The sequence below is a fragment of the Colossoma macropomum genome, unplaced genomic scaffold (assembly GCF_904425465.1).
Source record: "Colossoma macropomum unplaced genomic scaffold, Colossoma_macropomum, whole genome shotgun sequence".
NCBI classification, from domain to species: Eukaryota; Metazoa; Chordata; class Actinopteri; order Characiformes; family Serrasalmidae; genus Colossoma; species Colossoma macropomum.
Window position 1 is genome coordinate 25,120,034 of NW_023494801.1, and position 113,608 is coordinate 25,233,641.

General features: G+C 41.3%; 8 protein-coding genes across 9 annotated transcripts in view; 6 read left to right on the forward strand and 2 right to left on the reverse strand.

The window, feature by feature from the left end:
• The first annotated feature begins 3,439 nt into the window (after window positions 1-3,439).
• Window positions 3,440-11,113, forward strand: elob (elongin B). Its single transcript, XM_036589935.1, has 4 exons — window positions 3,440-3,499; window positions 5,140-5,274; window positions 7,394-7,502; window positions 9,685-11,113. The coding sequence occupies exons 1-4, from the start codon at window positions 3,497-3,499 to the stop codon at window positions 9,795-9,797; spliced, it is 360 nt and encodes a 119-aa protein (XP_036445828.1). The 5' UTR covers window positions 3,440-3,496; the 3' UTR covers window positions 9,798-11,113.
• A 1,543-nt stretch (window positions 11,114-12,656) lies between these two features.
• Window positions 12,657-23,006, forward strand: LOC118821715 (putative nuclease HARBI1). Its single transcript, XM_036590450.1, is given in 5 exon segments — window positions 12,657-12,760; window positions 14,237-14,566; window positions 17,680-17,920; window positions 21,865-21,984; window positions 21,987-23,006. Coding segments are annotated over 5 exon segments (1,308 nt in total). The 5' UTR covers window positions 12,657-12,742; the 3' UTR covers window positions 22,586-23,006.
• A 5,346-nt stretch (window positions 23,007-28,352) lies between these two features.
• si:dkey-66i24.7 lies at window positions 28,353-32,178 on the reverse strand. The gene is made up of 2 exons (XM_036589816.1): window positions 31,960-32,178; window positions 28,353-30,567 (listed from the first exon to the last, which is right to left on the reverse strand). Exons 1-2 carry the CDS (start codon window positions 32,051-32,053, stop codon window positions 29,918-29,920), a joined length of 744 nt encoding a protein of 247 aa, XP_036445709.1. The 5' UTR covers window positions 32,054-32,178; the 3' UTR covers window positions 28,353-29,917.
• Window positions 32,179-32,960: 782 nt separating this feature from the next.
• armc5 (armadillo repeat containing 5) lies at window positions 32,961-44,558 on the forward strand. Its single transcript, XM_036589817.1, is given in 9 exon segments — window positions 32,961-33,398; window positions 33,533-33,563; window positions 33,938-34,048; window positions 35,758-35,852; window positions 35,854-36,692; window positions 38,705-39,501; window positions 41,827-41,959; window positions 42,147-42,477; window positions 42,479-44,558. Coding segments are annotated over 9 exon segments (3,609 nt in total). The 5' UTR covers window positions 32,961-32,993; the 3' UTR covers window positions 43,346-44,558.
• Window positions 44,559-45,930: 1,372 nt separating this feature from the next.
• On the reverse strand, window positions 45,931-51,444 carry LOC118821462 (cytochrome c oxidase subunit 6A, mitochondrial). The gene is made up of 4 exons (XM_036590077.1): window positions 51,277-51,444; window positions 49,243-49,319; window positions 47,047-47,189; window positions 45,931-46,174 (listed from the first exon to the last, which is right to left on the reverse strand). The coding sequence occupies exons 2-4, from the start codon at window positions 49,313-49,315 to the stop codon at window positions 46,085-46,087; spliced, it is 306 nt and encodes a 101-aa protein (XP_036445970.1). The 5' UTR covers window positions 49,316-49,319; window positions 51,277-51,444; the 3' UTR covers window positions 45,931-46,084.
• Window positions 51,445-56,062: 4,618 nt separating this feature from the next.
• LOC118821029 (vicilin-like seed storage protein At2g18540) lies at window positions 56,063-62,736 on the forward strand (the record flags this gene model as incomplete). The annotated part of the gene is made up of 4 exons (XM_036589440.1): window positions 56,063-56,290; window positions 56,450-56,539; window positions 60,294-60,419; window positions 62,056-62,736. Coding segments are annotated over exons 1-4 (1,125 nt in total), but the record flags the coding sequence as incomplete, so codon positions are not given.
• On the forward strand, window positions 62,726-67,127 carry LOC118821276 (trichohyalin-like). Of its 2 annotated transcripts, none has more exons than XM_036589821.1 (3): window positions 62,726-64,762; window positions 66,505-66,834; window positions 66,939-67,127. In XM_036589821.1, the coding sequence occupies exons 1-2, from the start codon at window positions 62,749-62,751 to the stop codon at window positions 66,828-66,830; spliced, it is 2,340 nt and encodes a 779-aa protein (XP_036445714.1). In that variant the 5' UTR covers window positions 62,726-62,748; the 3' UTR covers window positions 66,831-66,834; window positions 66,939-67,127. The 2 variants fall into 2 exon arrangements, with proteins under 2 accessions (XP_036445714.1, XP_036445715.1); XM_036589822.1 differs by having other exon boundaries at window positions 66,970-67,127.
• A 23,575-nt stretch (window positions 67,128-90,702) lies between these two features.
• Window positions 90,703-113,608, forward strand: part of LOC118821531 (glycine-rich cell wall structural protein) — a 27,622-nt gene continuing 4,716 nt past the window's right edge. The window contains exons 1-22 of the mRNA XM_036590197.1: window positions 90,703-90,865; window positions 95,051-95,098; window positions 95,683-95,724; window positions 97,032-97,085; window positions 97,593-97,610; window positions 97,726-97,797; window positions 97,993-98,082; window positions 99,339-99,368; window positions 99,778-99,813; window positions 104,289-104,339; window positions 104,468-104,518; window positions 104,701-104,739; window positions 104,828-104,884; window positions 105,014-105,064; window positions 105,367-105,405; window positions 105,793-105,837; window positions 107,017-107,076; window positions 107,260-107,307; window positions 109,723-109,773; window positions 109,867-109,920; window positions 112,039-112,107; window positions 112,659-112,805. Coding sequence (XP_036446090.1) covers window positions 90,799-90,865; window positions 95,051-95,098; window positions 95,683-95,724; window positions 97,032-97,085; window positions 97,593-97,610; window positions 97,726-97,797; window positions 97,993-98,082; window positions 99,339-99,368; window positions 99,778-99,813; window positions 104,289-104,339; window positions 104,468-104,518; window positions 104,701-104,739; window positions 104,828-104,884; window positions 105,014-105,064; window positions 105,367-105,405; window positions 105,793-105,837; window positions 107,017-107,076; window positions 107,260-107,307; window positions 109,723-109,773; window positions 109,867-109,920; window positions 112,039-112,107; window positions 112,659-112,805 — 1,219 coding nt within the window. The 5' untranslated portion in view covers window positions 90,703-90,798. The remainder of the gene's footprint in view (window positions 90,866-95,050; window positions 95,099-95,682; window positions 95,725-97,031; window positions 97,086-97,592; window positions 97,611-97,725; window positions 97,798-97,992; window positions 98,083-99,338; window positions 99,369-99,777; window positions 99,814-104,288; window positions 104,340-104,467; window positions 104,519-104,700; window positions 104,740-104,827; window positions 104,885-105,013; window positions 105,065-105,366; window positions 105,406-105,792; window positions 105,838-107,016; window positions 107,077-107,259; window positions 107,308-109,722; window positions 109,774-109,866; window positions 109,921-112,038; window positions 112,108-112,658; window positions 112,806-113,608) is intronic.

A 113,608-nucleotide genomic window follows, 5' to 3' on the forward strand; every position in this document is an offset into this window, starting at 1 on the left:
TGAAAGTCAGAGCTGGTTATTCCCCCGTTATATCAAAACAGGACAGATAAACAGCAGAGGGCGCCCGCGAGTTAATGGGAGTAAATGGAGCTCAACGGCTAAAAACGAAAAGTTAAAGTACTAATGATCCCTTCTATAACTATGTTTTATCACCTGTCTGTAAAGCACTTTGAGCTGCCACCGGCATGAAAAGTGCTATATAAATAAAATTATTATATTATTATTATATATTATTATTATTATTATCATTATTAAAATAGTTTCTAATCACTCGTCCAGAACGTTTCTTTAATTTTAGAAAGTAGAAGGATTTGTTTCACTAAAAAACAAAGAAATCGTACCTACATTTCCTTTTTTCTACAGCAAACGGGTTTTGGGCAGCAGGACGCTAACATTACTGACACTGAGTGCTGATTGGTTGGCGAGCGGAGCAGCTCATTGGCTGTTCGCGATCACTGACATCATGAATGTACATGAGGTGCCTTTTAAACTCCTAGTTTAAACTCGAGTTTAAAAGCTCTTAAAAACATAACAGCAGTGTTAAAACGTTTTATGCTTTTCAGTGTTCAGGAAATTAATATACCCTTTTACATTAAAAACGTTTAAGCATTTATAAACTATGATTTTGCTCAAATGCTCCATCTTGACCCATTCATTTTGGACTTGCTCGGGCGCGCCCTCTAGTGTTTGTTTAAGACACCCGGAAGACACTACAGAGTGGTATTTTAATTCTCCACTCTACAAGTTCTCTGGTAACGTCTACAGTAAGTGGTTCTCTATGCATGCGTGTAATGTTGGATTTGAAACAGAGATTTTCCATCAGATTGTTGAGTAGAGTGAGAATAAACACCCCAGTCTAAATCTATAATCGGAATTCAATTCAATCGGATTGGCGAAAACCGGTGCATGTAAACACAGTCAGTGTCAGCAGTGCACTGGGGGCTCTGTTTTGATCTGTTTGCCGGGGGTTAAAAATTTAGCTCATGTGATAGCTTACACACAGCCACGCCCCTTGGCTACGTCAGAACATTTTATTTAGTCTTCAGAATCACAACTTCACTGTACGGGGGTACCAAAAAGCACTCAATGGTTTTAGATAACATTAAGCAGGGAATCACAAAGTCTATGATGAACCGTCTGAAGTTAAGTTTAGTGGAGGTAATTCTGGTTTTGTGCCGATGAAGTTGCCCAAAGCAGGGTTGTAGTCAGGAGAGCTTGACGACTGACCTAGGACTTAAGCAGACAGGAACTAAACCCCTTTTCACCCCATTCACTGGGGCATGCACCACCTTGGTTTACCTTATATATAATCTTTGGCTTGAGTTACTTAATAAATAAATAAAGAAAGAAAGAAAGAAATATTAACACTAAATGCATTTGCGATTGGATCATTTTGTTAGATTTAATTTTATGCATAACAAAATCACCACAGTAAATTATTCTGAAAGTTTCTGGAACTTAAAGTAAGAGAAGAAAGTATGCAAAGCGAAAAGGAAAGTAAAAGTATCAAGAAAGGAGGCCTGATGACAGTCGAAATATTTTTTTCTCTCAATGTACTTCGTAACTGCAGGAGACAGAAGTGCTGATACCTGAGACTGAATGGCTAAATGATCATATATATAAACAAAAAAATTACAGACAAATTCTTTAATCCATTCATTTCATATGTAGCAGACCTGGCAGCTTTCAGGCCCTTTTCCTCTTTAAACCATAACACCCAACACACCGTCACATAATACCAAACACACTGTCCATAACACCCAACATACTGTCCCATAATACCAACACACTTTCCCATAATACCAAACACTGTCCTATAATACCAAACACACTGTCCCATAATACCTAACACACTGTCCCATAATACCAACACACTGTCCCATAACACCCAACACTGTCCCATAATACCTAACACACTGTCCATAACACCCAACACACCGTCACATAATACCAAACACACTGTCCATAACACCCAACACACTGTCCCATAATACCAACACACTGTCCCATAATACCAAACACTGTCCTATAATACCTAACACTGTCCCATAATACCAAACACACTGTCACATAATATCAAACACTGACCCATAATACCAACACACTGTCCCATAACACCCAACACTGTCCCATAATACCAACACACTGTCCCATAATACCAACACACTGTCCCATAATACCAACACTGTCCCATAATACCAAACACTGTCCCATAATACCAAACACTGTCCCATAATACAAAACACTGTCCCATAATACAAAACACTGTCCCATAATACAAAACACTGTCCCATAATACCTAACACACTGTCCCATAATACCAACACTGTCCCATAATACAAAACACTGTCCCATAATACAAAACACTGTCCCATAATACCTAACACACTGTTCCATAATACCAACACTGTCCCATAATACCAAACACTGTCCCATAATACCTAACACTGTCCCATAATACCAAACACACTGTCCCATAATATCAAACACTGTCCCATAATACCAAACACACTGTCCCATAATACCAACACACTGTCCCATAATATTAAACACTGTCCCATAATACCAAACACACTGTCCCATAATACCAACACACTGTCCCATAATATCAAACACTGTCCCATAATACCAAACACCGTCCCATAATACCAAACACCGTCCCATAATACCAATACTGTCCCATACCAAACACTGTCCCATAATACCAACACTGTCCCATAATACCAACACACCGTCACATAATACCAGTACTGTCCCATAATACCAAACACACTGTCCCATAATACCAGTACTGTCCCATAATACCACACACTGTCCCATAATACCAATACTGTCCCATAATACCAAACACACTGTCCCATAATACCTAACACTGTCCCATAATACCAAACACACTGTCCCATAATACCTAACACCGTCCCATAATACAAACACTGTCCCATAATACCAACACTGTCCCATAATACCAAACACCGTCCCATAATACCAACACTGTCCCATAATACCAAACACTGTCCCATAATACCAACACTGTCCCATAATACCAAACACTGTCCCATAATATCAAACACCGTCCCATAATACCAAACACCGTCCCATAATACCAACACACTGTCCCATAATACCAAACACCATCCCATAATACCAACACTGTCCCATAATACCAACACTGTCCCATAATACCAAACACCGTCCCATAATACCAACACTGTCCCATAATACCAACACTGTCCCATAATACCAACACTGTCCCATAATACCAACACTGTCCCATAATACCAACACTAATTTAACATCACTATTTTTTATAACATTTTTCTTAAATCATTCTCACGTTGTAATAAATGAAATAAGCCAATAAACTAATTAAATGATTGGTGTTTAATGTCTTCTTAAGAAGAGCCCATTTGGTGTTTTGGAGCAGCTGCACAAAGGCAGGCGGTGCGATGTGCGCAGTGCAGTGTGGGATAGTGGAGGACTGCGACCGGTAACAGAGATGGTGAGTGAGGATTAGAAACAGCGGGCTGTGTTTGATTTAAGCGCTTAAACGCGAGTTTTTCATACTCGTTTACTGACTGTTCAGCGTTTCTGTACGTTCGTGCGGCGATTGTATCTGTCGAGTCCGGGAAGCGGTGAGAAACGCTGACAGGGCGCATCTTTGTTTCGCAATATTTTTAGCATGCTAACGTGAGTTAGCTTCCAGTAAATGATGCAGTGTTTCCTTTCAGCTGCAGGAGACGAACTGATTTCTGGGTTTAGCTGCTCGAGTGAGACCTTAACGCTCAAAACACTGATTATTTAGACGGCCACACTTTAATTTCGCCTGCTATCTGACTGTTTTATCCCACAGGACGAGGCTGAAGTTGGCTCTAATCATCCGCCAGCTTCTTGTTCGAATTTTCCCGTTCCACCTTAAATAGAACATGTAGCTGCTGCCTCATTTAAGGTGGAACGGGGAAAGTAGAGCAAGAAGCTGGCGAACAGCATGCCAACTTCTGGCTTGTCAAGAAGTGTCTGTCAGTCAAAGTCAGTCAGAGCCTAGAAGAGCCGGGCTGGGCTTTAGGAAGCTGGACTTGCTTCTTATTCGTTTATAAAAACACAACGTAAATGCTGCACTATTTAAGGTGGAACGGAAAATTGTAATAAGAATCTGGAGAAACCGACTTAAACCTCGTGTTGGCTTTTGGATCTGAGTTTAGCTGAACTAATTTAGCTGACAACTATCCAATATTGATTAAATATCAGGCTTCTTTTTGGCCTTTTCAGATCTGGAACTGTCATTTTAAGTGACTGAATTAAGTGTAGAGCTAATAGGCCACAAACACAAAGCCTCTCAGAGAAGAAGTGCTGATCTAATGTGATCCTGTCAATGAAGTCATAGAAAATAAGACAGGAATCTGGTCTTAGATCAGCGCTTTTGCTCTTAGAGGCTTTGTGAATAAGGGCCAAAGCTAGTAAACTAGCTGGAGATTGTTGCAAAGCCCATTTGTTGTAGTTTGTGTAGGCCAGCGGTTCCAGTCCAGCTGTTGGAGATCTAATCAACTCATTTACGATCCCATCATATGGGTGACATGGGGGTGTTTGAGAAGGAGAAAGCTAAAATGTGCAGTAAATACTGGAAACGCTGGTCTAGGATTAATGGTTGTTGCATACCTACCAGCTTGACGTTTGCCGTCTTATTTGGTAGTCAAAATGTAATCCAGGTGATACGGTGCCACAGCCTTTTAATAAGTAACCTGTTGTTGGTAGAACTGTCATGTTTCAACTGTTATGTAAATGACCGTCCTATGTTTACCCTCCTTTTGGAAGACTATAGTAAGCTGGTCAGTGAATCTGTTGTGCTAAGAGAGCTAATTGATTATACTAGTGCTTTTATTTTATTTATTTATTTATCTATTTTATCGTTGCTTTTAAGAAAGTAAGTTTGGAAGTAAAGTTTATTAGGCTTTGTCACTGTTTGGCAAAAGTAAATTAACTGTTCAAGACTTAAAATTTGTTAAACTTTTCCAAAAACCTCCCAGAAAATCAGTTCAAATATAGACGTCATCACATGATGCAGGTACTCCACAGGAGTAACGAGAAGATTAGCTTGTGAGATATGAAGCGTCTGATTGGTTAATCTTTTCTTGTGTCTCTCAGGACGTGTTTTTGATGATCAGACGTCACAAGACGACCATCTTCACAGATGCTAAGGAGTCGACCACAGTCTACGAGCTCAAGCGTATCGTGGAAGGCATCCTTAAGCGGCCACCGGAGGAACAGAGACTTTACAAGGTCGGCATAGAACAAATTTAAAGTGCCGTTTTCTCAGATATGGGTTAAGCCTAAGACCAAATTTCAGTGGAGAATTAGCATTGGATTTTATTTTTAGTGTTGACAGGTTTAATCTGGGTCAGGGAAACCTCCCTAAAAAGGCCAAAGTTTGTGGTTTGTGGTACAGTCATTTGAAGAATCTGTAACTATTCCAGTTTAACAATAAGGTGTTGCAGTTTCTGGTTTGTCTAAAGCCTGAATGACTTTTTTTCATTGATGTTTTGAATTTTTTGTGTCCAAAAGTATCCAAACACACCTTCAGCTACTTCAGGAAGTGAATTCAGCTAAAAGGAATACTTTTAAGGTTTAATTCAGCTTAAAGGAATATTTGGATGAAAAATCACAATTACACAATTTTTCAGTTACTCCATTAGTTAGTCATCCAGGACATGTTTGGTGTCCAGATTTTAGCTTTTTTTAGTGTAATTATATGTGCAAACCTGTCACCTTTCTGCAAAATTTGCTGTTTTGAATGTTGAACATGCTATTCTTGTGAACTATGTCAGTTCGAAGGGTTTTTGATTTTAGGAGAGCAGGGTCTCCTTCCAGGAGATTATTTCGAAAGCACGTCCCCCCTCTCTATCCCCTAAACACAGCACAGCAGCAGATCAGAATCATTGTTCAGTCAATCCACAGGTATACTGTTTAATTTTGATGGGCCAATCAGAGCTAAGATAAAGTTAACAGAACGTGAATCACGCTGTGTTTGTGAGCAGTGAAGTTGCGTAAATGTTCTTTCTTCATTCACATTGACCTTTTGATTTTGAAAGAGTCAGCAACATGAATGCAATGAAAATATCTAAACTCCAGTTTTTTGGGTGACTGTTGGGATTTGTTTGTAACGTTAGCCTCATGGCTCCAGCACTAACAGACGTGAAGACTTATGTAGTGATTTCAACATGTATTTTTCATGTATTTATGCGATTCTTGTCCATTCTGAAACTAAAATACAGGGATAATGTTGTTGAGTTGAGAGTTAAGAATCCACAAGAATTGTGTAAAAACATGAAAAATTCATATTAAAATCACCCCATGAGTTTTCATGTCTGTTAGCGCTGGAGCTATTAGACTAACGTTACAAACAGACCCTAGAAGTCAATAGTCACCCAAAATATTTTCTGTAAATACGTCCCCAAAACTGCTCAAACCGCATCTAGGTCTTCATTAAGGTCACTCAGACCTGTCGGTGTGGTTTAGGACACAGTTTACACAGTAAGAGGCAAATTCTGACTCCTTTTAAAGTGTACGCACGTCACACAGGCATATGGATGCTACAGATTATGTTTCCTATTCCTATTGTCTATAAATAAATAAACTAAAGATCAGACACAGCAGTGCTGCTGGAGTTTTTAAACACTGTGTCCACTCACTGTCCCACTCTATTAGACACTCCTACCTTGTCGGTCCACCTTGTAGATGTAAAGTCAGAGACGATAGCTTATCTGCTGCTGCACAGTTTGTGTTGGTCATCCTCTAGTCCTTCATCAGTGGTCACAGGACACTGCCCACAGGATGCTGTTGGCTGGATATTTTTGGTTGGTGACTGTACCCAATGCCTAGCGTCAGCTAGAGAAGCATAACCCTCCCACCAGCAATGGACTGTAGAGCAGTGACTCTGCTTTCTGTAATAATAGAAAGTATTGATAAATTTAGTGTCAGGTTTCTAGTATAAAGCCTTCCCAGAAGAATGGAGGCCATTACTGCTGCAAAAGGGGATCAAACACCCTATTAATACTCTTGGTTTCAGAAGAAATGCTGGATTTTAATGGGAGTTTACAGTAGATTTGTAGATTTGTATTCTATGTACTGTAGCTCTCATTGGCTTCTCCCAAGTATGGGTGAGGCAGACAGCAGTACAGAAATGGACTACACCTCTTTTTGGTGACTTCATGTATTTGGCTTTATTTAATTTGTAATGTGACTATGCTTAAGCCAGCTCGGTTTATCCTTGTGTATAATTATATAAACTGTTGTTTTTCTGTTTTGCTTTCAGTGTTGTTTGTCAAAGTTAATGAGGTGTGTTGTTAGTAATGAATTGGTTTGTAACACATCCTGCATTTTCTGATATGATCCTCTATAGGATGACATGTTGCTAGAAGACAGCAAGACACTTGGAGACTGTGGATTCACAAACCAGACAGCGAGACCCCAGGCTCCAGCCACAGTAGGGCTGGCCTTCCGCATCAGCGGTGAGTATATGTTCTTCTTTCTATCTGCCATGGGCTTTCAAATACTTGGGGGGCATGATATATTAGCAGCTCGTATGTTACTCTCTGACAGATGGGGATTTCTTTATCATCAATATTGGTCCAATATTGGAATTATAGCTGTTAATTAGGCACCACATTGGCCATGCACACTTTGATGCACATGTAGTCACTAGATATGGTAATTTGTTTTATATATTTTATATTTATATGAATATATGAACATATCAGTGGTTGGATAGCATAGTGGATAACATCACCTTTTATATAGCGATCGAAAACACTGTAACACACAGAAAGCTCCAAAGAATGAGAGAATAGTCATTAGTAGCCTGATATATGAAATTACAGATAATGGTTACAACTGATTATTTAGTGCCCTGTTTTTATCTCATACATAGTTTATACCGTATAAACTAGAATCCAAATGTAGTTAAAATTAATATTGACATCAGTTATAACAGTGTTTGGCAGCCCAAATGTTGAGTCATTTTGTCCTTTCAGTAAAAATTAATCTTTGGAGCCACAACATTTTATGTCCATTTATTTAAGTAACATTTTAGCATCTTGGCTGTAAATAAGTCTCAGTATGTGCTGATGTTCTAGTGTAGGGTAAAGAATATAATATAAACGAAAAACACAGACTTAGCTAAAGCTTAGAGCAGAGCACAGATATAGCTGCTATTCTCGCGTCTCTGGCAGGAAACTTGTCCACAAAACTAGAACAGTTTTTGTAAAATGTCTCTTGACGTTTTTTTTACGAGGCTAAAGCCGCTTCTCATTCGCCAGCCTTGTGTTTGAATTTTCCCGTTCCACCTTAAATGATGCACGAGGCACCAGAATGTAACTGCTGCACCATTTAAGGTGGAACGGGACAATTCAAACTAGAAACTGACTTCAGCTTCGCTACTTTTAGTGTTTGTCAGTTTCTCATTGCAGATTAAACGTATCAGGAGACCAGCTGGACTGCTTAAAAATACAAATAAGTCCATCAGTCTCCAAATTATCAACGTTCGTCTTAAATCTCTCCCTTTGCCTTTTCGTTAGCTACTAGCTAGATGAGTTGTCTGTGTTGTCTGTGTTGCTATGGTGACCAGCAGTCTATACGTGAACCTCAGGGTTAAAGGGTGAATTAGCAGTTCCACATTAACTCCAACATTTAAGGGCGTTTATTGTTAAACTGTGTTGAACGATCAGCAGAGCTTTATTTTACTGTAAAGGAGGATTATTTTATTTTTACCTACAAATCTAATTCAGCTGTGGAGCCACAACAGTGCAGTAAAAGAGCCGCATTTGGCTCCTGAGCGGCATGTTGCTGACCCCTGGGTTACAACAAGGTGTTAATTATCAGTTACTGTTATTGGCCCAGGCTATGATTGTTGCATGAGTGGGGGAGAACGGAGCACAACCTAACGTGAGGTAAAATGTAACAAGAATATTTATGTAGTTGCAGTGAGTACTAGCCAGACTACAGTACAGCCCCCACATGATAGGGGTAGTTTAACACTGTGTTAAAAAAGGACCTCACAGAGTACACAGTGAGAGAAGTCCATATCCAACCAAATCAAGTTTTAAGGCACAGATTTATCAAAAGTGTACTGAAAAAAATTAATATTTCAGTTTTATTGTGCTGACACTAGCTGTTTTATGTAGGTTTGTCACAGGCGTTTTTTCTCTAATCATATTTACATTTACTTTTACGACATTTAGCAGACGCTTTTATCCAGAGCGACTTACAATTGGATCATTTTACACAGGAAAGTGAAGGTAGTGTTAGGAGTCTTGCCCAAGGACTCTCATTGGTATAGTGTAGGGTCTTTGCCTGAGCGGGGGATTGAACCACCGTCTACAGCGTAGAAGGTAGAGGTGTTACCCACTACATTATATCAACCAAATGTAAAAATGTAAATGTAATCATATTTATTTCGATGAATATGTCTGTATATTAATACTGGTAAACTTCTGTTTGAAATTGATTTGCTAAACCTTTTTATAAGTTGCCACTTTGGGCTGACTTGTTCATAAGAAGTAGGTGCTGGAAACAAAGCTTATGTCTTCATTTGTAGCACAGATGTGCAGTAAACTTGTATAATTATATAAAAAATAATTGATGTTGTTAATAACTGTGTTCAGGCTGAACTAATGACGCTCGTTCTTTTCTCAGATGATGCCTTTGAGCCTCTGCGAGTGGAGCCTTTCTCCACTCCTCCTGAACTGCCCGATGTGATGAAGCCCCAAGACTCCGGCAGCACTGCCAACGAGCAGGCAGTGCAGTGAAGCGGCGGAGGACAGACAACAGAGGGCAGCAGGGGGGAGATAAAGGGAGGGATAAATTTGGGGAAACATCAGGCATGTAGACAAATTGTTTGAACATGATGGTGCAAAAGGGGGAAAAAGGGGGGGGATGCATGAGATAAGACTGATCCTGTGTGATGCTGTGACTTTTGCTGAAAATTTGAAATCATTCTCCTTTGCAGCCCTTCTCTAGCCACTGGCTTTCTGACTGACTGTGTTACTCTCCAACCCTTCATGCACCCAGTCAAGTCTCTGTTCAGTGCGAAGGTCTCGACCCGCCACCCCGTGTACACTCGGGCACGTTTTTGATTTGCTCATGTGTCTCCATGCATTTCTGGATAAACTGCTCATTGGTCAGAGTCGGTCATCTAGAGGGGGGTGGCGATAGACTATTTAAAAAATCATACCTTTTTATTTAATTCACATGTTTAAGTTTGGGAAAATTGAGCTTTATGTGCTTTGTGTGTTTTGGCCTTGTGTTGAGGGGAGGGGGGGGGTTGTTTTTGGGCCTGGAGTGGCTGTAGGCTTTTACAGTGCCCTCTCGAATTGTATTAACAGTATGTTCTGTGTTTAATGGATATTGATATTATTCTAACTCGTTGTTAAAGGCCCTCTGTTTTACAAAGAGCCTTTGGGGACGTGAAAGCTGGAAGTCGAGGTTTTTGTTACCTTCTAATTTAGAGTAATTGCGCGTGAGACTGCTCTGAAATCATAATGAACATCGAGTTCATGTCCCCTGAGGTTATACAGGAAAGGTCTGTACTCCACAACAGAGTGGTAGATTCCTTGTAAAAACATTTTGTATTTTCATTTTTTTTTGCTTCTTGATGTTTTTTTCCCTTCTTCACGCTCTCATACTGGAAGTTTGTCTCCTGTCGTTTTCCAGTATCGGTTTGATTTAAAAGACAAAGCAGTGTCATTTTGTTTAATTCCCTAATTTTGTATTTAAGCCAAAGGGGGAAGTGTAAATGCACGTTGATTTTCTTCTTCTTTTTGTTTTTGTGTGTGTGTTGTGTTCGTGTGAAGGAATGGCTTAAGTTGCATTTTGCAGACCTGTAAGAACAAGGCATAATTGCATAGAGCAGTGATTGTTTCGTTTTAACAAAATGCTGACGTGGTGTTCATCCCGAAAACAGAACTCCTGCTGTCTTGTTTTTGAGAACTTGCTCCTTCTCCGTGGTGGACATGGTTCCTCACCGCGCTCTTTCAGGGGGGGAAAGGAAGATATCCTGATGAACAAAGCAATGCAGCAGTATCTGTAATCAAGTTTAAATTAAAACCAACCCTTTTCACACTTGTACACTGTTTTTTTTTTTTCTCTCAGCGAGTGCCCTTACATGCACCTTATAATACAGTCATCATCTGCAGTTATCGGATTATTCAGGTGGTCATCTAAACAGCACACTCTGATTTCTTAGATCGGATTAAGGCCTAGAAATCTGATGAAGAAATCTGAGTTGGATTTTAGCGCAGTAATCGGATTTCTCAGTTCATGTGAACTCTTACTCTGATTTCTTTCGTTTTTCTCAGTCTGGGCATGTGCGAAAACAACGCTGTCCCAGAAACAGCAAGCAGTGTTTAACACAGCACCCGCGAGACGCAACAAAACACTTTTTGAGCAAAGCTGAAACCAACTGCGTGCTCGACAAAATGAAGGATAGAAATATTTGGTTTTTCCACTCAAGGGACTCAATGTTTAAAAAAATTTGCTGGCCATAAAGTTTGAGTTTGACGTTATGTCTACATCTCGCCTTCTGTGAGTTTATTTGCTGGTTGTAAAGCAGAAATCTGATTACTGTCTGACTCATATAGACCCAGAGCTTTCCCATTATCTGATTATCCAAGTGAATGTGAACACGTTGAATGGATTGCTCACAAAATCTGATTTTTTGCTGTTATCGGATTATTAGGGGCATGTAAATGCACTCAGTGTTTAATATGTAGGATATATTTGAGTCTTAAGAAGATCGTTTATGACAGATGAAATCCATATTTAATGGTAACACATTTTGGAAAGGAAAAAGCGACTAGTAAAAAGCTACGGGGCCAAATAAGAAAAAGTTTGAAGTAGTGTGTAAACATCGTTATAGTTTCAAAACACACGATTCAATGCCCCACTTTATACAAGGCTCACCCCCTCAGCCCAGTAAAACTCCTGGATGCTCCATCAGTGGCTTAATTGTTTTGCTAAATTTGGTGGGCGGGTAGCTGTGCTTGTCGGTCCAACCTGATCTTCTCAGTTATCATCTAGCAGTGTTTCTAATGCCTGAACATGTCAGTAGTAGTGTACATTTCCAAAACAGTTTGTCTTACACTGAGGGTAACCTGAACTAATTAAACCCATTCTTTGTGCACAAAGGGTTTGGCTGGATAATAAGCAGCAGTTAAAACCCTAACATATAAAAATGTTTGTCCAGGAATGGAATTTATTTTTTTCTTAGACAATCTTGGGTGGCAACTCCAAACCATACCGTCTATAAATGGAAACCAAGCAGCAAACAGTTCATTTTTGATTCATTGTTTTTGTGCTGTCTCGAAAACCAGACAAAACGCACTTGTTTAAGCAGTTTAGCCCCGCCCATTCCAGCCCGGACTGCTTTTTTGAGGGAGGTACAATAAAGGACAACCAATCAGAACAGAGCTCATATACATTCATACATACATACATACATACATCAAAACTGATCAAAGCTAAAAGTAAAATTATGGTCGTGTTTGGTACACAAAACCCGTGAAACCCCCACAGGTATCGTAAGTGGACCTCAGGGACGGAAAAAGTAAGGATATTTTAGAATATGGGCCCTTTAATCCATGTGCGGGAAGCCGGCCCTAGTGCGCATGCGCAGCCACAGTGTTGTGGGGATGATCACTCGGGCTGCATGTTGTAGCGAGTCGGACTGAAGTTTTTAGTTTCGTTTCAGAGCGAAATGGGCTCTCCGGGTTCGGTAAGTACACAGAACCGAAATTAAAAGCGGTGTGCGCAGCTACACAGAGATATAGGACCCGGTATCACATTAGCGAACATTAGCATGTAGCCTAGGTGGCTAACTAGGCTGAGTAGCTTAGCTAGGTTAACTTAGTGGTTAAAGAGATGATTGATCTACATTTTCAGCGTAAATTTATCCGTACGGTGCTCATTTCACTGCTACGGCCACTTCGATGTCCTACAACAGCTTCACAGGAGTTAATCTGCAATGCTTTCCAATGCAGACGCTCATCATCCGCGAGAAATACCCCACTCTACCTCCACTCACTGGCCACTTTATTAGAAACACCTACCCTCTACTTCCACTCACTGGCCACTTTATTAGAAACACCTACCTTGTGATTCTACTCACTGGCCACTTTATTAGAAACACCTAACTTGTGCTTTCAGTCACTGGCCACTTTATTAGAAACACCTACATTGTGCTTCCACTCACTGGCCACTTTATTAGAAACACCTACCTTGTGATTCCACTCACTGGCCACTTTATTAGAAACACCTACCTTGTGCTTCCACTCACTGGCCACTTTATTAGAAACACCTACATTGTGCTTCTGTTCACTGGCCACTTTATTAGAAACACCTACCTTGTGCTTCCACTCACTGGCCACTTTATTAGAAACACCTACATTGTGCTTCTGTTCACTGGCCACTTTATTAGAAACACGTACATTGTGATTCCACTCACTGGCCACTTTATTAGAAACACGTACATTGTGCTTCCACTCACTGGCCACTTTATTAGAAACACCTAAATTGTGCTTCCACTCACTGGCCACTTTATTAGAAACACCTACCTTGTGCTTCCACTCACTGGCCACTTTATTAGAAACACCTACCTTGTGATTCCACTCACTGGCCACTTTATTAGAAACACCTACCTTGTGATTCCACTCACTGGCCACTTTATTAGAAACACCTACCTTGTGATTCCACTCACTGGCCACTTTATTAGAAACACCTACCTTGTGCTTCCACTCACTGGCCACTTTTCTATTTTACAAAATCATTTTCAATGCAGCACCAAAAAGAGTTCTGCTGTTGCTACTCTAACCTTGTTTGGTAGTATAGAGAACCCTTATTGCTTACAGTTTCAGGCTGTAGTCCATCTGCTGCTGCACAGTGTATCAGTCCCCCTCTACTCCATTCATCATTGGTCAGTTACTGTTGTCCAGATATTATTTGGGTGGTGGTCCATTCTCAGCACAGCAGTGACCCTGATGTGGTAGTGTGTGTGGTGAGGGTATGAATGTATCGGACACAGCGGTTTTGCTGGGGTTTTTACACGCCAGGTTGAGAGTTGACCTCCAGATAAGAGCGGCTCTGTGGTCAGAAACCAAAGAATGACCAACACAAACTGTGCATCAAAAGGTGGAATACAGTCTCAGATGTTTCTGATAAAGTGGCCAGTGTTCGTTTGTATACCTTTCTGCAGATGGAGTTTCGTAAATCCTGTCTTGGAGCAGCTGGCAGACTGATGATGGACATCATGCAGTTTGACTGGGAGCCTCTGGGTCACTGGGAGCTCGATCAGCGCCTGGACCAGGCAGTGGAGGAGATGATCGAGGCCGACCTGATGTCCGGCGTCCAGGCTCAGTGTAGCCCTGTTTTAATGCAGGTGTCTCCACAAGAAGACTTCATGAGTTTCACACAAGAGCAAACACAAACTGTGACCATTCAGTTGTCAGAGGAGCCCCCGTCCACTGTTTTCCAGGAGGAGCAGGAGGAGCACATCAGTGAAATAGAGGGAAACCCCACTGTTCAGGTAGACATTGTGGGATAATGCAGTACTTATAACATTCAGAACAAGTGAACACTTATGAGACGTGATAACACATCGCCCAAATCATCTTAAGCAACAGTCAGGCAGCCTTTATTGTTATAATTTGTGATACGTCATAATATAAACTTAGTGTATCTTTAAATATGAGTTATGTAACGTACTGACAGTGTTGGTTGATGTGTCATCTGTACTGAAATACTCATATTGATGTCACATAATCTCGATTTTTGTTTTTAGCTGTATTCATAAATAACAATAGCTAATGCATAAAGATGTTGCAATATAATATATATTCTACTATATATGTTAGAAGTATGAATAATATCCAAAAATATCCAATGATATCCATAACTGCTTTAAAAAAAAGAGATTGGACAGATGTTTAGATTTGACAAAATTTCAAAACAATACTTTATGACATTTATTTTTAAGCTTTAATGTTAATTTTAAATTTAGACAAACAGTTGTTGTCTGCGGAATTATTGCCATATACTATTTTGTCATCATCCAAGTTCGTTATGAACTTCCACACTTTAGTATTGTGAGTCGTACTCTATAGCTCACATTTTTAATGATGATAATAGAATTACCATTTAATTACCACCTGGGCTAGCTTTAATATTATTAAATAATTTATGTTGATAACTTTAATCTGCGCAAATGGCATGAAACAGTGTTTGAGGGCAATACCATTGATTTTTCAAAATTTTCACGTAACTCTGATTTTGGCAGACTCTGATTTCTTTACAGTGAACCAGGGGTCACCATGACTACAACACAAATATAGCCATTTCATTTACTATCCAGAACCAACAGTGACCCTACACATGTCTTCTGAGTTTTATATGTAGTAGTAAATAATGTAAATAATATGTCGGTGGTAAATAATAACGATAATAATAGCAATAATAGCAAATCTAAACCATGAAGTTTCTTTTGAGTACTATTTTGAATTTCACTGTAAAAATGTATGTAAACTTAAAGTAAGTAATTGGGTTTGCTTGAAATGTTGAGCTCATTAAACTCAAAACTAAAAGGTTAACAAATGTAAACCACAAATTATTCGTTTGTTGATATTTTATGTTCTAAGAGCGGAAAATTTCAGGTTAACCTGGTTACTGTTTTAAGTTTAAAACCTGCATTTTTTACAGTGTTGTTTTACTTTTTAATACTATTAGATTCTGTATTTTTGAGCTTATGCAGATGCTTTAATATATTTCATTTAGATATGTTATTTAGACCTGGGACATTTGGTCTCAGGAAGTTTGCTCTATTGTAATTCTAATAGCCTCATCAGCCATTTGGAAATCTGCCATTTGGTCTCACATCACAGCTCCTTGAATCCACATTCGCTGTTGGATCATCTAGACGGTCTCGGGCTTGACTTCACACCGAGCCACGATGTCTCTGTTAGATCTGGATCTGTATAAAGTCTGTACTTCTCACTACATCAGAGGACTCGTTCTACTCTGCTGCAGCAGAGTCAGACAGTCGCCTCTGGTGGACATCCATATTTGCAGATATACCACATTTATATTAATCCATGGGCTGTCTGCATTTACTGCAGGGTTCCTGAGAAACTGCGATCTAATCGTACGTTTACAGTCTCAAAGTACATTTAAGGCCAAAACCTTCTCTCAGAACTATGGCTTTAGACATCAGGCAATGTGTTCATAACCACTTTGTCTAATAACTTTCTGTGAGGGGGCTTTTAGAGGCATTAAGCTCTTCAAACGGCTGGTTCACATCACCACTGTGGACAGTTCTGACTCTGTACGTTTCTCTGGAACAGAGCGTTTCACATCAAACCACTCTGAATGACTCTGTTTACATCTTAATGATTGAATTCTGCAGAAATTTTGAGAAATCCGTGGAAGTCCCCTTTGGTTCTCTGTGGTTGTTTGGTACAAAATATTGCCCAACATGTGCATTTGTTCTTCTTCTGGACAAGCTTGAACATCTCACTGTCTGCTGGAGAGCTGATCTCATGGGCTGGAGTTTCTTAGTTTCATTCACATGTTTCCCAGCATTCTTTGCCAGACTGAAATCTCAGTACATTTAGTTCTGCTTTAACAGCCTATAATGAAGTGCAGTCCTTTCTACTGTATACATTTTTGAACTAACCATAGATCAGAATGATTTTAATTGGGTTTGATTAAATAACGATGAACCAGTACAAAAATTCATATGAAAGAAAACAGTAATTTGCTTAATTTAGGCACTTATTTTAATTAAAGCACATTCGGTATTATACATTTTCAGCCCAAGGCTATTTATTTAGGTAATTTATTCATTTCACTGCAACTGTAACCCTTAATGTTGGTTATATTTCTCCATAATGTTAATCCAGATTTTATATGTTATTTATTATTTATATATTATTATTATCATTTATTTATATTATATGTTATTTATAGGCATGGGCAAATACATATATGAAAAAAATGTATATCTGCCTGCAATTTCTATATTGGTGCATCCATAAAATTAACAGTAAGTTTCTCTACACTCTCAGAAAAAGGGTACTAAACTGTCACTGGAGCGGTACCCCTCTTCTCACTGGGGTGGGACCCTCAAGGGTCCATCTCAGTACCTTTAGTCAGGGAGCATAACTGAACCATAATCCACTGAAATGATATGTTCTAAGCTGTACTGACTCCACACACCCCGTCTCGTCTCCAGGCTTTTATTTTACTGTTCTGTTTTAAAACATTCGGTTATGAAAAGGTACAAATACGAACTTTTCACCTGGAAAAACTTATTTAAGGGTCACAATCAGACCTTAAAACCCACTGTTGTACCTTTGAGGGCAGATTTACAGATTTACATCCACAGAACCTTTATTTCTAACAGTGTTCTGTTTGGTTCATGTTTACTGTACTGTGTAATTTTAAGGTAAGTAGAACCGTTGCTGCACTCAGGAGGATCAAGATAAATAACTTGATTAATTCTAACTTATATATCGTCTGTTACTGTTATGCTATGTTTGGAAAATGTTGTGTTATTAAAGTTTATTAATGCTGGCTTGACAGGTTTGTTCCACCATTGAGTTTGTCTGCACGTTGGTAATTCCCTTTTATCTCTCCTTCTCTCAGTATGTCACAGCTCTTCTACAGAACTCCAACTCGAGCCACAGCCAGAGCCGACTGACCGGGAGAGCTCGTTTGTCCCTGTCTCACACCGTCTTCCTGTCGCTCACCCTGCTGTCCAAACGCCTCAGCTACCGCACCGTCTCCTCCACCTTCCGCCTGGAGAAAGGCAACATCCACAGGATCTTCTTCTCCTTCTGTGACCGTGTCAACGCACTGCAGGACCAGCTGATCCGATGGCCCACTGGTGTGTAGACATCAGCACAGTTGTTTGGAGGTGGATATTGCCCACTTGGTTAGACTTCACTGAAGGGCAGCATTGATAATACGACATAACACCTGCATAAGCCTTTTATAACTGATGTTTATAAAGGTTTATTTCATCATAAAGGCTGCTTAAGTCAATTCTGATGTCATTTCACCTTAGAAAGGGTTATGACCACTGATGCTTGGAATAACCTTTGTAAATGTTCATATAGGTTTATCTCAGCTGTTATGAAAGGCTTATGTAGTGGTCATGTAGCTTTATGAATGCTGCCCTTCAGTAAAATGTTACTGTTTACTTTTTATACCCTTGAATATTTCCTGCCTTAAAATGATGTGTTCTTTGTTTGGCTGTTTATGTTGCTGTAGGGATGTTGAGTTTTGCTTCGTTTCTTGGATAAATTTGCAGCTAATATTATCTTTAATTATAGAACGCATGTCCATTTCCTTTACATCAAAAGACGAGTCAGAGAGAGACACTCTGTGTCCTTCTAAAGAGCAATTGTAGCCACTTTAAGGTCACCCATTGCTGAAACCAGCGTTCAGCTGTGCACACAGCTTGTATAATCTCAGGAGAAAAGCATTTCCAATAGAATGGGATGCACATGCTCTTAAGGTCGCCAGGCACAAAGCCTAGTGTTAACTAAAGGGGTATAAAGCCTTTTGGTCTCAGCCTCAGACGCTCTGCCCACATGTGAACAGTGTGTCTGATACCTATTGCCACAACTATCGCCAGTTCCAGTCTGGTTGGCTGTCCTCACGTCTTTGTGTATGCGCTTCTGTGCAGCAGGTTTTACCTGGTGGCAAATACACTTTTGTAAGTAGTTGCCTGCTCAGTGCCGACCGTTATTAGATATGAATATTCATAAACAGACAAACCTCAAATAACGGTCACAGTTCATCCATGAAAACATAAAACACAGAATTGTGGTTTATAGAAACAAAACTTTAGGCTTTATTGAACGAAAAAACACAGCTTGGCAGATACAACAGTAACGTAGTGTAGTTTGCTTACTTAATTTTCCCATATATTACTAACCCAAGTTAATAAACACATTGAAACCTCATATCTCCAAAATGCTAACTTTACAGTAGAAGGAGAAAACTCACTTTACTTTTAATGTAAGTCAATGGAACCAGACGGTTTTCTAAGTAATTTTAGGCCGTTTCTTTTGGTCCATTCATCATGAAATTCACACACAAAGTAAAGGACAGCAGGCATTTTCAGATTGTGTAAAAAACTGAAAAATGTCAAAAATGGAGATACGAGGTTTTGTTCCGACAGCAGCGATATGTATCCTGACTGGGGCTTGCTTGAAAACAACAATCAACATAACATTGGAAGCTTTTGTCATGGGACTAACTACAGACAGGCTGACTGTTAGCTGACAAACACAGCTGGGTTTCCCGAAAATATCTAAGAAAAATATCCATCATATCTAATTTTATATATGAAAATATCTAAGATTCTTAAATGGTAGAGCATCAGTGAACTTCTCTCTCAGTTAAGATGATCGTAAGACTAAGATGCTCTGTGATAGTTTGCGATAGGATGTTTTAATCTCTGCTATATGCCTTTATCAACTGTCTGTTAAATTTCTATCTGTTTAAAGTAAGTGGAGTCGGGGAGTCTGCTCCATTGACTCCTGAGGCAGGAGTCGAGAGTTGGTGTAGATTTCAGAAAAACACTTAGGCTGTTGTTTTTAGGCAACCGGAACAAAATGAACTCTTGTGTGTACGATTGAAAAACAGTCCTGAAGTTGAATAAAAAACCCACCTATTCAGATATCAAATGTTTATGTGAACTTAATATTTAACTGAAAGCGTCGGTCAAACTTTTATGTTCTCGTTGGTTAGTGGTTATTCATTAATATCCCTGTTTTACAGCATGTTGTCTTTTAAGTGTTTTTCTTTGAAGCATTCAACAGCTTTCAAGCAAGATTGCCTCACGTTTACAGACTCATATGAATGTGCGTGACATGGTTATGTCAGTGGTGTGCAGCAGGGTTCAAGTAAACTGTTAGCCAGTGGTTTGTGGTTGGCCAGTTTTGTGTTAGTTCAACGGCCATTTCCTGTCAAAGGAAAGACTTTTAAAGTCTTAACAGATTATAAAAGACTGGGCGTCTCACAGTGTCCGACTGGTTTTGGCAGATTTGTTTGGGCGGCTGAAATATTGGGGATCCACACTTAAACGTTTAGGGATCACTCTCGCAAACTCTCGCAAACTCTCGCATTCTCCGGTTACTAGGACACCCAAATAAACAAACATGGAGCTGCTGCTGCTGTTTTCTATGCCATTTGCACTGAAACAGTAAAGAAGTAGCAGGTAAACGTGTTTAAGCGAGGATCATGGATTTAAAAATGTGATCAGTTTGGTATTTTTTAGAGTTTTAAATGAACATAAACTCGACTGTGCCTTAAACTCAGCTCATTAAAAAGCTTTCTTCTTTGAGCTCTCAGTTTTCATTGGCTGTTGCAGGAATCCATTCAGATTGAGTCGTTGACCAGTTTACACCAGATTACAATCAGAGTCGGGTCGAAAAAATCAAACATGTCTGAAACTCCGTCTGGCCCCTCGTACACTACTCGATTCTCCAGACAAGAGCCGACCAGCACAGACTCAGCCAGACTGAGAACCGGGGATATAATCGGGGTAAAGTCATGTAGTGTAACCCCAGCTTTAAGGGATGTAACGTAAGAGCACGGTATTCCGTACACTTGCAAATATTTCTGTCTGTGTAATAAAAACCACTTTCTTGACATTTGTCAAAGATGCATCTGAGACATTATAATATATCCCTTTTTCCATCAAATCTGTTGGCAAGACCATCTAAGCTGGGTTTGGACATCAAATCTATGCAAATAGTGACCGACCCCCCCAGCGCCACACGAAAATGGCGGGTGGGGAAACTCAGGGATGCGAATGTGAATGGGGTGGGGAAACATTCACGGCCAGTTAAAATGCATTTTAGCACATTTAATCATCATATTTAACACTAAAACGAATATTAAACAATGGATCATCACCATGAAACACAGTATGTTTAGTACTGAGCTGTTAATCTAAGTTTACACCGTCAGCTAATTTACCTCAGCAGACTCCTTTCAGCTGCGCAGCTTCACAGCACTGCCTCACTTTACTGGGCTTTTTTCCATGGTAGCCTCATTCACTGCACATATTGTTTATATCAATACACTTTTATAATCAGTATAATCACTTAATGTCTATTTTTATGCAATTAGATTTCATAAAACTTCTAATAAAATGCAGGGAAAACACTCTACGGAAAACCGCTCCCTCTGTGGAAGCTGGTGTACGGAGTACCGACGGCAGAAACCGATGACACAGATGACGTTTTTTTCTTATTTCTTTAAAAGTATTGGTCCAAATGTGACCAATCAAAGTGCATATTGGTTGCTAGGCAGATTTTGCAGAGTCCAACCAATCATTAAATCGTGTATGACTTATGGTATTTCCGCAATAACTACTAAAACGCGAAAAATGCCGAAATACTGTACGGAATACATACTCTTACGTTAATGCACCAAACTCTCTAGTAATGGGTAGATGGTTGGGTTGCACTGGGCTGTGGAGCAGTGGAGCTATGTTCTCTGTAGTGATGGAGCTCCATCCAGTACCTTTAGGATGAGTTGGAGTGATCCAGAACTGAGCATCCAACATCAGTTCCTGACCTCACTAATGCTCAATCAAATCCTCACAGCAATGTTCAACATCTAGTGTAAAGCCTTCCCAGAAGAGTAGAGGCTGTTACTGCAGCAAAGGAGGACAGACTCCCTGTTAATACCCTTCATTTCAGAGGAAACGCTGGTTGCCTTTGGACTTGTGTGTCTTGTACGTAATGTTAGCTGTAAATTTTCCCTTTACGCTAAACTAACGACAACTTTATTACATCTTCACCTCTGTAGGTGAAGAGGCTGCAGAGCACCTGCTTCCCTTCTCTAGCTGGCTGGGGTGGGATGAAAGGCTGGAGGAGAGGGGTTTGCCTCAGGTGTTGGGGGTGCTGGGCCACACCCGCATCCCCATCCGCTACCAATCAGCAAACAGGACGGGGAGAGCGCTGTGCCGGATGTGAAGAGGCTGAAAAAGGAGCCCCATCCAGACTCCTGGCTGAACCTGGAGCTGGTGTGCAACAGTCAAGGCCGGTTTGTCCATTGTCACATCAGCAGAGGCTCTGACAGGGACAGGGGCAGCGCCCTGAGCGAGAAACTCCAGCAAAACCCTGAACTCATGCCTCCGGGGACCTGCCTGCTGGCCAGAGTGGGATATCCTCTCACTGGACACATACTGACCCCGTTCTCCCCAGGCCGAAGCCCCCAGGAAAACCTCTACAACAGGTCAGTAGAGGCCCACCTGGGCGGGTTTGACCAGGCCGTGGCCGACCTGAAAGAACGCTTTCAGAAACTGAGGTACCTGGACATGGGCAACTTTGAGAGGGCGAAGGCCGTTGTGTTAACCTGCTGTATTCTGCACAATGTGTTTCTGGAGATGGGTCATGTGACCAAGGGGCAGGTGGACAGGGAGGTGAGGGAGGAAGAAGAAGAAGGAAGAAAAGAAGAGGCTGGCATAACTCTGAGAGACACTGTCGTAAATCTGCTGTACAGCGCCCTGGAGGGAGGAACGGATTAACGGATGGGTGGAGCTTAAAGTGAGATGTCAAATTTTCTGCAGAATCCAATTATTGACATGTAAACAGAGACATTCAGAGAGGTTTGATGTGAAATGATTAACTCTGCAGCTTCAAAATGTTTTACACAGTGGAGATGTGGGGACAATATTATTTAGTCATGACTTTGACTTAGTAAGATGTGGGGACAATATAATTTAGTCATGACCTTGACTTAGTAAGATGTGGGGACAATATTATTTAGTCATGACTTTGACTTAGTAAGGTGTGGGGACAAGATAATTTAGTCATGACCTCGACTTAGTAAGATGTTTGGACAAGATAATTTAGTCATGACCTCGACTTAGTAAGATGTGGGACAAGATAATTTAGTCATGACTTTGACTTAGTAAGGTGTGGGGACAAGATAATTTAGTCATGACTTTGACTTAGTAAGGCGTGGGGACAAGATAATTTAGTCATGACCTTGACTTAGTAAGATGTGGGGACAAGATAATTTAGTCATGACCTTGACTTAGTAAGGTGTGGGGACAAGATAATTTAGTCATGACCTTGACTTAGTAAGATGTGGGGACAAGATCATTTAGTCATGACTTTGACTAAGTAAGGTGTGGGGACAAGATAATTTAGTCATGACATTGACTTAGTAAGATGTGGGGACAATATAATTTAGTCATGACTTTGACTTAGTAAGGTGTGGGGACAAGATAATTTAGTCATGACCTTGACTTAGTAAGATGTGGGGACAAGATAATTTAGTCATGACATTGACTTAGTAAGATGTGGGGACAATATAATTAAGTCATGACTTTGACTTAGTAAGGTGTGGGGACAAGATAATTTAGTCATGACCTTGACTTAGTAAGATGTGGGGACAAGATAATTTAGTCATGACCTTGACTTAGTAAGATGTGGAGATGAGATAATGGTGTGGGGACAAGATAATTTAGTCATGACCTTGACTTAGTAAGATGTGGGGACAAGATAATTTAGTCATGACCTTGACTTAGTAAGATGTGGAGATGAGATAATTAAGCTTTGACCACAGCTTAATAAGGCATGATCTTATTCCCATGCCTTACTAAGTCATGGCCACGCACTAGGATCTCATTCCCCCGTGTTAATACAACTTAGCCACGCATTATTTTATTTATCTAGGACGTCTTCAGCGGAGCTCCGCACATTTCCAGTAAACCGCAGTTTTTGAATGGGTGGGTTTATCATTTGAGTTAAACCTTTTAGATTTGTACATGAAGGAACAACAGGCAGTTGGTTCCACTAGTTCAGGGGCCGCAACCCAAATGCTAAGAAGAGCCATTTTGTCCTTTCAACAAAGAAGCAAATCACTTTGGGAGCCACAACATTTTATGTCCATTTTACCATCTTGGCTGTAAATATGTCTCAGTATGCGCTGATGAACTAGTATAGACTAAAACATATAATATAAATGAAAACACAGACTTACTTTGCTCTGCTTTAAGCTTCAGTTCAGCTATAGCCACTTTTCTCGCATCTCCGGCAGGAAACTTTTCCACAAAATTAGAATAGTTTCTTGTAAAATGTCTCTCAACGTTTGATTTTTTTACGAGGCGTCAGCTTCTCATTCGCCAGTTTCTTGTTCAAATTTTCCTGTTCCACCTTAAATGGTGCCTGACATTCCAGAATGTAACTGCTGCACTCTTAAGGTGGAACAGGACAATTTGAAAGAGAAGCTGGTGAATGGGCAACAGATTTGCAACGTTTTAGTGTTTGTCAGTTTCTCGTTGCAGATTAAACGTATCAGGAAACCAGCTGGAGTGATTATAAATGCAAATAAGTCCATTCATCTCCAAATTATTGATGTTCATCTTAAATCTTTCTCTTTGCCTTTTCGTTAGCTACTAGCTAGGCGAGATTGTTGTCTGTGTTGCTATGGTGACCAGTCTGCGCGCCAACCTTCAGGGTTAAAGGGTGAATTAGCAGTTCTACATTAACTCCAGAGTTTAAGACCATTTATTGTTAAAACTGTGTTGAACGATCAGCAGAGCTTTATTTTACTGTAAAGGAGGATTATTTTATTTTTACCTACAAATCTAATTCAGCTGTGGAGCCACAACAGGACAGGACGTTATGCGGCTCCAGAGCCTCATGTTGCCGACTCCTGCGTTAGGCCTACTAAAAAAATGAAGCGTGCTGCTAAAGACCTGTTTACACTTGTTCGTTTCGTGCAGCTTGAATATCGGGATTATGTCTAGATGGAGAGAATCCACATAAAAATGCACAATTCAGAAACAATTCAAATCTGATCACTCAAAACATATCAGGGAGTCTGAGACACGTTTTAGCCAGATGTTTATACGTGTAAATTCATCTGACAACCAAAACCTCACCCACTGCTGTTCTGCATATGAGGAAAAAATGCTAACTTGAGTGCCAGTAGACTCAGAGGGGATTCTCCTGAGTTTAATCAGTGCTCTTTAAGTTAAAATAACATGCCAGTTTGGTTAGTCTTTACCTCGCCTCGTTGTTGTTTACCGCCTCACTACGTTATATTTTAATGGATGAAGTCTGCGATGACCAATACAGGAGGCTAATTATTCAACACAGTTTTCTCCTTAAATAACTTTGTAAAGCGGTGTAAGGAAATAAAAAGTGGTAGGTGCCAACAATTTTTCAATAAAGCTGGAAAAACCAAGAAAAATTCCAGTGATTGGTTGTTGCAAATGAGCTCATAGTAAGTGGAGCTGATAAAATGGACAATGAGCGGAGAAACAAGGAGGTGGTCATAATGTTATGCCTGATCGGTGTATGTAACACAGATGATGGTAAAATCGTCATAAATCTGAAAAACAAAACTTTCTTTGGGGACTGTTTTGCCTTACAGCGCCCTGTGTGTACCCCTCCACCATTAGTGGAGTAAAGTAAATGGATTAAAATACCACTTAAGCCAAAAATTATCACAAAACTATTTCTCATTTGCATACTGCACACCATATAGCAATCGCATTTCCATCTGACCAACCGCAGACACGTTTTATTACCAAGCGTAAACGCATGTGGTTAAACTTTTATCAGGTTTCAATCCAGATACAAGTCACATTGAACGACCAGGTGTAATCAGGGTTAAAGATGGTGTTCAGGAACGTTTTTTGAGAGGACGTCTGTCCCTCAGGCATTTAACAACTGAAGCTGTGAAAACCTAATATCACCCCTACATGCTCACAAATCCAGGAGTGGAATTACAGCAGGTTCGGCTGAGAATGTGTGATTTGTTGTGCATGTATTAATACCGGTTGTGAAATTTCAGCAGGGCTTCTCTCAGGGCAGTCATTTCATCATTTATGTGAAGTGCTAATTGTGATTCCTGTGGAATTTGGAACAGAATAAAAGCACTTTGGTTAAAAGTGACCTATAAGCTGAATTCCTCTGAAAACTGGGGTTGGTGCTTATAATCACGCATTTTGTGCAGCCTGGAGCGCCTCATGGACCTGGGGCTGTATTTTTGTCTTAATTTAATATCTGACCGGTCAAGATAAGATTCTTCACGAATTTGTATTACAGAAGCAAATCTTAATAGAAGAATCCTATCTTACAGCATCTTATCTCAAGTTAGCAAATCTTAACTTACTCAGTGGATGTCGACAATCAACTGTCATGCCTGTTACTTAGCAAACGTTCATACGCGCACAGCTGAAACGTAAACACGTAGCGAATCAAAATCATAGATATACAAACCAGAGCCGGTTTATGAGGAGTCTGGCCTCTTCCTATTCCCCTTATTATATCAAAAACAGGACTGCTGAACAGCAGAGGGCGCCCGCGAGGGAGTCCTCAATGAATGGGAGTAAATGGAGCTCAACGGCTAAAAACGAGAAGTTAAAATAGTTTCTGATCACTTTCCCAGAGCGTTTCTTTGATTTTAGAAAGTAGAAGGATGTATTTCACTAAAAAAAACAAAGAAATCTCACCTGTATGTTTCCTTTTTTCTACAACAAACAGGTTTTGGGCAGCAGGAGGCGGGCATTACTGCTAGAGTGTGATAATTGATTGGCGAGTGCAGCAGCTCATTGGCTGTTCGCGCTCACTGACGTCATGAACATACATGAGGCGCCGTTTTAAACTCCTACAACTCGAGTTTAAAAGCTCTTAAAAATATAACAGCAGTGTTAAAATGTTTTATGATATTCTGTGTTCAGGAAATGATTGTATTCTTTTACATTAAAAATGTTTCAGCATTTATAAACTATGATTTTGCTCAAATGCTCCATATCAACCCATTCATTTTGGACTCACTCGGGAGTCCTAAAATGAACCCAACGCGGCATCCAGGTATGTATATCTATGGTCCAGCCAGGGGCGTCAACGGCGCCGCCATTTTAGGGAGGTCAACATCGCTGCTGGACTGCATTCAGTACCATTACAGAGCGGCAGTTTAAGAAAGATACTGTCCAAAATTACACTGTTGAAAGAATATTACACTCAGAAAGCGGGACAGGATTATATAACGGAGGGAACGCAGCGATCCACGCTCATGTTTTTGCGAGGCGTTTTGCTTGTGTGATTCACACATTGATGGATTTACTGATGTGTGTTTGTGTTTTCTCGCGCTAAACTCGGTTTTTAGCGTCAGGTGCAGACTGAATACTTTCCTGCTGGTCCGGACGGATAATTAGCGCGATCAGTTATTAAAGAAAGCCTAGACTAATCTGTGTCTGAGGATTGTAACAAAACAGATTAGGTGAAAATCAGTTGAGTAATAAACAAGTTGTAGCCGATTTAATCCTGAGACATCGTCTCTCAATACAAGTGAATTGGCTCACAGGCGGATGTTGACCTCTCCAACATGGCGGACGCGCAGACGTATCGCCTCAGATAGAGGGCAACAGACAACGCGGCATCTCGGCATGTATGTCTATGATCAAAATAAGCTAGTTAGCCAGACAGCTAACTTTAGCTATCGTTACTGAGGTAAAAAAAACAAGGTCAAACAAAACTAAAGTGCGATGAAGTTGAAGTTAATAATGTGTCAGCGATTCGTGCTGTTTATCAGAGCGTCGCCGTTTCAGTCTCCATTTCCCAAACGCTTTAGCCGAGCGTGCTAACGTTATTCCTCCTAATAAACAGACACACGTTCAGCTCTGTCTCCTCATTATTCACCACCATCACTGTAATATTTCATCATCATTAACACACGAAGGTAATCAGAGGGACGATGGCGATCGAGTCTGCAGCGTCTGAGATTTTTAAAATGCAGAGTTAGAAAAGAAAACCCTCACAAGTCAAAGCAACGTTTTCAATGTAGATAAACGTAACTTCATTATACCAGTTATAGTGAACTGTGCTGCCTCTCACTGCATAAAACAATAGAAACAGACAGTTAAACAGAAGTTAAGACCCTCTGGGGTTTATCCTAAAGTTAGGACAGTATTTAGGAGGTTTAGTCCAGTTAGGATGTTTCTGTAACACTGTTTTCTTATCTGGAGTTAATGATAAGATTATGACCTCAAGAACTGATGTTCTGTAACAGCTTCTGCCCTGAATTCAGTCCTAACTGAAGTTGTAATGTTGACTAAACAGATAAGATTTCAGAGTTAAGAAGTTTCTGTAATTCGGCCTTGGCTTCTATCTCACTCATGTTAAGCTTCCTGAGATTCTCCGCAAGGAGGTGCTGCCAGCGTTCAGATTGTCTGTGATGCTTTATAAGAGCTGTTCTTTGAATCAGTGACGCTGTCTCTGCTATTTACTTTTAAGTTTGTAAATAATGCAAAGAGCTGTTGTATTTTATGCATTTTTAATAAAAAAAATCATTTACAGGTCACACATTTACAACCTCTTATCAACAGTCGAGTCAAACTCGTGCCACACACTCCTGACATCCAGATATACTGATGATAAACTGAATCATGAGGATGAATTATGTTCTAACATTATCAGATGACTAATACAGGTGCTTTTTTGAGACAAATGGGTTGAAGAAATATGAAACAGTATTACACTTTGGGGAGGATTATGTAAAACAGTGGAAACACAGAGAAAAATGTTGCCATTAAATTTCGTAGAACTACCAGAATATAAGAATAAGGCTAATACCAGAATAAGTACAGCAGGAAAATTGGTTTTCCTGCTTTAACACATTTAACTCAGCCAATTAAGCATTAATAATTAGCTTGATGATTTATACGAGATGAGAATCTGCTGTTTCTGCAGGGCAGCGGAAATCCCAGCTCTAAACGTACTGCATCTGGACGACCCTGGCTGATGCAGCAGGATGCATTCCAGGGGTGTTAATATGCACTGATGCATCATAATTTGTTGATCTGTAGGCCACGGTAATGATTTTGCGATGTTATAATTAGGGATGTAAATGATTAACCAACAAATAAACAACTGTCTAACCAAAAATGTTAAGTTAAATGTATTCAATTTCCAATAAAACAACAGTTTGTTTGCATGAGGGTGCAACTGATTCCACTGGGCCTATTAAAAAATGAAGCGTGCATCTAAAAATAATGGTTTGAGAGGATGATAGGACAATAATTTCATCCACGTCCTCTGAGAGAACACGTGATGCATGGCGCTGTGAAATCGGAGAAGGATATGATGGATGGAGATGACTCTGAAGAGCTACTGAGGTACAGTGAGACTAAACTAAACCTAATCATGGCATAAATATTACTTTAGAACTTTATAATGCAGAACTTTCAGCAGCCCATCATTGTGTATTGCAGTCAACACCTGTTTAGTGTTTGATCATATAATCATTAACATACAGTTGTCAGTGCCTCAGTTTAATCAGAACTGGGTTCTTAGGTTGAGTATATTTAATACGGTAATAATAATATTGGCATCCCTAGTTCAAATCAATTGTAATCATTATTATAATCATATTCATTAAATGATATACTATTGTTTGAATAAAGCTGTCAGGCTATTTTCAAATGGAGAAAGGCTTATATATGTATATGTTTTGTTTTTTTTTCTAGCTTCTCGATTTTATAACTTTAAAATGAATAAAAATAGGACTTTGATGTAGCACGTAAACACTGTTAAAAGTTTAATGTTGAGTTCACTGTTTTTGTGATGTCACCAAAAAAATCAACTAGTTTATATTGATCTGCTTATTCAGCCTACAGCAGTTTAGCCCTGCCCATTCACGCTTAAGTTACAAGGAGTATTTCAGTTCTGCAGCACAATGCAGGGGAACCAATCAGAGAAGAGGTCATTTACGAAAGGGATAAAGAGAAGGTGGGAAAATGAATTATGACTGTTTTTAGTACACAAAACCACACGAATGTCAAAAGTGGAGCTCAGGGAGGAAAAAATAAAATACAAGAAAAAGGTAGACTATGGGTCCTTTAATGTTGAGAGGAAAGTGAAGACAGAGGGTCGGAGACTGTGGGCTCTTTGGACATCTGTCCTGCACCAGTACTGTCCTGCGCCAGGCTGCTGATGGCTCTGGCCAGATTATTAATGGCCTCGATCTTCCTCTCCTCCAGAGCCTTCTGCTGGGCCCACATGTTCAGCTTCCTCTCCTGCAGCTCCAGATACAACTGCAGGACATCCTGAGGGGGTCTGCTAGGAGGGACTGCTGTGGCTGTGAGAGTAGGTGTGGGTAATATCGGTGTGTAGCGTTTACTGGCCATGGCTTTCCCCACCTTGGTGCCGCTCAGCTTGGCTCTGCGCTGAGCCTCGATCTCCTCGTAGCTCCGGCCCAGAACCTCATGCATGGTCTTGAAGAACTCCCAGTGCACGCTGTGGGCTCCGAGCCGCTTGGCCCGTTCGGCGTTTTTCCTGTAGGTTGCCAGCATGTTTCTCCACTTGAGGTCACATTCGAAAGCCTTCACTGCAACGTCCTGGTAGCCCTCTGCTCTTAACCTGGCGGTCACTCTCTCAGCCACCGTCTCCCACAGCTTCTTCTTTTTGCATACGGGCTGGTCAAACTCGTGGTCCATGTCCAGACGAACATGAACCAGGTGCCATGTGGCTTGCAAGGTCCAGACAAACTCTTTGGGGAAACAAGAAGGAAATATTACATAGTTAATTATATTTATGTTCATATTTTAAAAACTTTCAACTTCTTATAAAACTGTCATAACTTTGCACAGCAAATAAAGCTCAAATGCTTCCTTGTGCATCATGGTTTTAATATTTTTAAAGGTCCAGGAATTAAGTTTATATTTGAGTACATATATATATATATATATACACACACACACACAAATAACAGTAAGCACATTTTGGACAACGCCTTGTTGTTACTCTCTAGCAGCACTGCTGTGTCTGATCCACTTGCACTTGTACCCACTTGTACCAATAATACCTACTCTGTGGTGGTCCTGTGGGGGTCCTGACCACTGAAGAACAGGGTAAAAGGGGGCTAACAAAGTATGCAGAGAAACAGATGGACTACAGTCTGTAATTGCTGAACTACAAAGTGCTTCTATATGGTAACTGGAGCTGATTAAATGGACAATGAGTGTAGAAGCAAAGAGGTGGACTTGGCTGGTCAGGGTGTGTGTGTGTATTTTTAAATACATAATATGTACATTAAAATATGAAATATACATTTTTAATGAGTTACTGAATCTTTAAGCCTCATTTGTTGCTCTACACACTAGGAACCAGACGTCCACTTCTAAAAGCTGCCTCACAGTTGTAACATGAAATGGTTATGAATAAACCGCCTGATGTCTGAGACATTGTTTTATGACAGTTTTGTGATAACATTTGAGCTTAAAATGTATTTGAATCAATTTATTTTAAGCCATTGACGGTGGAGGGGTACACGCAGGGGGATGTGAGGCAAAACAGTGCCCAAAGAAAACTTACCTATTTCAGATTCATGCCTATTTTAACATCACCAACCTTGCATATAAAAACTCAGGAGACCCCTGTAGGTTCACTGGTGGTTTTGGACAGTAAATAAAATGGCTATGTGTGTGTTGTAGACACGGCGCCCCCTGGTTCCTATCACCACCACTGTAAAGAAATCTGAGTCTGCAGGTTTCTCTACAGTGAACCATTTAACGTCAAACCACTCACAATGACTGTGTTCATATCTCAAGGACTGGATTATTCAGAGGTTTTGAAGAAATGGTGGAATTTCCCTTTAAAAGAGGACGATAACGCGCATGTGCAGTACATCTGAAACTTGTGATGCAGAAGAGACGCTGTATAACGTGTGATAACTCATCTCCACTCTGCTGCTGTTACATTACTGTGTCTGTATGAATGAGTTCTGCTTTTAGACTCAGTACGTTAAAGAACTGTTTAAATCATCTCGAAAAGTTATTCAAATTTCAAGGCCAAATCATGTGGACAGAAAAAAAAGCACGCAGCGATGCCATCGGTACCTCACGTTGTTCACCGCCTCCATGAACACATTCATCACTTTTACCTGTTTTCGACTTTTCCGAGTCCAGCGTCGAAACCGTGGCTGTTGACTCTTCCACCTCAATCCCGTCCGTAACTATCGACTCAATCACTTCCATCCCTCCTGCTGATTTTAGTATATATTACCAGCCGTTGCTGCTGTAATCGTGGATTTTAACAACGCTAGACTGGTAGCGATGACTCTTCCACAACATCGATGACTATAACAACAATCTGACTTGATTTGTTTTCTTAAACTGGGACGGCTTGGGTAGAGGATGATGGGAAATGCAGTCCTGAAATAATTCCGAACGAGCCGTTTCTTCGTTCGCAACGACATTCGTGGCTTTGTTGATCTCTTAAACCAGCAAAATGGACGATATATGCGTAAGTCGTACATTAAACGGGTTTACTTTGAGAAAATCGCGATTAAATCCGACATAACGGTTGACTAGAACTACAATACCCGCAAACCATTAACGCTGGGCTGCCCGTTTCCTCCCCCTGCCACTCTCTTTTCGTCGTTCTGCGAAAGATGGCGTCAGTGCAAAACCGAGACGATAGCGTTTGTTTGAACGTATGAAATAGGCCGCTAGGAAGGTAGATTAATGTCAAATCATTATCACTTTGCGACAGAATGCGGATACATATGCACAGTAAATCCTTAACCGTCGTTGTTTAGGTTTAGTGTATGCGTGGCCTACTTTCAGGCCTTGTGTTATTTACCGAGCGGACGAGGGAGGTAACGGAAAACTACAATTCCCAGCAGCCTTTGCTGAATGTGCGCGGTAGATGTGCGCGGTCGTTTTGCTAACTATTTTTAAAGGTAATTTGGCACTTTTTTGGACTCAAGTTTTTCAGTTCAGTTCTTGCCTTTTTTTTTTTGCTTGGACTGTAATTTTTTATTCTGTGTTTAAAACCATGAATAATTCTTGCCTTTCACACTTATTCATAGAAGTTTAAAGGAAGCCGTAGGAGAAACTGCAACTGCCTTAGTGGACAGTAAGGGGAGGTCGGTGGGTGGGCGGCGGAGGGGGTTTCAGGAGCTGCAGGCTGACCATGGCAGCACAGGCAGGGGGCGAAAGAAAACACCCAAAAGGTACAGCTGGCACTAAAGAGGCCTCCTCTGTTCCTCTGGAGTCCTCACTGTCATGGTGCTTGGCCCAACTAACCAAGTCAAACTCCAGTAGTGGACTAACTGGGGCAGACAATAAGCCCATCAGTGGTAGAGAGACCAGCAGAGAGGCCGATAAGAGGCTGAAAGCCGGGCAGTGGCGGGCACTGGTGGCCATCCGGACCCAGCACGTTAAAGGCGGAAGGAGCAGGATAGTGCACTACCAGGCTAAGGGGGGGCTGCCTCCCCTGTTGGATATCTTGCGCAGGCCTGAAAGCTCCAGGAAGGTCCTGGATCTTGCCCTCAGCATCCTGGCCAACTGCTGCACAGAGAAGGAAACTCGAGCAGAGGTAGGGGCAAGGCAGAGAGGGAATAAATATCAGGCTGCTTGCCTTCTATATTCACTCGCTTTGACCTTGTTGACAGAGCAGATCTGTCTTTTCCCACGTTTCATTACATCTGGTTTCTTTTTTGTCCCTTTCAGGTGAGGAAACTGGATGGCATTTCTGTTGTGGGTAAGTAATTTGGTTTTCACAGATTAACCCCTTAACCGCTGCCCACCGACAGGCTCAGAGTTTTATTACATACTTCTATAACCTAAGAATAGCTCCATTAGTTTGCATTGGAGTCCCTGTAGTTACTGAATAGTATACCTTTGTATTAAATAAACCTGGATTGTGTAACAGTTAAAATCCTTGGCTTATTACATTCTAATTTTTATTATTCAGTAACTACATGGAAAACAGTGTAGACTGGCTGATTTGTCCTTAAGATACAGAAGTGTGTAAATAAAAGCCTGGACCTGCTGGTGGGTCCTGGGCGTTTAAAGTGCATTAATAACTCAGTGTATCGTGTTTGTCCACACTGTTGTACTGTTTAACGTTTGCAGTGGAGGTCCTGAAGAGACATGCCTCAGAGGAGACGGTGGAGAATCGGGCAGCTCGCGCTTTAGGAAATCTCGCCATGGATCCTGAGGGCTCTGCGCAGGTTCACGCAGCAGGTCCGTTGTGTTCACTGCCTTATTTTAGCTTTGTTGAACGGTTTAGTGAAAAATCGAATTCACACGATTACCACTTACCCAGATGTAGCCAATCAGCAGAGACATATATATTGCCTCTTTATTGCTGGAGCTACAAGGGTGATATACACACACTAATGCCTCAGTACATCCCCAAACCCTCCCTCTGACACCATCGAGGTCGTCATTAAGGCTGCGCAGGCTTGTCAGTGTGGTTTAGGATACAGTGTGACTTACTGTGAACTGTAAAATTAAGTATCTGAAGGCAGCAGGCAGCACTTTAAACAGGTGTTGTACCAAAATTTGACCGCCTGTTGTGTGCACACGTCACGCAGGTGTGTAACCGTAACAGTTTCTGGTTCTTTCTGTTTATGAATAATTGTTGGTCTTGAATTTTTAAGTGAATGTTTATGTTCCGAATTAGAAATAACAGAGCCGTGTTGTGCTACGCAGTGAAGGTTTGTTCATTTTTGTAATTCATAGTTAGTCATACTGTGTCCTTAACCTCATTGACAAGTCTGTGTGTCCTTAATGAAGACCTGTATGCAATTTGAGGGGGTTAAAAAACGTTTTGGGGCTGTGTTTACAGAAAATATTTTGGTGATTATTGACTTCTAGTGTTTGTTAGCAACGTTCGCCTCATACTCTGTGTTTACATGCAAAGATTTTTGCCAATCCGATTGAATTCATTCAATTATAGATTAAGACTGAGGTGTTTATTCGCACTCTACTCAAGAGTCTGATGAAAAATCTCCCTTAGAATTGTAGAATAAAAGTATGTGCATGCGTGGAAGACCACTTAGTGCACACTTTACAGGACAACCAGCATCACGTGAGTCCAGTCAGAGTGAGATGAGCAGCAGTGAGCAGCGCTTGTGTTTTAATTAGATTAAAATGACGTCAGACTCAGGAAAACGTCCTTCACATGTCCTTATTAAAGAAGGCCGAGAGGAAGACGTCGTGTTCTGAGACACATAAGCTGGACGTCCGTCCCACCGCCGTCTTTTAAAGATCAGAGCATAAACTTCGTCTCCTCTGCAGACCAGTTTCTGCTCCGCCATGTTGAACGGTATAAACTTTCACTATGACGTGACGAACATGATCAGAACAGACTTAGACTTTCTGATAGGGAATGTAATCAGATACAGACGTTTACACAGATATTATTCTTCTGTTTAATGGATTATTTACAGGATTACCCACCTCATTTAATTGGATAGAGATTGTATTCTGAATGGCCTCAATTGGACTAGTCTATTCCGTATACATGGACGTGTTCTATTCCGATTGAGCTGTTAGTCGGATTAACTAATTAGGCTGCATGTAAGTGTGACTGTAGTTCCACCACTAAACTAAATACGCAAAATTTGGACACCAAACATGTCTTCGCTGATCAACTACATCTGGGAACTCATCATTCCTTTAGATCAGGGGTCTGCTGGGTTTTAGTACAGCGCAGTTTGGCGATTTTCATGTTCTAGTCACCCGATTCAGTTAGCGGTTAATTGTTTGAGTACTAGGCTGTGTTTGAGCAGGGAAATCACTAAAATCTGCTGGATCTGTGGTGAGGAAATCATATCTGTTTCTATTTTGAAACAGCTGTCCAAAGTTCATAAATGCTGAACCCATTTATTATTACATTTTCACTCCATTCCATCAGCTTTAACCACCTCTGCCTCTCTCTCATGCAGGTGGTGTTCCTCCTCTCCTGCTCTGCCTGGCCCTGTCCAACCCTCCTTCTTGTACCTCACCTTCCTCACCTTCCTCCTCCTCCCCTTCCTCTCCCTCTGCCCTCCCCCCGGCTGCTCTGCCTTCCTTTACCCAAACTGGAGCGCGCTCAGTCTGCCGCCCGCGCTCTGCTCTACCTGTCCGACACGCCGGCCAACCGCCTCTCGCTGTTGTCCCAGGGAGCCGTTCCGGCTCTGGCGCTCTTCATCGCCCCGGAGTATCCGCCGGGCCTGAGGCGGGCATCGCTCCGTGCCCTCCACGAGCTCACCCGGGGCTGCGGCACCGAATGTGCCCGAGAGGTGTCCATGTCTGGGGCGCTGGCTCAGCTCGGGCTGCTGGCTTCAGGAGAAGAAGAAAAGCCTCTGGAGGAGCTGGCTTTAAAGACTTTGGCTAATCTGTGCTCTCAAGGCTGCTTGCGCCCCCTGGTGGGCTCACTGGGTGTCATTCAGAAGTTTGCGGAAGAAGTTAAAAAAGACCCCTTGAGGTCTGGTGTGTTTTTCAAGGCTTTATGTCTCTGCTGTAAAGAGGCGGTGAACAGGGCTAAAGTGAAAGAGAGCGGTGGGCTGGAGGTGCTGATTGGCTTCCTGGCCGCCCATCCAAACCATCCGCTCACGCGATTGGCCGTTTTGGCGTGCGTGGACTTCGTCTACGACGAGTCAGCTCTGGAGCAGCTCCAGGACCTGGGCCTGGTGCCACTGCTGGTCGCCCGGCTGGTGGAACTTTCCAAAGGAGAAGAACTCAGTTTGGGCAAACTGGACGCCAGCTTGTCCTCCGGTTCCAACTCTGAGCTGATGACGTCCTGTTTCGATTCATTTGACTTTCCAGCCCCTGAAGGGAGCAGAAGGGAGGAGATGGGGAAGGAGCAAGGCCCCGGCTCCTCCAGCTTCCTCAGCCTCAGGTGAACATACGTATTTTATACTTGGCGTGGCCTCATTGTAAACTGAACTGTATGTTTATTTAGATAGAACTCACAATCTCATTTCCAAAAAAGTTGGGACGCTGTGCAGAATGTAAATAAAAATAGGATGCACTGGTGTGCAAATCATATAAACCATATTTTTAAAGGAAAACATTACGAAGACAACATATCAAATGTTGAAACTGAGAATTTTTTACTTTATTTTTTTTTTCATATTTGTCCATTTTGAATTTGATGCCAACAACACATTCCAAAAAAGTTGGGACGGGGGGCCGGTTTACCACTGTGCTTCATCACCTCTTCTTTAACAATACTCTGTAAGTGTTTGGGAACTGAGGAGACACTGCTGTAGTTTTAAAAGTGAAATGTTTTCGTTGTTGTTTGATACAGGATTTCAGCTGCTCGACAGTTCAGGGTCTCATTTGTCGTATTTTTCATTTCATAATGTGCCAAATGTTTTCAGTGGTGACAGGTCTGGACTGCAGAAAGGTCAGTTTAGCACCCGGACACTTTTAATACAGAGCCATGCTGCTGTAATACATGAATGTGGTTTGGCATCGTCTTGCTGAAATAATCAAGGCCTTCCCTGAAAAAGTCGTCGTCTGGATGGCAGCATATGTTGCCAAAACGTGTATATATCTTTCAGCATTAATGGTGACTTCACAGATGTGCACGTCACCCATGCCATGTGCACTAAAGCACCCCTGTATCATCACAGATACTTACTTTTGAACTGTGCACTGATAACAAGCTGAGTGGTCTTTAGTCCGGAGGACACAGTGTCCATGATTTCCCAAAAAAAATTCAAATTTTGATTTGTTGGACCACAGGACACTTTTCCACTTAACCTCAGTCCATTTTAAATGAGCTCAGGCCCAGAGAAGGTGGCTGTGTTTCTGGATCCTGTTTATGTACAGTTTCCTCTTTGCATTTTAGAGTTTTAACATGCATTTATGGATGCAGTGGTGAACTGTTTGTTTTGAGTGTTTCTTTTTTTCAAGAACATCAATACATCTACTTTTCTGACCTAAGGTTTATCAGACAATATATCATTCTCTTGGAATTATAAGGTTCAATCTGACTATCTGACTCTATTTTTTGTCAAAATTGAGTTATTCACATATTATTTTATGACAACTTCTTAACATTACGTGAGCTGTTTTTTTTTGATTTGTATGCATTTTTAGACTCTTTATTTAGCAAACAAAAAGCTTATATCGTTAAAGTCAAACTCTAACTTAGTTCTATAAGGTTCTATCACTTCAGATACACACAAGAGGACCAATCAGGTTCTGCTTCTTTATCATGTCGCCGCTCTGCTCAGCGACTGCAGGAAAAGCTTACAAAACCTTACGAAACATGAAAACATGTCGCTGAAACCGTCTGTCTTTTTACAGATCTTTAAAAACTCTTATTGTCTTAATTTTTTCGAAATATTAAGGCTTAAAGGTAATTAAATAATAAACATTTGAACCAAAGCGGTCTTTTTGGTACAAGTAGACTCTGTTACAACACTAGTTTTATGTTTTAAAACAAGTTATGAGTATAATTGAACATCTCTGCTTCTTTTCATGTTTTGCCAAACAGAACTTTATAAATCCAAGCAAAACATGAGTTATTAGGATTAGAAAGTTGTATCTGCATAAGACCTGTTCCAAAAAAAAACTTACAAATTAGATATTTTACATTTAGAATAAATTTAGAGAGTCGGTCATTTACATGTATGAAAGAGACGTGTTCTACATATCAGTTCTGCTGTTTAGAATCCAAAATCTTTAAAGCTTAATATCTCAGAACTGCTCAGAGTGTAGATAGAACCTGATAATTCCTAGAGGACGTTATGTTGTACAACGCTAGTACTAATAAACACATCTCCACAGCTACAGCTCTGAGGAGAGGAGGAAACTTTTTGAGTATTGAGTTTATATTTGTGTTCAGATTTAATCTGTTTGATTTTAATGTAAGTCTTTTGCTGCTGTTCCTGCTTTTAGGTCCTGGCTGGTATCTGAGGGTTTGATCTCTTCCGAAGGGGAGCTGATGGAATCCCCCTGTGGGACGGATGGAGATTCAGTCACCTCTCATCCGTCCTGCTCTCCCTCCTCAACATCATCTCTTACCCCTCTTTCCGATGCACCCTCCCCAGCACCCTCTCTGCCGAAGCCCATATCTTCCCCCAGACCCAAACCCTGCCGCCTCTCTGCCTCAGCCTCTCCACAGAGTGCGCTGAATAAAACCTCCCCCAATTCTCCTCCCACTTTACTCCCCACCTGCACCTCCACCCCCCAGCCCAAGCCTCCGGCCGCCCCCATCTCTCCACCGAAAGTCTCTTCTCCTCCCAGGAAGCGGCCCCGTACATCCTCATCCTCCTCTTCTTCCTCGTCCACCACCTCTTGCTCCAGCCTGCTCTCTTTGGAAGCCCCCCCAGTAATGCCAAAGACCCCAGTCTATCAGCACCCATACCACCCTGAGCCTTGGGCCCCCGAATCCCCCATCCTGCTGCTGCTGTCCCGCTTCTCTCATGCCACAGACCCCAGCGGAGTGCTCATTAACGCCCCTGTTATCTCCGGGCTGCTCTACTACCTCACCCACCACCACGACCCCAGCGGCCGCTGCCTCCGCATGCTGGGCAGACTCAGCTGCAACCCGAACTGCCTGCAGGCTCTGATCAGGACCGGGGCTGTGGCTCTAATCAGACACAGGCTGTGCCTCCGAGAGGTGAAGAGAGAGAGGGACGGAAAGAGGAATGATAGACAGTCTGACCGAGTGAAGGCCAAAATCAGACAGCTGGGTGCGTACGGTCTGTTTCTGATGCATCACACACCGATCAGGCATAACGTGATGACCACCCCCTTGTTTCTACGCTCATTGTCCATTTTATCAGCTCCACTTACTATATAGGTGCACTCTGTAGTTCTACAGTTACAGACTGTAGTCCATCTGTTTCTCTGCATACTTTGTTAGCCCCCTTTCACCCTGTTCTTCAGTGGTCAGGACCCCCACGGACCCTCACAGAGCAGGTACTATTTGGGTGGTGGATCATTCTCAGCACTGCAGTAACACTGACGTGGTGGTGGTGTGTTAGTGTGTGTTGTGCTGGTCTGAGTGGATCAGACACAGCAGTGCTGCTGGAGTTTTAAACACTGTGTCCACTCACTGTCCACTCTATTAGACACTCCTACCTTGTCAGTCCACCTTGTAGATGTAAAGTCAGAGACGACAGCTCATCTGCTGCTGCACAGTTTGTGTTGGTCATCCTCTAGTCCTTCATCAGTGGTCACAGAACGCTGCCCACAGGACTCTGTTGGCTGGATATTTTTGGTTGGTGGACTATTCTCAGTCCAGCAGCGACACTGAGGTGTTTAAAAACTCCAGCAGCACTGCTGGGTCTGATCCACTCAGACCAGCGCAACACACACTGACACACCACCACCACGTCAGTGTTACTGCAGTGCTGAGAATGACTCACCACCCAAATAGTGCCTGCTCTGTGAGGGTCCATGGGGGTCCTGACCACTGAAGAACAGGTTTAAAGGGGGCTGACAAAGTATGCAGAGAAACAGATGGACTACAGTCTGTAACTGTAGAACTACAAAGTGCACCTATATAGTAAATGGAGCTGATAAAATGGACAATGAGTGTAGAAACAAGGAGGTGGTCATAATGACATGTCTGGTCAGTGTATTAGCAAAAACAGCCCTAAATTAAACAACTAAATTTCAGCCTTCAGGTAACGGTCAGTCTTCAGTACACAGTAATTGTTCTAAATGTCTACATTAGGGCTGAAAAATGAATCGTTTTTATATCAAAATCACAGTTTGAAAATGTGCAATTTTCAAATTGCAAGAGCTGCAATTTTTATCATAGACTGTAAAACTATTATCAACAACGTAAACGTTTTATGTAGGGAAATGTCACCTAATAACATGGAGCTTGTGAACTGTTGTGATATCACAACCACAAATAAGTGGCAGACTGGTGCACTAACAGTGTTATCAGTTCAAGTCTCAAGACAGGAAGAAATATATGCTGGTCTTCTTACCCAAAAAAGGCCCGAACCTCAGTTTATACCTCAGTTATAAACAATTGCAGTTTAAATCCTGATCACAATATTGGTCAGAAAAATCGCAATTAGATATTTTGGCAAAATCGTTCAGTCCTAGTCTACATGATTAAGTAGTGAACATGCAAACAGTGGTTTTCAAGTAATTCAAGAGTGGTTTAATGTGAAATGCTTCATTTTAGAGAAACACAGTCAGAATAGTTTTGGTAAAACTTATTTTTAAAAATCTGATCAGGTACTATTCATATTTTTCAACCAGTGACCTGTCTCTCCCTCCTGTTATAAAGCCTGTGTCCAAAACCACATACTACTGTTCTAGTGCACCAAGTTTATTGCGCATTCATCAATATAATTGTGGTGTAGTGCGTGATTCTAGACACAGCCTTTGTTTTTGACAACAAAATAGCCATAAAGTACAAGTTATTCATATTTTAGCATCAAAAAAAAGCAGAAAATGAATATTAAACAGAAAATTACAAATTCTTTTCAGGAGACTCACTTTCAGTGTCTCAGATCTGCAGACACGCCTCCAAAGTTCAGTCTTAGAAGCTGGTTGATCATTTTCTGAAGTAATCAAACACATTCAGTGGTGTTGAGGTCTGGACTCTGGGGTGGTCAGTCCATCGTTCAGCTTCTTTGTTTGATGTGTCCGTCTCCTTTTCTCAGTGAGGTTCTTCTTGACAGCTACACATCCTTTCAGACCCACAGCGCTGAGTCGTCTTCTCACAGTGGAAGGATGGACAGAAACACCTGTGGGTGTTTTCAGATCTGAAGCAGCTTGATTTTCTCCTCTCTCTCAGAGATGAAAGCTTTAAGTGCTGTTTATCTGATGGGGACAGTGTTTGGTGTCGACCAGGTCTTGTGTGGCTGTTAGGAGCCCCAGTTGCTTTATATATTTTTTACATTTTTTTGAAAACTAGTCATTTTTACCTGTTTTCCTTTGATTTTCTCCTTCCTTATGCACGTAGTTTATCTTGTATCTGACCTTGTAAGGGAGCATTATACAGAATTTGAGAGTTTGTAGGTAATATCTGTGTTGTACTTGCCTTGTAGGTCAGGGGCTGCTGAGCAACGTTCGTGTTCAGAGTGAGACTGGATTCGGCTCTGGAGTTCTCAGCCATATCGTCCTCTCAGGCTCAGAATCCGACAAGCTGTACTGTGTCCTCTCTCTGCCTTTGCTAACCAGGTAGGTCTGATGCTCGCTTTTGTTGCTGTCGTTAGTGCTGCAGAGTCTATAGCCGCAGTCTTGCAGAATACTTGCTGCAACACAGCTGATAACGAGAGCAACGATCAGTGGAAGGATTTAGTGAGAGTGTAAGGATGTAGTTTTCCTAATGAAAACAATTAACGGATCTATAATTTCCCTTTTACAGTAACCGAGTTCTTTTGAAGAAGCTGCTCTTGGATAGTGGAGGCTTGACATTCGCTCTTGAGCCTCTCTGCTGCATGGACGGCGGCGACGATGAAAGCGACCACTCCGATAAATGTAGAACATTCCTCTCGGCGTGGATGTGTCCACCCGAACAGGTGTCCGTCTCTAAACTACATTCCCTGTACGTCTCCCTTCTGATTGGCTGCCTCTCTAGTATACTGGCGTATTCCAAGGTGGAATTGGAAAGAAGAAAGACGGCAGTGGAGGCACCACAGAGTCCGATCAAAAATCCTCTAATTGTGGAGAAAGAGTCCAATCGTTGTCCCCAGAATTTGGAGACCTGTCCCTTACGAAGCATCAGCCCACAACCTCAGCTTTCTCCTGGATGATGGGACTCTGCTTACAGCCAATCGAGAAGCGGTAGCTGGAGATGAGAGCATGGAAGAAGTTGGATCTGAATACTTCCGTGCTTTGCTGAGGGGCGGCTTTGGTGAAGCCAGTAAGTCTGATTCTATTCCCATCAAAGACGTGAGCAGAGGGATGCTGCTGCCTGTGCTTCATTATCTTCATGGCTGCCGAATGACCAGCGTGGGCCACGGCATGGATGAGGAGGCTGGACGTTGTCTTGTTTTGACCTCTTTGGTCTTTGGAGGTCTGAAAGGGCACAAGGCCTTTCAGAAAAGCCCCCTGGCTGAGGTGATGGTAGGAGCCAGTAGGTTTTTGGTGCCTGGATTACAGAAGGCAGCTGAGGACTCGTGTGTGTCCCTGCTTTCTTCTGCGGCTTCGTCTGTTCCAGGCCTTCCATGTAAAACAAGTGACCTGGCTAAAAAGACCAAGCTTGGCCTGGGGTCTGTATGCAGAGAGTCCAAGACCGCAGCAGACGGCCAGCCATCAGAGCAAAGAGCGAAGTGTTCCAGACAACACTGTAAACTGCTGGAGGAGTCCAGTGTGGATGAGGGCACTGAGTTCGGCTCTTTGCAGTCACTTCTTCCCCAGGCGTACTCTTTCTCTCAGCGCTTTTCCTACTCCAGGCTGAGCCGGGCCTGTCTGTTGACACTGCTGCAGCCTCAGGAGGCCCAAAACACCCCGCTGCCTCCATCCCTGTCCGCCGATTGCCTCCTCCGGCTCGCCAGGGAGGCGGACAGCACCGAGAGCCTGCGCCAGGACCTTCTCAAACTGGCCACAGCAGCGCTGAGTTAATGCTGCTAATGGAGTTAGAGGTAGTGAGCTTTTTTTGTTCAGCTCTCCAGTTCTTGATCATGTTTTTGACCAATTCTTGATTATCAGCCTGGAATAAGAAGTGGAAAGAGCAAATAAAGACCAAGGCTGGCGTTATGATTGACTTTCCATATATTTGTTCAACAAACATGCCAACCGGAAAGCTTGCTTATAAGATTTCCAGACAGGAATTTCCATTTGAGCATCCCATCATCCCGAAATTATAAATGCATTATGATTGACTTTCCATGTGTTTGTACAACCAACACGCCAGTAAACATGATGAGAAATCCGTTTAGCATTGATCGGCATGACGTGTCATATTGGCTGTAAAAGACTTTTTAACGGTTTACTGCCAGCAAAAAGTGGAGGAACCGATTCGGGATTTAAAGACTGTCCTTAAAAATCAAGTGTCAATTTCAGAGTGTGCAGAACAATGAGCGAGAGGTTTGGGGGCCATTGATGAATGGAAAAGTCAACAGCTTTGAGAGGCCAAATTCAGTTTAAACTGAGCTGAATGCGTTGAAGACCCAAACAGTGGACTAAGAGTGACCTGTCATTTTGGGACCGACGGGAACAGAAATATGTCAGTTTTACTTTTTATTTGCATTTTGGACCACTTTTTCATGAAGTGCAGTGCAGATATGAAGTGGACTTATTAGATGTTATGATTATTATTATTTTTTGGACCTTGGCTACTGTCAGTGCTCATGTATTGATGTTTATTTTTTGTAAAATCGCCCGTCTGCACACTAACGTTCATAGATGAATTTTGTCGTATGGGCCTAAGGAATGTGATGTTGATGCTGCATTCAAAAAGCTACTTTATTTACTCAGTGATGCGTTGTATCATAAGAATATATATATATATATATATATATATATATATATATATATATATATATATATATATATACTGAAGTAGTTTGTGACTTTGTACAGTGTATAATGTGCATTAAGGAGATAACAGGGATAGAGTAATGTTTGTTATATTTTTCATTTCTTAATTTTTCTATAAAAAAGAAACAAAACAAAAAATAGAATGTATTAAGTGTCAGAAATAGATTGGAATCCGTTGGTTTATTGTTAGGGTGCCATCCTGTGACAGAGAGCTGTATATGCAAAAGTCTGTAAGGCCAAAATTAAGGGACGCCCCCCCCCATGAAACATCTGAATAAAAAGCCTCTGCACTGCAGCTGTGTATGCTTTTGTTAATGACCCTGACTCTGTGTGAAGATGCTTTCATTTGGCATAGTGGTTCATATTTTGTCCATATAATCTCTTCATTTGTATTCAGAAGTTTGGGCACCCCGGTCAGGGTGATTTCCTATGTCAACACATCCTCTACAGAGAACACTTCTACACATTTGAGCACACAGTTACTGTTGATTTGCTGAATTTAACATATTGGAAAAAATGTGGCCTGTGCAAAATTTATGCAACATTTTATTTAAGTTTCATTTTTTCCAATAAGTTAATCTATTAAATCATGCACTAAAGCAGGAGTCGACAACAGGAAGCGTCTCTTTTATTCCACAGCTGAATTAGATTTGTAGGTAAAACTAAAATAATAATCCTTTACAGTAAAATAAAGCTCTGCTGATCGTTCAACACAGTTTAACAATAAATGGTCTTAAACTCTGGAGTTAATGTGGAACTGCTGATTCACCCTTTAACCCTGAATGTTCACGTGGAGACTGCTGGTCACCATAGCAACGAAAACAGTCTCACCTAGCCAGTAGCTAACGAAAAGACAGAGAAAGATTTAAGATGAACATCGATAATTTGGAGACTGATGGACTTGTTTGCATTTATAATCACTCCAGCTGGTTTCCTGATCCGTTTAATCTGCATTGAGAAACTGACAAACACTAAAGTCATGAAGCTGTAGTCAGCTTCTCATTCGCCAGCTTCTCGTTCAGATTTTCCCGTTCCACCTTAAATGGCGCCATTTAAGGTGGAATGGGAAAATTTGAATGAGAAACGACTTCAGCCTCATAAAAAATCAAACATTGAGACATTTTACAAGAAACTGTTCTACTTTGGTGGAAAAGTTTCCTGCTGGAGATGTGAGAAAAACAGCTATAGCTGAGCTGAAGCTTAAAGCAGAGCAAAGTAAGTCTGTGTTTTCGTTTGGATTATATTTTATATCCTATATTAGTACATCAGCACATACGGAGACATATTTACAGCCAAGATGGTAAAATGAACATAAAATGTTGTGGCTCCCAAGGTGGTTTGATTTTTGTTGAAATGACAAAATGGCTCTTCTTACCATTTGGGTTGCGACCCCTGAACTAAAGTGAGAAGCAAAATGACCCGTTTGTGTTTTAGACTATAAGAACTTATTTTCACTTAGAAAATCAACAAAACCAGAGCTGATTAGACTCGGGCTGTTCAAACTGCTAATGTGTGTCACTATAAATATTACTTTACCTTCTCCACTATTTCCTGTGTTCTGTCATGTCTTGCAGTGTGTGCTCATAAACTATGAGAACTAATTAGAGGTTCAGGTAGGAAACTATAATTATTATTTATTTATTATTGATTTGGTCAAACACAGAACGTCATGTTTACAAAAAAGGTGCTTTATTTGTGTCAAAGCTGACAGCTCCTCTCTCCATCCAGATGCTGAGCTGCTGTGCAGTGGACTGGTGGAGAGAGACGATGGGACAGGTTTTAGGGTGCACAGTTAAACTTGGACACCAGGTGGCGCTGCGCTCAGTGGTGAGAGCCCTCGTAACCGGTGGGCAGGGGGTTGGTGTGAGCGTTGTGGAAAAGAGAGTGGTTTCCGTCACCCCAGGGCCAAGGCTGTAAGAGATGTAGAGAGAGACGTGACTCGGTAAAGTCTGACCGTCTGACCGTTTGGACTACTGTCTTTTTAGCAGATACATGCAATTCAGTATTGTTGACCCTGAATGACCCAGGACTCAATTCCTTTCTTCTGCATGTGAATAGAAGGCATTTCAGAGGGCTTTTGGTTTTTTAACTGTTAAGTTTTTGAGGTACTTATTTAAAGGGGGATTCCACCGAATTTTCAAAATTCCTGCAGGATTAAATGGTTAAGACGCAAACTAGGTCATTAAGACTGGCTTGATGTGAAATGGTCCGTTCTAGAGAAACGTGCCGAGTCAGAATTGTTCTCAGAGGTGGAACCGGACATCTGAATGCCTAGGAAAGCTCCCTCACAGAACGCTATTACATGACATGGTTATAAATAGACTGCCTGATGCTTTAGACATTGTACGTTGTATTTAACCATGATCAACATTACATTTAGAGACTCAGAAGACACGTGTAGGTTCACAGGCTATTCTGAATAATAAATAAAATAGCCATATTTGTGCTGTAGACATTGTGTCCCCCTGGTAAGTTTATCTACAGTTGACTATTTGACATCAAACCATTGAATTACTGTTGACATTGTATGCAGAAATTCTGACAAATTGGTGGAGTTGCCCTTTAAGACACTTAAGAATTAAAATAGAAAATTGTGTGTAAAAGTTATATATTTACAATGATTTTGTATTTTAATTTTATATTAGAATCATTTCATTCACGTCTGCAACCAAACAGGTTTTATATTACAGACAGTTTTTAATTGTTAGTTTATGTGCTGTGATTTGAGCACTATTGCATTATGTGTTCATTCTTCAGGTCCACTATGCGAAGCTTGGGCTCACCTTGGTGCGAATGCGCAGGTGTGGATATGGAATGAACTCCGGTGGCTCGTGAGCGTGAGCGGTCATCTTCAGGTAAGCGTTGACCATGCACACACCCACGCCGGGCAAGGCCACCAAGTACGTCAGCATCTTCCAGGTCTTTACTGTGAGTTCAGTCAGAAAACATCACGTTCATGTTAGCACTGTAATGCAGCATACAGTAGAATATGTTTTATTTAGCTTCCAGAACTGACTGGTAAACTGGATACGTTGATATCTGGTCAGGCATCACAATTTAATGGAGATCAATGTGGAATTTACATGTAAAGCTGATGCACATTTGATCGACTCCACTGCAGATTATTAAAACTGGCTCAAGATGGTTTTGAACTCCAGATCCAGGGTATATCCCACCAAACTGAGGGCTACAAGCTTAAACCTGCACTGGCTTACCAGGATATTTTAAAACATCTCACTGTCACCATCTATATACCAGTGTAGACTGTGACTGACTGACCACAGCAGTTTGAAATATCATTCACAACTTTGAAGTGCCTGCATACACACTGTGTGTCCAGCGTTTCTCCTGAAATGAAGGGTGTTAGTAGTGAGTCTGACCTCTTTGCTGCAGTAACAGCCTCTACTCTATTCTGGGAAGGCTTTACACTGGGTGTTGAACATTGCTGTGAGGATATGATTGAGCATTAGTGAGGTCAGGTACTGATGTTGGATGGGCAGTTCTGGATCACTTAGCTCATCCCAAAGGTATTGGATGGAGCTCCATCACTCCAGAGAACACAGTTCCACTGCTCCACAGGGGCTTTATACCCCTCTAGCCCACGCTTGGCATTGGGCATGGTGGCCTCAGGCTCATGTGTTGCTGCTCCAGAGTGTCCCATTCTATTGGTCGGTTTTTTTCATTGGAGATTATATAAGCTGTGTACACTTGTGCCAGCAATGGGTGAACTTAATGCAGCTGAATTCACTCATTAGAAGGCCTGTCTACTTTGGAAATACTGTTAGGATTTAATTTGTGACTTTATTAGATATTAACCCTTAAAAGTCTGGAGTTATTCCCGTTATTTTGCTAAACTTGTTAAACGTAATTGCATAATTATTTACATAGTTATAGTGGAGTCCAAAAGTCTAGGACCAAATTTTTTTTTTTTTGGAAATATCTGGAAATAGCTATAAGTAGGTTTTAGGCCTTAAAAAATGTTTAAACAAATAAAAGTTGTGACAAATATTAATAATAAAAAATGTTTGAAATTCTGCACTATTTTTAGGTCTCTATTGAAGCCGATCTGTGAAATTGGCCATGTTAAGACCTTTAAACAAACAGCTCAGATTTATTCTTATTTCTTCCAGTGAAACACATTTTTGCATTTGATCTACTGACCAGCAGCTTTTGCACCAACTTGTGGATGTCTACTTCTCACTCAAATTGTTGCTGATAATATTATTTGTAATGAACAATCATGTATTACATTGTAAAGAACTGCCAAATAGAAGCATTTTGCCAGTGGTCTCAGACTTCTGGACCCCACTGTGTGTAAGGAATTACATTTACATTAGGTTTATATTCTGTATGGATTGTATTTCTGATGCCACAAAAATGTCAGAAGTGCTGCTGTTTATTTCAGCAAAACGAGACTGTTAGCACAGCAACAACTTTCCATCAAAGTAAGTGAAAAAAAATGATCTCATCATGAACTTACAGACTCCCCCTTGTTATGTTCTGCTGTAAATAGTTCTGTTTTAGAGGAGCATATTTCTAAAATACTGGAAAAGCTGTCATAGGCTGGGATTTGTGCACTCAGCATTCCGCTGTATATTCACTTCTCTATACGTTTAAGTAGCATTGATGCATTTTGTCAATGTATTTTTGTGAAACTAAACAGCTATTTCCAAATAAATAAATAAATAAATAGAACTTGGGAACGCTAATGTGTCAGAATCTGCACTCTCCACACAGTTTCTCCACTTCTTTCTAAGAACTACGAGTGAGGAATAACTCATACACAATTACCCCATGTGTTTATAATTGCTGCTGATAGCTGTGGCCATCAAGAGTTTACTGAAGTCACGAAGGGTCACCTACATTGTTTTGAAACTGGCTTCACGTGAGGAATCATAGACTTAATGAGTTACATGAGCAGTGAGGTAAGGACACAGGCACACACTGTAGATATATAAATAAAGATATAATCTTCAGACCTCCTCCCTCTTGGCCATGTGACGCAGCAGCGAGGACCCGCCGTGCCACCATGGACGAGGCAGACGCAGCCATCCCTCTGCAGGCCAGACAATAAAAACACTTAAGCATATTACACCTTTATATTTACTGAGACGATTGGCGCATCTGAACTGAGACAAACAGCAACGTGGAGTAGATTATGGATTAAGAGCTGTTAATCTCAGAAAACTAGAATTAAAGGTGGGGTTAAAGCATGTCGCTGTTGTCGGAAGAAAACCTTGTATCTCCAAAATGGTAACTTTACAGGAGAAGGAAAAAACCTACTTTACTTTTAATGTAAGTCAATGGAACCAGAATTCCATATCATTTTGGGCCGTTTCTTTGGGTCCATTCTTCATGAAATTTACACAGAATGTAAAGAGCAACAGGCATTTCAAATTATGTCAAAAAACTGAAAAACAACAAAAATGGAGATACGAGGTTTTCTTCCGACAGCAGCGACGTGCTTTCAAAGGTACAGTAAAAGTCAACCTGAAATCCAAAATTTTACCTTGTTATTTCACGTCTGTGGTCATAATAAGGATGCATACTTATATCATTTATAATATTAAATCCTTTCTTTTATCAGATTGTGATTTTGCCCCGCCTCTAAAACAACATCTGATTTTTGTTGATGTCACTGTGCATCAGTGGGTGGGGCAAAGTAATATTAATCATTAATCAATAGTACCATGTTTCACCTCTGCCTCCCACCGGAGGGAAAATGGAGAGAAAATGCTCAGCTGGCTCAGAGACCCTCTCAGATATTGTTTCACTCACAAATATGTCATATTATGCAAAAAGAAAAAATAGTTTATCATTATCAATAGTTTATCATAACGTTAGAAACGTTTCCCAAGAAAAACGACTTTACAGGTAGTGTTCACAAGTTATTTCAGTTTTTCAAGCATACAAGCTGCTATTATTTCAAAAGGCTAGGCTACCTGTAAATTAGAGAGGGAATACTATATGTAAAAAATTATATATGGTATTTACTCTGGATATGTTCTCAATATTCATATATTGTTTGTTTAAACTTAGTAAACAGCGTACATTAATCAAATCAATATTGGCTTAATTTCACTCACTTTTCATAATATGAGCAAAGTTTTAAGATGTAAACAAAGTCATTTAGAGTAGTTCAATGTGAAATGCTCTGTTTTAGTCCGAATTGTTCACTGCGGTTTTGAATGGAACCAGACGTCTGACGCCTCTAAAAGCTCCCTCACAAATTTGATGCCTGAAAACTTCATTTTCCAGATCTAACACTTTTTCCCATCTTCAACATTCCATATAAAACTCTGAAGACTCCTGTTGGTTCACTGGTGGTTTTGGATAGTAAATAAACTGTCTATATCTGTGTTGTAGTCATGGCGACGCCTGGTTCCTATCACCACCACTGCAAAGAAATCTGAGTCTCTACTATCAACCATTTCACACCAAGCCAATCTGAGTGACTCTGTTCACATCTCAATTATATAATTTTGCAGAAATTGGGAAAAATTAATGGTATTCCCCTTTAAAAAGACTGACTGTAACTCAGCAATTATAAGAAACCAAATGCAGGACTCATAAATAAGCACAATCTGAATATTAGCTTTATATTCACAGAAATGTGAGGTTGTCTCTTTTCTTTACTTCATTATTTTATTTTCTCATTTTTACTTTTACATTAATAGTATAATCATTTTTATGTGAAATGCTTTATAGTAATGTCATATTTCTTAGGCTGAGGCCTGCAAGCTGTCTAGTCAACAATGCCCTTCAAAGCATTACCTTAGACCCCTCAAAGCTCAAATATTACATTATTAATTAATAAGATCAGTAATTCCATGCATTAATAAGCTTCTACAAATGGAATGTCAGATTTGCAATGTTTAACTGTCGCACAGAGTAGAGAAAAACAAGCTCTTCAGTGTGGGTCATGTGTCATGTTACTTGAGGAAGGAAATATCTAAGTTCCTGGGTAGCATTATAGCATAAAAAAATGGAACGTATATTAAAACTTCACTCACACTTTCGTCCTGATGGATGATCAGGTGGGATTTTTGTCCTTCTTCTCTGTGGTGATCGACTTCTGGTCCACTTTCTCTTTCTCCTCTGGCTGTTTGTCCTTCAGTCTGTCCTGCTGTCGAAACAGCAGGCTCCTCCCCAATGCAAGCCGTCCTGCTGCCAAGTATGATAGTATGAAGTTTATATTTGGTCAAGTGCAGGCAGGCTGTAAGTGCAGGGGGTGGACAGCAGGTGGAAGGAGAGCTGGGTTACTGAAGGAGTAGGTCTGCCTGTACCTTTAACTGACCTCACACAGCCAACCAGCCTTAACTTTGGCTACGTGATCACATGCAGGTGTCTGTGTGTATGCAGTCATGCATTTATCTCGTTATGGGGACCCAGTGTTCAGTAATGGAAGACATGAACATTTTGATGTTGTTGAGGGGCTCATCATTAAAAAAGGTTACTTTTTATTAGATGCAGTAAATCAAGCCTAAAATTAGCTTTAGTTCTACAGTAGAAACAACAGAAAAGCTGTTCTGTTGACCTGCTAAGCTGTTCCTTCCTACATGTTTTCTTTACTCACCAATAGCCTGAGCTGCAGAGTTAATATTTAATGTTTTAGGCTGATTTTATTACTGCAGGCTGAAGCACAGTGGTATTCAGAGCTCAAACAGAACACAGAAGTGACTGTGCTGGAGCAGCGTAGAACTGACCTGGAGTGAAGCAGACTCCAAAGCATGCCTTAACTGTCTAAGGTCAAAGGCCTGTATGTATGTATCCCTGTAGCATGTACGTATCCTTGTATACTCCTGTATTTAAAGACTCATCATTAGGTGCAGCAAAATGTCCCCATATCTTCAACAGTGCATTTTCATTCCACAAGATTTGTGCCAAACAAATATACACTGTATGGACAAAAGTACTGAGACACCTACAGGAGCTTTTATGAATCCCATTCTAAATCCATAGGCATTAATATGGAGTTGGTCCCCCTTTGCAGCTGTAACAGCTTCCACTCTTCTGGGAAGCTTCTAGAAGATTTTGGAGAGTCTCTGTGGGAATTGTCGCCTGTTCATCCAGAAGAGCATTTGTGAGGTCAGACACTGATGTTGGACGTGAGGGCCTGGCTCTCAATCTCCATTCTAGTTCATCCCAAAGGTGTTTGATGGGGTTGAGGTCAGGGCTCTGAGAGGGCCAGTCGAGTTCTTCCACACCAAACTCACCCAGCCAGGCCTTTAAGGAGCTGCTTTGTGCACTGGGGCTCAGTCATGCTGGAACAGGAAAGGTTCTTCCCCAAACTGTTCCCACAAAGTTGGAAGTGTATAATTGTCCAAAATGTCTTGGTGCTGAAGCATTAAGATTTCCCTTCACTGGATCTAATGGTTCTAGACCAACCCCTGAAAAACAACCCCATATCATCCCTCCTCCACCAAACTTTACAGCTGGCACAGTGCAGTCAGGCAGGTAACGTTCTCCTGGCATTCGCCAAACCCAGACTCGTCTATCAGACTGACCGATAGAGAAGCGTCATTGGTCACTCCACAGAATACGTTTCCACTGCTGCAGAGTCCAGTGCTTTACACCACTCCTCTGAAGGCTTACATGATATCACTTCCTCTTCAGCATGTCACTTAAAGGAGAATTCCACCTGTTAAAAATATCTGGATAAATTAAGATGTAACCAGTTATTCAGAGTGGTATAGTGGCAGAATTGTTCACAGTGGTGGTGATAGGAACCAGACGTCCATCTCTAAAAGCTCCCTCACAGAAAGTTATTACATGAAATGGGTGTGAGTACACTGCTGATGCCCTGAGACGTTGTTTAACAATAGTTTTGATGCAATGTTTTGGCCTGTATTCTCCTGTATTCTTCTGTAATGTATTCTTTTAAGACATTTCAGGGTACATGCAGGGCATTGCAAGGCAAAACAGTTATTCTTGTTTCACAGCATATTGGCCAGATCTGGACCACAGCTGTTAGTCTTACACACTTCACGGTAAATGGGCCAGACCCGTTAGTTGCACTCATTTTATATTGGATGAGCCACATCTGGACCACATCCATTAGTTATTCTCGTTTTACAGCATATGGGCCAGAACAAAACCAAGGATGTGTCCCACAAGTGGGCCAGATAAATTGTGCTAACTGGGGAGTATAGCATGCTTTATTAGGTAGCTCACAGAGCAGCACTGCTGAAGGGACCCAGGACACATTCAGAGACGGTCATTATTGCTGTCATACTGATAAAACTACACACTGCGTCCAGCCTGCTTAACACAGTCAGGTGAAACTGATCAGCTCTGACTGTAGAGCTGTAGAAGGTTTTTTTGAGAAAACAGTGCTGTTTAGTTCCTCAGTCCTGTATGAGCAGCAGAGACCTGAGTTTCAGTCCTTTATGTCTCTGGATGGGATTGGAGACGTCTAGCTGTTCGTCACAGAACAGAGCAGCAGCACAGACAGCACAGTCAGCCACTGAGCTCTGGAGAGAGAGTTAAATATCTTATTATAGTAAAAAAAATATTTATTTATTTTTGCTGATTGCAGAGACAGTTTGCAGTCTGACTGTTGAATGTAAAGGCCCAGTTGCTGCACAGCGTTCTCAACATGTAGATTTTAATGTAGATTCTGTACTTATTTACTTTCTTCTTGTTAAACATTTTTCTACATTACATCAATATAAGTCTTTTTTCATCAGGGTTCAAAACACTCTTCATGCTTAAATTTCAGCTGTACAAAATGCATTTATCGGTACTGAATGATACGGTAAATATAAGATTGCCCTCCGTTTCGCTCAGGCCTACTACTACATGGACAGTCACCCCTTTATAATGCATTCTTTTTGTTATAAATGTACTTATTTTTCATTTACATTTAACGTGACTGTTTTTTATTGAAGAAATTCAATGTGATTAATCATGTTACCAAAGCTCACACACACGCACTAAAAACCACAAAAATACAGATGCTTTTATCAATTTAATGTACTTCCATATACTATTAAAAAAAAGATTAAATCGTCATACAATAAACATGAAAATATAACTACTGAGATAAAAGATTGGAGCAAAAATGAATTATTCTAACATTTCATGTAAGATAGTCTTAATACAGATGACATTTCATCAAAAAGAACACCTTAGCATAACAGATCTGTAACACCAGCGACAAGTATTTCATATTTTAGGAGCTGTTCCTGCAGAAGCCCAGGTGGTTCCAAGAGTTCAGAACCGTTTTTATGCAACTGTACATACAGTAAACACAGAAAAAGTTCAGTATTTGCTTTGTGTCTTGTTCTGCTGGTGATTAAAAACATGTTAATTCAAAATCTCTTACATTTCATTTCAAGTCCAAATGTCCAGTACACTGGACACTGAAAATTATATGTTCCCCTGTGAACAAAAAAAAAATCTATTATGTTACTTAGTAAGAAGCAGAGAACATATTTCATAACAAAACATTAGTTTTTAAAGTGTCCAGTCTCAGGACTGTAAGCTACTTTACCTGAACCTGTACATTGCCTATACAGTCTCTGCCCTCTCCTTCACTCTGTTTGGCCATTGCCAGACTTAGCCTGGCTAGCAAAATAACAAAATAAGCACTAACAGACTTAAACACTGCTAAAAATCTAATGTCTATTTTTATTTTTCAAGTGTTTTAATCATATATGACATTAACATTAGTCACTGGTGTCACTACATGTCACAGCTGTTATCTGAACCTGGTGTAACACCAGTGACTGTGACTCTAGTGACTTCCTGGTCAGGTCAGAGCGCCGGCCGTCTACTAGAAAGGCAGGACAGATGATCTTATTCATCACAGTGTTGGTGATTAGTGATAGTTTAGTCAGTAGTGAGAGGATCTGTTATTGACCAGTGACAGTTTATTAGTGATATTTGTGATATTTTACAGTAAGAGTCGAGATCGGCCTCAACTCTAAACTACTGTACTCACCTTCTCATGCCTTGAGATGCTTCCTCTCTGATGACCGTTGAACCAAGGAAGCAGTTTAATAGAGCTGGAAATACCACATTAAAATTTAATGAAAGTGTCCTTATATGATGACACCAGTGGCCAAAATCTCTGTGACAAATCATTTTTTTAAATACAATACATATTTTTTATGTAGTATAATGCTATTGATATAAAAAGTAAACAAGAACCTGCTTCATACAATTTAATTTATCAGACAGACAGTCAGACAGTTAGAAAGATACACAGACAAACATACAGGCATAGATACAGTGGAGGAAATTAGTATTTGATCCCCCACTGATTTTGAAAGTTTGTACTCTGACAAATAATTAAACAGTCTATGATTTTTATGGTAGCTTCATTTTAACAGTGAGAGATGGAATATCAAAAAGAAAATCTAGAAAATTAAATAATATTTAAATAAAAAATAATTTGCATTTCATTGAGGGAAATAAGTATTTGATCCCCTAAAAACCATGACTAATGTTGGCTCCCACAGACCACTGACACACCCTAATCTCAGTGAAGTCGTTACCTGCATGAGAGACACCTGTCCCAAATTGTCACCTGTATAAAAGGCCACCTGCCAACAGACTCAGTGACACTCCAACATCTCCACCATGGGCAAGACTAAAGAGCTGTCTAAAGATGTCAGGGACAAAATTGTTGACCTATACAAGGCTGGAATGGGCTACAAAGCCCTAAGTTAGAAGCTGGATGAGAAGGTGACAACTGTTGGTGCAATTATTCGGAAGTGGAAGAAGTACATTACTGTCAATCGACCTAGGCCTGGAGCTCCATGCAAGATATCACCTCATGGAGTCTCATTGATCATGAGAAAGGCTAAAAATCAGCCAAGAACTACACGGGAGGAGCTGGTTAATGATCTCAAGGCAGCTGGGACCACAGTCTCCAAAAAACCCATTGGTAATACACTGAGACGTAATGGTTTAAAATCCTGCAGTGCACGCCAGGTTCCTCTGCTCAAGAAGGCTCACGTCCAGGCCCGCCGCAAATTTGCCAATGAACATTTTAATGACTCCGAGAAAGACTGGGAGAAGGTGCTGTGGTCAGATGAGACCAAAATTGAGCTCTTTGGCCTCAACTCAACTCAACGTGTTTGGAGGAAGAAAAATACAGAATATGACCCTAAGAACACCATCCCCACCGTCAAGCATGGTGGTGGAAGTATTATGTTTTGGGGGTGTTTTTCTTCTAAGGGCACAGGCCAACTTCACCGCATCGACGGGAAGATGAACGGGGCCATGTATCGCAAAATCCTGGGTGACAACCTCCTTGCCTCCGCCAGGGCACTGAAAATGGGTCGTGGATGGGTCTTCCAGCACGACAACGACCCAAAACATACAGCCAAGGAAACAAAGGAGTGGCTCCATAAGAAGCATATCAAGGTCATGGAATGGCCTAGCCAGTCTCCTGACCTCAATCCCATAGAAAATCTATGGAGAGAGCTGAAGCTTCGTGTTTCCAAATGCATGCCTAAAAACCTTAAGGATTTGGAGATGATCTGCAGAGAGGAGTGGGCCAAAATTACTCCTGAAGTGCAAACCTTATAAAAAACTACAAGAAACGTCTGACTGCTATGCTTGCCAACAAGGGTTTTGCCACCAAGTATTAAATGATGTTTTACTAGGGGGTCAAATACTTATTTCCTTCAATGAAATTCAAATTCATTTTTATTTCTCATTTCATGTAATTTTCTCAGTCTTTCTTTTGATATTCTATGTGTCACTGTTAAAATAAAGCTGGCATAAAATTATGAGGCGTTTCATTTATTTTTTTGTATTAAAACTTTTAAAGTCAGTGGGGGATCAAATACTTATTTCCTCCACTGTAGATAGATATACAGAGAGATTGTAGCTCAGTTGTTTTACTGGGAGGATGAAGGGATGGAAGAAAGCATAGCAGGCCTTGATGAATGGATGTCATGTGTTTAGTGGTACATATTGTAGTTCAGTGGATCAGTTCTGTACGGTGGTGGGCGGAGCCTGTGAGCACTGCTGTGATGTCATGATGACATCACAATGGGCCTTAAATGAGTCAGAATTTGAGCTGCGCTGAACATTCCGCCGTGTGAGTGAAGGAAAGATCGATCGTCTCTACGATTGAAGGAAGAAATAAGTGAAATTTGGAGGCTGTAGCTGAAAAGCTGTAGAAAGGTTAGTGTTTTTTCTCTGTGGGGGAAAAAGAAATGATGGAGAAAACAGTGAGCTGGTTTAGGGGCGGCAATATGGTGATATTTTATTGTTATCATGATAAATTATGTTACAATATGCTTTTCTGAGTATACTGTGGATATCGTCAGTACTGAAAGAACACTGGACAACTACATGTTTCATTACGAAGTGAGCATAATTAGGCCTGTTTAATTGGATTTAATGCAGTGCAGTTTGTAAAACACTAAATAAAAAATAATTGTAGTTGTAAGTTTAATATTATTATTATTATTTTTTTATATGTGGCAACTAGTGTAGCACAGATACTGATACAGTATCGGTATCGGCGCCAATGCTGGCACTTAAATGCAGTATCGCTATCGGTGATGGGGATACAGATACATATGACTGATACCACAAAGCAGTTTCTGGTGCCAGTAGACAGAACTTGTCGGAGGTGTGAGACGATAAGCTGCAGTAAAAATACTCAACATGTAGATTTTAATGTAGATTCTTGTACTTACTTTCTTCTTGATAAACAATTTTCTACATTACATCAATATAAGCCTTTTTGTCAGGGTTCAAAACAGTTCATGCTTAAATTTAAGCTGTACAGAACGTGTTTATCAGTATGATGAACATGAACAGACTCATTGAGCTTTGTTGACGATTTGCAGTGTTTCTGTTCAGATATGTTTAACCCTAAGAGATAAAGAGAGGTGTGAAAATGTTCACGTTAAAAGGAATTTGGTACGTAAAACCACACAAACGTCATAAGTGGACCTCAGCTGTCTTAATTAAACCCTGCTAGAACCGGCTGTGAGTTCCAAGGAGTTACAAACATAGACGACTGCTATCAGTTCAAACTATTACCTTTGAGGTAGCAGCTCAGTGGATTTACTGGGAGGATGGAGGGATGAATGAAAGAATAGCAAGCATTGACGGATGAATGTAATGTGAACTGCATTTGTACATTTTGGGTAAAAATAGTGGACATTTAGGAGTTTTATGGCTACAAGTTGAAATTTCATGGAAAGTTCCAGAATAAGTGGGTTTGAATAGGAGGATGGAGGGATGAATAAAAAGATAGAAGGGTGAGGTGGATGAGTGGACGGTGCTGTCAGTATACAGAGATAGGCCTATAGGTGGTGGGCTTTATTGTTAGTTAATGGTGTTTAGTGGACAGGTTCTGTAGGGTGGTGGGCGGAGCCTATGAGCATGGCAGTGATGCGGCGATGACATCACAATGGGCCTTAAATGAGGTAGAATTTAAGCTGCGCTGAACATTCCGTCGTGTGAGTGAAGGAAAGATCGATCGTCTTCTTCGATTGAAGGAAGAAATAAGTGAAATTTGGAGGCTGTAGCTGAAAAGCTGTAGAAAGGTTAGTGTTTTTTCTCTTTGGGGGAAAAAGAAATGATGGAGAAAACAGTGAGCTGGTTTAGGGGCGGCAATATGGTGATATTTTATTGTTATCATGATAAATTATGTTACAATATGCTTTTCTGAGCATACTGTGGATATCGTCAGTACTGAAAGAACACTGGACAACTACATGTTTCATTGCGAAGTGAGCATAATTAGGCCTGTTTAATTGGATTTAGTGCAGTGCGGTTTGTAAAACACCAACTAAAAATAATTGTAGTTGTAAGTTTATTATTATTAATAATAATTTTTTATATGTGGCAACTAGTGTTGCACAGATACCGATACTGTATCGGTATCGGCGTCGATGCTGGCACTTAAACGTAGTATCGTATCGGTGATAGGGATACCAATACATATGACCGATACCGGGGATACCGATACATATGACCGATACCGAGCTGCTTCTTTCAGTAATCACTCGTTTGCCGCTGTTTGGTCAATTACAGTCTGAGTTAATGTTATTTTGAGAGCGGAAGGAAACGCCGGACTCTTGGCGTAATGATAGCATTTAGCCTCGATTTAGCCTTTAGCATGGCCGCCCGCTAGCCGGGCCTGTGCGTCCACTAGCCACGCATGCGGTGCGCCTCCGTCGGTCAGCTGTATCACTCGGCAGCGGGGTCTCGCGGCCCGTCGTTTCATCCAAGACTGAAAAAACACTGAAAGCTGCTTAAACTGACAGCGAGAATGACGGTGATATTCACTGAACTGACGCTCAGAAATGCAGCACGACTGAACAAGACGCTCATATGAGACAAATAACGTGAGAAATTTGGATGTGAAACAACATTCAGCTCCGTTTTTGAGCCAGAGAAGCTGCTGTGCGCTGATATGTAAACACCACAGTTTAGAGTGTTTTGCATTAAAGATATTTTACATTTACTGAAGTTGTTAAACATGGTTCTTGTTACTAATTATATAATAGTAAATACTAAATATTTACAGTAAATAAGCAAAAATAAGTTTTCTTAAGCATCTAATAAATGTAATCCAATATGTAAATGCTGTCTAGCCAAGCTGAGTGTGTTTTATTTGTGACGTAGATCATATATTTGACCAAAATAAAATATTTTTTTAAATGTAATTGTATAAATATCAGGATAAGTGAGTTCGGTTAGAGAGAGTTAATATCGGTATCGATACTAAAGGATCAGGCATCAGTATCGGAAGGGAAGAAATGCGGCAAAACAGGATCTGTTTTGTCTGTTCAAACTAACTTAATCTCAGAAAAACTAAATACTGTGATGGCTATCCTGTATTGTGATGATGTCTTGAGGTATTGTATGACACAATAAGTATAATATACTATATATTTGCCCCCTTGCCGTCCCCTAAGTTGGCTTTCTTGAGACAGCATAAATAAATATTGTTCTATTTTGATATTGGAGCAGAAATGAGCTCAGAGGCTGCAGCACCCCGAGGTTTGCATTTAACGGTTAATACTGTGGTTTTGTCTTCTAAATCCAGAAGAACCATGAACCAGGAGCAAGAGTGGCTTTCCCCGCCCAGTCCTCCCACAGCCTGTGGGTGCTGGGGGGGCAACTGCTGGCCCAAGCTGGCCTTCTTCAGCAGGGAGGACCGACTCCTGGAGAGGTGGAGACAGCAGGAGAGTCTCCGACAGCTTCGGAGAGAGATAGAGAGAGAGAAGGAGCTGAAAGAGATGGAGCAGAAGAGAGAGAGGAAGGAGAAAAGGAGGAGGAAGCTGGAAGAGAGGAGGAGGCTGCGAGAGAGGGAGAGACAGAAGGAGATAGAAATGGTCCAGTGGAGGCTGCAGATCATGATGGAGGGAGAGAGAATGGAGAAGGAAGAGAGCCAGGAGCTCCTGAGACTCAGAGAGCTGGAGAAAGAACTGCAGCTGAAAGAGCTGAGAGAGAGAGAGAAGGAGAGAAAGGAGAGAGAGCGCCAGCCGTCCACTAGAAAGGTAGGACACATGATCTTATTCATCACAGTGTTGGTGATTAGAGACAGATTAGACTTTATTAAAAGGTTCTGTTATTGATTAGTGACAGTTTATTAGTGATATTAGTGAAATATTTTACAGTGAGAGTCGAGATTCGGCCTCAACTCTAAACTACTGTACTGGACACATTCTGTCTGTCTGTCTGTCTATCTATCTATCTATCTATCTATCTATCTATCTGTCTTTCTGTCTGTCCATCTGATTGTCTGTCTATCTGTCTGCTGATCTATCTATGTATGTATCTGTCTGTCTGTCTGTCTGCCTATCTATGTATCTATCTGTCTATCTGTCTTTGTCTATCTATCTGATTGTCTGTCTATCTGTTTGTCTGTCTATCTATGTATCTATCTATCTGTCTGCTGATCTATCTATCTATCTATGTATCTATCTGTCTGTCTATCTATCTATCTATCTATCTATCTATCTATCTATCTATCTATCTATCTATCTATCTGTCTTTCTGTCTGTCTGTCTATCTATCTGATTGTCTGTCTGTCTATCTATCTGATTGTCTGTCTGTCTATCTGTCTGTCTGTCTATCTATGTATCTATCTATCTGTCTGCTGATCTATCTATCTATCTATCTATGTATCTATCTGTCTATCTATCTGTCTGTCTGTCTATCTATCTATCTATCTATCTATCTATCTATCTATCTGTCTTTCTGTCTGTCTGTCTATCTATCTGATTGTCTGTCTGTCTATCTATCTGTCTGTCTATCTATGTATCTATCTGTCTGCTGATCTGTATATCTATGTTTGTATCTATCTGTCTGTCTGTCTGTCTGTCTGTCTGTCTATCTATCTACCTATTTTGTCTGTTCAAACTAACTTAATCTCAGAAAAACTAAATACTGTGATGGGTATCCTGTATTGTGATGATGTCTTGAGGTATCATATGACACAATAATTATAATATACTATATATTTGCCCCCTTGCCGTCCCCTAAGTTGGCTTTCTTGAGACAGCATAAATAAATATTGTTCTATTTTGATATTGGAGCAGAAATGAGCTCAGAGGCTGCAGCACCCCGAGGTTTGCATTTAACGGTTAATACTGTGGTTTTGTCTTCTAAATCCAGAATCTGTCTGTCTGTCTATCTATCTGATTGTCTGTCTGTCTGTCTATCTATCTATCTGTCTATATCTCTCTGTATGTCTGTCTGTCTGTCTGTATCTATTTGCTTTCAGTCTGAGTGTAAAAGCCCAGAGCTGATGGTCTCAGTCAGGAAGGTGTTCTTCACAGACTGTGTGTGTTGTGTGTTTAAAGGCCCTGAGAGAGAGCGGCAGACAGGGAGAGATCAGAGGAATGGAGGAGATCATCAGAGAGCAAGAGATGGAGATCCTGAGATCCAGAGAGAGAGGGAGCGAGCTGAAAAGAGAGGTGCAGAGGATGAAGGAGAAACTAGCAGAGGAGGAGAAGAATCATCCAGACGCTGAGAGAGAAAGACTGCTCCTCCGGCAGCGGCTGCAGAAAGAGAGAGAGATGGAGCATTTCAGATGGACAGAGAGAGAGGAGGCTCTAAGAAGAGAGATAGAGACAATAAAAGAAAGAATGGCCTTCAAGGAGAGACGCAGGGAGGAGAGCAGCCTCCTGAGAGAAACGGAGAATCTGAAAGCCAGACAGAGAGAGGAGAAAGTGATGCTCGAGAAGGAGGACAAGAAAGAGAGAAGGGCCCATAGAGAACGACAGAGAAAAGAAGAAAGGAATCATGAGAGAGAAGAGGTGATGGTTCTGAGAGAAAGACAGAGAGAGATAGAAAGAGAGAAAGAGAGAGAGGAGGAGTTAAAGAGAGTGCAGCGAGAGCATGAACAAATGGAGAGGGAGCAAATGGAGAAAAGAAAGATGGAAGAAGAGATGAAAAGAGAGAAAGAAAAGCTGGAAGAACTGGAGGAGTCATGCAGGAAGATGGAGAGAGAGATGGAGATGGTGAGGAAGGCGGCGAAAGAGAGAGAACTGGCCATGCTGAAAGAAATGGAGAGAAAGAGAGAGAGGGAGAGAGGAGAGATGGAGAGAGAGCTGATGGAGAGGCAGAAACGATTGGAAAAGGAGGTGCAGGAGAAACTGCGAGAAACGGAGATGGAAAGAGAGAAACAAAAAGAGTTAGAGAGAGAAAGAAAGGAGGTGGAAGAGAGACTGAGGGAGATGGAGAGAAAGATGGAGGAGAAAAATGAACAGACTCTGAGAAGAGAGGAGGAGAAATGGAGCGAAAGAGTGAAACAGCATGAGGAAGAGTGGCAGCACAGATATCTGGAGATGGACAGAAAGAAAGAGGAAGAAATGAGGCTTGTGAAAGAGAAAGCCCAAGAGATGGAAAGACTGATGTGTGAAGAAAGAGAAAAGGAGAAGAGAGAGAATGAAAGACAGAGGGAAAAGCTGGAGAAAGAGAGAGAAGAAAGGAAAAGAATGGAGGTGGAGAAATGCATGAAAATCCTGACAGAGGAGCAGCTAAAGACTGAATGTGAGAAAGAGTGGAGAGAGGAGGAGAGCAGGAGAGAAAGTGAGAGAAAGAGAGAAGAAGAAAAAGTGATGGACGTGGATAAAGAAAAACAAGAAAAAGAAACGTACGAGCTGGAGAAAAAGCTTGAAGAAAGAAAGATGCAAAAGCTGAGAAAGATGAAGGAGCAACAAGAGCAGAAAAGGATGATAGCAGAAAAGAAGAAAGAGAAGGAAGAAAGGTTGAGAGAGATGAAAAGACAGCTGGAGGAGGAGAGAGAAAACGCTGAAAAGAGAAAGAAGAGAGAATGTAAAGCAGCAGAGTTCACTTCAAATTTTAGAGAGGAGGAGAGAACATTTGAAGAAGAAGAGGAGGAGGAGGAAAGGCAGAAAGCCATGGAGAGAGAGCTGGAGGAAAGAGAGAAAGAGATGGAGAGAGAGTTGGAGGTAAGAAAGACAGAGATGGAGAAGAGAAAGACAGAGATGGAGGAGAGAAAGAAGACTGAACGGATGAGGAGAAAGAAGGAAGAACATGAAAGAGAAACAACAAACCTGGAACATGATGAAGAATGGAAAGATCAAGAAATGGAGAAGGAGAGAGAGGAGGAGAAAGAGAGAGAGGGGCAGGGAGACGCCACCTGCAGGAACAGCTTCGGAGAAGAAGTTAAGGATGGAGAAGATGTGGAGATGGAAAGAACGACGGATGGAGATAAAGAAATGCAGACTGACATGGAGATAGCTGTGAGTAGAGAGGAGGAACGAGAGCAGGTTCCAGATATGGAGATGCAGAGAGAGGTAGAGATGGAGGAAACAGAGGAGCAGAGAGAGGAGGAGGGACGACAGAAGGAGAGCAGCGAGAGAGAGCTGGAGGTCGAGAGGATAAAGGAGGCGAGGCGTCAGCACATGGAGAGAGAAATGAAGCGGAAGAAAGAAATGATGAAGAAGCTCTTTTCTCCAGGTGTGAACATGTTCTGGATGGAGAACCGGGATCAGCGCAGAGGTTTGGCAGGAAAGCGGAGGAACCTGAAGGAGCCCTCAAACAGCGAGGAGGAGCAGGCCGAGCTTGAAGAACAAGAGGAGCCTCAGAGATCTAGCTGGCCTGTTTCTCCAGATGGAGGACCGCTGGTCATCTCCATAAAGCCCTGCAACCCAATGTTGGAGGAGCCTGAACCATCTGAACCCTCCCCAGCTGACCCCCCCACAGAGGACACTGTGGGTGGAGATAAAAACTCTGTGGTGGAGGAAGCCGTCCTGAACCCTGAGGGTTCTACTGAGCCAGAACCAGAAAAAGAGGCTTTGAGGCATGATGAAGCAATGGAACAGGCTCCACCCACCCAGACTGACCGCCCAAGTGATGAACCCACATCCTCTCAGATGATGCATGAGGCCGACCAGGACACTGGATCTGAGAAGGAGGCCAACAAAAAGGACAGGAGGATGAGTATCATCGGCTGGATTAATGAGAAGGTCAAAGAGAAACACCAGAGGTCCATTGAGAAGAGCTTGAAGAGGGAGGCGGAGTTTGGACACATGCTTTTCAGTAAGTTATCCTTATATTGTTATATTCTTCTCGAATACAGAATAGATTTTAACCATATATCGGCATTCATATTTGATATCAGCACAAGCCTTAAAAGTCTAGAGTTATTCTTGTCATTTTGCTCCACCTTCGATTTGGATTTATTGTTTGTACGTATTTAAATGATGATAGTTACACAGGCAGTTTCATAATGAATTCCAATTACATTCAATTTACATTTTAAGTCTGCATTTCTGACATGTATCAGTTTGTTTTGATATGAAAAAATAACAGAAATCTGCGATTTTTGTTTTCTTTCCACAAAATAAGAACGGTTGCACGACAGTAACATTTCATCAGCGTGTGACAGATTAACCTATGAAAAGGTGGCTCCCGTGTTACACAAGTGGCCACCGGCGACAGAACGGCGAGGAGCACATTATTCAAACGGAAAGCACTCGACCTCAGCTAGGCTAGCCTGAGTGAGCTAATCAGCCAGCAGTGCAAACTTTTTTTTTGAGAAGGAAACATAATGTATATAAAATTTATGAATAATTGCTTTGGCTGAGTTTAAAGTTGGTGTAGAGCCTTTTATGGCCTTTATTTTTGTTGTTGTTACTCATGTAGCCTTTAGCGTGCTCACTAGCCAGCCAGCCGAGTAAAGTGATGAAGCTGTATCAGCAGTGAAGTATAACAGATGGAGTCGTGGGGGGGGTCTTCCCTATGTTTCGAGGGTCCTATGTTCCCCAGGCCCAGTGTTCCCTCTTTGTAATTTTTAGACACAGTCCTATTTTCCCAGGGTCCTAGATTTCCTCATTGAAATTTTAATAGGAAGTAGCTCTGAGTTTCCATGCAGCTTCAATCATATTTCCTCATCGCGAATATCAAAATAACGTCCACACTTCTGGTGTGTTTACAGATGTACATATTCTGATGTTAAATGTTCAGTAATGTACATTCTGCTTCCAAATAGATTCCCTTATTAAAACATGCTCTGATTGAACATTACAGAGCATTACCAAGGTTAGCATTCATGCTAACAGTGGAATATTTGAGCACATCCTCACTGAGAACATCTACCGTCCGTTTCAGTGCTGTTTTTAACATGCTCTTGGTAACTTGTTCTCACCATTTCCCTTCAAAACGTATCAAATTTGTTATTTTATTCTGCAAACTTGCTAGTTAGCAAACAAAATGCTACAAAACTAGCGACAGCGATGAAAATGGCAGTACAGCCTTAAACCAGATCAAACAGTTCTTCAAAAAGGTTATGTGTCTTAGGTTAGGTTAGCTTTCAGAGGTTCACTAAATGTGTCATATTAATTTATGATGTGTAAAGAGCTGAACACAGGTGAACCTAGAGCCTTGGGAATTCTAGAACCTTGGGAACATAGTTACGCTCTCGTAATTTGCAGTCTAGCACATCGAATGATGTAGCATGTCGAAATGTTAAGCATTTTAAAGTAGTTCACTGCTGTGGCTTTTAAACAGCGTCGTCTACCAATATTTGAAATGGGAAACGCGTCAGTTCACAATGATTCTTGGGCTCTTCTGCTGCCGAAGTTAACATTGTGGTGTGTCGCTCCTCCGAGGGCTCATCTAATAACCTTCACCTGGTACCCGGATTCATCCAAAGGGGCAGTGACAAGGACAAGTGAAGTAGGGCTGTTTAAAATAGCAGAGAACAGTATTAAAATGGTGGCTTGTCTTTAAAACTGAGAGTAGAGGTTCTATATTACTATCAACTCTTTCTCTCCAAACAGATTCTTCTACCAGAGTGGTCACAATGGCAGAGTATGAGCGGTCCAAAAGGGACAGAGTGCAGAGGAAGGAGGAGAGGAGGCAGGCACTGGAGGCCAGATGGAGAGAATGGGAGGAGAAAAGAGCTGAGAAGAAAGCTAAGAAAGAGGAGCAGAAACAGGCACTGGAGGCCAAGCGGAGAGAGGAAGAGAAGAACTTTGCTGAAAAGAAAGCTAGAAACGAGCGGAAGAGAAAGAAGGAAGTGAAAGCCTTCTTTGCTCCACATAGCACGAGGTTGAATTCCATGGCATTACATTATACGCTAAGCCATCACCATTACCGAGGTTAAAAAGGTGAGTTTCATGACGAAAAAAGTTTATTTGTTCATGTCATTTTCCATACATGCAATACTGACCATCAGCAGTAACACCACTGACCTTCTGATCTCCACCAACAGTAACACCACTGATCTCTGTACCTCCCAGCAGTAACTCCTGTGACCTCTGCACCTCCAACAGTGGTAACACCTCTGACCTTCGCATCTCCTCCAGCGGCAAGACCTCAGCAACTCCTCCAGCAGTAACACCTCTGACCTTTGCATCTCCTCCGGTAGTAACACCACTGACGTCTACACCTCCTCCAGTAGTAACACCAATGACCTCAGCACCTCCTCCAGCAGTAAAACCATTGACCTTCACGCCTCCTCCAGTGGTAACATCATTCACCTCTACACCTCCTCAAGTGGTAACACCACTGACCTCTACACCTCCTTCAGCAGTAACACCATTGAGCTCCACAGCTCCCCCAGCAGTAACACCACTGACCTCTACATCTCCTCCAGCAGTAACACCACTGACCTCTACACCTGCTCCAGTGGAAACACCATTGAGCTCCACAGCTCCTCCAGCAATAACACAATTAACCTCCACACCTCCTCGAACAGTAGTACAACTGACTTCCATATCTCTTTCAGTAGTAACACCACTGACCTCCACACTTCCTCCAGCGGTAACACCACTTACCTCCACACCTCCCCCAGCAGTAACACCACCATTGACTTCTACACCTCCTCCAGCAGTGACACTACTGACCTCTGTATCTCCTCCAGTAGTAACACCACTGACCTCTACACCTCCTTCAGCAGTAACACCATTGAGCTCCGCAGCTCCTCCAGCAGTAACACCACTGACCTTTGCATCTCCACCGGTAGTAACACCACTGACCTCAACACCTCCTCCAGCAGTAAAACCATTGATGTTCATGCCTCCTCCAGTGGTAACACCACTGACCTCTACACCTCCTTCAGCAGTAACACCATTGATGTTCACGCCTCCTCCAGTGGTAACATCATTCACCTCTACACCTCCTCCAGTGGTAACACCACTGACCTCTACACCTCCTCCAGCAGTGACACTACTGACCTCTGTATCTCCTCCAGTAGTAACACCACTGACCTTCACACCTCCTTTCTGATGATACTGCTGCAGCTGCTGATGCTGCACAGACTCAAACTATTTAATTTTAACCATCGCTTCACCTGTTTTTCCCCATTTCCATATTTGAATATTTTATACTAACGTTAAAACCTTATCCACTCTTCATCTTGCTCTTGTTTTACTGTGTGCTATCCGGTGTCGACCAGAGGAGGATGGGATTCCCCTTCTGAGTCTTGGTTCCTCTCAAGGTTTCTTCCTCTGCTCTTAGGGAGTTTTTCCTTGCCACTGTTGCCATTGGCGATGCTCATGGGGGCTCAGACCCGGATTTTTCTGTAAAGCTGCTTTGCGACAACGCCTGTTGTAAAAAGCGCTATATAAATAAACTTTGACTTGACTCCAGTAGTAACACCACTGACCTCCACATCTCCTCCAGCGATAATGCTGCTGACCTCTACACCTCCTTCAGTGGTAAAACCATTGACCTCCACACCTCCTCGAGCAACAACTCCACTGACTTCTGCATCTCCTCCAGTGGTAACACTACTGACCTCTTCACCTCTTCCAGCAACACCACTGACCTCCGCATCTCCTTCAGTAGTAACACCACTGACCTCCACATCTCCTCCAGCGATGACACATCTCAGAGGTATGCAGATGTTAAATACACACACCATTTTAAATGACACCAAATTCGTCCACTCCTCTCGATTATCAGGCATTTTCTTCTTATTGTCTGTATCCAGTATTTGATGGCCTGCAGGTGATCTAATTAGATGTGCACATTCTACCATCTCTTTTGTAAGCTAAGAACAGAATTCAGCATCACATCACAAACTGTCCTAGGCCTGGTGATCAAGCCAATAATTTAAATCATACCTGAGATGCAGTTATTTTCAAGTTAATAACTCATGCAGGTTCTGAAAAGATCACATTTAATGTAATTTGCTTTACACACTTATTTCTTGATTCCTTGTAGTTTTGGACAAACACATCTTTCAGATACCAGTCTGGACTCAGAGTCTTTATCACTGCCCTTGATATATTAATGGCCTATGTTTTATTAATTTCAGAACTTGAATGTCATATTTAATAAAAACACAAGTTTAATTAAAGCTTTTTTCACAATCACAGGTGAAGTTCCCATCCTGAACCCCCAGCTGGCGTAACACGCTTTGAAGGTTCACTGGAGAGACAGTCATGCAGTCTGGAGCCTCGCAAAAGATCCTGAACAGTTCTGACAGAAAGTCCAGGGAGAACAACACATGATATGTCAGAACATGATAAAATTAAGAAGTTTTCTCCTCATAATCAAAACTCTCAAGGCAATTAATCAAACTTTGAAAAACCAGAGGTGGTGGATTATCATCTGAGAGGGGCAAGATGTGTGATTAGATTAGATCAGATTTTTACTTTCTTGATCCCAACATTGTTTTGTTGCGGCAGCACAACAAAGGATGTTAAATTATGAGGACACAGACATAAAGACAGATTTACTGTAACCAGGAATTCTGGTTTGATGTATTTGTGAAACTTATCAAACCAGAGGTGAGTCCATGTGAAAAAAGCAAAAAGATAAAATAAAAAGCCACTCCAGACAAAACAATAGCAAGATGTGGGATAACTAAACCGATCCCATAATACCCGGCCCCTTTTTCAGCAGGGTTGGCATCAATGGCTCCGCAAAAAATCAACATTCGGTTTATTTAACCAGTGACCCCATGTATCTGGACATTTTTGGCATACATGAAATATATAATTTTCGTTTTGTTAGGAAACAAATGGTCAAACTAAGTGGACTTTGCAGGGTGATTCAAAAAGATTCATCCGATTTCAAAGCACCATATTTTTACAACTGTGAGGCGCCTAGGAACCAATCACAATCCAACTGAAAGAGGGGGTCACAGAATTTCTGACTGTCACAGGATGATGGCTCCCTTCAGTCTGAGAGGAGATGAGACCCCTGAGCAGAAACCGTTCTGCGTTCTCTACTTCAATAAGAGTGAATCCATCATAACTGAGCAGCGTGATTTTCATCGGCAGTGAACCTCCAACAGCTCAGAGTGTTCAGCGTTGGTTCCCCAATACTGGATGATCTCCGAAATTGCACTGAAAGAGCCGTGAGTGCAGCGACACCCGACATGCTCGATGGAGTACGGGATGAATTTGACTATGGCGTTGTTGTCTGTACAGCTGGAGGAGGTTCATACTGAGCTCTTGTAAAATTACATAATAAACTTTATGCTCATTTAAACCATTTACAGTTCACTGCATTGTTCTGTAACGATTTACAAGTGAAATAAATCATTTTGAAATCAGATGAATCTTTTTGAATCACCCTGTACTTTAAACATACCATTCCAGTATTGTCCCTGCTGAAAACAGTGAATTTCATGCTGCTGTAAGCTGGTTCATGCTGGTCTGATGCTGGTTTAGTTGGTCACCCAGCATAGTCATGCTGGCTGACCAACATACAGGCATCCAAAACACAACAATTACTGATTTTGCTGGTGACCAACGTATTAACTTCCATTGCTGCTGACCAGCATACCTGCTACCAATACACAACAAATACTGGTTTTGCTGGTGACAAGGCCATGCTGGTTTTTTGCTCAGCGAGCTCTGGTTTTCATGCTGGGGGTAATTTTTTTTTATTTGGCAAAGTATTATTTCAGAAGGCAGCTGGTGCATTTGGAGCACAAACTTCTGCAGGTTTGATTTAAAAAATGCATTTGTAAGCTGCATGCCTGAGTTCATGATCCTGTCAGTGAGCACAAGCTCACTGACAGCACTGTAAGAAAAACAGCCCCAGACTTTGACGTACCCGCCTCCTTGCTTTACAGTAGCCTTAATGCGTTCTGGTTGGAATTATTCTTCAGCCTTTCTCCACATAAAGAGTCTACCCTCAGTTTGATGCTGTGATAAGTGCTTTTTCTCTGAAATAACACTGATAAATATTTTATAACTTTACCTAAATAACGTCGTTCAGGTTTATCCATGCTTTGGTCTAAGTGGCCACCATATCTAACATGCATCATTAGTAATAAAGGGCAGGTTCTGCGCCCTGTTTGATCGTAGAGCAGCAGCGCTGAATGGCTTTTTGTGCTGTAATTGACCCGTTAACTGTACTAACTGACCTCTGGATGTGTAGTCAGCTCTTTAAAAATGTGAAAAAGAAATTCTTTAATCTCTTAAATGTCCAGGGCCCACCGACAGGCCCAAAATTTTATTGCACACTTCTATGACCTAAAAATAGCTCAGCCAGTTTGCCTTGTAGTCCATGTAGTTACTGAATAATAAGTCCTAGTATGTAATAAATCTGGGAGTGTAAGGGGTTAAAAATGATTGTCCTATGCTAGTAAAAGGATTGTCATTGTAAAACCACTTCTCACTGATCACCCAGTGTTTAAGCTTTTTTGCACCCCATCCTTGTACCCAGCACTTTCTTACTCAAAGTGAGGTCAATACATCAGAGCATGCATGACAGCTGTGCTACCACAAGGTGGAGCACAGACACAGTTAAATTACATCTTGTTAGTTCAATGAAGTAATGTCTGTAGCGGGGGTGTTGACCTGTGGTCTTAGAGAGCTGGTGTCCAGCGCAGTTTGCAAATGTTCCTGCTTTTAACACATCACTTAAACCTGCCTATTAACTGCTGGGTTGAATCAGGTGTGTCTGAGTAGGAAAATCACCAAATTATGCTGGACTCTGGCCACCCATGACTGGAGTTTGCCACTCCTGGCCTATAGTATAGTGAAAAACCATGATTTTATAATTATGTTTATTTAATTTTTCTCAACATAACAAGCATACACCATACACACATCACAAAAAAAATAAAATAAATAAATAAAAAAAAAAAACCCAGCTTACATGCACAAATATTTATGCTGACCAACATATCAAAATGCCACAGTAAACTACACAAGTGCTCTCACCAGAATACTTGAGAGATCTGACCCAATATACAGCAGAAAAGGTTCCCAAATATCGTAGAAGACATTTGTTTTTGAACGTGACAGGTGTGTCAAGTAATCTAGAGATACATGTTCCAAAACAACTCTGTGCCAGCTTACTATAGAGAGTATTTTATCTGTTATCCATTGTAATAAAATACATTTCCTTGCACAGAATGTTAAAACATTACAGAGTTTTTTCTTAAACTTGTCGGAAATATAATTATTTGGCAACCCAAGCAATAAACACAAAGGGTCCATCCTTACATTGGTTCCGAAAATCTCGTACAGTTCCTGTGAGATCTCCCTCCAAAATTTTTTAATTCTGTAACAAGTCCACAGACAATGGGTGAGGCTACCTACCTCCACTTTACATTTAGGACACATAGGAGAAAAACCCTCTTTAAATTTACTACGGTGACTTGGAGATGTATGCGCTCTGTGTAAGATTTTAAACTGGATAGCTTTTGCTTTATTACTGATAGAGTTTGCATTCTTCCAAACCTTGTTCCACACATCCTCCTCTATCTCTATTTCAAGTTCAGTTTCCCAAACCTTCCTCAAATAATGAGTGTTAGCTTTGGGATATTCTCTTAATATATTATAAAAGAAGCTAGTCAATCTATTCTGTTTGGGCAGAAAAAGCTGTCTCTCTATCTGAGAGGGTTGCATATCTAGGTGCAGCGTTGTGTCCATTTTTACAAAGTCCCTTATCTGAAAAAAGCGAAAGATGTCATGTTTGTGAATGGCATATTTATCAGATATCTGACTGGACAAAAGGTTCTGGTTTTAATGTACATGGCCGATTTTTCTGCCCAAGGGAGGAACAAGAAATAAGAGTGTTTACAGATTAGACCAGGGGTGCACAACTCCAGTCCTAGAGGGCTGGTTTCCAGCACAGTTTGGTAGTTGCCCCACTCAAACACACCCACTAAACCTGGCAATTAACAGATGAGTAGAATCAGCTAAATCACCAAATTTTGCTGGACACTGGCCCTCCAGGACTGGAGTTGTGCACCCCTGGACTAGACTGCCATTTTAGAGTCTAGTGACCAGTTATGGCTAAAATCAGGGGCAGAACACAGAGGTTTAATAAACGGTCAACCCTTTTCGGGACAAGCTAGTGAGAGTTTTAATCCACAGCACAGCACCAGCGTTTAAGTCCAAGGTTTTTTTAATTTAATTATCGTTTCCCCCATCGCTCCATTTGGGTACTGAGACCCACACAGACCCGAGGGCAGGACCACGGCTGACTTCACTGATGCTTTTTTCAACTGTAAAACAAGTGGGGGTTTCTTGCCTCCTGGGCTTTAAGTGCAGACTATTCCTGCTTACCTGTATTGGATGGTCAGTAGTGAACGGTCCACAGGGCAGCATTAGAGTTGTATGCGGTTCTATGGAGTGGGTCCTCTCTATTCCCTAAATACTGTGACATTTCTGTGAACCTGCACTTTTTCTTGGCTTTTTTGGCCATAATGTTTCGCACACATCTCATATTCATTATTAAAAAGGCTCTGAAACTCTAAACACAGATCTTCAGTTTACAGTTTGCAGCTCTGCTCTGGCCCTGTTGGAGCTCTGGCTGAGTTTAAGTGTCTGAGACAAATGGTAGAGTACAGCAAGTAGAGGCTATTGGAAAGTCTTTAAAGTCTGTGAAGAAAGTGCTATTACTGGACACTCTGACCTAAAACAGAGTCTAATTCGCATTAAGTAGCCATTTAAAATTCCAAACCCGAGATTTTGTATTATTTTGCTTTGAGTTATGTGGCGATATGTTGACCTTCCTTGGCGTTAACTATCAGCGAGAAGGACTTGTAGTTAGTCTTACACTGTAGATGGTGGCCACCTGGTGCAACTCATTTCTGCGGCCAAAGACAAAGTGACCCTTCAGAGGCTCGAGTTCTGTGAGCTCTGGAGAACGAGAATCCATTTGGTCATTTGATTTTTGTTTTTCTTTTCTTCTGAAACAAACTAACCTTGTAGAATTCTTGTGCTGTGTGTGTGTGTGTGTGTGTGTGTGTGTGTGTGTGTGTGTTGTGTCTGGAAGTCTATGAATTGATGTACATTTTGCCAACCATGCCTCATTTATTTTTGTATATTTTCAGTTCGTCATTTTGACCTTCTGTTGATTTAGTGTTTACGCTTATTTCATGTTTTTCTGCCTGACTGGTGCCCCAGCTCACACATACGTCCACCCACACGTTCTGATATAGACACCTTATGCACCGATCAGGCATAACATTCTGACCACCTCCTTGTTTCTACGCTCATTGTCCATTTTATCAGCTCCACTTACTATATAGGTGCACTTTGTAGTTCTACAGTTACAGACTGTAGTCCATCTGTTTCTCTGATACTTTGTTAGCCCCCTTTTACCCTGTTCTTCAGTGGTCAGGACCCCCATGGACCCTCACAGAGCAGGTACTATTTGGGTGGTGGGTCATTCTCAGCACTGCAGTAACACTGACGTGGTGGTGGTGTGTTAGTGTGTGTTGCGCTGGTCTGAGTGGATCAGACACAGCAGTGCTGCATATAGAGTAGTAGTGCTGCAGTAGAGTGCACGTCTGAAAAAGTGTGGCATGAAACTGAGAATTAAAGAGTGAGAGCTGAGTATTTCCTGAGCTTTACTGAAGAGAGACCTGTTGCTATAACCAGACTAATAACAATACCAGTCTTAAAGGCCAAAAGATCATGTAGAGTATCATCTATAAATAGGAACGCACTGGAGACAACAAGCGTGTTTGAGCGGTAGTTAAATTTGTACTGTTTGACCTTATGGCCAGCCTGAATGCATTTCTGGGTGCATATCGGAGCATTTTGTTTTCCTATGTATGTGGGTTTCTGTGTGCATAGGAGTAGCTGTTATGTGAAACCGAGGTGCTATCATTGTTTTTCACACTCTGCCATTGGCTTCTGTGCGTGAGGCTGCTTGCATGAGGCAGAGTCAAAGTGTGAATCTTTTGCTTTGCATGCCACTTAGGTAGCGTTTCCCCTCTCCGCCTGCATGGCACCCAGCTCAAACTCAAACAGCCGTGGGGGCCGGACGAGGGTTAGCCAGTCACGCAGGCCGTCCATTTGGTCGTCTGGACCGGTGTTATTGTGGGCAGAAGCTCTGTCTTAGTGTGCGGACACATTCCCATCAAAGCGCACACACATAAAACGGGGCCTGTAAAAACACACCAGGATGGCTTAATGCGTGAGGGTCCGGAGGGGTGAGTGGGCCGCCATGTTAGTAGTGTACTAGCGTGGTGGTACGGTATGCAGTCGTACACGTTATCACTGTTAGATTTTCCATGGTCTCTTAGTCCTTCAGAAGTCCTTTTTACTCTTGTGCACACTTGCTCTTTATACTTTTCCCCCTGTCATCTTTTTGTGCTCAGTGAGCTCTTCCTTCTGTTTCAGTATGTTTGGCACATTCCTTTCCCCTAGGAGACTCAGACACTCTGCACACGGTCAGATGTATTTATGCCCACAGTCTGTTGGCTGTAACTGAAGTGATCTAGTGAAACAGCATCACACTGGCTGTGTTTACATGCAAAGTTTTTTGCCAATATAATCGAATACATTCCGGTTATAGATGAAGTCTGAGGTGTTTATCTGCTCACTCTACTCAACAATCTGATAAAAAATCTCCGTTTACATGCTCACTACAAGTAATTTGATTCAAAATGACGCGCATGCATAGAGTACCACTCACTGTAGACGTTGCCATGACAACGAACATCACGTGAGTCCAGTCAGAGTGAGATGAGCAGCAGTGAGCAGCACTTGTGTTTTTAATTACTTTAAAATGATATCAGACTCAGGAAAACGTCCTTCACACGTCCTTATTAAAGAAGGCCAAGAAGAAGACGTCGTGTTCTGAGACACATAAGCTGGACGTCCGTCCCACCGCCGTCTTTTAAAGATCAAAGCATAAACTTTGTCTCCTCTGCAGACCAGTTTCTGCTCCGCCATGTTGAACGGTATAAACTTTCACTATGACGTGACGAACATGAGCAGAACGTACTTAAACTTTCTGATAGGGAAAGTAATCAGATACAGGCGTTTACACGGATATTATTCTTCTATTTAAAGGATTATTTACAGGATTACCCACCTTGTTCAGTCAGATAGAAACTGTATTCCGAATGGCCTTAACAGGACTAGACTATTCCGACTGAGGTGTTTATATGAACGTATTCTATTCTGATTGAGCTGTTAGTCGGATTATTAGCAGATTACTGGGCTGCATGTAAACGTGGCTACTCTGCTAGAATGAAATGTTTTTAATGTTTGTTCAGTCAGAGGAGGACAGGAAAGCATAAGTCAGAGTTGTTTCACACCCGCTTCAGCCAAAAATCAAATGGCACAATTTTCCATTATCTCAGTTGATCGATATGAAAAGTGTCTTAACTTTGCTCTCTTAGTTTCGTGGTTTAGCTGTGTGGCTAATGTAGTTAACCAGTGGAAACTTGAAGCCACACATTTGCATCGTGCAGACTGCGTGCCAGAATCACAAGTGCATTGTGAAATCATCTTCAGTAGGCTCGCTTAAGTTGTTTCTGATACTATATGATGATATGCTGTTATATGGCAAGAAGATATCACAATTCACAATACATATGACATGTTTTTGAGATTTGATATGTTTGACCAAAAAACTCCCCCATTAGTGCCACTACTGTGCCAATACTGTTAGAAACAGAACACAGTGATTTTGATGTACTGTGCTACAGTGAATCCTGTTAAATATGCCTAATTATACTTTCTTTGTAAAGAATCATGTAGTTGTTTAGTGTTCTGTAAGTACTGATGACGTCCCCGATGTGCTCAGATATCATATTGTGACATAAATAATCATGACACTGAGTGCTTTTACATGCACTTAATAATCCAATACCTGCAGAGAGTCTTTAATCCAATCAACACATTTACACACGCTTGAGTAATCAGATGATGTGAAAACTTCAGGTCTACAGTTTAGACAGTAATCAGATTTCTGCTTTGCAACCAGCCAATAAACTAACAGAAGAAGAAATGATGTAAACTTAATGTAAAACTCAAACTTCATGCTGCGGCTTATTTTTTTTAAACCTCAAGCCACTTTACCTGAAAATATGAACATACATCATCTAGAAGATGAAGAATATTTAAATCCTTCATTTCGTCAAGCATGTATTTGGCTTCAGTGTCACTCCAAAAGTGTTTTGCTGCGTCTCGCAGCAACGCTGCTCGCTTATTTCCAGTACCGCGGTCTATTTTCACACATGCGCAGACTGAGAAATACGAAAGAAATCAGAGTAAGAGTTCACATGCACTGAGAAATCTGAAAGAAATCAGAGTAAGAGTGCATGTGCACCAAGAAATCTGATAACTGAGCTAAAATCCAGCTCTCTATATCGGATTTCTAGACCTCAATCTGATCTAAAAAAATCAGAGTGTGCTGACCACTTGAATAATAAGATAACTGCAGAAATCTGATTATGAAGTGATGTAAACACACTCCACCATATTGCCCACCCGAGGTCACAGTATGTCATATGATGTTAGAAACCAAACAGCTAATAAGCTTCCATTAGTTGTTAGCCTTATAGTGGCAGAGCAGAACTTAAGAAGCAAACTTTGGACACCAGTGTTTTGGCTGATCAGCTACTCTGGGGTAAGATAAATATTGTGTAAATTTCATTTTTGGCCCGTCCGTTATGAGTAGGGATGACAAATGTGCACCATTAGGCTCGGCTCACCTTATAATCAGCCAGTTGATATGAATTGTCATGACATGAAATCCCTTCAAAACAGTAAGCAAAGAGATGTGCTGGTGAATTATAGTGAACTGGATTTCTTGATTACATCTTTCCTAAAAATATTTAAAGAAAATGTTCATTATTCACGTCTTGTTTTGAACCCAGAACCAGTTCTTCTTTCCTGCAGCTGCTGGATTGAGGAAAAACGCCCAGATCACACTTAACCCTTGTGTGGTGTTGATGTGTTTGTTATTCAGTGGTCTGGTTGACTCACCATATTATTGTTATTTAAATCAATACAGCCATAACAATTTATGTGAAAATATGAGCAGCTGTAGCCAGTCAGCAGCCTGTCCATATTGTCCACCCTCACACACACACACACATATACAAACACACACACACACACACACACACACACACACTAACAACAGGCCATGTAGGAGGAGAACAGAGTGAAGGACACAGCACCTCCACACTTTTACTCCCCGCAGGTTCAGCCAACGCCACATGTGTAATATAAATGTGGGGGGGTGAACAGAGTGAAGGCACTGAAAATGGGTTATTTTATATGTTCTACACAGAAAATGAGCAAAGACCAAGAATCTGAGGGTCAAATAATAATAAATCGTGTCATTTTTTTATTTTGGTAAACATTGAAAATGGGTTCCACAGACCTGAACACCACACAAGGGTTAAACATAGGAAAACACCAGCTGTTATGGCTTCTGTTAGTCATTTTGATCTTAAACTACAGCATTTGATGTGTAAAAAGGAGCATAAATTTCTGAAAACCTCATATTTTAGTGACTCAATATCATGGCAGATAGTAGAACAGGCCGTATTACCCTCATCGCCCAGTGCTCCCATATTTACTGTGCATATTTTTCCTGTTCTGTCCGCCTGCTCAGACGAACGTGTTTGGGCCTGTTCTTGTTGGCCTGCTCTTGTTTTGAACAGGTGTGGTATCTACAGTGATCTGTCTGCCCTGCCAGTTGTCGTTGCTGTAGCAATCAGCATCACCACATCGGTTTCCCTGGAGACAGATGTATTGGTATGTAAGCTTTTGCACAGGAATGAAATGGCAGACTCTTCTGTCTCAGGTCAAGGCAGACTGCACCTCTGCATTACTCACACACTACGATGCCTGTCCTGCATCAGTGCCTTTTACACACCGTGTGATTTGGGTGTTGGTCCTGTATTGCCAGCAGGTGTGAAGAGATGGTGCAGAAATGATCCTGGCTTCAGGGTGATGGGTGGATGATGAACATTTTCCTCAAATGTTTGAGGAAAGATGTCATAAATCTGGGAGAAATATGATGGGGAGCTGACCTGAAGTAGTCTGTCAGTCAGCTACAAGATGTAGGGCATCTGTACAGGAACAGCTTGGTTTGAAACCGTACTACAGAAGAAGGTGTACAACCAAGAGATTTATGGTCTTCAACCTTGAGAAAACAGATAGTACATGTTGAACATGCTTATATAAGGAAAGTGGAGAAAACAGACTAAAGCAGAAAGTGAAGATGAGCTTTCGAGGTGAACATTCGCCAGTGAAGAGCATAAAATAATACATAAAAATAAAATAAACTTAGACTTCTGGAGTTGAAACACAGTAAATTTGTTCACCTCTTACATTGGAAAGATGACAAACGAAGAAAGGATCACTTTTGACCTCTGCCTCTATATCTGTAGTTTTGATGCTGATGGCTTATGGCCAGCATTGTGGTAAGACTAAACTCTTCATGTGATCACAAATCACCCTGAGGATGTATACTAGTATCTAATCCAGAGGTCGGCAACCCAAATGGTAAGAAGAGCCATTTTGTCCTTTCAACAAAAATCAGTCCACTTTGGGAGCCACAACATTTTATGTCCATTTTATTGAAGTAACATTTTACCATCTTGGCTGTAAATATGTCTCAGTATGTGCTGATGTCGTAGTATAGGCTAAAAAAACATAATATAAATGAAAATCCAGACTTACTTTGCTTTGCTTTAAGCTTTAGCTCAGCTATAGCCTTTTCTCACATCTCCAGCAGGAAACCTTTTCCATAAAAGTAGAACAGTTTCTTGTTAAATGTCTCCCAACGTTCAAGTTTTTGTGAAGCTGAAGTCATTTGCCAGCTTCTTGTTTGAAATGTGGAATGGGAAAATTTGAACAAGAAGCTGGCGAATGAGAAACTGACTTCAGCTTCATGACTGTGGTGGTTGACAGTTTCTTGTTGCATATTAAACATAATGAAAAACCAGCTGAGTGCTTATAAATGGAAATAAGTCCATTCATCCCTAAATTATTGGTTTGGTTATTGGTTCGTCTTAAATCTTTCTCTTCTTTGCCCTTTTGATAGCCACTAGCTAGGCGAGATTGTTGTATGCGTTGCTATGTGACCAGCAGTCTGTGCGCCAGTCTTCAGGGTTAAAGGGTGAATTAGCAGCATGTAAGACCATTTATGAAGTAACTCTAGGATTTAAGACCATTTATTGTCGGAACTGTGTGTTAGAAAGCTCAGCACTGCTTCTTTTTTACCTCTTCTGCTGTGGAGCTGCAACAGGGCAGTAAAAGAGCCGCATGTTGCTGACCACTGATCTAATCTATTACTAATCTAATAAACAGTAGCCGCGCCATCTTGAACCTACATCATCAAGTATTTTTGAGATTACTTGAGGAAAGTATGTGATGATTTAGGAACGCAGTTTGATAAACAGTGTTTGATTTGAGTGATTTAAGCCTCCGTTGCCTACAATGGCCTCTGGTGCAAAGGCAAGCAAACTTCAGACACCAAACATGTCATGGTTCGTCATGGTTCGTCGAATTCTTTTGGGGCCAGAGGAATATTTACTACATTTGATTTTCTTGTCAGACTATCACTTTAAGATGGCCTGTATTGTTTACAGGAGTTGTTAATAGAGTTGTAACAACATTTGCCAGATGGTGAACTTTCCAGCTGGATTATATAGTAAGTTAAAACCATAGAGGCACATTGTAAGAGCTCAATACAGGTTAAACGAGTGTGTATCTGTGTGCGAGCAACCGAGCAGTGCAGCGTGACCTCAGAGAAGAGACCTGTGGTGACTCAGCCACAAAGTAAACAGCTATTAAAGGACAAGAGACAGCATAAAGCTTAAACTGGGCTCAGAGGGAAAACGTATAAAGCTCAGTCTGATTTCCTCCAACGTCTGTATCTCAGCGTCTCTCTTCTCTGTGCGTCTTTGTTGGACGAAGCCTCTGACTGACTGTTTTTGGCCTGTGCTTTTTGGCTGTAGACGCCTGGGCAAATCTTTGAGTTGGAAAAATCCACCACCAATATTGTCCCTGTCTGAGTGTGTCAGCGGGACACTGGACAGCACCAGCGGGGCGGATATGACTGAGCACAGAAAGCTTCCACTTGCAAGTGTATATAGATGTTGAAGTAATATGTTTCTGTGTAGGTTGTCTACTTTTTAAAACGGTATGTTCTTGAGGTATCCCAGTGTTCTGGATCCTTCAGGTCATACTGGTGTAAAATATTGGCTTTTGACATTTTATGATTACATCTTAGAGAGTGTTGTTGACTTCTTGAAATGGTTAAAATGGGTTTTTCATCATCATGATGAAAATTATGCACCACTGCAGTCCTTCCTTAATTTCCTGAGTTGTTTGCTGTTGGATGCATTCCAGACATTTGATTTTCTGATGTTCTTGATGTTCTGCGTTACTGACATTGACACTGTTTGGTCCTCATGTTGAGAGACAACTGCAACAGCCCCCAAATGCCAATAGTACATCTAGAATTAACTCTAGACTTTTTATTAACTAAATTTATTTGAATTACTTTCATTTTAAACCCAATGCAGGAGTACAGGACCCCCTAAAAATTGTCACAGTCTACTGCATCATAAGTTTGTGATGTTGGCCAAATCAAGAGAGATAAACTCAGACAAAAGAACAAGTCAGAGTTTTAAACATTTATTATATTTGTATCCAAAACTGATTATATAGAATATGTTGCCTTTTCCCCATTTAGATGACTAACAATTCAGGCACAACCTAAAAAAGCAAGAAAAGAACACTAGTCTTTGACAACATGCTGAAATTAAAGGCCTGTGTACCTTTTACAAGAACACTTAGCTCCGTGTCTGTCAGAACTGTCAGATCTCAACCAACATCACAACCACAAAGGCCTTTATGACTAGATATTGTCACACTTGGCCTGCGGCTACTAATGCCTCTGTAGAAGCCAAAGAGAACTGAGAAACTGCGTATGAACACACAAGCAGAAGATTGCAAACCACTCCCTCCTCCAAGATCACTGAGAGAAACATTTGCTGCTTTAAAAAGTCTGTTTTTGCGCGGCCTATCCAGTGACACTATGTACCTCGATGGCGTTCTCATCCATGAAACATTATGCACTAATTAATTAGGCCAACTCATTCCACCATCCTGGCAAATACAGACATAATAGTGCAGATGATCGGATTCTAAATAACACTGAAATGTCTGTGGCATAATTAATTTTCCTCATTATTCTCCCAAAAGAGAGGACATGAGTCCCTCTCACACAGATTCTCCTCTGTATTCTGGAGTGATCTCTCTATTCCATCGCCAGGTCTTCATTTTAAAAGCTCTGAATACATTTTGACCATAAGTACATAAGTAAGACCATAAGTCAAGTCTGAAAGATCATTTTGCCTGGCAACAATCCAGCTCCCCCCTGTAGCCCCACTGTCTACTGAGGCCTAAATGACCTTGTTTTTTTGTCTCAAAATATCTCACTCTCTTTAGATTTTCTCCAGATTGTGTCTTGTTGGAGTTTGCCATCAGAAATAGGCATGAATCCCACAGTGAGATCAATATTTGGACAGAGTGGACTGTCTTGTGGCCTTATTGCTTGTCATAACGTAGCCATCGCTGCCAAAGTTGTAAATGTCTCCGGTTTGGCCTTTTGGGCATCTTTTCTTTGGAAGCACTGTAATGGCTCCCACTCACCATCAGAAGGGATGTAAAGGGTTAACTTAACCGTAGGGCTGAAAGATGAAATCGTTTTTACATTGAAATCGCAATTTGAAAGAGTGCAATTCTCAAATCGCAAGAGCTGCAATTCTTATTATAGTCTTACAGTCTATTATCATCAATGTTGATACGATATACGGTTTAAGTAAGGAGGTTTTACCTAATGCCATGGAGCTTGTGAACTGCTGTGACATCACAAGCACATATAACTGGCAGGCTGGTGCGCTGTGTTAACAGTTCAAGGCTCAAGCTAGAAAAATATACGCCCAAACCTCAATTTATACCTCCGTTATAAACAATTGCAATTTAAATCGTAATCACAGTATTGGTCAGAAAAATCGCAATTAGGTATTTTGCCAAAATCGTTCAGTCCTAGTTAACTGACAAGTAAACTATTGTTATCCTAGGGTTTCAGTCATGTGATTTTTCTGTTGTTGTTGCCGTATTTGGGACCGAATTTCAGGCTTCGCTGCTCCACACGAACATAACTAGAGGCGAAAGACGGCTAAAATTACTCTCCTTACTTTGGAAGAGAAAAATGTTACCTCAACAAAGTCGATGAAAGAGGCTGAGATCCTTATACAGTTTCCCCCTGAACTCCTGGTTCCACTTAAACTGGCGGAAAAGCTACCAAATTTGTGTTTTCCTGACATTTATATTGATCTCATACTCAGCCCCTCTCCCTATTCTGGAGAGTCTCTCACAGCATCTAAAAGCACAGAAGCCCACCGGCTCTTCACGTCAGGGTGGGTAAAGGATCCCATGGTGTTGCATAAAGAGGAGATAAACTCTGTGATCATAGGAGGGTAACGACATCAGCTATTCAACACAGATGAGGTCAATGCAGGCCTTTAGATAACTTTAGCTGATGTTACCAGCCGAGAGATAAACAGTCGCCCCCTAACGGAGCTGCAGACAGCCGGTATAACTTCACTCTCTGTTTCTGTTTTAAATGATGTTTGAATGGAGAAACATTAACGTTAAATATCAGACTGAATGTCGTGGGTCTGAAAACGACGTCGTGTTTCGACAGACGTGATTCTGTAAGTTTGCTAGTGCAGTTAGTTCAGAGTTCAGCTCCAGTCCTGAAACCCCTGCACTGCATAACTGTGGTTTCCTGGTTAAAATACCTGATATTATTAGCTAATTAATCCCTAATTGAGCTGAACGAGGTGTGAACAGCAGAGAGAAACACTAAACTGTACAGTGCAGCGGCTCCAAGCCTGGAGTGAAAACACTGAATTAAAGGTCTGTGTGTCTCTCGTCTCTCAGCTTCTGTTGCGTCTTGCAGGTGAATCATTCACAAAGCACAGCAAACTGAAGGCATCGCACAGCGCAGTCGCTCCCTGATTCGGTCCTCAAAACAGCAGCTACTATACAGTCTGACGTCACGTGAAACGTGAGAATAAGCAGCTAAAAGTAGTGGTGTTCACTTTTCCACTTTTAGAAAGGCTGATAGGTCAGCTACAATGAGGCACCACGTAGAAAGCAAACATTCACAAGTGATAAGAGTGAGACAGATGATCATTTCGTCCATGTTGTCTGGGAGAGTTTGTGATGCAGGGTGGAACACTTGTTAATATCTCGGTGCATTAATTCAGAATTCAGTAACGTGTGCATATATCAAGTGTTTTGCAGTGGCTTCAAACGTGGCTCAACCATTAAGACTTCAGAACCAGAACTATTGGTTTTCTAATTGACATTTTAAATGATTGCATCCTTGATTTTAGGCTTGTGGGTTAACGATTAATTGCCTACTAATGTCTGTCAGTTATCTGTCAAAAGAATTCATTAAAACTTACACCGTCCTTATAGATGCACCTTGCTGGTGTGTCAAATAACAGACCAGTTCCATTTCACTTTTCATTTTCTCAGCACTCACTATAGAGAGACTGAGACGGTGTGTGAGAGAGGGCTGTTTTTGTGGTCTGCCATGTTCTGTCGCCGTTTTTGGTACACTCTGAGAAGCAGAACACCACCACCCCACTAACACAGCTGTGGGCCAGGTGACGTTTCGCACCTATAGATAGTTTAACACACAGAGTCTCGCCACAGTAAGCTAAGGTCCAACTCATATGCTGCGTGTGTTCTTGAGCATGTGCACGGCTACAGACAGGGCGGATACATTCTGAAGCATATGTAGAATTAGGAGCCAGTGGGTGCCTCAGTCGTTCTCTACTGGATTGACTGTAGGCTTTGTTGTCAACATGCACTACAGGCCAAAAGTTTGGAAGCAATGCAAAAGAGCATGTTTCTTAAGATATACACCGATCAGGCATAACATTATGACCACCTCCCACACACACACTAACACACCACCACCACGTCAGTGTCACTGCAGTGCTGAGAATGACCCACCACCCAAATAGTACCTGCTCTGTGAGGGCGCATGGGGGTCCTGACCACTGAAGAACAGGGTAAAAGGGGGCTAACAAAGTATGCAGAGAAACAGATGGACTACAGTCTGTAACTGTAGAACTACAAAGTGCACCTATATAGTAAGTGGAGCTGATAAAATGGGCAATGAGCATAGAAACAAGGAGGTGGTCAGAATGTCATGCCTGATCGGTGTGTGTGCAGCAATAAAGTCCATCAAACTGACCATTAATGAGCTGAACTCCTGTTGTCAACAAGGCTTTACCCATGTGATACTCTAGAGTTCAGAACTGCAAACCAGTGAAATATTCTGGAAGAAACGTCTTTGGTTTTACACATCAATACGCGGTTCTGTTGGTTGGTGGTGAGTTGGCTTAATTGTAAAATGTTTTTGAAGCTTTCTTTAAGCGTACTTTTGAAACCCAGTCCATCCTTTTGGCCAGTAGTACACACGCTGCTGAAGCTGAGAGTGAATGTGGGTCTACAGGAGTTTATTTAACTTCACCACGTCTGTGGGGGTGGCACAGGGCCAAGCCACCTCAGGCCTCCCTCATGCTGAGGCTAAGCGCGTGTGTGGGATATTTAGGAATGGCACATCTGCCCATTAATGGGCTTGACAGTGGCCGTCAGGTATCAACCTGTGGCCGGTTTTGTGTATTTTTCAGTGCCAGCCTTCTGGGTGGTTTGTGGTCAGAGTCTGGGTGTCCGTTTAAGTGCACAGCAACTTTAGGCTACGCATGGTTTCCGAGAACCTACAGTCCAGAGGGAGAGAGAGCGTGTACGTTTGTTCCCTCCTGTACATCTGTGTTTTCTTCGTCCATTGTCTGTGTGTTATTTCCCACCATCCTTGAGTTACTCACCGTTTTAGAAGTATGATACCTGCATGTGCAGCGGCAGGCACCTCTAAAGCTGTGGTCACACTGGCCTTTCACCTCGATATTTTCTTTGCTTGGGTGGAACAAAAATCATGAGATTATGAGCAGTTTTGCAACTGTGAGCAACAAGTGACATCATGATTGTTTTTCTATTTGTAGGGTTAAAGTTCACCTAGATCAGTCGCATGAGGCTCTTTTACTGTCCTGTTGTGGCTCCGCAACTGAATTAGATTTGTAGGTAAAAATAAAATAATCCTCCTTTACAGTAAAATAAAGCTCTGCTGATCGTTCAACACAGTGTAACAATAAAGGGTCTTAAACTCTGGAGTTAATGTAGAACTGCTGATTCACCCTTTAACCCTGAAGGTTATGCGCAGACTGCTGGTCACCATAGCAACGCAGACAAGAATTTCACCTAGCTATTAGCTAATGAAAGGCAAGATTTAAGATGAACATTGGTCATTTGGAGACAAATGGATTTATAATCACTCCGGCTGGTTTCCTGATACGTTTAACCTGCAACGAAAAACTGTCGTTCACTAAAAAGTCACAAAGATAAAATCAGCTTCTCATTTGCCAGCTTGTTTGAATTTTCCCATTCCACCTTAAATGGTGCAGCAGTTGCATTCTGGCACCTCAGGCACCATTTAAGGTGGAACGGGAAAGTTCAAACAAGAAGCTGGCGAATGAGAAGCGACTTTAGCCTCATAAAAATTGAACGCTGAGACATCTTACAAGAAACTATTACACTTTTGCAGAAAATATTCCTGCCAGAGATGCGAAAAAAGGGGCTATAGCTGAACTAAAGCTTAATGCAGAGCAAAGTAACTCTGGATTTTTATTTATATTGTACTTTTTAGCCTATACTAGGACATTTTTCAGATTTTGACATAATTTGAAAATGACTGTTGTCCTTTACATGTGTATAAATTTCATGATGAACGGACCAGAAGAAACGGCCCAAAATGAATTGGAAAAATGTCTTGTTCCATTGACTTACATTAAAAGTAAAGTATGTTTTTTCTTTCTCCTGAATGAGAAGCTGACTTCAGCCATCAAACGTTGAGACATTTTACAAGAAACTATTACACTTTTGTTGAAAAGTTTCTTGCCGGAGATGCGAAAAAAGCGACTATAGCTGAGCTGAAGCTTAAAGCAGAGCCAAAGTAAGTCTGCGTTTTCATTTTGAACATTTTTTTAGTCTATACTAGGACATCAGCTGGCATATATTAGGACAAGACGGTAAAATGTTACTTCACTAAAATGGGCATAAAATGTTGTGGCTCCCAAGATGGTTTAATTTTTGTTGAAAGTGGCTCTTCTTAACATTTGAGTTGCCGACCCCTGACCGAGATGAATCACTACTGGAAGCGAATTCCTTTTTCGCAAAATCTGACCTTTTTCCATTCAAGCGAATGAACTTTTTCATTTGTTTTGATTAAGATTCTTTAGGAAATGATTCAGTGCATCACGAAATCTCAAGTTCAATTATTGTTGTACTGTTGAGAATGATAAAAATCATTAAACATACAATTGTTTAGCCCAAAGTAGAATAATAAATCACTGAATATTGTGACAGTGTGCAATACAGCTGTAAGACACACATTACAATATATAGAGCATAGTGATAAAAACCTATTCTAACTTTCCAGAATCAATGCAGTTGAATCACCACCCTCAGATTGATGTATCACATTGCACTAATGCATTTTTCAACCTCTGACTAACACTAGCCACTTAGTATTACTGGAATATTACTGCCACAGGTACAGTCGAGGTCTCTGGAGGGTGCACTTTGCACACACAAAGCGTGTTTGTGTAGCACGTTCGTCACTCATCTCTTTACGAAGAGGTCTGTGCAAACAGACTCTATATACTCCAGCCCTGCTTCTTTCCCCCAAACACAGTGCAACAGGTGTTAGAGTGGCATATAAAGAGGAGAAAAGGTGGCGAGCCAGAGTTTGGCTCTAATGAAGGCCTCATATTCACATCATCCGAAAACTAGATGATCCAAACACAACTGCTTGTAAATAATGCTTGTTTGGGCATTCACTTAGCATGCGATACTTGGCGCCTCCTAAAATTTGTGAAAAAAGCTTAGAAGAATCAAAGTGGGTAAACAGAAAAGGTCCCAAAATTGCCCAAACTAGCTGAAGAGAGAAGGGCAGTGAGTGGTGCTCTGAATTACTCTTTAAACATGACTTCATTTAGTAAAAGTCGCTGCCAGGTCCCGTCCTTACGTGAAAAACAAGCATTAACGGAGGTTTAATGTGGAACTTTGTGCGACTCAACATCCTGCGGTAGTTTGTATTATTCCTCTCTGATGTTTACAAAATCTACATTGCCTGGATTTTTCCGAGCTTCAGCAATAGAGGGGCATTGTTGTAAAGGTCGGGGTTGAAAAGCACACCTGTGTGCACTGTGAAAGCTCCAGTCCATACCTACGTAAAATTATCCGCAACAGGCCGCGCAGCAACGCAGACCCAGTCAATGTTGGCCCCAGTTTATGGTGCTGGTAATAAGTTTTAATGTAGCATGGCGTGTTATTTTAGCTTGGCCGTGATGATTGTCTGCCATCTCCAAACCAGGGAGGAACTCCTCAAAGCAGGATTTCTCAGTTTGCTGATTAAATAAAGCCCAAACCCAAGCCTGTCCAGTAGGTCAGGGACATTCTGGGACATATTGGTCAATTCTTTGAAGTTTAACTGAGATATTCGGCTTTGTCCAATCCCCCCAGGCATTGTCAACATGCCTGAGCTAATGAAAAAGTGTCTTATTTGGAATTATGTATGAGTTTTCATGGGTGAATCTTTATTTTGGGAAAATGCTCCCAAAAGATAGTAGGGAAGAATGATAAATATCTGCTTAAAATATTATTGGTAGATAGTAAAAAGACCATAGCAAGGTAGTGGAAGCAGCAAGACCCCCCCCCAACAAAAAACAATGGCTTGAAATTATGGCTTATGTTACAACTGGGAGAAAAAATACCCCATTAGGGCAACCAGCACAAGCGATTAAGAGGATACGCAAAAGGTGATTTGTATGCGTGTCTGTATTATGTATTACTGTGTAACCATATCTGTAAAATAGTCCTGTTAGCAACTGGATGCTAGATTACACCACACGCCCTTTGTTCTTTAGCTATGTTTGTTCGTGCTTTTATTAATCAGTCTTTTCTCCTGGACGTCGTCTAATGATAATCATAAAATTAGAACAGTAAAGTTTAAAAAAAGAGAAAAGAAAAATGGAGTAAATTGAAAGCTAATATTGACTGACTTCCCTAGCAAAGAGTTCGTTCACATGCACTTAATAATCTAATAACTGCAGAAAATCAGATTTTGTCAGTAATCAGATTTACATGCACTTGAGTAATCAGATAATGGGGAAACTCCAGGTCTACATGAGTCAGACAGTTCTGCTTTACAACCAGCCAATAAACTCACAGAGGAAGATGTGATGTAAACGTAACGTAAAACTCAAATTTATGCCTTGACTTTTTAAAAAAGGACATTGTGCCACTTTACCTGAAAATATGGACATGCATCATCCAGAAGATGAAGAACATTTAAATCCTTTATTTCGTGTTTGGTTTCAGCGTCACCCCAAAAGTGTTTTGCTGCGTCTCGCACGGCAACGCTGCATGCTTTTCCGGTACCGCCCTGTCTGTTTTTGCACATGTGCAGACTGAGAAATTCGAAAGAAATCAGAGTAAGAGTTCACATGCACTGAGAAATCTGAATACTGAGCTAAAATCCAGCTCTCTTTATCAGATTTCTTAATCGGATTTCTAGATCAGAGTATGGTGTTTGAATAATCGGATAACTGCAGAAATCCAATCATGGTTGGATTATTAAGTGCATGTAAACACACTCATTGACTAAAAACGCACAGGGACCATTTAGTATAATTTAATGCTTACAGACTTCTATTCACTTGCAACTGTTACGAAACGTTAACACTTCAGGGTGATGTTTTCTGTAAGAAGACACCATTTTGAGAATGTCTGGTGCTTTGTGGTGTTAAACTGTACTGTTACAGGAAATGTGTGTTTGATAGATCCGTAATGACGAGAAGAAAACTGTACACTGCTTTAGTAAAAGACAAGCCTGGCCTGCCAGTAAATCTGCCCTGGTCCATTGTGAAAGTGCACCAAGGATGGGATGGTGACTCACTCCATGTTTCTTTTGCCATAAATCTTGCACTTGGCTGTCCGTGTGGAGGAAGGCTGTGTGCCAGGGGATGTGTGTCAGATGGAGCAAGCTATTGTGACCTTAACTGATCTTTGGTCAGGAATTCACCCATATACTTAGCCTAGTGAGTTATTGTGGAGCTTAGCACACTAAAAACAGTGATGTATTATATTTACTTTAGACAAATGTCTACATTATATTCACATTAGTGAATTATGTATCAAGAATGTTTTGCCAAGGACGAAATTGTGGTCATTTGGAAACAAGGTTCACATCTGAATCACGTCAGCGCATTACTTTTTTCAGTCTGTGTCCCATTTTGTGGTTTTGGGCATCAAGCTAGTTCCTTGACGAAGAGCACATATTACTAAATGTCCCTCTGAACATCTTCCTCTTGTCTCTGTCTTGAGTTTGAGTGTCTTTGTCTCTCTCATCCTCTTGCACTGACCTGTTAATACACCTGAATGGTCAGAATGTGCATGGCGTCTTTGGATGAGTGTTTTCTTGGGTCTGGATATCTGGTCCAGTCTGGGAGCGCACAAGGAGAGCCACACAGGGCAGGTGGTTGGGCTAAGTGGTGCCCAATTTCATGGTAGAAGGCAGGGCTCCGGTGGAGGGAAGGCACAGGAGTCTAGAGCATATTTAAAGGGCATGCAGACACCGAGACTGGCCATTACTCGCGTCTCCGAAGCCGGCCAGCTCATCCGTCCTCGTCTATCCTCTTGGCCTCCCATCCTTCTCTGCGTCTGCCTGTTTGTCTGTTGGCTGCCATGTTGGGTCAGAGGCTCCTGCAGACTTCAGTGCTGCTGTGGCTGGCACACTGCACTTTACAAGGAGGTAAGAAGCAGTGGGGGAGGGGGGGGCACGTTCATCTGAGGTGCTTTTGGAGAGTGAAAGGTAGCAGAGTGAGAGATGCATGGAGATGCGGTTGGGTTAGAGAGATGGTGTACAGAACGCAGCTCTGGAAGCAGGAGTTTCTGAGGGTTTGAGTGACATCAGTCTGGAGTTTAACATTTTGTTGAAATGAAAAAGTTCGTTCTTAGTTTTTTAACGAGCGTCTACGTCAGTAACTAATGCTAATACATTGTTTAATGTGTGGGAACTGCATGAAATGCATTGAACTTATCGAGCAACTTCAGTAGTGACACTAAAACTATTTCGTGTCCTTTAATGAGAGTGTAATGAAAATGTTTTGAGCTAAAAGCCGGAAACATTCTTGAATAAATGGGATTTTTTTCACAATTTTTACTTATGATTCTTCAAAATTCCAGTTTTTTTAAAGAAAGTACATATACCGTACAAAATTCTTTGCATAGCCAAACTTTGAGCAGTGAGTTATATACACCTATCAGGCATAACATTCTGACCACCTCCTTGTTTCTACGCTCATTGTCCATTTTATCAGCTCCACTTACTATATAGGTGCACTTTGTAGTTCTACAGTTACAGACTGTAGTCCATCTGTTTCTCTGCATACTTTGTTAGCCCCCTTTTACTCTGTTCTACAGTGGTCAGGACCCCCATGGACCCTCACAGAGCAGGTACTATTTGGGTGGTGGGTCATTCTCAGCACTGCAGTGACACTGATGTGGTGGTGGTGTGTTAGTGTGCATAAAGAAGTTGCTTTATGAAGTGAAATTTCTGTTCAAATGCAATCAAAATAATTACTGCTTGACCTGTACAAATCTTCTGTACATGCTCCTAGTGGCCTCCAGCTCATGGCAAACACCAAAAATTAGGCAGTGTGACAACCTGGCCTCCCTTCCATCGTCATTCATGCAGTACTTGAAGCAGAGAGCCTGTCGCACACAGCTGGTGTGATTGGTCACATTGACAAGTCAAGTCAAAGTTTATTTATATAGCGCTTTTTACAACAGGTGTTGTTGCAAAGCAGCTTTACAGAAAAATCAGAGTCCGAGCCCCCATGAGCGTCGCCAATGGCAACGGTGGCAAGGAAAAACTCCCTAAAAGCAAGAGGAAGAAACCTTGAGAGGATCCAAGACTCAAAAGGGGAGCCCATCCTCCTCTGGTCGACACCGGATAGCAAACAATAACAAAAGAGCAACATAAACAGAGAATAAGGTTTTACATTACTATGAAATATTAAAATACAGGGGCTCTGCTGGCAGCAGTGGTGTGAGGCAGAAGGGTTGTGGCCACTGCTTCTGATCTAAAATGCACATAGCTGAGCTGAACTCCCGTAAGAACAAAAGCCCGGTTATGGTGGTGACACACCCATTGTGATCAGCATGCTACCGTCATGGGATGCTTGCTATGGTCTTCAGAATCGCCGCTGTTGTTGAATTGACTTGTATTGAGTAAGGAATCAAGATCACAGTTTTAATGTAATTTTTGTGCAGACCTAGTTGGGAATGAACACTAGTGTAAAATAAAAGCTCATCTATCCACTGTTGCTCAGGGTTTACTCACCTAAATGGATAGTGAATGCTGGCTCTCTGAAGGCGACTCTTAAGTACGTTATGTTTAAATATCTTAATACCAAAAGGTAATCTGGACATGTTCAACCCCATTTCCAAAAAAAGTTGGGACGCTGTGCAGAATGTAAATAAAAATAGAATACAATGAACCGTAGATGATGGAAAGCAAAAGTTCGTTGCTATTTTACGTTGAGAAACGTTATTCTTGAATTGTTGCACTATTTGATGGTGCAGTCTTTCACAGAGTGGTGAACCCCTCTTGATCTGTACTTCTGAAAGACTCAGCCTCTCTGAGATGCTCTTTTATACCCAATCATGTTACTGACCTGTTGCCAATGAACCACCAGGTGTTTTTAATCATGACACAACTTTACCAGCCTTTTGTTGCCCCCCGTCCCAACTTTTTTGGAACATGTTGTTGGCCTCAAATTTAAAATGGGCATATATTTTTCAAAAAACACAAAAATTTCTCAGTTTCAACATTTGATATGTTGTCTTTGTGCTATTTCCAATGAAATATTGGGTTTAAATGATTTGCACATTGTTGCATTTTGTTTTTATTTACATTTTGCACAGCGTCCCAACTTTTTTTGGAAAAGAGGTCGTAGCTAAACTGGTTTTCTGTAATCTAGCCACTTGTGCATTAGCGTCTGCAGCGTTGACTTGGATCCAGTCTAGATATACAGTGTATGTGTGCTTCCCTTAATGACGCAGATCAGTCAATGAATGTTCATATTTCTGAATTCTCCTGTTTACTGATGCTGCGACTGAAGGACACTGATCCATACTCTGACTTCATGATCAGACTGTGGAGGTCCACTCTCAGAGCTAGATGATAAAAGGATATTCCAGCCTACCGTCTTAAAAATAAATGGTGCCCAAAAGTATAGAATCTCTTTTAGATCCCCAAAGAATCTTTCAGTGGATGGTTCTTTAAAGAGCCTTTTTACAACATAAATGACATCCACATCAAGTAAAAGTTGATCTTTTTCCCCTTAGAACTGTACAGCCAAACCAGGAACTGTTCAGGAACATGTATTTTTCTAACAGTGTAGCCCAGCATTGGGAAAAGGGTCAGGACGCCCTTACCCTGAGCTCTAACTGCGAAAAGTCTGAAAGTGACAAATTCCACTGAAGTGCGACGCTATCTGTTCCCCGGCAGTGCCCTCACTTGGTAACCTGCTATCTGAGGGAGTCTACAGTATAATGAGTTTTAAGGCACACAGCGTACAGACGGACTTCACTGCATTACTGCAAAATGACTAATAAAGAATGTGTCACAGGGAAAAGTGTGAGTGAAGCGAGTGAGCAGTGGCGGCACAGTTTTCCAGCTCAATTCCAGTTGCCTTTAGCAGTTTTTGCACATTTACTGTACTAGAACTACAATTAAGCCACTGTCTCAGAGTACTTTGTGACACTGGCCCCAGCATCCGGCCAATCATCCCAACAGAGCATTGGGATTACTTTGCAGTGCCAAATAGATTGTCATCTCAGTCAATTCATGGATTAATACTCTATTTCGGTGCAGCGGTTCTGCGTCACCGAATGTATTTTCAGTCCACAGATTTTTCCTCCTAATCCCCATTTACACACAGCGCCACAGATGGTTACATGAATGACAGATTAGGGGTTGTGTGACATGGCACGCAATACTGTACCGCAATGAAGATGTGGCCCATAAAACTGTTAGACGCTGGGATGTTGTGTGTCTTTTATCATATGGTTTGTGTAAGTCAAGCTTATTTTTCTTAATCCCCGCTCGCGCAGACCATAACAACTCTACGTGAGATTTTTGAAACAGTCGATAAATAGGGGAGAAAAAAAACCTCACTGGGGTGAATGGCATCACTCCAAAGCACGTCTCAGTTGTCTGGACGCTGGCCAGCTGACAGGGTTGCGTCCACAGCCGCAGCATAAAAGCCGCCCGTATTTCATGTCTCGCCACTGTGGCTGAAAATCACAGGCCTCGGCCTGGGGGTGGCAGAGGTGGTCAAAATTTGACGACCAGCCGCGAGCGGAGGCTTTTACGACCCGCACACAGTCCATCCGTTTGTCCAAGCGCATGTGCGCATCAATGGAGGCCTGTTCCTGGTTTGTGCTGAGTCGGCTCTGAGCCCAACGACATTCGCACAGCTAATCGCCTTTTACGTCAGCCATCATACTTTATCGGCCATGAAAGCTGCGTTGCCATCCTCCTGAGAAACGCAAACGAGGAGAGGCATAAAACGCTCACAGACGAGGGGGAGAAGCGTTGAATGCATGCACAGTTTTACATCATTTATCAGCTACCACGGAACTGTTTATCAGCATCTTGACATCAGAAGCTGTCTGTCTTAAATCGGCCTGATGCTTACTGTCTCGCTCCTTTACGTTCACCCCGAGGGGCTGCAGTTACGCCTCATGTTAAAGCAGTGTACGCACTGTTTTATTAATTACAGTAATTTCAATCACTCAGTCAATTTATTGACTTGCTGCCATCCGTGAAAGAGGCCACATCAGTTCAACAAGTTCATAGTCTTATATCTCTCTCTCTCTCTCTCTCTCTCTCTCTCTCTCTCTGCTCCCTGTGTTTTTTTTTAATTAGGCGTCAGGCCTCAGACTGGAACCCTGGGGAGATTGGTACCAAGTCGAGGTAAAGCAGTGTGGAGTATTTTGTTAACCCAGTAATTAATCCAGTATTTTCTTATCCCATTCAATTAACCTAGCAATTATCTCTTTAGTTACCTAATGTTGTCCACAAATCAATGTTATTATTCCTGAAAATATCCAGTATTTTTGACATATTAAAAACAATTATCATGTTACAGAGGTAGACAATCATAACGTTAAGGGTCTTGCCCAAGGACGTGGCATGGAGTGCTTGCCCAGGTAGGTAATACTGCTGCTGTCTCCATGCTAGACTGAGGTTCGATTCCCCACCTGGGCAAACACATTATGATTGCCTACCTCTGTAATATGATGTAATATGAAGTTGTTCTGGATCTGCCCAGTGCTTAAATGTAAATGTACTTAACCCAGTTATGATCCTAGTAATCATGCCAGTAGTTATCCAGTTACATTATCCAAGTATTTATCCCAGTAATTATCTCATTTCCACCTATCATGAACAGGAGGTAGAAGCTCACTGCTTATCAAAGCCCAGTAGAGTGTGTTAAACACATCTCTATCCCTCTAAGCTCTTCCCGAGTATTGATGTATTTTTTTGTTGTTTTTAAGGTGCTGGTCTTGGCGGTGCTGGTCTCGGTGCAAAGCCTGGAGGTTTGTGAGGATGTGATGTTGTCTATATTGTGGTATTCCCTACTGTATACTAGGGCTGGGCGATATGGCCAAAAATGCTATCACGTTTAAAACATTTCGTATCGTTCGATATCGATACATATCACGATAAATGTCAAATCGTTATTACTTTCAAGTTTGAAGGCTGATTTTTGCTCCTGAGTGGTTAATTGTTGTTTTAAACTTATCCTGTATGGGATACATACAGGATAAGACATGACATGACAAACACTCACCAAACGGTGGAACATTTCACAGGTCTGTCATGGGAGAGTGGGAGAAAGTGTCTGGTCAGCTGTTTTTACCAGCTGGGAAAGCACAGCCGCAATTGTTGTAATAGTCATAATTTAAGAAAGAAAACAGATTATTTTTAGCTGTCTGGTGACGAGCGCTCGGCTGTCCAGTTACAAGTGCTAAACAAGTGGCCGACAACAGTGCTAAACTGTTTAGTTTCCCAACAACGTCAACTTAGTATGAACAGCAAACATTAGCTGGCTCAGTACGTCAGTGATGGATCACACCGCCTTACTGCCATCAGTCCTACCACATCCATGTCAGAGCATATCACAGTATTCAGACACCAGCTAGCGACGTCTGGATTTCTCTGTTCTGTCATAGTAGTTTGAGGGGTGAACCACAATAAATCTGACGCTCGCTGTGTAAAACCATCAACTGCAGAGTGAATCTTTAACACTAAACAAACAGAGTCCTCCTTTTTGGTACGTTTAAACTGAAATCAGCGCTTTTTTGCCTTGTTTGATCTACAGTAGCATCAAGCAGACATGATTTAATGCTGCTAAAGCTTTTTAGGATGTTGGGAAACAGGTGAGTTCGCTGTAGGACAGTACAGTTACGCCACTGATCTCGTCCCTCGCACTTGGTCACAGGAGAACAGATCGCTGGTCGCTCCACTCAAACAGGGAATATATAACTCCATGTTTTAGATGTCGCTAAAGTATATTTGGCGACTCATTTCACTCCTTGAACCCCCCCAGTCATGTCAAAAAACTCGGAAATGCGCCCTCTCGTGGCGACAGCAGAGTAGTGTCACTTCCCTTGCAGTAGAAAACGCCACCAGGGCTGTCGCTAGAATGTGGAAGTGTAAGAATGCTCTATTATATCGAACATCTATCGAACATTTCTTATATTTCTATTGATGAAAGTTATATCGCGATAATTATCATTATCGTTGTATCGCCCAGCCCTACTGTATACATATAGCTTTCTTCAAGTCTTATTTAGTGCTTGCTCTGTGCATTCTGCACCCTTTCTGCACTCTTCCTCTCTAGGCGCTGGTGTTCTCGGAGGCCGTGGCTATGGAGGGAAACCTGGAAAGGCAGGCAGTAAGTACTATGACTTATAACCCCTGAAGTGTGTGTGTTGGCTGAGGGATGGTGGGGCTTGTGAAGGTTGCAGGCATATCTTGAGTTGTCCTTGCCAACAGGACAGTGATGAGGATGTGCTCTGATGATCGATCGTTAACTGTGGATAAATCTGGACGGTGGATAAATCTCTCAGATACAGACCTTTATAACATCTAGATCAAAAAGAACATGATTCATTTCAGTTCTTACATGTGATTTGAAATGAGTTTTTTATGCTGTGGTGCACTGATATGTGTCGTGTATATTTGAGCATGTTTAAGTGTATTTAAGTATATTGTTAATGTCATATAAAGCTTACTATTTACTATTTAAACTTATTATTTACACCAGTTGAAAATCCCAGCTGCCCTTTATATTTCATGATAAGTCTTTGTGAAATTTGAGGTTTTGTTACAAAAAGAGAGAATATAGCAATATAACACTCTAATAACTGCAGTAATCTCTCCTGTGTTCTGTTTTAAACAGCTGGTCGTTACCTTGGAGGTGAGCTGACGTCGTTAGATCTTCATTGTGCTGGTGGTAAAGGAAGGATAGAAACCTTGTTGTAAAAAATGCAAAATATGTCCATAAGAATTCATATGGTGTTGTTTTCTTCAAGCGGGAGGATACAGGCCCTTATCAGGTAGAGGAGGTGCGAAACAAGGCTACGGAGGAGCCCTAGGAGGTTTCGGTAGGAATAATAATGCTTTTCCCGTATTTTCTATGTTCACGTATTACTATTATTTTGCAAGGCACATTTCATTCATGTTTCAAATAAAGCTTGAGGTGCCCTTCTTTTCAAGTACAGCTCAGAGTGTCCTTAAAGTGTAGGCGATATTTGTAAGCAGGCTCCTTTCTGAAATGCTCTGGTTGGTTTTGGTGGTAGGTGCTAGTCTTGGAGCAGGACTTGGACTTGGACTTGGAAACGGGCTGGGAGTGGCCCTGGGGTCTCAGGCAGGAAAGCTAGGAGGACGAGGTGAGGGACCCTTAGGTGTTTTTTCCAGTGGTGGACGAAGTACACAAACCATGTACCTGAGTTAAAGTAGAGATACCCAAGGTAAAATATTACTGCAGTAAAAGTAGAAGTTCCTCCCTTTAGACCTCCACTTGAGTAAAAGTACAACAGTATTAGCCTTCAAATGTACTTAAATATCAAAAGTAAAAGTACTAAAAGATTAATTATGACTTTAATGTCCTTTTACCGTTTTTATAAGAAGACTCTGCTTTATTAACTCATTTTAGGTGAAAATACTCCAGTGTCTCTCTTGGTAAACCAGTCTTTTAATAGAATGTCATTAATTAGTGACGCTGATGTCCATTAAAATTATCATGAGCACAAAACACTGAAGGCAAACAGTTCCCATCAGGTAGAACTGAGTGGCTCTGAAATCACTTTTTACAAACAAGCAAAGTTTCAGTTTAAGATTTATTTGAACTGAGTTACAAGTTAAAATGAGCTTATTAAAAACTTAAAACTCAGATTCACAAATGAGTTTCCTTTACTAAACTGCATCTGTAGGTCTCTGTTCATAAACATCATCTAGCTGAAACTAATTTACTATAAAATGAAATCGTGTTTGTATAAATTCAGAATAAAGACACGTCAGTCACAACTGCATATGAGTACATATTTCTATATTGTGGTCTGTTTACACAAAGTTAGGTTAGTTCATCATTTATGTTGAATAGACTTTCCCAGAATTTTACGCTGCTGCACTGATGTTGAACCGTCTGCTGCACTGGGTCGGTATGACCAACAGGTCAAAACAAGCTCAAAACAAAGTGACCGCTGTGCCCTCATTGGTGTTCTTACTTTGCGCTTCTTTTGTTTTGACATGTTACGTTTTTATTCACACATAAACCAAAAGGAACAACAGATTTCACATAATGCGGTGGAGTAAAAATTAAGATATTAGTCTTTGAAATGTGGTGGAGTGAAAGTAAAAAGTCGCCCAAAATGGAAAAACTTCAGTACAGATACACGAAAAACTACTTAAGTACAGTAACGACAAGATTTACTTCATTACTGTCCACCACTGTTATTTTCTTCATTCTTCTATGTTGGCTTCTCAAAAAAAAATGGTAATAATTTACTGAACAAATATTACAATATTCTTGCAGGACAGTATTGCTCACTCTCAGAAAGGGTTCCTTCACAGCTATTCCTGCAGTAGTAAGATCAGGCCTAATTGATTATTGGCATGAATGAACTCAGTTTCTGCTTTCTTTCAGGATACCCTAATGGCTATGGACTCCAGCCAGGTGAGTGTGTCCTCTGTGGGTTTTGTCTTTGTCAGTGTGTCCTCTGTGGGTTGTGCGAGTATGAGAGTGTGTATATTTTAGCTGTACGTTCTTGTGAGCTTATCTGAGTTCAGTATGTCTCCCTACCATGTGACACCTGGGGACGTGAGTCTGATCTAATCCAAAAACCAACACTGGGCCATGATAGTAACATTTCAAAGGTTGTGATATATGCTTTTCATTGGCTATGATTAAATGTCATGGTGTTGATTTATATGGGTGGATGTAACTGTGTGTGTGTGTGTGTGTGTGCGTGTGTGTGCGTGTGTGTGTATGTGTGTGTGTGTGTGTGTTGTTTGTAAAAGATGGAGCAGTAATTTGTTTATTTCCATTTGCACTAACCTTGGCCCTGATCCTGTCTTGTTGCTAGGTTACGGTGCCGGTGGATACCCTGGTGCTGGACGCGGTAAGTTAACTCACAGTTAGCGAGACTCGTTTTACTCTCATTGGGCCTTGTGATCGACGACTGTCCAGTACCATGTTTTTCCAGTCATGTCATTTTTTCTTGCACACGTAATAATTTCGTTTTGCGAATGTTTTCTTCCGTTTTGTGTCCTGAATTTGTGGTTCCTGTAATTTCATATGTTTATATAGACTCACGCTGTTTATTGTGTGAAGTGTGTGAAGAAAATCTTCCTTGTCTTCCTGGTGATGATCAGCCAAGGTGTCATATTTAAGAGGCCAGTTACTGCCGTCCCATATTACCTGACCATATGCTTGATTGTTGTTCAGAACAGCATCATACAGTATATCGGTTTGGTCCTAGTTTTAGTTCCACATCTTAAGTTCCACGAAGATCAGATGGGATTGGGCAGAGTGAACTTAATGGGTACTGTTAACCATGAAGATCAGAAAAAGGCTTGTTTTTTAGTAGAAAATGACCACCTCTGTGGAAATATGCGAGACACACCTGCCCTTAGTCACAGTACTGTTTCCTGGACATATGGAGGCTGTGGTTATGGTACCTGATGCCACCAGTAGGTGATGTGGGCGGGGTTGTTCCCACAGGACAGGGCCCTGAGACCTCCAGACTGGGTAAAAACAAAAATGAAAACCTTTTTGAAGCTGTGGGTGTCTTTTGTATCCACTCCCTTTGTATCTACTCTGCTGTGCCTGTGATGTTGGTTTGTACATAGCATAACCTGCCCCTCCGCACCGTTTTACCACGTCTGCTTTCCACACCTCTCAGTTCAGTTCACATCACGAGTGTTTTGATGGAGCCGACAGTGATCCCTGGCTTTTGTGTGCAGGTGTGTGAAAGCAGGCCTCCTAATGTTAGCAGGGCCTTTTTTGTCAGTAGATGCGGATAATGGATCTTAGAATAACACGCATTTGCATTTTTGTTCATGTGCATGTTTTTGATCATCCTCTGATGCTGAGAGCAGACAGTCACAGCATTCTTCAGCAAACACCAGCAGACCCAAACGCTGGGCTGATGTGCTGTTCTTGTGTGGGGTTTGGGAGACTCTGAAAGGTTCCCCACCATTGAAGGTTGGTTGGCACTCTGTAACAGAGTAGTTTCTGCCTCTATATTAAAAACAAAAACAAAGGCAAGTCTATTCGAGATTATAAAACAGATCCGGTCCTAAAATCTGATTGGCTGAGCAGTGTTTGAAGCCATTGTAAAATCCACGATACACCACTCCTATTACCACCTCACAACAACTGAACTCGGCACGAAAAACCCTTGTGCTGTAAATGGAATAATCTCATGCCACTTGCATGGACCACTGAGTGTATTGATGAAGGAAGACCCCATTTTTTTGTTTAAACTGAGGGGCTGGAGACTTATATTCTTAACTAGAACTAGGCTGGTCAGCTAGCTAACAGGCTAAAATATAACAACTCCATCATTAATATCACAGGCTTGAATTAAAGTACTTAAGTTATGACTAACTGTGAAACATATATAAGTCTTAGAAATGTCACTTGAATTGATTACGCACTTCAGATGTTGGTGTTTCGGTCAGTTGTACGGTCAAACCCAGGCTGAATCCCAAACAGCTCTGTACTCCCTAAATAGTGTTCTAGCTATGAAAGTTTAGAAGTTCTAGCTTCTAGAGCCAAACAGTGCATCATGTATCGAGTGTGGATGTGGAGTCCTAAAACACTATTTCCAAATCACTTTTTGCACCGTTTGGCTGCAGAATCCAGTATTTAAACTCCTATGTAGTGCACTATGTAGGGAGCAGGGAGCCGTTTGAGATTCAGCCCCAGTGTGAGAAGAGGGCGTCGCTGGATTGGTGCTAAATAAGACTCGGTGGTAATTTGGTAACCAAAAAGTACTTTGCATTAAACAGTGCTGTTATCATATGTTGGTTCTTTTTACAACAAAAACTTCATGATAATATTCATGAAATGACCGCAATATACAGCGATGGGCGACCAACGTTCTCCTCATTCAGCGTCCATGGTTGCGTGGCAACAATACCAAACTTTAAACAAACCACATTTCTTGGCGGCGTAGTTGTTTATGTCGCTTATTATTATTAATAACTTAAATATTTTCTGTAAAGTCGTGTATTTTATCGTATTTTATGTTGGCTGCTGTTTTATAAAAGCAATAAGCCACTTGAGGCTGTGTGTTACTGTGATTTTATCAAGGGACGGGAGTTTTAGGCCTCCACTCCACTAAGAACACTCTTCCCGTGATAAAATCACAGAAACCCACAGCCTCTCGTGGCTTACTGCTTTATTATTTACCAACTTGATGTGGTTTCAGAGCAAGTGTGTGATGCAGGGATGCAAATTTTGTTGTTAGTTGACAGTTAATAATTAACCGGCAATTAACGCAGTTTGAACATTGATAAAAAGAAGGTGTATAAACGTACATATCTTGTTAGTTCCATCGGAAACCTAAAGAAACTAGTTTTCTACTCCAAACATTTTCGTAGTGACCTAGTTGTATTTTGGTTGCGTGTTCTCAGGGCTGTTAGAGGAGAACCTTAAATAACGCACCTTAGCATCACTACATGTGGCACTTTTGTTGGATTAGTTTAGATGCTATATCATTTGGCTGCTGTCGAAAATCCACCGTTTCTTTCCTTGAGTTTAAAGTCTTTGTGCCTTGATTACAATCATTTGAGTATAGCTTTGTGGGTGGCTGTATTTTGTTGATTAGCTGCTTTTGTGTGGCCTCTATGTTCAGCCCATTATAGTACAAATCACTTCTTCTCTAGTATTGCTGATCAGCTTTTTGTGAAGATGCCTGAGGTGCTAGGAAGGCTGAAGACTTGTGGGCCTGAAGCTAGTGATGGTGTTTCACACTGCTTATATTCAGTCTCAGGCAGCGACAGGTTCAGTTGAAAATGGAAAGGCTTTAAAGGTTTAGCCTCTTTGTACTACTTCATCTGAATGAGAAGTAGTGAGACTTCTGGCTGTTTCGCAGGCTCAGGTTCAGACAGCTCTGGCTGTCTCTTCAGCGACTGGTAGGGAAGTCTCGAAGTTTTGATTGTCAAACCACAGAAGTAAGTTCTCACAGCTGAGGCACCGGGGCCAGCTAGTGAGAAGCGTGTTGGTATCATTCGCTGTTGATGGCAAAGTCTTGAAGGAACTTCGACAAAATGTTTAGGACGTTCTTAGCTGCACGTTCGAAACGCTTCTTTTGGCTGGAGAGTGAATGTCATAGAAATACTTTAATGCAAAAAGCACAGATGAGTAAAAATCTGGCAAGAAAGGAAGTCTTTTGCATGTTTTGTGCAAATTCTGTTGCTCCCCTTTGGAAAGACCATACCTTAATTAAAGGCTCTCTTCATGAATTCCATGTATACAAGAGAGCAGAAGTCTCAAAGGTTCAGAGTCTTCGTTCTCCTTCCTTCTCTGCACTGAAGGACAAACTTCTTGGTGGCCGATTTTAGCACCAGTTGACAAAAATCTTGCCCTGGTTGACCCAGACGGCAGAATAACTGCGTTCAGGGTAATTTGATGTGTTTGATGTTTGCCTAATTTGCCCTTTCTGTATGTAAGACAAAGTGTCCATTACTTGCTTTAGTTCATGTGTCTGTGTTTGAATTTCCTCTGGATTAGTACAGCTTGTCTTTCACGGCCGCAGCTAATGTGACGTGTTTTGTGACCTTTTATATTGTAAAAAGCATCATCTGTTGTATGAACCACTTTAATGTTCTGTCCAGCAAAAGTGTTTGCTTTTAGTTTTGTCAAGGTAAAATCTCACCATAAAAGCCCTATTAACTCTTATGTGGTGTCGATGTGTTTGTTACTCAGTGGTCTGGTGGACCCACCACATTATTGGTTTTTTAAATCAATACAGCCAAAACAATTTATGTAAAAATAGCAGATGTTTAAAATATCACAAGTGTCCAGCGTAGGGTTCTCCTTTAGCAGCTGTAGCCAGTCAGCAGCCTGTCCATGTTGTCCACCCACACACACACATGCACACACACACACACACACACACTAACAGCAGGCCATGTAGGAGGAGAACAGAGTGAAGGACACAGCACCTCCACACTTTTACTCCCCGCGGGTTCAGCCCAACACCACATGTGTAATATAAATGTGTGGGGGGGTGAACAGAGTGAAGACACTGAAAATGGGTTATTTTATATGTTCTACACAGAAAATGAGCAAAGGGCAAGAATCTGAGCTTCAAATAATAATAAATCACATGATTTTTTATTCTGGTGAACATTGAAAATGGGTCCCACAGACCTGAACACCACACAAGGGTTAAGTGACTATTATTCATAATAACTGAAATACTACTATGTTTTTCTCTTGTCATCCTCTAATATTTTGTCATAGTCATCCTTTAATCTTTGTACGCATTGTGTGTGAGTGTTATCATGTGTGTGATTGCATATTTGTTGTTTTTCTTTCACAAGACACACCATTCCTTGTTGCTTCATATGTGTACGTTTTTAGGTAATGGGCTTGGAGGAGGACTTCCACTTGCACAGGGAGAAAAAGGCAATGGTAAAAGGACTTTGCATTTATTTGTGAGACTCACAGTTCAGTTGCAAATGTAGTTTTGTCCCATAGTGAAAACAATAAGATGTCGTACTCCTCTGGCTTCGTTCTGTAACCCGTGTTGTGATCTTTAGGATATGCTCCAACTCCAGGAGTGCCAAATGGACAAGGTGTTCCAAGCAATGGTAACTCTCTGGTGCCTGTATGTCTTATATATGTGTGTAGATGCTGTGGTGCTTTATTGACTAGTGGCTTAGGATATTTGAGGTGTAGCTATGTCCAGTGGAATGACCTCTAGAGGAATTAAATAATGTAAGGAAATTATTCACACTAGCTTGTACCAAGCATCTGTTGTCTTGGTCTGTAGGTTACGTCCCAGCACCGGTGGTACCCAATGGACAGGGAGGTAAAACCAGCGCTCTTCAGTCTCACTTCACTGTTTAGTTTTATAAAATGCCGTTTTGTTGTTACAACCTTAGTGTTGTGATCTTCAGGGTATGGCTCTGGAGCAGGGATAATTAATGGAAATGGAAAAGGAGCTAAAGCTAACGGTAAACCTGCATGTGTGTGCCCTACAGTTGACTTTCGTGCCATTATATTGTAATTTATGATCAGGTTTGTTGTTATTTTTAGCTCAGATTGTGATGTATTGTATAGTTAACTAATAATGTGGTCTGTAGGCTACAGCCCAGGGGCAGGAGTGTCTAATGGAGCTGGAGTTATAAGCAACGGTAAAGCACCACAGCCATATCCATACTTGTCGATTAAACCTTGTGTTTCAGCAGAGTCGACACTATTGAATGATCGATATAGCAGGGTGTCTTGACCGGTAGTAGGAGAGCTTGAAGCGATGTTAAACCTCCATTGCATATCATTGCATCTTGCTGCCTTTATTTTTAGCTAAGAACTTTTATTACGTCTCGAAAGACAGAGGAAGATGTTACGAACTGTTACAGAAGATTTCATCATTTTGCCACTAGGCTTGTAGAAAATGATCTTTTTAGCGGCTGGTCATGAGTGCTGTGCTTTGTAGGTTATGGACCAGGGCCTATAGGAGTCAATGGACAAGGAGGTAAAGGTAAAAGCCTGCCAATGCTGTTTCTAGCAATCTACACTGCGTATACCAGTGGTTCCCAACACTATTCCAGAAGAGCCTATTGCACATTTTATGCCTTCCCTGTTTCAGTACATCTTTCTCAGCTTACCGATGGAGTCCAGTCAGTGCTGTGACTGTGACTGGGAACCACTGATGAACTCATACTCATTGAATTAAACATACATTGATCATTTGAGTTGAATGCCATACCATGAAGATGTAAACTGTAAACTCTGCTGAGTTTTCTATGGAGAAGGAAGTTTCGACGCAAGGTTTTTTTAGAACTTGGTCAAATAGAGTGTGGCTTGTGTTGAAATGGCGATTGTGTGTTTTTTAAACTGACTGTTGATCCGTATGGTGTAGGAGCAGCCATCCTCCGCAGAAAGGCTGCCAAAATGTCCAAGACTGGTAAACTCTCTAACTAAAGTGTGTCATAGGCTGTGTGGCCACATGCATGTCAGCCACAGGGTGGTATTTTTAACGTCCTAAATCACTGGGCTAGTCAATGGAATCTCTGCCGAGATGATGAAGGATTTAGGCCCGTAAAAATCCACCATTCACTATGGATCCTCTGCTGCTTCACCTTGATCTGGCTACACACCCTACATACACCTCTCTTATCCAAGGCGTTTGAGTCCCACGCTCCACCCCTCACTTCCCTTTTCCACTCCTTCTCCCCTTTTTGAATTTGTTGTGCTGCTGAGCACTGATTTTGTGTGTGTGTGAAACCTTTCAGTTCGCTTTCCTTTATCACTGCCCAGTCACTTTGGCTGTTGTCACAGACGTGCACACAGTATGTATGGTTTGTCATGTGTCAGTGTTTTTTGGCTCCACAGGCTCTTCTGCCATGCTGTTTAATGATGTGTGTGATACTGGGGTAAAGTGTAGGTGATAAAACCACAGTGTACGGTTTGGACAGTGTGTATTGTTCAGTTTATGGTGTGTAATTCACTGAATGCTTGGGTAGGTTATGTGTGGGGTAGTTAAGGTTAGGGGTAGGTATAGAGTAAGTTATGTGTGGGGTAGTTAAGGTCAGGGGTAGGTGTAGAGTAGGTTATGTGTAGGGTAGTTAAGGTCAGGGGTAGGTATAGAGTAATATGTGTAGGGTAGTTAGGTAGGGGTAGGTGTAGAGTAGGTTATGTGTGGGGTAGTTAAGGTTAGGGGTAGGTGTAGAGTAGGTTATGTGTGGGGTAGTTAAGGTTAGGGGTAGGTGTAGAGTAGGTTATGTGTAGGGTAGTTAAGGTCAGGGGTAGGTGTAGAGTAGGTTATGTGTAGGGTAGTTAAGGTCAGGGGTAGGTGTAGAGTAGGTTATGTGTAGGGTAGTTAAGGTCAGGGTAGGTGTAGAGTAGGTTATGTGTAGGGTAGTTAAGGTCAGGGGTAGGTGTAGAGTAGGTTTAAGTGTATATTATGTATAGTTACTAATTATACATACTATAAGCCGTCCTTTGTGATTATATCAACTACACAATACCATGATTTTCTGCTCCACAGCTTTCTTTCAAATCACGACATCTATCAAGGAGCATCATTTCATCCCACTGTCTCGATATCAGTGTATTTTAAAGCACGTGTGGTTGTTTTTGGCAGGGTACGGCCTCGGCACAGGCAGCTATCCAGGAGCAGGTCTAGCTAACGGCTATGAAGCGGGTACGAAACTGTTACGAAACATTTCTCAACTCGTGATGATCAGAAGATCATCTGCTCTTTCAATTAGTCCTGTAAACAGACCTATTTATTATGTTAGATTGAATATGCAGACACATTATTTGATCTTGTCCCAATCTAATACAGTTGCTGGAGTAATGAAAGACTTTGTGTATTCTGATTTAGCTCTTGGCTGGGGTGGATTACCAGTTGGTAGAGTGGGCAAACAGACTGGTAAGGCCATTTTTGTTTTATTTCACCTTAACTTCTTTATCTTTGTCTCATTTTCAGCAGTGCTGTTCATTTTTTTTGCTGATTTCTACTTCATGTGCTGGTCTTTGATCTTAAATTAAAATGCCCTGATTGTAATACACACTCTGTTTTGTTAAGCCCAATATTTTGTGCTATATACACCAACCGGCCACTTCAGTAAGTACAACTCTGGGCATCTACACTCTTTGGCCATTTTATCAGCTCCACTTACTATATAGGTGCACTGTGTAGTTCTACAGTTACAGACTGTAGTCCATCTGTTTCTCTGCATACTTTGTTAGCCCCCTTTTACCCTGTTCTTCAGTGGTCAGGACCCCCATGGACCCTCACAGAGCGGGTATTCGAGTGGTGGGTCATTCTCAGCACTGCAGTGACACTGATATGGTGGTGGTGTGTTAGTGTGTGTTGCGCTGGTCTAAGTGGATCAGACACAGCAGTGCTGCTGGAGTTTTTAAACACCTCAGTGTCACTGCTGGACTGAGAATAGCCAATAGCATCTTGTGGGCAGCATCATGTGACCACTAATAAAGAGCCAAATAAAAATCTGCACAAAATGTGCAGCAGATGAGCTATTGTCTCTGACTTTACCTCTACAATGTAGATTAACAAGGTAGGAGTGTCTAAAAGAGTGGACAGTGAGTGGACACAGTTTTTAAAACCACACACAACGCACACTAACACACCACCCCCACGTCAGTGTCACTGCAGTGCTGAGAATGATCCACCACTGAACAATACCCGCTCTCTGGTGGTCCAATGGTGGTCCAGACCATTGAAGAACAGGGTAAAAGGAGGCTAACAAAGTATGCAGAAAAACATGGACTGTACTCTGTAATTATAGAACTACAAGGTGTGCTTATAAGGTAAGTGGAGCTAAAAAAGTGTAGATTAAGGTAAGTGGCCAGTTGGTGTGTGTGTATATATATATATATATATATATATACACAAATATCACTGCTGTCAGAAAAAAACCTTATATCTCTATTTTAGTTGTTTTTTAGTTTGTGACATCATTTGAAAATACCTTTTGTCCTTTACGTTGTTTATAAATTTCATGATGAATGGACTAAAAGAAACGGCCCAAAATGACTTGTAAAAAAGTCTGGTTCCATTGACTTGCATTAAAAGTAAAGTAGGTTTTTTCCTTCTCCTGTAAAGTTTCCATTTTGGATATACAAGGTTTTCTTCTGACAACAGAAGAAACAATGATATATATATATATATATATATATATATATATATATATATATATATATATATATTTAAATTGCATATGATGCCTGGTGATATATCTACAGTACTATGCAAAAATCTTTAAATTGTCCTAAAAGTCCTAAATTGTTTAAAACTCTCTTTTTCTGCAGTATGTTTTTGCCTGTAAAAGCACTGAATAATCTAAGACTAAATACTAATAATAAATAGAGTAAAACGTTTTTGATTGTTGTTTTTTTAAAAAAGTTAATACGTTGGTTAGAAGAATAAAGTAAAAAAAAAAAAAAGAATTGGTTCCTTCTTGATAATCTTCAGTGCTCTCCGGCTGTTTCTTAGACTAAACTCCATCAGCAGCACACCTGACTTAATTTAATGAAGGACTGATCAGATAAATTAGGTATTGCATGGTCACTACAAGGAGGGCTTTGGAAATAGTTAAGCCAACACACTGGAAGACCAAGTCACAGTATACTGTTTATTTATCTGTATTTGTTCTAATTGTAGTTAATAAACAAGCACTTTTTTGAGAGCATGTATGTATGTTCTCATTAGAACGGCTAATTTAGGGCGCGTGTGGTGAGTCATCTTTACCGATAATGTGACAGGATATGGTCATGGTCAGAGAGGTTAAGCGGCCTTATCAACACTTCACTCCGGAAGCAGTGACTAATCTGACACATCTGCCTGCTCAGTCTTCTGAGAGTCAAGTTTGATGTGTCACACAATACAGACAAGAAGACAAAAGGCGTTATTCATTGTCTTCCACAATACATGTATTAATTGATGGTGTAGAGGCTCATATCGGTGTTCTGCCTGCATACAGAGAGTTGGGAAGGATTCACAAGTCCTTCTTGCTGCCCTGTGGTTTAGATGAAGCTAAGAAGCTGAGGGCGAAGACTTCTGCTAATGCATTGCCAACTGTTATCAGCATGTGTATGTCTGCATCTGTGTACCACAGGCCGTCTACAGCCGCTGCCGTCACTCTCAGTATATTGTTTTCTAACCAGCGCTGGTTGCATAAGAAGGCACAAACATCATGTGCTCTTTTGTTTTTTACACAAAGCTTTACGTTCGACTTGAGGCAGATTTCTTTTTACATTTTAAACAGTATATAATTTGAGGCAGTGAAATAATCAAGCAATGCCCCCCCCCCACTCTCTCCAGGCTATGGCAATGTGTATGGCATTAATGGATATGATGGTGGCTTTGGAGCTGGTGAGTTTGATCATGCCTTTATAACACTGTCCCAGCACTGTACTAACGCGCAGGCATAATTATAATCAAATGGGAATTATAATTATGTTACAGAGCTTGGCTATCCAGCAGCGTTAGCTGATGGCGCTGGGCTTGGAGGCAAGGCTGGTAAGAGCTGAGTCTAACTAAACACTTTAAGCACTTGGGAGCAGGTAAACTAGTTTCTCACAGCTTTATTTTGGCGTCTGTACAGTCGCACTCGAATCTCGGAGAGCGCTTCGAGGTTTTCAGGAAACAAATCATGCAGCGTCAAGGCCCTGTAAGACACTCGAAGGGGAACGCCACCGATTTTTCAAAATGTCTGTATTGTTTAATGGTTAACATGTAAACAAAGCCGCTCTGAGTGGTTTGATGTGAAATGCTTCATTCCAGAGAAACGAACCGAGTCAGAGTTGTTCAGAGTGGTGGTGATAGGAACCAGACATCTGGCGTGTCTAATGCCTCTAAAAGCTCCTTCACAAAACAAAAAGTTGTTATATGCAATAGTTATGAATACACTGCCTAAAGCCTGAGACACTGATGAACCCTCTACAGCACAAATTAGGAGAGCAATTAAAAAATATTCGATTTCTTGCATAAAATTGACCTGATTATTAAGTTCAAAAACTTTTTTTTTAAATAATAATGTATCCTTTGGTGTATGTTGCTTGGAGGCAACATTGTGCAACAATGGTAAGAAATGATATAGAGCCCTGAAGTGATGAGACCTGCCTTGTGACTGGATAAATCCATTCCACTGTCGCACAGTGTTGCTTCTAGGCAACAAACATATTTCTGTGAATTCTCAAAACAAATGATACTGAATGTTTAAAAGGAGGTTTAACCGTGTTTAAGAGAGGTTTAAGAGACAGTGACCATGTACATGCTTTTTATTGACTTACATAAACTCTGCCCTCTATTGTTAACCCTGTCATTGTCGTTAAATATGTATAATGCTATTGTAAAGTGAGGAAAATGGGTTTGTTGCCCTGAGGCAACATCGTGCAATAGAGGGTTAATCAGTTTATTTTAATCCATTTATGGTTAAGGGATACATGAAGGGTGTTCTAAGGCAAAATAGTCCACAAATCTTATTTTTCAGGTTGATATAACGCTGGCAGGCGGAGTCAGACGCTCACAGCAGAGGCGTGAGTTGAGATCTTTAATGTTAAAGGGGTTGTCCAACATCACAAAGCAGAAAGTCGAAAACCAGAAAACCAACACAGAACAAAAGGGTACAGCTAGAATCAGGGTCATAAGCGGAAAACGGGTCATACACAGGACAACAGTCAGGAACACGGGAGAAACACTTGATATGCATATGGATGTAATGATACTTCGCAAATAACCTAATCTAAAGCCCGGGCTTAAATACTAAACTAACAAACCACAGAAACAGCTGTGTGAAATTAGTAGTCTGGAGATGAAGAGCGCTGGTGGGTGGATCGGTGAGAGTCCTGAGTCATGTGATTCAGCAAGAGGTTCTGGGAATTGGAGTCCTGGGTGGCCCCGTTGGCTGTAGTTTCAGCCAGGACAGAGGGAGGCGTGACGGTTGACCACTTTTGGCCATCATGAACATTACACAGAAAAAATTGTGGCTTTGAATAGTAAATAAAATGGCTATATTTGTGTTGTCGACATGGCGACCCCTCGTTCCTATCACCACCACTGTAACAGCACCACAGCACAGTCTTTAAGCTTCACTACAAATGAAGCATTTCACATCAAAGCACTCTGAGTGCCTCTGTTTATACACCGATCAGGCATAACATTATGACCTTCAGTGGTCAGAACCTGAGAATGATCCACCACCCAAATAGTACCTGCTCTGTGAGGGTCCATGGGGGTCCTGACCACTGAAGAACAGGGTAAAAGGGAAACAGATGGACTACAGTCTGTAATTGTAGAACTACAAAGTGCACCTATATAGTAAGTGGAGCTGATAAAATGGACAATGAGTGTAGAAACAAGGAGGTGGTCAGAATGTTATGCCTGATCGGTGTATCTCAACCACCTAAGCAGACATTTTGAAGTGATGAAGTGATGAAGTGTGTTGATTTATTGTGTTTCAAAACCTTCATACTTCTTAATGAAGGTGACTGATAAAAGGTGCTACCACCTTCCAACTGTACCATACATATTAACACATCTCAGCTAATCCTCAATGCGAGATCCTTCAGCAATGTGCATTATTCTGTGTGTTGAACTCAGCAGCTAAGAGTATTTGATGTGTCTGTACTGCTGTAGGTCTGGGAGCTGGAGGCTTTGGAGCTCCAGCACTAGGAATAAGCACTGACCCCAAGTCTGCGAAGTACGGTAAGAAGAGTCTTTCAAACTGGTCAAGTTTGTTTCCATCCTGTTTGATGAAATCTTGGTGGCAGATTTTAGGGCTGGAGCTAATGAGTGGACTTGCTTAGTAATTGACCAATCAGATCGTTCTGCTTACTGCAGTTTCCTGTCACCATCACAGCACCACAATGATTTAGAGTTTTGTCTGTGCAACAAGTGTTTTTTTCTTTACAGTAAAACAGAAAAAGCCATATCACCTCCTATGGTCTGTGTGGTGTACTGCAGTCTTTCTGAACATTTCTATGTATTATATGTACATAGCAGAGCATTACAAGGCTTTTCTAAAGGTGACATGCCATCAACAAACCCACACATTAAGTTATTTTCTTTTCATAATCTTTTATAATGTTTCATAGGTTGTTGCATTGCCTACATTGTCTACATTGTCCTAATATATTTATTTATTTTTCTAATATATATATTTCAGTGTTTCCTGACTGATGACCAGTGTAATTTCCCAATTTCCCTTTCTGAATGTGTGGGTGCTCCTTGATGCAGTCGCTGTGTTTTATCTATAGGAGGCGCCAATCCAGGTTCTGTGCTTGGTGCTACTGGTGGCCAGCCTGTTGTGTCTGCTGGACTTGGCCTTCCAAGCAAAACAGGTGGCTATGGAGGGGCTCCTTACGTGGGGCAGACAGCAGGCCTGGGACCTGATGCTAGTCTGGGTAAACACACACCTGCATTACGACAGGACTGCGTGTGGTAGAGCTGTGCGTGTGTATGGATGTTAGGTGTGTCCGCGTGTCCAAGTGCAATTCAAATGTCGATGCAAATCGCTTGCTTCCCCGTCTCGTAAGAATTTGCTTGAGGATTTGACTCGACACGAATGTTCTACACCAGTGAAGCTTTGGTGGAGAGATCAGAGGAGTTTACGAAGACAAGTCAGAGAGACGATGAAGAGAAAAGAACGAAAGCGTGCTTTAATAGCGAACGGATGAACTGTCTAGACCACGGGTTCTCTATCCTGGTCCTAAAGTCACCATGTACCCTGTTCTCCTTGGGCTAAAACACTGCGTCAGGGTCAGTTAGTTGGTGACATGAGTTAGAAGGAAATCACTGAAATGTGGGGCCAGAACACACCAGGATTTAGAAATACTGGTTTAGTTAAAAGGTCAGGCAACTTGGCAAAGATGTAATATCACGATACTTGAAAACATTTTCATGACATACAATACATATCATGATATTTCAGTTGAAAAGGGGCAAAATGCAACATCAGAACAGGCTTATTTAATTATAAAAGGCTATCAAAATGATGAGTAAACATTTCAAATGAGCTGTATCGTGTGAAATAGTGTAAAATTTGCTGCTGTCGGGAAGAAAACCTTGTATCTTCATTTTTGCCGTTTTTCAGTTTTTGACATAATTTGAAAATACCTGATGTCTTTTACATTGTATGTAAATTTCATGAAGAATGAACCAAAAGAAACGACCCAAAATTACCTGGAAAAAAGTCTGGTTCCATTGA

What these genes read in the sequence shown, in the direction of transcription:
- elob (XM_036589935.1), top strand. An exon ending in AGGAACAGAGACTTTACAAG is followed by an intron (nt 5,275 to 7,393) that starts GTCGGCATAGAA and finishes GATCCTCTATAG; the next exon opens with GATGACATGTTGCTAGAAGA. An exon ending in GCTGGCCTTCCGCATCAGCG is followed by an intron (nt 7,503 to 9,684) that starts GTGAGTATATGT and finishes TTCTTTTCTCAG; the next exon opens with ATGATGCCTTTGAGCCTCTG.
- si:dkey-66i24.7 (XM_036589816.1), bottom strand. Translation starts at nt 32,053, where the DNA reads ATGGAAGTGATTGAGTCGATAGTTACGGACGGGATTGAGGTGGAAGAG. An exon ending in CTCGGAAAAGTCGAAAACAG is followed by an intron (nt 30,568 to 31,959) that starts GTAAAAGTGATG and finishes GTTTCCCCAAAG; the next exon opens with AGTTTGTCTGGACCTTGCAA.
- LOC118821462 (XM_036590077.1), bottom strand. Translation starts at nt 49,315, where the DNA reads ATGGCTGCGTCTGCCTCGTCCATGGTGGCACGGCGGGTCCTCGCTGCT. An exon ending in ACATGGCCAAGAGGGAGGAG is followed by an intron (nt 47,190 to 49,242) that starts GTCTGAAGATTA and finishes CTGAACTCACAG; the next exon opens with TAAAGACCTGGAAGATGCTG. An exon ending in ACCTGCGCATTCGCACCAAG is followed by an intron (nt 46,175 to 47,046) that starts GTGAGCCCAAGC and finishes CATCTCTTACAG; the next exon opens with CCTTGGCCCTGGGGTGACGG.
- LOC118821276 (XM_036589821.1), top strand. Translation starts at nt 62,749, where the DNA reads ATGCTGAAAGAAATGGAGAGAAAGAGAGAGAGGGAGAGAGGAGAGATG. An exon ending in GTTTGGACACATGCTTTTCA is followed by an intron (nt 64,763 to 66,504) that starts GTAAGTTATCCT and finishes CTCTCCAAACAG; the next exon opens with ATTCTTCTACCAGAGTGGTC.